Below are 143548 nucleotides of genomic sequence, written 5' to 3'. Positions count from 1 at the left end.
AGCTGCCTTTGGCCGACTGTAACAACTCAGTTAGGTGCAGTGGAAAGAAATGCTGTGGGGTTTCTAGATGAACTCAACCACCGAGGCAATTTATTGTCTAATTTCCTGCTCTGTGATATGACTCTGCTTTTATTTTTCAAGGAGCGTCTGAACTGAGAGACGCAACCTGAATAGAAAAGAGCCTGCAGGTACCCAGACTACCATGCAACTCAGGAAGCATCTGCACTACCTGTCAGGGTGAATACGCAGCATTAGAAACTACCAGAAGTAGGACAGTTGATTGCTAGAGCTACAAAATCTAATCACATATGAGACAAAACCCTGAGAAGTCTCTAAGCATTTACTATTTATTTGTGTTTGTGTACAGCTCTCTGTTTGACTGACCCTCTGCTCTCTCTGTGTACTAAAGCTCAGCTTGTTAAAAACCCAAACCCCAGGGCCCACCCTGCCCTTCATTTTCCTCCACTCTGTTCCACCCTGTGCCATCTGCAAGGCAAGGAAATTAGTTTTTATTCCGAAGAGTTACAGTTCAATTTATCTGTTTGTGTGAGTTAAAGACAGAGTACAGAGTCCTCAAGTGCTGCTTGACAGATGCTGTCAGTGCCCTTCATACTGTTTGGATAGACCATTATTTTGGAAATTAGAGTTGGTTTCTGAAAATCGAGTAAGTTCAATGAATGCAGAAACATAAGAAAGTAAAGCACTGAGGAAATAAGGTTTTTGAATTCTGCTCTCTACACTGGATAGCATCTTAACCTCTGTGGAACCAATTAGAACCCCACATTACACTTGCCTGGAAGTATTTCCATTCTCAGGTGGTAACTCCAATCCATGTCTGCAAGTCAGACATAAACACACGAAGCAGCCAAAACAGTCGGATGATCTGAAGGCTCAACAGGCCGCCAGAGTCTGGGGACATTCTTCATTGCACTGGCTGCAGGGATGCGGTTATCTCAATATATCTCATTATATGGTTGGTCTTTATTACTCTGATTGTTTTACCACGTTAAGAGGACATGCTCTTCCTTTGGGGACACGTGTCTGCAGAGAATCTCTTTGTTTACAGGCTTAGGATAAATGATATCACTCCTCCTTTGGACTGTTTTTATAGTCCCAGCAGCACTGAGACGCGGCAATGGAGTAGCATAGGAATTAGCCGTCTTCATCCATCACATCAGTGTGCGATGCTGTGACTGTACTATCTTCAGCATAATAAATAATCTGTTACATCTTAAAGGCTGCTGGTATCTACAGGATGAAATAATGTTAATATATACATATATATATATATATGTGTGTATATATATATATGCTTTTGTGGGACAATAACATAGCATCACAAACATAAAGGACATGGAAAAAAGTGCACTTGCCTATTTTAAGCTAACCTTGAGAATAATTGCTAAATTAATCACCACAGGCTTAATTAAGTGTGTCCTTGCATCTACATCAGTCACTGAATGCAAAGTCAAGAGCGGGTGCAAATATCAGCTGAAGACTGAATTCATCATAGTTCGTTGCTTTGAAAATAATCCCCAAAAAGTAAAAGAGCAAAGCAGTGAGAGTGTGTGTAAATGTTAGCACGTCACGCTAACTAATTCACTGCCTTCTGTGATAACCAGGATTCCTTCCAGGCCCAGGAACATTTCATGTTTTTAATGTGAGGATTACATTAAAAGAGTCTGTTTACAACTTGGCTCGGCCATTTAGACGAAATGGAAAACATGACACTAATTCAGAGTGAACATAATCCTCAGTCTTCCTCTTAATGGAGTGACAGAGGGCTGACTAATAAGCTAAATTTCACTGGGTAAGAAGATTATGTTTTGTTTCAGCTGAATGGGATTATTAACCACTGATTCCACTGTCTCTGGTGCTGGACAGGATTGTGTTCATTAATGTTCCCTTCTGTGATTGTCACTCACTGCCTAACAACAGTTTACTAATGTTTAGAAGTCTGCTGAAACATGAATAGTACAGTTATATAACCATCAACATAAAAAATCATTAACACCAATACAATATGACCTTGTTACTTCCTGCCAACTCTCAAGTCAGTCATGTGTTTTGTGAATATCATAATAATAATAGTTTTACCAGTCCCTATATTTGTGCTTATACTTTTGTCATGATCTAAGCTCACGTCCTGCCCCAGGCTTTTATTTTGAAGAACTTCCTGTCCCTTGGTCTGGCACCTTTATTTATGAAGCTTATCTCCCTGATTATTTTCACCTGCACCTTGTTATCCCAGGCATTAAAAGCCTAGTGTCCCTCTCCCTGTGGTCAGATTGTCTCCCATCATATTTCTGAGCTTCTTAGCCACTTTTATGTTTTTGGATCTTAGAACCTGTGTCTGCCAGACCAGATCAAGTCTCCAGTTCACCCTCTGTCAGTAATGCTGCCAACAGGCTTCCCTCAGCTCTAAGTCTGCTGTCAGTTCCTCTTCAGTCCTCAGCTCAGACCTCCTACCTGCTCCCAGTCAGTAATGTACCTCACCTGTCAGTCAGAAACTGGATCCACCTGGCTCTGCCTCAAACCACCTGTGTGCTCCTCACCAGTAACTTCTGTATCCTTCTGCCTCCTTGTCCCAGAACTTGTCCACCCCTGACCAAACGTCCAGAGCTACCTGAATCACCTGACCATCCTCACCTTGTCTCCCCCTCTGAGCTTCCAGTCCACCTACCTGAATCTGCCGGTCCCTGTTCAAATTCTCCAGTTTACTCCCCATCAATAACTCAGGCTCTGTGCCTGCCTGCCCACCATCATTCACTGGGCTTAGTCATTGTTTCTGCCCCTGTTGACCAGTTCACAGCTTATCAGACCCCAGAGCTGCTCTCATGTCCCTTTAATACAGGACTGTACTAGACTCACACAGTGTCTTGCTGTCTCTCATTTGGGTCCTGTCCATTTACAAACCTGACAATAATCCAACATAAACCTCCTGGTCTCTTATCGGGCATATTTTAACAATCTGCTGAGTATTTCTTCCCTGACTATATAATCACACTGACACCCACTGTGTCTATTTGACAAAAGCTACATTTTCAATGTGTCATATTTAGAATTGCATTTTAGAGTTTGCCTTTCAAATCTACATCAGGAGCAGGTCTCTCTTTTCATGGAGGTGTTTTGTATTTCTGTTTCAACATGGTGTATTTGATTACATTCACATATAAACCAGACATACAGCTTGAAACATTAATGGGAAAGCCCTGCACCACACACGGTGTGCAGCACAGGAACGTGTCTCTTTGCCTTCAGGAAGTGAAAGATATGTTTTCTAAAGAGAGGGAATGTTTACAACACAGCAGTGCGAGTTGTTTGTGGGCATTTGTGCTGCTGAGTGTTTGTGCGTCCTCCAGCTGGGAGGTTTGTGTGGATACTAGTTTGTTTGGCTGCAAAAACAGAAATGACCATGTGGTGAAATCATCATTTTGTTTCACACTAGTTGGACCAGCTGGTTTCAACTAGTAATATATATTACATGCTCATATGCTAAAAAAATTAGTCACAATTTTGAGAACAATTGCAGAAAGATAAAGTTATTTTTTTCAGTTTTAAGATGGTGCCTCATCACATGATAATCAGGTCTGAAGCTTTTCCTCAGGGCCGTGTGGATCCATGCGACTGCTTTGTGTTGGTGTAGTTTTTGTACGAAGTGGTGTTTTATAGAGTTGTTTTCAAGATGCCACTGAGCTTTCATATTTTTTTAGCACAAACCCAAACCCTTTTTTAAAAATGCACCGGCACATTCTCCACACATGAGCACTTTGGGTTCACCGATGGCAGCTTTCTCTTTTAAACTCCCTGGGACTTAATGACTGGTGAAAGACTTAATCTGACCCGGTACGTGCCGTGGGCAGACTGCTGGGCAGATATTAGAGCAAAGGGCTGCAGTTCTTCAAATGTATGTAATAGTGCCATAAACCGAAAAGCTCCACAACACACTACAACCACACACACACACACACACACACACACACACACACACACACACACACACACACACACACACACACACACACACACAGGCTACGAAACAGTTCAATGGCCAGCAGCTAACTGGAGGTAATGGTCCGAGAGTGTGGAGCTGCTGGTGTTTCAAAGAGCTCTGATTATCCTCCCTCACGTACAGCTCTGTGCCACATCAGCCTGTCTCCACTAACCAACTATCTCCCATCACTGTGTGTGTGTGTGTGTGTGTGTGTGTGTGTGTGAGACGATGGACAGTAACAGTAAAGCACTTTGAATTGCATAGTGTATGAAAGGTGCTATACAAATAAATTTGCCTTTGCCTTTAGAAACAACACACACTTCAATTCTTTGCTCATACAATCCATCTTGTTCAGTTTTAAGGTGGTTCAGTGGTTTAAGTTTTTTAATAGAGCCAGATATTACATGTACTGAATATATCTGTCTATCTCTATGTGTGTGTGTGTCAGAGTGTCCACTGCTGTACTGCACATTACACTGTGGTGCTGCCTCCGCCCTGCAGCTATATGAACCATCCCAGGCCTGTTAGCCAGTATCACACATCTTCTCTCTCTCTGCTGCCATCACTTCATTTCCACTGGCTTCAACATCTCCTCATCTTAATGGACCTGACTCTGTCTTTTATCATCATTCCTGCATTTGTCACCATAATAACAAAGTAGATTGTCTATTATCTATGTTACATTGACAACATTAGTGTGAGTTTTGAGTCTCACACTGTTTTACTAATCAAAAACATCTAATGCTCAGTTAAATCAGTGTAAATCAAAACAGGCCTCCTCCAACCCCGACTCTAACCGACATCCAGGCGACTTCAGTTGAAATAAACTTTGGTCGTTGGCATCAGACTGGCATGAACTTTTAAATACCAGTTGTCTGTTTGCACAAAACTCTAAAAACCAGTGGTTATAAAACGTTTTATGTTCATATTAAGTTAAACTGACTGAAGACTCGTCTAGTGCTAAACAGCAGGTTTTATAATGGATCAAGTGAACGCATCAGATTTTAAAGGTTGTGTTCACCTGGGAACAGAATAAATACAGTCTATGAACAGGATCATTTATAGAGACAATAGCCTTGATCCGTCACACCAGTAAACACAGGCAGAAAAGAAGCATTGGGCTCGTCATAATTTATGACTTGTACACTACAAGTCATAAATTATGACGAGCCCAATGTCCCTGTTTCAGTGTGTAAACCCCATCTCACAGTAGCTTGTAAGGAAAAGTGATTAACCATAAAACAGCTCAAATTACTATGTTATACTAAGTCTTGTATCCTGGCCCACAGAAGGGCAGAGGTATTGACAAGGCATTTTCTTTATTACCGCATACGCTGCCAGTTTTTCTAAATGATCGGAAGAGAGGGAACACCCACACACTGCACTGACTGAGGAAATGATTCAGATCCCTTCACACTTTGTTGTGTTCTAGAGTTGCATTTAAATGGATCACGGGTTTCCATTTTTGCTCATCAATCCACACTCAGTTAAAGTGAAAACATGATATATGCAAATATATATGTGTATTTTCCTGCGACCAATTTAACCGATTGTCGAGAAACTACATGTATATAAATATGTGCGTGTAAGATCTATCACTGCAGGCCAGGACACAAACCAAGTCTGACAAAGTCTCTGTAAAAGTGTGATAATAACATAGTGGTGACTCATGGGTAAGGGCAGGGATATAAAATCATTTCCCACAGTGGCCTCACTAACCAGGACTCTTTAGCACCTTAGTCAGGGAGGAGACCAAGAACCCAACAATCATACTGGACTAACAAACCTCCAGGAGAATCTGCCAAAACCAGCAGCGCTCCATCAACCATGCCTCTCTAGAACTTGGATTATGGAGAGACAAAAAGCATCTAAAGGACTGTGAGAACATAAAGAAAAAGCTCTAATGAGACAAAAATAGAACCTTTTGTGAAAAGGTCCACGCACTATGTCTGGTGAACACCAGATACTGGTCATCACCTGACTAATACCTCAGCAGCAATCTGATCTGACAAGCTTCAGAGGATCAGGCAGGAAGAATAAACCTGGATAAACCAGGAAAACCCAAAGATGTGATAGGCTCCAAAGGGCCTTCTTCAAAGACCTGAAATCATCATCTGAATACTGAAATGGGTCAAATGGAAATTTTATGAATTTGCAATTACATGTACAATACAACATGTGAAAAAAAGTGAGGGGACCTGAAACCAGCACATAAAAAACTTTTCCAGATGGCCTTATCCTGTTATTGTTTTGGAAGCAAATGTCTCAGATCCTTTTTTATTTAAAAAAAAAACAAACTCAGGAAGCTCCTGTAATCATGCAGGGCATTCCTTTAGGAGTGAGGCCCACTTGAAGAGCTCTGAATACAACACTGTCACATTCAACCCAGCCTCACCCCATAGCATACTAATAACATGGCATTTGAAAGTGTGAAATCATGTTGTTTGTATGACTTGGGGTGAGACTGGGCTGCAAACACGCAGGATACGACTCTTCAGGCGGTTCAGGTAATATCTGTTCAGCTTGTGTGACGCACGATTAACTGTGAGATTATCTCATTTCTCCTGAACCTAAACCACTAAAATAATAATTGTGTCTTCTATGCAAGTAATGAGAAAACTGATTTACTGAGACCAGTCAAATCTCATGAATATTATAAACCTGTGTGTGTAACATTGGCTAATATCAACCTACTGGTTATACCACTCTCATCTCTTTATGAGTTCAGCTTTTCAGTTGTAACTAGACTCTTCTTCTTTCCCTTAAAGTTGGGGGGTTACATGAGGCTTACAAACCTCTGAGATGTGGCTATAACCCCAGACAGTGAAAACACCAGCCCCTCTGTACAACCAGTGGTTCACCATAGTGTTTTAAGATGTTTGCATAGAAAATACATCAGGCATCACTGAGCCAGGAGGGACAGCATCCCTCCATATCCCACAGGGTGCTGGCCTACTTTTAACTTGCACCTCATGACACAAGATCACTCAGAGGAAAACTGTGTGCTAAGAACTTCATGTACTGAATAATTACATAAGCAGCAGGAGCCAAAGGTATTAGTGGGCAGATCCTTTGTGTCTTCATACTTCATCATGGGCTTGGACCTGATCTTAGTCTCTAATTAGATCTGTCAACTCAAAGCTCAGTGTCTGTGGGAACAGAACAGAGAACCGCTGGTCCACTTGAATCAGGCAGCGGGTTGGAGATGTGATGCTGCACAGGCTTTAGCAGCTGGAGAGCTGGAGCTCAAATTAATTAATTTTAATGATGGTGGATGTCGTCTCAAGCAAATCGCAGTAAATGTGTTAGTTTTTAATAGACGTGCTGTGGCAGGGTTCACTGCGTGTGCAGGGTCCAGCACCATCAGCTAATTTAACACCTCGTGTTGTTTTTACCACAGCTGTCCCAGTATCAGCTGTGTGACTGGACCAACAGCAAACATCTGTCAACTCACAAGGACACAAAGGAACAATTTGATTAAACTGTTTATTCATAATTAACTATTGGTATAAATGTCATTTCAATAGAAATATTACAAAACCTTAGATTACATACGTGGATCTTGCACAAGTACTGCAACTCTATGATGTATCAATAATATGCTGTATATATACATACTACATACTGTAGGTAACTTTATTTAATTCTTGTACATAGAGAGATCTGGCTCCTTGTGTTTGTGCACAAACTTAACCAATTAAGATGATTCTGTAATAATAAGTACAGTAAACATAATAATAACTAGAGGTGTTATGTATGTAATATATACAATATATACAAGTAATAATACAGTATTATCTGCATGTATAACAGGAATCAATAGGAACATTATATAGAATTTTACTATATCATTATTATGCTTTTTTCTAATATAATACTTTGTTATTAGTCTTTTTTAAAACGCATAATAATGACGACAGCAGAAATCCTCTTACGACTATAGTAATGGTGGTTTACAGTCAAACTGGTGCCTTTACTTTATTCACAGTAGAAATACACAGTAGAAATACACAGGTGCAGTGATGACATGCAACAAAGGTTTGCAGATGAAACTGAACCTGGAATATTAATTAGTATCTACCTTTGACCTCCAGGGCATGGACTGACATTATAAAAACCCCTTTCAATATTTGTGAAAACAGCGTTAACATCAGGAAATCTTCTAGCATCACATTTTCCATCTGTGATCTTTCTTCCACTGTAGTTCTGTGATCACCACAAGAAACCTGGACGTCTCTCAGCTTTGTCATCCTACTTTTCTCTTTTCCGTATTTCTTTCTACTTTAGCGTTCAGGTCTTCTGCGCTTCTCCTGTCAGACATTTCTACCCCTCGAGTCTGTCGGGCAACAACTTCAACCTCATCCTGTTTACCTTTTCACCTGATCTCACATGTAGTTACGTCGTACTTTGACACCACAGTTGTGTCAGTATTCAGGAGCTGCAGCTCTCAGAACGTGCAGAACATGTAGGTGTTTTTATTTGAGGACTCTCAGGCCTGGTTGAGCCTGTGCTGCTTCCCCAAACAGACCAGACTTTGTGATGTGTTCAGACTCAATGGTAAGACCCAGTGGTAAACTGGAATGATACCAGTTTTAAGTCTGATGTCAAAACATTTCATTTTAACACGTTGCAGTGGCTCGTTCCAGATGTTACTGAATGTATTCATCAGTGATTCAACAATGACGTATAACGATCACCTGATATGTCTGATATATTTATGAACTTTGCTTAAATAGTCCATTAAACAATGTTTTACTAAACTGTATGCAGCCCAGGGACTGAACCTGTCTAATTGGAAATATTTAGTCTAGAAATTCAGACTTTGGGGGATCCAGGCTCTGAAAGAAAAAGTAATAAGTCTGACCCTGACCGAAGGTCTACTCTCACTCTACAGACAACTTTATGTTATTTTAGTATCAGCCAAACGTCAGGAGACGCTTTGCTGTCATATCTCAGTACTGTAACTTTACAGGAAGTAGATTACACCTGTAATGTTGACCTTGTCACCTGTTCACTACCCAGACGCTCAGAAGGTTTAAATCCCTGACACTAATATGACTTGACTTCAGTCTTTGTAATAAAACGGCCCAGTAAAATTTCTCTGACCCTCTTAAAATCCCCATAAAACACATCAGTGACTTTGTTAGAATATTATTTTGTTATTGTTGTAGTTTTCAGATAATTTCCCATGTCATTAGTCACATGGTGCCTCACCGAAAATATAATTATTGAAGTCATTAAAAATGTTCCATCCAAATACACATCACATCATCAGATCTAATGTATTATTATTATTATTATTATTTTCCTTGACATCTTAATTTCCACTCAGTGTTAAATCATTTCCAGTCGTTGCCTTACTCCCCTCAAATTCCAGTGGATCTATCATTTTCCACTCAAAGTCACGAAAAGGGGGAATGACTGTCTGGCATTTCCCCACTGGGTTTGCTCTTAGCCCCCAGTTTTCAGTTCTTCTAGCTACTGTCACATTTTCCTAAAAACCCAAAACATGAAAAAGTGAGTGAGTGTTTAGTGAGTGTTTAGTCATACAGTTTCTACTGTATATACTGTATATGTGTAGAGTTTCTGCCTCCATGTATTGTGGCTATTAATGTTCCATTAATGTGCATCATCGCTTCAATTAAGCAAAAATAATCACCATTGTTTTGTTAGTTCCTAAATTCCAGTGCAGCGACGCACTTGGCAACACGAGATAGGAAGAAGGAAGAAATGTGCATTTACAGAAATCCCTGGAACGTAAATACAATGGACGCTATGAGCACAGCCAAGAAGATTTCATCTTTACATGTGTGCTTATCCTTTAGAACAGACTCTCAGTACAGTATCATATATTAACAGCACAATAACACCAAGCGGCTCTTGAGTCATTTAAGCAAAGAGAAATTTTTTTCTCGGATCCTCGGGGGCTCAATGAGACGGATCCAAGGCCTAAAGGTGAATCAGGAATCCAGTCTCTGTTAAAACACGTTGACAGCACCGAGGGAGATGTAGCAGAGACGTGTGCGACGTTTCCTCTGGCTCTAGTGTCTTTCCTGAAAAGGCTTATGGCTCAAATATCTGACGAGCCAACGAAGGCACTTTCTGTCTGTAACCAGGTCAGGGTCACAGGGCGGCGTCTTGGTGGTGTCACACCCCCAGTGCTTTTATTTTAAAGTCCTGGTCTGTAAGAAAAAGAAAGGATCAATATTTCTATAATCAGTCCTGTTATACGCTGTACAGAGTCCTGGTTAGTTAAAGAGAAACTATCGTTGTCTTTTCTTTTTGGCACAGTATGAAAACATCTCATTCATTCCTCATTATCTGGACCCTCCAGTTTTATATCTGACCACAAAAACCGTCTCAGATGAGCTCGGTTGCTTAGAGAATGAGATCCGTGATTCAGGACAGATCTGGTTCTGGCCTCTGAAGCTGCAGAGCAGGAGAGTGTGGATCAATGGCGCACATCGCCCCTCAGTGGTGATAACATGTGAGAGTTTTTATTCCTCACTGAACCGGGCACCGACGGATATAACAGCTCGTGCACTGACATGCTGGACATTCCGATTCTTACCAGAGATGATGATGATGATGGCGCTTCATTGGTCTGGGAGCGTTACCTTTGACTGGTTCGACGTTGGCTCCTGCTCACACACTTTAGACCCCAGTGTGGCTGTTTGTGCGTCCGTGCTGTAGCCTCCTGTACTTCAGCTTTACTTTTCCTTATTGTTCACATTAGTAGAAATATTTGCGCTTACATTGGTGGACTCCTGTTTTTTTCTTTTTTTAAGCATGGGCGGTCAGGGTTCCACAAAACCTGAATTGGTTTTTTAAAGACTTAATCATGTTTTGAGCCACATCTTCTTCGCTCTGTCACCTGTGAAGACGCAAGAAGACTTTGTGGATCAAGACCCTCCAGGTGCCTGCGTGACTTCACGACCCTGACGCATCTGCAGAGGACCAGACTGCGGCAATGGAAAGTATTTCAAACGAAAGTGACTTCTGGCAACTAAACGAATTCTGGAGGAACTCGAGTCTCCTTAACGGGACCGGCGGGTTGAATCACACGAACCCCCTGAAGCGGAATGAGGAGGTGGCGAAGGTGGAGGTAACTGTGCTCGCCCTGGTGCTGTTTCTGGCACTGGCGGGGAACCTGTGCGTCCTGCTGGCCATCCACTCCACCAAACACAGCCAGTCCCGTATGTATTACTTCATGAAGCACCTGAGCATCGCCGATCTGGTTGTGGCGATATTTCAAGTTCTCCCTCAACTTATCTGGGACATTACATTTCGGTTCTACGGACCGGACATGTTGTGCCGGTTGGTGAAATATCTACAAGTCGTTGGGATGTTCGCCTCCACTTACATGTTGGTTTTGATGTCCGTGGACAGGTGTTTGGCCATTTGTCAGCCCCTCCGGTCTCTGCACCGGAGGAAAGATCGGTTCTATGTCATATTTTCCTGGGGTCTGAGCCTGCTCTTCAGTATCCCGCAGATGTTTATCTTCTCCCTGAGAGAGGTCGGCTCCGCCGGATCAGGAGTGTATGACTGCTGGGGCGACTTCGTGAAGCCTTGGGGCGCCAAAGCTTACATCACATGGATCAGTCTGACGATATACATCATTCCAGTGGCGATACTGAGCATTTGTTATGGTTTGATAAGCTTCAAAATATGGCAGAACTTTAAGCTGAAAACCAAGCGGGAACAGTGTATAAGCCTGACACCCAAAACGTCAAAAGGCAACACGCTGGCCCGTGTGAGCAGCGTGAAGCTCATCTCCAAGGCCAAGATCACCACAGTGAAAATGACTTTTGTGATCGTCGTGGCTTATATCGTCTGCTGGACGCCCTTTTTCTCGGTTCAGATGTGGTCTGCGTGGGATCCAGCAGCGCCCCGTGAAGGTAGGTTGAATATTAAAGTTTAAAACGAGCACCGAGTGCTCTCCAATGCGCAAAGGCAGCTGTGTTCATGCGGAATCTATAGTCACCCAATGCATTTATAATCTACAGTCCTCATTCTTTTTTTTTTCACGGCGTTTGACCGACCACATAGCTGGGTGGAGACGTTTGGAGATTTTCAATTGACGCATCCTTGCTGCTGTGCGCACTGGTCTTTACGCACGAACAATGCTAGAGCTTGATTATCAAGTTGGCGCAAACTGAGGCAACAAGACCACAGTGTGAGCTGTGTTTATCACGTTTTCCTAGAAGCGGAGTTTCAGATGACTCGAGCAGAACTGGGTCATGTTGTTTTAATATCAAGGTGCGATAAACAGGTCGCGGTGCCGCTGGAGCTCGGTCCGTCCACAGTACAGGAGGTCTGACCCTACAGGCAAAACAAAAACAAAAGCATGTAGAGGATATTTTCTACTATTCCATCTGCCATAGATACTTTCTCTGAGAGTTTGTGACACCCAACAGAAAAACATCTACATAATAAACACTGTTTAAAACCCACTGGTTAATCAGTTTATCGGTCTGATCTTTACATTCTCCTATTGTTTGTTTAATACGTTTCTCTGTGCTGTAAATGAGCAGATATATAATGTTTGTTTGAGCTCAACAGCAACGATCGACTTATGTTTTTGTGTTGTTCATACCAGACTCTTAGATTGTCATATAATTAATAATATTTATTTGGTAATAAAATAATCTTTAACTTAAATTAAAAGCTGCACAGAATTTCAAGGTCCACGTTTCTAAATTCCCTCTGACTTCGCTCAAGCTGCAGAAACCGACTGATGGCTAATCATTAATCAAATAGGTGAATGGTTCGAGCACCCAGCAGCTTCTGTTTGTGCCTGTGCGGCACGATGGAGTGCGGCGCTGACATTTAACAACAATAGGCCAGGAAACAGCCCTTTACTGTATGTCCTGGCTCTATTAATCGATCCGCTGGGCCATGGCCACACCTGCATAACAACTGATTATTGTTATAATAACCTTTTATAATAATAAACACATTGTGAAGACTCCATTTGAAGGAGGGCCTCTGTGCTGCTTTCATTCTTTAGATACAGTTTGGTGAATCCACTGTAGAGGGGAGACCATTTGTCTGTTTGGGAAGACCTTTGATTTAATGGAAAACTGAAAGGTAAATCTAATTAGAGTCATTTATATGAGGCATGTGCATGAGATCCGATTCAATAGCTGTGAATCTCCTGCATAAATCAAATATGTGCAAAAACCTGCTGTGCACAAACAGTGAAATGTTAATGTAAGTTGGGAGAATAGACAGTAAACGGACTTTGGTGCAAGTCTTGGTTCTTTATTGTCGCTCCTGTGTAAAAGGTTCCAGCTGACTGGTCGTGTGTGGTTGTGATCAGCTATTTACATTTTGGAGCGAAACACTTGCACAGTGCACTCAGCTGTCAGTGAGAAGGCTTGTCGCTTGATGTGCCACATCTCACAACCACAGTTACAAACATTTACAAAGATGTGCAGCCCTCAAAAAGCAGGAACACGTTTACTTGTGAGTACAAATTCAAGCGAATAGTCCATTTTGTGTTGCAGACCCTGGATCAGTGCGTGGAGGAGGATGACTTCCCTCCACGTGAACCACAATCACACAGGCCAGAAAAGGCAGCGACACGTGTCGGTGTTTGTTTACAGAAGACAGGCAGGAGTGTCACCTGCCCGTGTGCAGATAAAGTGCTTGTTAGGCTCATACTCAGCCAGACAGCTGAGAGAATAACGTGTGACCACAAACAGCTTCAGAAAACATCAGGTTCAAAGGTCAGATCTGGTAGATGCAGATGAGACCTGTCAGTCCGTTTCAACATTTCCTTTGTTTTGAATTGTGGTTGAACAAATGAACTAATCACTTGTGAACAAATTTGTTCTGTGGAGACAAATTAGCTCTCAATAAGGGCAAATACAGAACATTGATTAGTGAATAATTATCAATTACACAGATTAACCTGCTGGCTAGTGGTAAATATTTACGATTTTACATAGGTCACCCGATATCATCCCGTTATTTTACCATGGACTACACCTATATCATGTCAGTCTACATGAAACCTGCATGAAACAAAACCTTGTTAGAGTGTTGAAGATGGATCATATCGTTTTATCTGTTGTGCTGGAACAGCTCTGTACTTTCAGCATGTTTCTGAATGACTGACACCCTGATGGAAGTTATTACCATGGTTTCCTCTGAGACTCCCTTATAAAAACATCTTTTGCTCCATTTTCAGCATCAATCAAGCTGCTGCTTCAAAATAAATGGTGTTTTGCTACTTAAAGGTTGCTGTCTGTCTTTAAAAGGTCAGAAGAAGAAACAGGGTGTACAAGCAGCAGTTTCTTTGCCTCCTTCTCCATTTTCTCCACCTGGTTCGTTACTTCAGAAAATCGTGTCTTCTGCCACAAAAGATGCAGAAAACCTCCAGAGACAGTCAGCAACAGCAACAATCATTTGTCTAAGTTCATACTTTGACATTTTGGATAATACGCTCATTTGCTTTCTGGTTGGGTGTTTGATGAGAAGACTGAAAAAATGCCCACAAAGGTGCTGTAGTTACATCCAGCAGTTTATTATCTTAGCTTAGCACAAAGCCTTAAAAACACTTAGCCTGTAGCTTCTCTGGGTTTCCACTAGTTACCTGGCCAAGACGCAGTCCAGTCCGTTTCACGTCTCTATGCTTTGGTTTTAGATTAGGTTAGCTGCCTGCCCCTGGTTCCAGTCTTCATGGTCAGCTAAGAAAACTGGCTGCTGGCTTTAGACTGGCACAGGTCTTCTCATCAGACTGTCCTAAAATCTTGAGTTGGACCTGTGTTTCAGCAAACAAGCACTTACCAGTTTTGACCCAAGATAACACATCCTCAGGGAGCACAGCGATGGAGACCATGTCCTCATCAAGTATCAATTACAATCATGTTTTATTTCATAGACTAAGAGGCTAATTAAATCATCCCTCCAAGTGCAAAACCATTGAGGTATCTAATTTCTTACATCTGGCAACCTGGATTTGTTGTGACGGAGCTGCGACATTTGGAGGAATTGAAGTTTGCTATTTTTAGCAGCCCATTAGGCTCATCAGCACGATTTTTTGGAAATGTCAGAAGGCAGTAGAATACCCCGTTTCTCCGAGCTTAATCACAGAGACGTCTCTGATTTTAACAGCCAGACAGATTTCATTATGTTGAGGGAATATAAACACCTGAAGGTTAAACCCTGACTCAGACACTCACCGAAGCACCGAAAAAATATATATATATCTGTGAACACAAACATCTCCTCCGCCCGAGCCTGTTGCTCTCCGACGCTGACTCACACTCACTGTAGTATTGATTTGTGTTGAGTGGCTGATGGACACAAAGCCCGGTGTCTAATCTGAAAGCCCTAGATATTTTTAAAGGTCAGTTTCTATATAGTCTCCTGACCAGTAGGGAGAAAAGCTTGAGAGTGTCACATGCACAGGAAGACCCCTCCAAGCTGTTTTACCTATAAAGGTTCTGCCTAAATCTCAGAATTAGACCACTACTGGTGCTTGTTTACCTTCAGGGAGCAAGAATCATCATTAATGAATTAAAGAGTCTTTTTGGTCCAGTCAGGATTAGCTCTCACAGGCAGACAGATGCTCCCAGGGTGATGCCTTTTAATTTGCTGTGTGATTTATCACCCTCTTGTGAAAGACGCACTGAGCTAATTCAGTAAAGATGTTTTTGTAAAAGCTGCGTGATTTAAATTAGATCCAGGCTCTTGGTCCCATCTACCTGGAAAAGAAAACTTAATAACAGTTTTATCTTTTGCAGTGTTTTTTCCTACCTCCATGTCAGTAGCATTATAGTCTGTCTCACATGTCCAGTGTTTTTGTGCAGAACAGTATTTGCACATACTGTAACTCCCTTTTCAGCCAGTCAAATGTCGGCAGGTCTTATAGACGTATCCTCGGAGCGGTAACATCAGAACGATCCAATATAACTTGACTTTAAAGATAATGTGAACGAGTTTGCTCAGATATTGAACGGGACATTTCTGTGCTCATTAAGTATTGATAGGCACCTCATGTTTTTGTCTCATAAACCCTAAAGGCTGATGATCTTAACTTATTAATAATTCCTTTGACTCCTCTAACAAAGCTCATTTACACTGAACAATTTTTGTTATAGCCCTAATCATAATTAGAGACAACCTGAGAAGAGCAGCAGCACAGATAGACTGCGTGAATGATTAGTAGATTACCAGAGGTTAAACATGGACTACAAATCAATTACATGAGTCCAAAACCCATTTTCCAAGTGTCAGTTGGATGTTGGCTGGAGTTGATGTAGTGTAACTATCATCCCACACGCCACTGCAGGTCACGTCCCATGATGCATGATCACAAGGTTACGTTTCAGAGCTGTGCCATGTCATTTTTTTTATTTCTTACTCTTGAGCTGCGAATGTTATGAAACGCTCTCCTTCCTCGAATAGCTCTGAAATGCATCGCAGCAGTGGATTTGACTGAAGCTATTAAGCTGCTGCTTTTAATAATGAGTTTAAGATCAAAGAATGAGATTCCCATCCAACTGCTATAGTGCATCCACTGAAACTTTGAAGACTATGTGCCACAGGAGCTGCTTGCAATACACAGATACATGCATTTATAAGAGGAAACGTTCACCATCGTTAGTTTAGTGACATGACATACTAAAACTTTGTTATTAGCCTGAAACGCGACATTCTGGACACTCGACTTCATCAGTTTTCTAAACTCAAAAGTTGGGAACTGCCAAAGTTAATTCCAGTTCATCCTTCACCCGACGTGACTGCCAGTGGTAATTCTTCCAATTTTAAAGACATTTCATTAAAAACCAAAAATGTAATGGCAGTGCTAGAGAAAGGGCTATGAGATCAAGTTATTGTGGCTCATCCTGTCAGGGCCTGCTGCTGCCAAAATCCTTGGCAACTCATGCAGCAGTTTGAGACAAGTGTTGGACCGTCTCTGGTCAAACCTCCAACTCTTGGATAAAAGCGATCACCTGACAACAATGTCACTGTTGAAATCAGTTTTTGTTTTCGCAGCAGAGTAACCTTGCTCTCTTCGTCCTCTCCTGCAGCCATGCCCTTCATCATCTCCATGCTGCTGGCCAGCCTCAACAGCTGCTGTAACCCCTGGATCTACATGTGCTTCGCTGGCCATCTGTTCCAGGACCTTAAGCAGAACTTTCTGTGCTGTTCCACTCGCTACCTCAAGTCGTCCCAGTGCCGCTGTGAGCGTGACTTTGACTCCAGTCACAAGAGCAACTCCTCAACCTTTGCCATTAAAAGTACCAGCAGTCAGAGGAGCATCACGCAGACATCCACCACATGAGCACCGGCACTCCCTTCCCTCCGTCAAGCTGTGCTCCCCGATTTTCACCACATGCTGTCACTTGTAAAATCCAGCAGTTTGACACCTTCATATACCTCTTGCCTTTGGGCTTCAAGCACAGGAATCACTGCAATAGTCTCAGTTCTTTCTTTTACTGTACCTTACAGTGCAAAGTGGGAATGAGACACTCATTCATAAACAATCACGACTCCCCGTCCATCAGGCCACGACTGCCCCTGATAACCACGGATCAAGCTGAGCAACTTGTAGGTCTTTACGTTGGTCTTCTGTACAGTGTATATCTACTTATTTACAGCGCAGAGAAATCTATTAAACTACGCATTTAAAGGATTTTTCAACTACTGTCAATATTGACTAACCACACTATTATTTCAGTTGTCAGCTGTGGCTCCTGTTTGTGTTATGATGGAATTGCTTACCTGTGATACGTGTAGTGTACTTTGCTCACATTTGCTCTATGGATTGCAAACATGTAAACTGTTACTTGAGGTAGCCTGTTGTTAGATATGAGATGTCGTGTCTGTCACTGGTGGAGATTTTAAAAAAACAATAAAGAACAAAAACAGCAAAAATACACGGACGACGTTAATATGTACGATTATTGCTGAGACTCATTGGAGCTGCCTCCTGAAGCGACTGAAGAAATCCTTGGCAGGGTTTACTGAAATTGTTCCAGGGGGATGTTTGTCCACGCTGAATCAATCACGTCACTGAGTTCCTGCAAATTTTTGGCAGCACAATGAAAGTTTGAACATCCTGTACAGCCAAAGCCCCAAAATGCACCAGTGGGTTGAGATCTGGAGACTGTGCAGACCGCAGCAATTACCTAAAGTAACTCATGTTTCTGGAGGTATGTTGAGCTGTGGCCCTGAATTCTTTGTTGTAAAGTTAATTCAGTCTGTGGCTGCGTCTATTTTTCACTGTAAAAGTCTCAAGTGCATGAGCCATCTAGGATATGAACAATTTGTTGTTTCGATAATAGCAGATCAATAATTATTGCTAATAACGAGATGGGGACCTGAATAAAACGAAAATCTGTGGAATAAAAACAATCCAGTGCAATAAAGATAAGTAAAGTTAGTACTGTGCAGTTAAAACAGGTTTTCAGCTTTCAGCTTTATTTTTCAACTGATGTTTCTGCCACTTTACGCTGAACTTACAATATAATGCAGAAAACTACAACACCACAGGTATTTCTATGGGATAATCATTTACAGGCATCATACAAACAACTTATTAAAGGAAAATCCAACTGCACGTGTTCATTTTTATTATTATGTGGACTAATTAATGCAGAAAATGTGCCATAATTATACGTTTTAGGTCTTTTTTTTTTACCTTACTAATATACTGCCACTCTACATTTTTGATTTCACAGTTATATTGTGGGTGTGTGGGGGAGTCTGGGGTTAGGGGGGCATGGATCCCTCGTGGTCTTGATAATTTGATGTTTCATGACAATTTTGTTTCAGTGAAAAATATTATATTAGTAGAAATAAATATTTTAGAGTTAATAAGACCTTTTCTGTGAATAATTTCAAGTGTTTTCTTAAAGGTGCCAGTAAAGATGAAGGGCAGCGTGTGTGTACAGTTTGTAGAAATGTATTTAATAATATGAAGAATCCAAAAAATGACAAAAGAAGAGAATAATTAAAATTTCAAGGTTTGATGTTTATGCCAAATATAAATCATCTATGAACTTGGTTCATTTGTAAATATCAGTATTACTTTATGTGCTGTCGGGTCTTTGTGGATGATTCAAATATGCCTTGTAAAAAGCACAGATATGAATATTAAGCCTGTTTTTCTTTTTTTTACAAGACGTGTTTGCATACATGTATATGTGTGTTGAATTTTAGGAAAACATACGTACTGTGTCTTATTTATTTGAATAAAACATGTCGTCTGTGGAGAGACTTGCATTTTGGATAAAAACCTGAAGCTGTTGTGGTTAGTACAGCCCATACTCTACACAGATTCAAGCGACAGTCATGTTTTAATGAAATTTGACCATATAACCTAATTATCTTATCTAACTCTTATTTGTTTTTAGCCCTTTAGTGGAATGAAGGACTAGAATAAATCAGCCAGAAAGAAACACACACAGATGACAAACAATGAAGGGTGTGGTGAGTCTGAATCATCAATAATGGAGCTAAAAGTGAAAAACATGACAGATAAGACAACAGCAGCCTCTAGTGGGTCACAGTTCTCAGGTCACTGCTTTTGGCTTGACTGAAGTGTGAGTGGTGAAGATGCATTTCCAAAGCCTCTCAGAACGATTTGAAATAAAACCCACCACACACAGCAGCTGCAGAACTCTAATACGTTTCTATCCAATTAAAAGAAGAATGTGGAACATTAAAATAGATCCATGAGGGAGGTTTTTACTTTACTCAGTTAGCAGGAAGGTTCAGACCAGTTTACACACATTTGACTGAGATGTGCAGTATTTTTAACATCCCATCCTCGTCACACTTCGATAAAGGGAGGTAGATTGTCTGCACGGCTGTTTCAAAACATTGCAGGTCTCTAAAAAGCGCAGTGATCACAGGTTAAGAGGAAACATGATCAGAATACATGTTGGAGAACAGAAAGAAATGTGAAATGAGCTGGCTGCGTATCTAGCTGTCATTTGTTATGAATGAGTAGCAGTACAAACACAAATGAGGGCAGACAGACCCTCCTGTTGGCAGGCTGCCCTCCGCTCCCTCGGTGAGGAGCACTGAGGCCTCCAGGAGTGTCAGAGCTGCCACAGAAGCATACTGCCTGCTGCAGCTGTCACTAAGCTTCTGGTGGCAAAAGGCAGACTGGACAGGTGAAGGGTGGGGAACAGCATGTTATGAAGGGAGGAGGAAGAGTATAAGGGAGTGAGCGAGGTACCGGGACTAATCTTCTGGTGTATAAAAAGATACCACATTTCAAACGATCATATTATAAACACCAACGTGTGAGTTCTTAGACTTCTTTGCGCAGCGCTACTCGCACACTGCTGAAGATCTTGCCCAGGGCTTCAAAGAAGGGATCACAGAAGGTCTGGATGCAGAGAGAGTAGATGCGACTGACGCACTGCGACTCAATCAGACAGCTCTTGATGCAGGGAACCACAGCCCAGATGTGGCAGAAGGAGATGCAGGCAAACAGGAAGCCCCAAAGCAGAGCCACAGGGATACCAAAGATGGCAGACAAAATGCGGTAGCACCAATACTTGGACACAGTGAAGGTAGTGTAGCTCAGCTTCCACACGCCGTCCAGGCTGTGTGTGCCGTCAGGCTCTGCAATGACATCTTCAAACTCCACCTAATAAAACAAAATGAAAAGAGGTATTCAATAATATACATCCCCCGAGGGCACCCCTCCTTCAGACCTGTGAGGGTAATGTCCACATGCCAGTGTTAGGACTATAGATTATGTTAGTGTTCAGTTCATGCAAAGACGCCAGTCATCTGTTGCACTTCATTAAAAAATAATGCAGTCAGGTAAAGTTATGGCTTTTAATGCGACGTCCAAATCTTTTTAAAAGCTTCATTCCTACACATTTTCAAGAAGCAAAGATTCAGCCGTTCAACAGTTTGGTCTGTTTGAAGTGTTCAGTAAGTGTCACTGGGTCTTTGTTGCATTCTCAGCTATAAAATGTTAATTAACCAGCCCATAATCGCGGCAGGCAGACGCCCCACACGTCTAAAACCTTTTCTTTTCTTCCAGGCTATCGAATAGACTCAACATGGGAAGTAACAAGTCACAGCTCACTTCCCGTAGAGCCAGCAGCCTGAGATCATCCACTGAGTGAATGGCTGGACATGTACTGCTGCTGTGTGACTTGTCTGCCAGGTCTGGCCTCTTTCAGCTCTTAGAGGATTGCTAGAATCTAATTCTGCAAACGAGCCATCTGTGCTATTTAGAAATTACAGATGGGTGCCTATGTGGTCCACAGCTGGTTAACCTGAGTGTTCAGTAGATTGGATTCACTGACTAATTAGGCACATTCTGCCAATAGATATTACTGAGGCACTTTAATTTAATGGTAAGGCACTAAACAGAGAAATGGCAATGACTGGATTAGTAAGTGCTAATTTACTGTATTGGTGGTCAGCTTAGAAAACCCAATAGTTTAAAATCATCTATAATCACATCATTATCAGTGTTTTTTTAGTGAAGACACACACGAGCAGGTTTGTGGTTCATTTCAGACACAGAACATACGTTCAGCTCATCTCTCATGGTTTCCCATCCTCAGCGAACACGTCTACACACCCGCTCTGCACTCAGACATCTAATATATATATATAATATAAAGGTATATTCACCCTGGTCCTTATGGAAAAACACTTTGTGGTGATAACATGGCAACAATCACAGGATAAACAGTAGTCGAACCTAAATAAAACACGGTGGCACACAGTATCCATTTCACACTCTTCCTCCCCATTCCAAAAATAAACTTTAGGTTATGCACAGCCAAAGCAGGAATAGCTCTCAGGCTATTTAGGGATTTTCCAGATAGTATGAATATGTGTTCTCCTGTCTTTGTTCCCAGCAACGACTATGTATTTTCTCTACATGCTCCTGCACTTTCTGAGACGGGGGTTCCGTTCTTAATGTGACAGGGTGTTGTCTCCATGCTGCACAAACCTTCACCACGTCTTCATTGATCTGCTTGGGGTCTCTGTTAATTAGGTCGATCTCCTTGGTGTGGCTGTCCTTCACGATCTTCTCCTCGTTGATATTGTACTGGTACTGATCCGCCATGGTGGGACTGCAGGTCCTGGACAGGCCGGTGACAGTGAGGACAAACCTTCCTGGATCAGACTGCACGAAGTCGACTCAGTTCAGTCCTGAACCCCTGTATCACTACAGTGACGCTCCCACTGACATGCCAGTGGACAGCTGCTGCAAACGTCCTGATAAAAATGGAGGCCTGACCCCCGCCCTGCACACACAGTCACCCACAACTACACAGACAAAGTGTACACACACACACACACACACAATGTAATGGACACAGACAGAAAAGGCATGGCTGAAAGGAGAACCCAGGGCTGTGTCACATTTCACGCAGACCTGTGGGGCTAACTGGGTAGGGTTTGCACGGTAGCATGAACTTCCACCACGCAGTGAGACAGTAACACACCCTCCAGGCTCAGGCTGTAGCTGGGATGCCGCATTGTGCATCCTAATACTTAACTTTAAAAAGTGCATATAGATGTATAGATTTGGATATAGATATAAATATGTACGTGTGTCCTGTTTATAATAATGCAATAGAAACAACACGTAGTTGTAATGCTTCACAGTCTTAGTGGTGCACAACAGATAACTGTTCTGATTTTAGCATAGCCAGATCCATAAATTCAATAGTCCCCCAAAATAAAACTCAGTCGTCCTTAAACCTGGCAGTTGGTGCTATCAGTCATACAGCAGCTTTCTACATCAGCATGGTGCATAAACAAACACACACTGTGTGGTGCTGCCAGACAGAGTGGGGAGAGGAGGGGGTCCTTATGAAAAGTGGTACAAGATACTGATAGTACCCCCCAGCTCTCTGTCGGTATTTATTAATCAGGTCAGTGTAAGAACAGTACAGTAAGCGTGACTTCAGGGCACTGATTGGCGTTCCTTGCCACAGTTTCCTGGTGGCAGAGACCTGGATGAGACAGGGAGGGCTGCAATGAGATCAGAGTTCATGTGATTGGGAGCCAATCCAATTAGATGAGTATTCTCGGTGTTGCAGTGGAGAGTAGAGGCCAGTTAGGCATGGAGGCAGAAGGACAGAAATAGCTCAGCGGACGGTCACAGTGGACATACCTCTGCCTCTGTGGGTGTCGATTCAGCTGAGACCGCACTGCCTCCTGCCTTCCATTTAATGTAGACAGACATGCAGGCCTCCGGTCTATATTTAGACTTATATACAGTAGAAACGAGTGCTCGGAGGGGCTGTCATTAACTTGGTTTGGTTTCCAAGTACGGGTGGTGCTTCCTCAGCAGTGCAGTTATTTGATGCACATTAAATATTGCTTATGCTTTATTACAGCATAGGTTTTCATGTTAGATTAAGTCCTAAAGTGTTAGAAATGTTTATGTACTGTAAACTATGTGTTACAGTCTCAGAGTGAATGTGCCTAACCTTCAAAAATCAATCACACTGACTGAGGATTATTGACAGATAGAGGCACTTCCTCAAAGTTACCCTGCCGCTGCACTGATGAGCAACCACAGAGACAGGAGACTTGCAAGAAATGTCAAACTTGAAGCAGCGGAGATCAAGATATCCTGATTTCTAGTCCCCTTGTATGGATCAAGCTCAAAAAGCACTGGAATTCACACATCCCATAATGCAATTCAGCACTGTCTTTTGTTAGCCCCAAACCAACTGGCAAACACTCATGTCTTTAAAATTTCAGTGTCTTTGGCTGAGATATAACCCCCATGTTGTTATCAAAGATTCATTCTGTCAGGTCTACAAAGATCCTTTACAGATAAATGTTCACAAGTTGAGAAGTGTTGACTTGGTGTTAGGCTCCTTTAAGGCTTTCTAAAACACTGGAATATGTAAATAAGCCCAAACGACATGCCAGGGTATGTTTTAATTTGATATTCCCACAGCATTATTTCATAACTGAACTAGGACCAGTAGTTTACGACTGGCAGACCTGTACTCCCAGTTTCATAATGTATTGTACTTTAACATTGTTTGCATTAGAAACCATGTGCCTTCCTTTCAGTCCAAGTCTGTTTTGAAATGAGAAATTAGAAATAATCTTAATTTTATAATTTCCACATTAAAATACAAAAAAATACTGATACACATAGAAAATAGTGTTTTCTTGAATTTCGTGACTGATGTGCCTGTTTTCACTTTTCGTTTTCTGTCCTCAAATCAAAACAAAAGACACGGCCTGAGATTTTCACAGTCAAAGCTCCTCTGTGTTTTGACTGTAATGCTCCAGTGCACATCCATGCACTACAGACAGAACACACAGCCTACCTGTGCTTCCACATGGCAGTGATGAGAGTCAGTAGGTGAGCTGACTGAATGGAAGCTACACAGATTTATTAGGTGACTGTAAAAGGTTTTTTTTTTAATATAAGTTAGATCAAACTTGAGTAAATTGTTATTTTTCCTATTGTGCTATTTGAAACCTAATTGTTTTTTTTTTTATTTTATTGGTTTTCTTCAAAGGTCAAAAACATCAGATATATTTAAAAGCCTTTATTATTTAAATCCATATTTTTATTCATGCAGATTTGCAGTGTTGTTAGCTCAGTCATTTAGTTTTCCTGCAGATACACATTGGTCCATCCAGGTGATGTTAGTTGCTCTAAATTCTCGTATCTCTTCCTGTTTTCCAGTGAGGTCCAGATAATTATGGAATTTAATTGCAGTTGTTTTTCATAAACATTTGCTTACGATCATTTTTTTGTGTTTGCGCCTCGAACCATTTTATTACTACATATTGTCTCTGCACAAGCCACGTTTGTCGTGTTGCCATTACCAGGTCCTGGCATAGAGTTTACATCACATATTAACATTTTTTTCACTTGACAGCTAAACCAAAATAGAAAATAATGAGATGATTATGATGCAAATCAGGATTTTACCTGCAAGGAATTTGTATACAATCTGTTATCCTGCATTTTCTGTTTTACCGTTTATACACATGTGTTTTTACGAGTTTCTTTGTCTTTTGCCAGATGGATGTTGATTCGACCGCAGCATTTTCCAGTACTGGCAAAGAAAGGGCTGATGAGAATGTTCAGTATGCTGCCCCACACTGTCTGGACCCAGCGCATTTTGATGAGAAGGAGCTGCACACAGGGCATGATAATCCTAGAGAGATACAGGGAAATGAACAAAACGTTAGATCCCTTCATTAAGAAAAATTGAAATCCTCGTAATGGACACTCCTGGGGGGAAGGTTGTAATAGATACGAGGTAGAGTTGTCCTTTCAGAATGAACTTTCTAATATATTATCCTTATTTATCAGAAAAAAAAACATTCAGTAGTCCATCCTGGCCTGTAAGTCCACATCATCTCAATAAAACAACAGTCCTACCAGATGTGAATGCAGCTGAGCACAGCGAAGAGGACCCCTGCTGCCAGGGAGGCCGGCACCGCCAACAGGAGGGAGACGACGCGGTAGCACCACAGTCTGGACACCTCGAACAAGGCGTGACTCCACAGCCAGACTTTATCGAAGCTCCGCACCGAGGAAGGCTCCGCAATCACGTCCTCAAACATGACCTCAACAGACACAGAGACACTGTGAGAGATTCTCCCTGCTGTGTAAAATCAAACACTCAGATCGGATTTGTAGGTGTTTAAGTTAAATAACAAAATCTTAACTTGCAGAATGAGAATTATGGGTCAGGGGTCAGGGGTCAGGGGTACATCAACGTACTGCACTGATGATTCACAGTGTTATTTTTGATCTTTGCACTGTAGGATCTGATAGAAAGCAACAAAGGCAGTACTGTGTTTATAATTAGGTTTATAATTAGGTTTAATTGAGGTCAGCACTATGCATTAATATTTAAATAGCATATCAGCACTGGATCACCAGTCTTGAATTAACGGAGATGAAGTCACGGGCTGACTCTGATAGGATGTGTTGTACCTCAGCTTGTGGCCTGTGCTGTGTGATCTCTGTTAAGCTTTATGTGTATTTTCTGTAATGGTTCATATTTTTTACCTTAAGACTCTTGTTGATTCTTCTAGGATCCCTGTCATGACTCCGAGGTCTCGTATCACCGTGGGTGGAATCAGGGTCCTCGGATTGTGTGTCCACCTTTACTTCCATCACTTCCCGTGCCGATGTCTTATCCTTTAATCTCTGTTTCTCCATTTCCACTGAGATGAGCTGTGTTTTTGCTTGGCTGACTGCTGTGGTCTTGGCATTGGAGACATGGAGGATAAGCAGAGTACAGCAGGAGGATGGCTTCTCATTCTAAACTCCGCAGGCTGGTCACTGACACCTAAGTGGAAACATCGTGGGCTGCTGACTGCCTTGACCCTTGCTGAGGAATGCCTTTATTGGCTTTCACAGGCTCGTCTTCAGTGGCTTTTTCCATGTGACACACGACAAGGGAAGCCTCATTTAGACTTACATGAGAAATATCCAACGGCCGCCACTGACAGCATAAATCAGGCTTCATTTCCTTCTTATATATTGGAGGAGTGTGGGTCATCAGTGAGAGTATTTTGGGCGCTATCATGATTATTCATCATGATGGAGACTGTGCTGGTAGTGTCGGCCCGTTAAGAACAAACTGTTCACCATTTGAAGAGCTTTGTACCACGAGCTCCCCTCTGATCATCCAACCCAGCAGGAACTTTGCTCCTTCACCATCCGTCTTCTGGTACAATCTTACGTGACACTGAATATAATTCCTGCATGTGATGTACGCACATTTTACTTTACTTTACTTTACTTTACTATTAGAAACACCAACCTGAATTATTGCTGTCTAAAACAACAGTGCTTCAATAAATCCTTCCAGAACCATCCATGCATCATCCACCGCTTATCAGGGCACATCCAGAGTCACAGGGGGCTGGAGCTCAGCTGACACTGGGGGTACGGATCTCCAGTCCATCACAGGGCTGACACTTCGAGACAGACAAACACTCACATTCACACCTACAGGCAATTTAGAGTCACCCATCAAACTCTTTGGACTGAGGGAGGAAGCCGGAGTACCCAGAGAAAACCTGAGCAGACATGCAAACATAGAAAGACCTCGGGGTCAAACAGGATTCGAACCTTCTTTCTCTGAGGCCACAGTGCTAATCACCACACCACAGTGCCACCTTCTAAAGCTGTAAAGGTGATAATATTATTTTTTGTTGACAGAGGCGTTAAGTCAGTTACATGATCATTTTGCTGTCCTACCTTCTCACCAGGCCGGGTGCTGTCCTACCTTCTCACCAGGCCGGGTGCTGTCCTACCTTCTCACCAGGCCGGGTGCTGTCCTACCTTCTCACCAGGCCGGGTGCTGCCTGACCTTCTCACCAGGCCGGGTGCTGTCCTACCTTCTCACCAGGCCGGGTGCTGCCTTACCTTCTCACCAGGCCGGGTGCTGTCCTACCTTCTCACCAGGCCGGGTGCTGTCCTACCTTCTCACCAGGCCGGGTGCTGCCTTACCTTCTCACCAGGCCGGGTGCTGCCTTACCTTCTCACCAGGCCGGGTGCTGTCCTACCTTCTCACCAGGCCGGGTGCTGTCCTACCTTCTCACCAGGTCGGGTGCTGTCCTACCTTCTCACCAGGCCGGGTGCTGCCTTACCTTCTCACCAGGCCGGGTGCTGTCCTACCTTCTCACCAGGCCGGGTGCTGTCCTACCTTCTCACCAGGCCGGGTGCTGCCTGACCTTCTCACCAGGCCGGGTGCTGTCCTACCTTCTCACCAGACCGGGTGCTGCCTTACCTTCTCACCAGGCCGGGTGCTGTCCTACCTTCTCACCAGGCCGGGTGCTGTCCTACCTTCTCACCAGGCCGGGTGCTGCCTTACCTTCTCACCAGGCCGGGTGCTGCCTTACCTTCTCACCAGGCCGGGTGCTGTCCTACCTTCTCACCAGGCCGGGTGCTGTCCTACCTTCTCACCAGGTCGGGTGCTGTCCTACCTTCTCACCAGGCCGGGTGCTGCCTTACCTTCTCACCAGGCCGGGTGCTGTCCTACCTTCTCACCAGGCCGGGTGCTGTCCTACCTTCTCACCAGGCCGGGTGCTGTCCTACCTTCTCACCAAGCCGGGTGCTGTCCTACCTTCTCACCAGGCCGGGTGCTGCCTTACCTTCTCACCAGGCCGGGTGCTGTCCTACCTTCTCACCAGGCCGGGTGCTGTCCTACCTTCTCACCAGGCCGGGTGCTGCCTTACCTTCTCACCAGGCCGGGTGCTGCCTTACCTTCACATTTTCATGCTCAGACTGAATCAGTAAAACCTATTTGTCTATGTCAACTCAGTTTTTTTGATTCCATCTTGTATAGATTGTGTTTGTTAACATACTGTTTATTTGCACTGAACTCCAGGCCAAATATGGTGAATAACAAACTTTGAGAAGTCATTTACATTTTGGGAATAACAAGACTAAACAGTTCGTAAACAATAATCATCTCACTGTTTGTTGAACATGCTAGAAGCTCCCTGACTGGAAAATATAGAGGAGGGATGGGCAATCACTGGTATACAGCGCACTCTGTTGGCCAAGGTTTGTCTTAGCAGTTTTTCAAATGAATCCTCATTATTTACCTGCTGGACTCATTTATTTATTATCAAGTGACACATTCCCAAATAGCTAATTTTCTCCCACTAATATCAAAGTACTTGTGTTCCCAGTTTCAGCAGAGTGGTAGTCTGGTCTGATTAGCTGATTAGCTCTGGACATTGTGTTCTGATTGTGTCTGAGGTCTGTAGAGTCTCCGTTCAGCAGATGGTGATTTAGGTCCATCTGTTCCATCCCCTGGTTTGTAAAATAATAATTATAATTTAAAATATATATATATCATCATAGTAAATGAATGAAAGAAGATAAAATGTGTGTCATGAGTAGGTTCTGTAAATGAATATGGTCTGACAAGGCCAAAGTCTACTCATCTCTTAAGAAATGTATAATGTTTCTTAAACTCCTGCTCTCATTCCTTATTGAATGGACACACACTGACTGACTGCACACAGTGATATCATGCTGTACGTAGTGCCAAGCCTCGTCTGTGGGGTCTTTGATCACTTTATCTTCGATTAGGTCTTTGCCAGTTTGTGACTTTGTGGTGAGAGCTCTTTGTTTTTAGCTCTTCACCCTGATGAGATTATGATACGAGTGTAACAACACTCGGTAAATGATCGTTGCTCAAATTGTCTACTGGGATTCTTGGCCGTGTATAGACCAGAGTCAGGACTACAAAGACTGAAAATACATTTTCAGACTGAATCCATGTAGAAGAGACACATGCTGCAAATGTCAGCAGGAAAATCCTCGTGTGAAACTAACACAGTACATGTGCTGCCATTTCCTACTTAACCCATTAATAGACACGACCTGGTGAAGAAATCCTGAGCTCGAACAGTCACACGTGTTCATCCAGATGTTTCTGGAACATATTATTATATTTTTCTGGTTTGTTTTAATTAGATATTATGTCTGAACCCGTGGTGAAACTGAAAGCTCTGCTTCTGTCAAAAGATGAGTTGGTAATCTACATTAGACTTTATCCTAATTTTATATATTTGTGGTCAATTCAAAGTAATAAATACACAGTTAGGTAAGAGTGCTGCATGTCCCCTTAGTAACAGCCATATAGCAAAATTGTGTTTGCTCTTACTTGCTGTAACCGCACTGTTCTGTCTTTTCATTGTTTGTGAAAGACTAATACAAGCAGCAGATGCTATAAAACAGCACTTTTGCCAGCAGTCTCAGAGCATTATCAATGCCCAGTAATGATTTCCATTGTAAATTCACTATCTCACTGAGCCCAGGTTACAATTATAGCAGTCCATATTCTCAGAGAATTGCACTACCTTATCCTCAGCCTCTATCTTAACCTATAGGCCTTGTGTAATCAGTCTGAATGTCAAACGCAGACTGCTAGTAGACTCCAATCACCATCCAAAGCTGAAGCATGCGCCCAGTTAAAATGTCCTCGTTGCCATGTGAGTCACAGCCTCGCTCAATTTCTATGACGACAAGTGCGGATGACATTCGCCATCCATCAGCATATCTGCTGCACACAGGAACTCTGAGGTATTGTCCCTCGCACTCCTCTCTGAGCCCCTCGGACCGCTGAGCCCACCGTGTTAGCGCTGTGAAGAGATAATTTAATGACATGTGTGAATCACACTCTGCTGCTGTTTATCAAGCTACGCCTTAGATGGAACAGACCACGGCTTGGCGATACTGAACCCAACACTTTACCAAGTTTAAAACCAGTATAACATTTGTATATACAGTATTTTGTTATTGATATATAAAAATGACTAAGTGGAACAAACTTATATTCATATGGCATAAAATAAAACATTTAAATATCCGTCCACTCAGGACCTTGTTAGACACGTTTATAAATATGTAAAACATTTCTACAAAGATCATGTTCAAATATGTCCCATTGCAATATAAATGAAACATATACTGAGGTGAATATTTACCATTATTTCACTATTTTATGTTACAGTACAGTTAAAGCACCTTGACCTGTGTTGAAAAATCCTCCCTGAATAAAACAACAAAAGGCACTGCTCATTTAAGGTGTATTAAACGAATACGGTAGGTCCACATTTTCTCAAATACTGACATATATGTGTGAGCATGGCACTATTGTTTTAACAGAAACATGAAATATGAACCTGTCGATTAAAGAGAAATGGTCTACAGATATAAAAAACATGGCCTGTATATTCCATAGCTCGTGTTGGTCAGTTTCTAAGTGTGTTCCTCAGGGATCTGTCCGGGGATCCTTATACCCTGGTCCATAGTGTTTCTGGGACTGGAATTGCCAGTTGTTCTCTGGATGAACTGCAGGAAGTTCTCCTGAAGGGAGCCCTCATGGCTAGATGCCCCGAGCTCCACAGGTTGGGTCAAGCAGCAACGTCGAAACTTCACCAGCTCCTCTCTGATCTGTCTGTTCAACAGGCCATAGAAGAACGGGTTGACGGCAAAGGAGGAATAAGCAAGCCAGGTGACTGCTTCTTCCAAGTCCCCCGGGCTCTGCATGGAGCCAGTCAAAGACATTTGCAGGTGGAAGATGAAGTAGGGCAACCAGCAAACCAAGAACTGGCCCACAATGAATACTAACGTAAGGGCAGCCTTGCCACCACCGAAGGCCCTCTCTGGAGACAGTCTTTGGGGCAAATTGCGGGTAGTGGTGATAATAGTGGTCTGGCTGTTGATAGAGTCCGACCGATCCTTGGCAGGGCTTGAGTTTGCCCATGTCGGCACAGCGGGGACTTGCTGCAGGGCCGCAGAACGAGCTACCTTGTACACGGCACAGTAAACGGCAAAAATAACCACCGCAGGAACCAGGAAGCAAACGACACTGTAGAGCACAGCAAACCCTCTTCTCAGGCGACTGTGGCTCGCGTGGAGAGAACAGTGAGCTGCAGCAATAGAGCTCTGATGTCCATAAGCTGGCCACCCAAACAGAGTGACCAACGCCAAGACAAGTGATTTGGCCCAGATTAAGAGCATCACACCAATAGCTAGGTTGATGGTCATCTTGACTTCGTAGCGCATTGGGTGCACGATATAGAAGTAACGCTCCACACTGATGGCCGTGATGGTAAGGATGGACAGGCAGATGAGGAAAACATTGAGAAAAATGTAAACCTGACACTCCAGAACAGTAAACACCACAGTGCCAAAGAACGGGGAGCTGGATATGATGCCCAACGGCATGAGGAGGATGGCACACAGCAGGTCCACTGCACAAAGGTGACACACAAAAGCAAACCTCTTCAGGTGAGGGGCACGGGCAATGGCCACCATCACACCAGTGTTGGCCAACAAAGCAATGAGGTTAAGGGTCACCATGCAGAACAACCCAAAAAGGTCTTTGATCTGGGACTGGGAGCTTGTTACGACACCCACATCAGCAGGAACCGTTGGATTGGGCTCCCATAAGGCCGTGGTGAGGTTCAGCACTGAGCCGATCATCGAGCCAGACTTGTCAGCCATTATTCGTTCACAAGCTCCTGCATTTGTATCTCAGATGTCTCCATGTCTGGATGTTCTGTGTTGAAAAGACAGAAAGACACTGTCACAGCAGGATCTCTGTATGTACTGTACGCTGTTGTGCTTGTCCATATATAGACATATGTACATGTACAATCAGTATTAGTCTTCAATAAGGGGCTATTTAAAATAAGACCTGTGACAACAACAAGCAATAGCTGCTTCTCATTTGTTCACTTGTGTTGGCACAGCTGCAGTCCAGTGTATTTGCTCATTTCTGTGAGACCCTTTAATTAGACACAGTCAAACAAATGAATGAATTTTACCTAATAAGAATCCAAGGAAATTAAAAACAGATGTATGTGACATACAATATGGTACCAGCTGAGGACAAATCAAGTATTCAGATATGTGATGTCTTTTTTAACAAATGGACAAAATTATTATTTTCTATCAGAGGCAATTAAATCCTGCTCCATCTGTTAAAGGTCTAAACATATTTTGAATGCAAAACGTGCATTTCTAAAGCCTAACGTGGAATTTACATGTTTCCTGTCCATATGAGGGAATGAATTAACACATCTCTGCTCCAAAGAGGCCTGTGTGAATAAAACCACAAAAGGCTGAAAACATGGTTTTGGAAAATACACTGTGAGCTCAGTAAATACAAAACAAACATGTTGAGAAAATACCTAGAAAAATCAAATCTTGATTTTCATCAGCAAAATAACACAATGTTTAATTTAAAATGTTGATGAGCATAAAATGACTTACCCATGATGCACTGCCAGTGGTACAGTTCAGATGAAACAGATTAACCAGGGATCCAACTTTATTAAAATGCCACATATCTATGTATGGGCCCAAAGCAGAGGTAGACCAGCTTTCTTCTTCTTTTGTTAAAAAAACAAACTGTTTGAATCAAAAATACATGAACTATGTGTCTGAGGCTTAGTTCTTCTGTAGGGGTCCAGACTTATCACCAATCTATATCTCCATTTAAAGTGCTGTTGATTTTAGATGGGAGATGATGTTTCTCCTCATCCCTCGTCCAGTAACACTCTCATTCTTGTTCTGTGCTGTGTATGGCAGTGACAGTCACCGCCAGTGTTGTGTGTGACTGTTTTATTTTTTTTTCCAGACAGACACACACTCCACTGTCCCCATCCAGAGCTCAGTCTCCCCTGGGTCCTAATTTCCACCAAGATAATGGAAAACTCATTTTAAACATAAAAAATGCACAACAACATCCATCCACCATCATCTGTACCCCCTTAGTCCTAACCAGGGTCCCAGGGACCTGCTGGAGCCTATCCCAGCTCTCTCTGGGTGAAAGGCAGGGGTCCACCCTGGACAGGTCCCCAGTCCATCACAGGGCCACATAGAGACAAACAACCTCACACACTCACACTCACTCCTATGGGCAATTTAGAGTCACCAATCAACCTGACATACATGTTTTTGGACTGTGGGAGGAAACCAGAGTACCTGGAGAAAACCCACACAAGCACAGGGAGAACATGCAGACTCCACACAGAAAAGGCCCTGATGGGTTTCAGACCAGGAACCTTCTTGCTGTGAGGCAACAGGGCTAACCACTCCTCCACCATGCTGCCCCACAACAAAATCACCAAACCTAAATCTAATCACTATCTGCAGCTCTTCCCTTTGTCCTTAAACCAGCAGCAGTCCTCTCTGGTTGGACCTGCACACAGGTTCTCCTGGTACTTCTAGAGGTTGAGACACGGCAACTGGACTCCCTAGTTTTTAGGTCGAAAAGTATCACTACTCATCCGAGTACCTTCTTCAGTCTAAGAGAAAGCTGGTACGGAAACTCCAATTTATCCTTCGGGTTGGACTCCACCCCTAGTCCAAATAGGCTCATTAGGTGAGCTATGTAAACAGGGTGAGACACTCCTGAGTTGGTTTCACTTAGCACCAGGCCTGAATAGGCCTAATGAGCCTATTTGGACTAGGGGTGGAGTGAAACCAACCTGAAGGATAAATGTGAGGTTCCATACCAGCTTTCCCTCAGACTGATGAAGCTATGTGGATGAGTAGTGACACATTTCAACTTCAAAACTAGAAGTCCAGTTACCAGGACTCAACCTCTAGATAACTTCACCTGGACGACTGAGAATCTCCACAGACATACTCCTGGTACTTTGAAGAAGCTGCTGCAGTTCCTCTGTAGATTCAGTCTGTCCCAGTGTTTCTGTCTCTTCATGTGATCCCAGACTGACTCCACCCTGCCGAGATCAGGACTCTGTGGGGCTCAGACCATCTGCTGCAGGACTCCTGGTTCTTCTTGTCTCTGAAAATAGTTCTTCATGAACTAACAGGTTCTTTATGAGCCTGTTGTCCTGCACCATGAACCTGGGTTCAACCTGACACCTGATGGTGTGTGAAACATCTAAAGTGCTTAAAACTTAAAAACAGTTTATTATAGAACAGATGATACTATGTATGACATCTATGATATACATGTTGTATTAGAGACTTCAGCTTTTAGCACTTTATGTGAAAATGTAATCAACTAGTAAGTATGGCTGCTATATGTATATTAAGTAATAATAAAACACTGAATATTTTCATGGAATCAGTTAAAAAACACTGGTTTTCAAGCACCTGGCCTGAAAATATTGTTGTGTATCCTTTGATAAACAATGTTCAGGATTTTCATCCAGAGTTTTTTTTAATCCAAGCGACAATTTAACATATAGTTTAGGTATAAATCCATAAAGCTGCTTGATGAAACAGAAAGTATTTATGCTGAAATAATCTCCCCCCGATTACTGTTTTAACAGACAGTGAACCTGTGGTGATTTAAAAACAATAGAAACAGGATTATTTCAGACATTTCTAATTTGCTGCACCTGATGAAAATGCAAAAATTTATATAAATAAATTTTATATAAATATTTTAACCAGTGTGAAGAGTTTCTAACCTACACCATCGTCTACATGTGGTGTATTACCGATTGGTTCTTATCATAGGAAACATTTTGGTACAACAATGATGACTCTTATAAAACCAAAAAAATAATACACACTGCAACAAGTTGATGAAGCCCTTTAGTTTATTAAGTTATTAAGAGTATTGAGTAACGTCTAATGTCAAACTTTCCAACTTACTTTCCAAAGGAAGCGACTCAGCACTGACACCATGTGTCAGTAACAGACAGTACCTAGAAGACCTTCAGGAGCCTTCATGACTTGCATTATATTTCTGTGCATAGAGCAGTATATTCACTTCTGAGCTGCTACTGAATCAGAATAAAACTAAGAACATTCAAAGTGTCTACGTCACACCACATCAGAGTCTTCTTTTAAATCACTTCTTATAACCAGTTTAAAACTTAACATCTTTATAACAATTTAAAACTTCTTCAACTTCTTCATAACCAGTTTTAAGAGATAAACTTTTATGTGATGTCACTTGTCTTTCATATTGTTTTATATTGTTTAACCTATGAGGTGTGTATATGTATGTGTGTATGTGTGTGTGTGTAATCAAATGTATGCCTATATGTATACAGGTGTGTGTATATGTGTCTATATGTATGTTAACATATATATAAATCTGATTTTAATTCTTACTAATGTTTATTTGTTTGGTTGCTGTGACAATACACAAACTTGTCATGGTGAATAAAGGAAGATGTAAACACAGTTTGTCAGTACAGAAAAGTGTTTCAAGCTCTTACATAGAAGAAATAGAGAAGCTTTATTTTTAAAGGACCTGCTTCTTTTGCTGAGTTGAATTATTGCTACATGTACATATTCAGCTCCAGCAGGTAGCGAAGGCGACACTGGCTCTCTTTGTAGATGAGGTATTCACTGTTGCTGAAATAGCTACCTGAGAACTGTTTCTGTTGTATGGGCTTACCCTGAGGCACGGCAACCGTCTTGCCCTCCAGGGTGATGGAGATGTCCTTGGAGGGATCTGTAAACACAGGACTTCATTTGCCACAGAAGATGCATGATATTATTTAACCCTGCAGAAAAAGTTCACCAGAGCATATCTTTTTTGGAGCATTTCAAAATGTTATAGACCAATAAAACCCCTACACCCCCAATTTTAAGGAACGTGGGAAGTGCTGCAACCGGCAGATCAGATCTACAGCAAAGCTGCATTTTGCATTGTAATGGTTCTGTTGTGTGTGCATTTCTACAAGTCATTTGCGGTAGGAAACAGAGCTCTGGGACATGTTGAACACGTGATATGAAAGTGTAACTCCTCTGCTTTTATATGCAAAAAGAATTATTCTTCTGTCTTACTTGGTTGCAATTCTACAGCCATTTAAAAATAGATATGCCAATGAGATCGCGGTTCTTAAATGCTTCATTTTCAGCAATATTTGATTAACGTCTGAGCCGAGTAGGATTCTGGGAAGCACCAGACAGAAAATGCAGTAAACTTTGTCCACAGTTTGAGGGATTATTGTACCTGGTTCCACTTGTCCTCGGGCCACTACACAGTCATGGCCTGCAGGAGCTTTTTCCAAGGAACTGTCATCTTTGGTGATGGTATGTTCTCTGCCAAGGGCGACCTCGCTCAGAAACATCACCCCGGTGTTTTTGGAGGTGCGCACTAAAACACAGGACAAATGTGGTTTCTCACACAGCAGATTATCAAGTGTCACGGTTATTTTCTTATTGGTTTTTTCATACAGCCTCACCGTAACATGCAGACTTGCTGTTTTCAGAGGCGAAATAGATACCACGACCAACACGGCCTCCTGAATGGGGCATTATCCTCAGACCGCTCTTCAGGATAGCCGCCACCACCGCTATGTTTGTACCGTGCCACAGCAGGCGGCGGTTCTCCAGACTATCATGCTCACGGAAACGATCTCCCTGCAATGTGCAGCATATGAACCAGGTCACAGGACGTCTTTTGGTCTCTAATTGCTTTAAACGAGACTGACTGCAGCTCCTACCTCTATTTCTCGATCGACTTCCCAAACGTTGACTATGGTTGGTTTACAAAAGTCGTTTGAAGTGACTTCCATGTATTTTTCTATGATCTTTAAGAGAGGAACAAAGTCAATACTGTAGGACAATGAATGGATGATGATCTGACAGTCATGACAAAGGCTTATTGTCACCTACGACACAGTACCTTATATGTTTCTGAACCCTTGTCCATTAAAGTGAGCTTGCATTTCAGAGAGTTGTAGTCCTGGTCTAGAGGGTGAGGAACTGTCTGTATCATCTTCTCCTGAGCTTTCTCAGTCTCTGACTTCAGAGTCTGGGCAAGTTCAATATCTGCCAGCACCTTGATAGAAGAAGAAGAGCAGGTTTAGACTGAGGAATCATTATCACTACAACACAGTCCATTCCAACACATATACTGAAAAATCTAACCATGAGCATCTCTTTCTTCTTCTCCACGATCTCTTTGTCAGCGATGGTTGGTGGTCTGCTGCGGCCAAAGTTGTGTGGGATGATGGTGAAGAACTTTGAGGAAAGTTCTTCTAGACGTGCTTTTCCACTTTTCTGGTTCATGGCTGCTTCGATTTCCTCCAGCACTTCAAAGCCCTTTGCAATCTGCTGCTTACTGAGCTTACCCAAAGGCATCTTCTTGATGTCTGCACAACATGTGCACATAAAAACACAAATCTTACACAAAGTTATTGGATGTTTAACAGTCATAGCAGTGATTGTGTTAGCAAAGCCTAAATCACTGATCACGTTAAGTTCAACATGCTGAGATAAGGAAATGTGGAAATGCAGACTTCAGCCTTTGTTTGTAGCTGTGGTCAATCATTTCCACGTAACTCTGGTCTCCAAGTTTCCTGCGTTTCTCACCAACCCTGATAATCAACAGTCAAGTTGCAGGGCAGGTTTTATTGCACCCACCTAAGTTCATACACTCCATTGCCTCCTTGAACATGTCGTTGCTGAAAATGAGCTTGACGAGTTTCTTCGTAGCGTCGTCCAGGGTGCAAGGAAGGACATTTTTATCACCTTTCACCATCGGTCCATCGACTTTGTCCACCTGCAGGATTTTAAAAGTCCACGTTCTACTAAAGATTTTAAATAGACCCTTTGACAAAGTCTGTCACTGATAAATTATTATATTATCTTCTAATAATCTCATGCTTCAGTTCACACTCCTTGTACCAGTGAGCCACATTGACATTACCTTGACCTCAGCATCTTCCTCTCCATCCACCTCGATCAGGGTGTACTTCCCAGGGTGAGACACAAAATTCATCCGATTGCTCCAGTTGTTCTTTGTCTTGTCCTTAAACTTTTTCTCAAAGTCCTTGACAGCCTCCTCAGGTTCATCACACCTTTTAAGCTTGGACTGTCCCACTTCCCCCTGAGTTTACATTAAACATGACGCCATCGGTGGAAATTAGTTTTACATAACAAAACGACACACACACACACACACACACACACACACACTAGCATGAGCTGTCCAGACATTATGACCATATAATGACCATATTTAAAATAATAATCAATAGATTCATTAGCAACCAATAATGCAGCTACAATCAGAAATCACATATGACACGTGTATTACAACCAGCGGCCAGACAAACTTACCACTCGGCCCCATCTGTTCCAGGAGTAGTACTTGTTTCCTTCCTGAATAACTTGAATGACGTAAAATTTATTATTGTTGTGCCCGACGTTCGTCTGGTTGAGCATGCAGTCATAGTCCTCATAAATCTGGTGGAGACAACACAGGACATTTGATTCACAGCCTGTTTCCTCTTTAAATACTATAAACCCTGTATATGCAAACAGCCCTGATGTATATTATTATGAGGACAGCATCTCTCTCACCTCTGCACTGGCTGACACTGAGCAGTGATCATCCACCTTCCTCTTGGTCTTTGCCTGTGGCCCTGCAGCCAGCAGGGCTTCTTTCACAGAGGTGTAGGCATCTTTGGGTGTTGATGTCTCAGGCTCCTCCTTCACCTTCTTACCACCGGCCTTGGCAGCAGAAGCAGCCCGTCTCTTTGGTGCCATAGCGCTGGATGAAACCCTGCAAACAGACCTGTTGTCATGAGCACCAGGCTGGGGCAAGTTCCGACATGTGCACACCCGTCAGCTAAGCCGTCTCTGGCTGCTCCTCTGAACAAACCAGTGGATTGTGCTGCAGGCCTGTGCTGTCAAACACAATCACTATTCATAACTGTTTTGAATCTATAGGCAACCAAAGAGCCTCCGCGCACCGCACCGGTGTTTTCCTGCACATGACCCGAATTTCCCTCAGCAGCTGGGGACTCACCTGGTCCCTATAAACCGTGTCAGGAAAGCAGAAGTAAACGTCCCGTCTCCTTCCTCCTTCCTGCTGGAGCAGAACTGCGACAGCAGCTGATCCTGAATTTCGGGAAGTTTACAGTGACTTTACAGTCGGAAGAGGCGGAGCGGCTGCATCTTTTCCTGCTGCTGGAGAGGAGTCGATGAAGTGCAGATCTACTGTAACTACACCGCCACCTAGTTTAGCTCAGGTGTATCTGCTCCAGTGTTTGTTTATTTGTTGTGCAAAGGTTTAGCTACACTAGTTTCCTCTTCAGGTCTGACTATATGTTCATGTTCAGTTAGTGTGTCAGTCAGTAAGCAGTCAGTCAGGAACCGTCCAGTTCATGTTGATCAGCCTCTGGCTAAGGTGTCCTAGAGGTGAAGCATCTCCTGTGTGGTTCAGTCCTGCAGCTGCTTCTCTGCTCCATCAGGATGTTGTTCCAGGATGGTCAGTAGTTTTGTCTGTGAGCATCTCTCCACCACAGCCTCCAGTGAGTCCAGCCTCATTCCAGTCACTGAACCAGCTTTTTGCACCAGTTTGTCCAGTATCCTTGTGGTTTATGCTGCCTCCCCTGCATATGAGAGCAAGCACCACAGTCTGGTGAAGCGAGTGCAGGATCTTCCTGCAGACGTCTAAGGTCCTAAACCTCCTTAACTAGTATCAGTATCAGTGTTTTCTTAAAATATACTTCCCACATCAGACCAGAATTATCTACATTTGAAATCTCTGCTGGGGTTCTTTCTTTAACCTTTAAACTCATCTGTAACTGCTGCTGCTGTACATGCTGCATATAGTCATAGTAGTTTGATGATGGCCACTGAGAAGATGCAATAAAGTCAGTTCTCCATATACAAATACTGTATCTACAGTAAAGCTCAGGGCTGCAAGACTAGATGGAACAACTGGGACACAAGATGGCAGTGTTACATCACAGATCATGCACTGATGCATCTGCCTTATACACACAGGCTGCGGACTGACTCACCTCTGGGAGAATATCAGCAGATGATGATATTAGTGCAGGTCATTTTTATGTCGGTGTTGTTTGGCGCATGGTTTAACACTGAAGCTGAGAAATATTAGACAGCTCAGACTTCAAACCAAATTTAACTGCACTCTAACGTCTTCATTTATTTGAAATGGTCAGTGACCATCTGATACTTCTTGCACAGAAATCAGAACTTTATATGTTGCTTTGTTACGGAGGCTGTGGCTCAGGATGTCCATTTATCGCAGGTTTGATTGCTGAATCCCCGACTCCTTCTGTCCACATGTTGAAATGTCCTTGAACAAGACACTGACCCACAGATTTCTCCCGATGGCCAGACATCGGTGCACGCACGGTGTGAACAAGTGCAAGGAGCTTTGTCTGTTAAGGCTGAAAAGTGCTGCATAAATACAGATTATTTCTACTATTATATGTGTTTAGCTGTTTGCAGCAGCAGGAAAGGGTGTGACTGATGCAGGACGACAGCATGTTTGGCAGATCTGTGCAGGTTCGTAAAACTACAGGGTTTATTTCATATTTAAATGATCCTCTAGAACATGATTCATGAGCAAAGAATAGTCAGAGTATAAAGTCATAGTATATAAAAAACACATTTTATTTACATAAATTACAAGAAAGCACAAACCGGTTCACCCAAATCTACATTAAAAACGTCATGTATATATTATAATTAACAGTTTTACTATATTTTACTCCAATGTCGAAAGATTCTTCAATATAAACAAGGGCTATATGTGACTTTATTGGCATCTCAATTAAAATCGCTACGAGTCAAAAAACTAAGTAAAACAATTGGACATTGTACTCACAGCACTTTGAGGACAACATAGTTAGGACAGTCGTCTGTGTGACCTCTTTTATATCTGAGACACCTGATCTGATTCAGGACTAGCGATTATAGAACTGTTTACGATGCTTGGCAAAGGAACTCAGCTGATCTTCACAAGGACGATGTCGTGGAGTCCACCACCTCTCGCCCATTACACACTGTTGGAACAACATTGGAGGCAGATGCTGCAAAACAAACAAACAAGGTTCTTTTGGTTTATGTGTTGCTGATGTAAATATATAGCATGTGCCTGCCATTGATTTTCCACTGAGCCCCTGTAACAGCCCAGAAGACCACGTGCTTACAGATGAATTATGAGTGTGATCGTCGCCTGATGAATTATGTAAAATTAAGTGGAATCTGATGAAGAGCAGTTATGTGTTTATGTGTTAATATTATATTCTTAATGGATTATTCAGAGACAATTACAGCCGCCCTTTGCCCTGCAGTTAAGACTTTATTCTGATTTATGGAAGTAAAAGACTCTGGTGGAAATATTAATGAAACAAGGCTGAACTGAGACCTGCCTGCTTTTTTAAGAAGGTAATGAAAATGTAACCGTGAGTGTGTGTGACAGAAAGGTGACCTCACTGGACCATAACTGAGCTATGACTGATGCATTGCTGTCTTTGATAATGAGTTTCAGTGATGTTGTACATCAGGTGGCACCTTGAGAGAAACTGGAGCCTGGGCCAGTGGTGACGCTGAAGCGGGTGGTGGCCACCCTATGGGTGCTGACATTCTTCTGTGGCTGAAACAGGATGATGTGGACCTTGGGAGCGAAGAGGCAGCCCAGCACCACCGACCCACTCAGACTGACGGAGATGCACATGGTGGTGGTCTGCACCTGGGGGAGGGAGGAAAGGTGGAAAAACCAAAACCATGATTAGCTTGTCATGATGGATTGTCAGGATGCACAGCTATACGCTTGCATCTACCAGCGCCAGTATTTGACAGACAATTCATTTTAATTTAATTTATTTTTTTGGGGAGAAGGCAGGGAGGAAAGGGGGACCCTTCATTGTTGTATTATTACTATTACTATTTAATATTAGTTGCTCTGTCCTATATTTTCCTTGTTTTATTCTTACATTCTTACATGTTACTTTTGGGACTCATGCTTTGTGTGCTTGCATACATACTTGGCTAATGAAACAGATTCTGATAACTCGGGGATTATTTTGAGATTAATTTTTACTAAATTCACATTTCTATATTGCCAAAATATTGAATTCCTCTACCGTAGCAAAAGCATAAATTTCACACCAGTGCCATATTCAGACACGGTCGTAGTTTTAATTAATGTTGATATTTTCAGGCACATTCTTTGGTATTAAAATGTTTAGTCAAATGTAGAGATGTTGTGGCTCTGAGCCAAGGGTTCAAAATTTCCATAAAGTGTTAAATTAACTCTGCTGATAAAGAATCGTATAATCTCACGGTTATGATGTTTGGTGTTGAATAAGAAAGAGGCGATACGGGCAGGTGCAACAGAGGAGGAAGGCGGATGTGATCAGCTGGGACTGTTAAAAAGAGGTGCTAAGCGATCTGTTCATTTGCTTGTCAATCAAACGCTTAACCGTCGCTCCCTTTTCATCTCACCCCGCCTACATCTCGCTATGTGTCATTAGTCTGCTCCTTGATGTCCAACCTTCTCGCAGTTTTCTTTTCTGTTTTTCCTCATAACGTGATGCAGCCCAGCATCGTGTGGTGTGTGTGTGTGTGTGTGTGTGTGTGTGGCAGGTGCGTTTCATTTGCACGAAGCACAGCGGGTGTCTGTCAGCACCCCGAATGCTAATATTGGTATTAAAATAATGTGAGGACCAGGTACAACAAATAAAGATAACTTGGTAATATCAAATACTCAGGCTCCGTCTATTTAGGCAGAGAATAAATAATAAAGGTACCCAGTTTTTTAGGAACAGAAATGTGCTTTATTATCAGATCCTTTGTCTCTTAGATGCGATGTTCTTACATAATTTACATAATAAATGGATAATATATTGGAGAGACTGAGGTAAAACCGTTGATAGAAAATGATTCAATATAAAATACATGTATTTTAAATCAGGTGGTCACTGACTAAAGGTCACAGTGGAATGTGAAACACTGAATCTCTGTATTTTAAGATGTGTTTCAGGTTCATGGGTAATGAATTCAACATTAAGATTCACCACATGCCACCTCTGAAATACACCCACCAACACACTCAGGTCCCAGGTTGAGATTTATATTCACAAAACCTGCCATTAAAATGTTTCTTTACTGTATGTCTGAACTGCAATTTGAATAAATGGAATAAAGAGGCAAAGTGACAGTCGACACATAATAACCTGACTAATACCAAAGCACAGGGAGGCTAAATGCCCTTGATTTAAATCAGAAATACTTATGAATAAAACTGCAGACAGTGCTGCATATGAATGGCCTGTTAAGTGTTTTAATAATTCACTAGATGCTGCTTTGCAAGAGCAGAGGAGAAGGAATTTTAGTGGTGATATTTTTCCAGATGTCATCTGCTCGAGCACGGAGAACAGGACATAGAGCATAACTACTACACTATAAGTCTGTCCCTGTAACTGCTGTTTCTACCCTGTTTGGTCTTTTGAAGGTATTATTGTATTTCACAAACACAGCACCGCTGCTTCGGGTATAAATAACGTCTGCTGTGCTCCTCCAGAGGTCCTCACAGCAGAGATGAGATTTCTCCTTTTATTGGCCTTTGTGCTATACGTTTATTGAAATGCTTTATTGGATGATTGAGCTTCAAGCCAGTCTAGCTTGACTGGCACGGACGTTAAAATGACGAAGCACACAAGTGATGAAGAGCAGTGTGGGATTGGAGATTTCACAGCTGAAATAAAATGTTGGGGTTTTTTTTGTTTTTTTTTTAACCTACTCTACTTAGAAAGAGGTTTAGTTTAAATTAATGGGCATTTACTGTACTGTCAAATATTTATGGTATGAAGGGGAAGCAGGGCTGTAATTATATGTCCTCAGCTAATGCTGCATTGTTTACACTCTTCTCTTTTGTTGTCTAGAAAGAAAACAATATGGTGCTGAGGTGATAGAACGTCATCTGGGCAAGTTTAACTGGCAGAAATTAGACATTACTTACTACAGGCCCACTTTAGTGGTTCAATGTGTTCTATTTAGAGGGATCTATTAGCGGAAATGGAAAATAGCATTCATAAATATGTTGTCATTAGTGTGGAAATTCTGGAAAATACCAACCATTGCATTTCCTTAGTCTCAGAATGAGCCTTTTAAATCTACAGTGTTTTCAGGCCTATAAGTCGCACAGGAGTAGTAGTCGCTTTTAGCAAAAACAGTCTGCAGTATAGCTCTTCGTTCTGGACGCCATTGACTCTTGTTACACCAGGAGTTAAAGATTAAAGTGAACATAAACGTTTGTACTTTTTCAGCCATGTAGTATTACCTTGAGTTGAGTCAAGAGTGCCATCTAACGCTTGTGACTACTCAACAAAATGACTGTAAATATACACATATAAGTCACACTACAGGCCAGAGGGGTAAAAAAAGTGTGACTTATATTCTGGAAAATACGGTACATAGGGAGCAGGTTCCCTTTCATGGAAGCAGCCATGTTGTGCCGCCATGTTTCTATGGTAGCCCAGAATGGACAAACCAAACACTCTAGACAGGGAATCGTGCTTTGTTTTAAACTTTATTGCCACCGTACCCTCTGAAATAGCCCAAGGGGTTTGAGGGGTGCTCAGAAGGCTGAATATTTCACATTTTACGCTTTGCATCTTTAAGACAGATCTAAAAAAAAGACCAGGTAATGAAAGAGACAGGGGATGCAAAGATCACAGGAGACACACTTCTGTCTTGTCTATAGCCTTCAGTGTTTTCATAAACGTGCGGTGACTTTTGACTGCAGTGGGTGTTTAATCACTTGTGTTTGCTGCTGAGATGAGATGACCAGCTCTGGCAAATGGGGAGAGCCATTTCCCTCAGGATGTGGAGAACATCTTCAATATTTCATATGATAATCAAATGCGTTATTCATGGCTCAGTAGATTGTATTTAGTTTATTTTAACATTTCCTGACAGGCCACAATCAAATCTGTATTTGTTACTCAGCTGTAGATTTGCAACAGGCTGTGGCAACAACTTGAGTAATGTTGTAAAACTGGGAGAACACTGGTAATATGTCCCTGCCTGTGAAAAAGTACAGACGCTGTGCCACCTTCAGGAATTATTCATCAGTCAAAGGGGACGTTTGCGTCTTTCCGATGAGCCTGATCTGGCTGTGAATTGTTCATGTTGCCTGGAGGGCCTGGAGGAAGGGTTCCTCTGGGCCTTGCTGCAGTCCCAGGACAGAGGGCACAGCTGGGATTCAGCTTCCCAGTCTTTCACACTCCATTCCACACAGCTACACTTAGGGACACACAGGGACGTTCAGTTCCTTTTCAGCCATCATGGTCTTGCCTGACTTTTCCATGTTTCTGCAGAGGCAGCTGTGTCAGGGGATTCCTCTCAACCCCCTTCTGTCTCTTCCTCAGCCCGTGCTGATTAGATTCCAGACGGATAAACCCCCATGACTCAGACCACCCTATCTGTCATTTTATGTTGGTTTGGGACAAAGGACATAACAAAAAAGACTCTTAGATAATGATTTACTCCTTATGGGCACTATATGGAATAAAGGGACTGAATTTTACTGAGGGAAAGTGCCTCTTAATTACAGGCATTGTCGCAGATTGAGTAGTTTAAAGCCTTTTTTTTCCTGTGCGCTTACGTTTATTTGTGGAAGTGTGGAGGTTTGAGAGACACGTACCTTGTTAGCTTGAATTTTAAAATGCCTTCCTGCCATAGTCTTTTATTTTCACAGACACTGGGGGGTGTTGCTGTGGTTTTCCTCCTCACAGTCTAACAATATTTTTCAATATTTTTTGTTTCTAAAAACCGAGAATACCTTGACAAAACAATAAATGCATTTTACCACTGAAACGCTGGTTTTGGAAGATAAGTATAGATATTACACTTGAGCATCCATGGAGTGAAATACAATTAAAGTCACTTCACTTTATATTTAAACCTCAAGGTAAAATAAGGAAATCTAAAAATGTTTTTTGCATCTCACATGACAATCTTAAACAAATTATTAACAATTAAAGCAACGCAGAAGCAAAGAATCTATATTCCGCTGAGCCACGGGCATCACAGACATGCCTGACTGCTGAATCAATAGTAGCTGACATTAGTTTGTGATTTCATGCATATAAAATCCAAATGAAACCCCCAGAATAAGCCATTATCTGCTCGGATGTGTTCTGTAAATATTAAGAACCTAAAGCCATCTGAACAAATCATTTCATTCAAACTGTTACACACAGCAAATACTGAGAACAGGTGTAGTGGTTGTCTTACAATAGTGCACGTGCACGCGCACGCTCGTGAATTAAGTATAATCTACGTCATTGGTGTGCAACCCATGTTCCTCGAGGGCCAGTGCCTTGGTTGTTTTCTAACTATCCCTGTCAATCAGAAGCTGGATGATACCACTTTACTTGTTCTTCCCCCACTCCACCCTCATCTGAGATGGTGTCTCCCAGCTTTTGATTCCCTGAACACACCTGATCCAGGTAATCAGCCGTGGGTAAGGCAGGGATAGGTGGAAAGCAATAAGGTCAGTGGCCCGTCAAGGACCATTGGTCGTGCACACCTGATCGACCCATAACGTAACTCACCCTGTAGTCACTGGCGGTGACGTAGTAAATGGGCTGGAAAGCCAGCCAGATGATGCAGGTAGTGTACATGGTGAACCCGATGAACTTGGCCTCGTTGAAGTTCTCTGGGCATTTGCGGGTCTTGAAGGCGTAGACTGTGCAGAGAATGATGAGGATGCAGTTGTAGGTCAGAGACATGAGCATGCTGGAGTCCTTGCTGTTACACTTGAGGGTGACCACGTCTCTCCTCTCCGGGCTCACTTCCTTTCTCACCCCTGGGGCCTCCAGCAGCATCCACACTACCACCACTACCAGCTGGCAGGAGATCAGAGCACCACAGATGGCGACCTGGGAGGCCGGGCTGATAAATCGAGGCCGCTGGGCTCCATCCTTCACCCCACTGAAGATCCGAGCGATGCGATTGGTCTTGGTTAGGAGGGCTGAGTAGCACACGGCAAACGAGGTGCCCAGGCCGAGCCGGCGGAGCGTACACACGGCTGTGGAAGGTTTGGCAATGTAGATGAAGGTCATGCTATAACACATCAGCACTCCCAGCAGAAGAATGTAGGACAGCTCACGCCCACTGGCCTTCACTACAGGTGTCTCATTGTGTTTTAGGAAGAGGCCTATGACAAAGAGAGTACACATCATCCCTAGACAGGAAATGGTGACGGGTCCAATGGCCCAGGCATCTTCCCAGCGGATGTACTCCTCAGGCAGGTCGTAACAGCCTGTAAGGTTGGTCAGGGGCCACTGTCCAAAGCTGCAGTCGGCGCACGTGAACTCATCCAGCAAGTACTGGTAGGGCTGGCATGGGATACAGATCCAGCAGCACACATCTCCAGGCTGCATACTCTTCACCTCGTTCTTCCTGCAGGGGTCACTACACTGGGAGGTGGGGGCGACCTGGCCAGCCCAGGGGATCAGGCTTGTGTTCAGGGTCAGGCTCTGAGCCCAGTAGCCAACCTTACGGTAAACGTAGCTTCCACCCTCTTTATGATAATGGAAGATGTTATAGCGGCCAAGGCTGTCTCCAAACGCGTCGAAGCGGACGACATTCTCTGTGTCTGGTGGTCGAAACGGTGCTGAAGGTGAAAAGGAAAACAAGAGAACAGGTACCAGGTAAAAACTACCATGGAAACTTTCAAAATAAAAACAAAGCATGAATGGTTTGAGGTGGGATATGGAAATAAATGGAGGTAAATGAAGTGAAGCACCACTGCATTTCTGGAAGTCTTGAAATAGTGTACTAAGACTAATAGTGTTTCATTATTGAATAATCTGTCAACTTTTTATTTCTTTTTACTGACTAGTTATATTGTCCGCACAAGTTTGGAACGAGCAGGTTATAATTTCCCTGAGGTGAAATGATCACTCATTACAGTTAATCTATTATTAATGAATTTGTTTTTTGCATTTTGCTATTTAATTTTAACTAATTGCTCATTCAGCTCCAGTAATCTGTGTATCATTTTACTGTAAATAACACATTATGAAATTAGACTGAGAGCTTAGCAGTCTATCTGTTTAACTGTGTGGTAATGCATGTGGGGACTAATTTAAAGCCAGTAATTCAATTTTCAGACTGTAGATAGTTTTTTTTTTTTTTAACAGTATTTCCAGAGATTTAGGGATAATTAATGTTTTTCATTTACTATAGTGAGAGAATTTGAATTGGCAGGTCTATAATTTGTGATATATGGATGTGTTGACGCAAACAGTGTCACAGGTTTTGTGTAAACCAGCAGAAACCAAGTATTTTCTCTGCATGAAGAGCAGGGATGTTTCAGTCTATATGTGAAAGCCTCCAAGCATGAGTCTGTAGGAAGAGTCTCATCTTTGCAAATTAAATCACTTACAGAGCTTCTCTCCAGCTGCAGTGTACAAACACCTAGAATTACTCCTTGTGCTAATTTAACATATTTTTATGAATTGGTACAATGAATCTAAATTGCAATAACCCAGTTTGGCAGCATACAGTTCAGCCTGCACTTAGGGAAATTAAATTGTATCAGCACTGAGGTTTGTATGGATGTTTATACAAATGAGAGAATAATGAAACATTTTACATCAACACTAACGAATGATTCTACTCACCCTCAAACTTGACTTTGAGAATGTAGTCCCTGTAAAACTTTCTGCCATTTCCAGGTTTAAGGGCATCACATACCTTGGTGGAGTTGGGGCAAAGGGCCTGCCTCATGTTATGTAAGGCAGCAGCCATTGCATAGACAGCGTTCACTACAAACATGATCTTGGATTCGGGTTGAAATGGAACGTCGCGGAGCGTGTGTTTCCCACAGCTCAAATCGCGGAGACTGCACTGGAACTGGTTCTCCCAAAACTCCCTGAACCAGGGATTTCTGGTGTTGTTGTACGGGTGCAATGAGGTGAAGTAGTCGTTAAAATGGGGGATTTGATAGGAGGCCAGTTCGATAGTGAACGCTCCGTCTGCCACCGCTTCACTTCCCCTCACCACACTCTCCTGCGCTCCCCACCCATCACTGGCCACCCAGGTAAAGGTGACGTTCATGCGGTTGGCGGCCACCAGCAGCTCACGGGCATCTTCGCTGCGGGTGAACAGGATGACCACCTTGGCGTTGGACTTCTGCTGCAGGGAGCGGATCACGTTCTCGTAACTCCAGCGGCTCATGGAGCGGCTCACCTTGGCTGAAGTGGCGATGCAGATCTGCCGGGCCCGAGCCTCCTGCTGGAAAGCATCGATCCCAGTCTCACCATAGTCACCCTCCGACGCCACTGTGGATACGTACGTCCAGTTGAAGTAGCGCAGGATCTCTGCCATGGCCTTGGCTTGGTAGAAGTCAGGGGGCACGGTGCGGGCAAAGTAGTCGTAGCGGGTCTTGTCGCTGAGCTTGGCGCTGGTGGAAGCATAACTGATCTGAGGGATCTGGAAGAGTCGCAGCAGGTTGGCCACCTGGAACAAGGGGAAAGTTTGTTCCGTGAATCGATCTTCACACAAAATCAATAAACCTTCATTACAGCTATGTAATAGTATGTAGATAAACATACTATGAACAGTTACATACAGAGAACACACACCTGCCAGCTGCTGGGGTTGTTTCATTTGCTCATCATTAAATAAATGAATGAAATTGGCTACACTGTGGATGCAATTAGTCTCACCCCATTCAGTCTCATTTCTTCACTGGAGCCCTGCTGGGCTTTTCACAGCTTAACTCTCCTGTTGACTGAGTGGTGATATCTTTTATTTAACGACTGCCTACAATTGTCGACAACAATATCACACACACACAGAATGTGCAGAGGACTGACTGGCTACAGGGGAGGATAGAATTGGCTGCAGGCTATCGCAACCACATTTTCATTAAGTTCTTTCTCTGTGTTGGAGAGAAGAGACGAGCGGACCGTGTGAGACAGACAGAGGTTGAAAGCTGGAACTGGGAAGTGACAGGGAGCAAAAGTATCGGAAACTTTGAAACTTTGCGTTTTCTGTGTAATAGGTTTTGTCAGTGCCCTGACACTGCACACAGTGTGCAGAAGCAGCTACTGCCTGGTTTTTGCTTCAGGCACCTATGTGGAAGCCTAAGGGGAGCCGGTCTGATCAGTCAAAAAGAATGCCAACCTAAATCTGTTTGACTTTAGTGTTGGCTCTCACACCAGCACACACTCATGACACACCGTCTTGAATGCCAATGACTTATTTCTGAACAAGTTCTTATTAAAATGCATCCACTCTGAGTTGAGACTGTGGCATAAAAACAATTTGCTTTCACATTACAAACAGTACACGTGTACTTCCAAATGTAAAACTGCAGAGTTACATATGTCACAGAAGAGACAATTTCATCTCACGCCATCTGAACGAATGTCATGCTGTTACAGCTGAAGATTGCCTCAAATTACTGTCGAAGACTGCCTGTGTGAGCAGTTTACAAGTAGCCTCAACCTTTCCCAGAAAACAAAAGGCCAACCATTTTTGATAATGGGCGGCGGTTTCTACAAATAATTTTGTTTTTGGCTGCAGTGCAGCTTTGCAGTCTCAAGACAGACCAGAGGAAATGGTTGTCGAATATGGCTGATCATCATGTTATGCTTGGAGCGTGCCAAGAAATAGCCAGTTATTAAATATGCTGTGCAGTGTGAAGTGAACATTATCTGCACTGCTGATCCTTCACAGAAGCACTGGGGCTGTGGGTGAGAGGTGGGATACACCCTGGACAAATCACACCTGTCACAGGGCAGAGACAACCACTCATGCTCTCATTCCTGCCTTTGTGACATTAGAGTCACCAGTCGACCTAACTCGCATGTCTGGTGCACAGGAAACGCAAAGTTTCAACTCGCTGTGGAGGAAAATGAAGTGACTCAGATAAAACCCTCGCAGACCCAGGGAGGACATGTCAGCCATGGGTTCAAATCAAGTGACGCAGTTGTGTTAGTCACAGAATCAAACATCACAGACATACGTTCTCACTGTGGTACATTGTGACATTACAGTAAATCCAGTTTTACTGTCTGTGCCTCAGACTGAGGGAGATGATGAGTATTAAACAAGCCAATGACAGTGAGGCCACTAGGAGTGTAGGACTTGAGAGAACATCTCAATACACAATCAAGAGTGACTGGACTCGATGTGTTTTGTTACCAACGCCCAAATAAAGTCAAATAAAGAGACAATGTTGAACTAAGTGTGACATTGCAGCTATTTCTGAAATTGCCTGTGTGGTGGCAAATGAAAAACAATGAAAATCAATTGTCGAAACACATGAGTGAGAATTTCACATGAAACCCTGTTTCAGCTCAGCAGTAGAAACTCTGATTATGCAGATGGACTATTATTTTTCTGCATGAAATTGTTTCTCCTTAAACCACCTTGACAGCCCTTCTCAACATGTGGCGAACAGCTGGCAGCGATGTGCATGCTCCCTCAGGAGGAAGTCGGAGTATGATCTAAAATGGCAAGTGACATATAAGCATGAACTGATTAATCATTTTCTCATTTAATTCAGCAAAACCAATTTCCACTGTGACACGGGGTCTGCTCAATCGTTTCATCCTAACTGCATATGAATATTTTTCAGATGTGCAATTTGTTTAAAATCAAAGACAATCTACCTCTTGGACTTTATCTTGTGAATTTACAGTGACCACATCTATAGGCTCACTATGGGGGTGGGACCGCTATACGCTGCTAACTCTTTAGTCATTTACACATTGCACCTTTAATACCTGAAGTTGCGTAGGTAATATGGATCATTTAAAGCCTGTTATGTTCCCTTGAGGATGATTAGTTAGGGGCTGGGGATTTTAAATCACTGAATAACTTCTCATAAAATCGCTGTCATAGATATTTTTGCTCACTTTAAGGAGTGTGGACACATTATTCCCAGTATGCTCTAACACAAAGGAGGTGGGGTACAATGCAAATAGACCCCACCCGTATTGGACGCCTTAGCATAGTTGTGTTGAGACATATATTACTCAGCCATTCTTTAGTCTATGCTCACAGTGCAGGGTATTACGGGGAGCTCATTGCCAGTTTAGTAATCCACTTACATGTGGCTCATGGACGGTTGTGAAGCACAGTGCCAGATGCGTCTTTGACACAATGGGCTTATTGGAATTCATTACATATGTATGGATGTTTGTATTTCCCATGTGAAAAGACCTTTCGAAGCCTGTGACTGACACAATCAGAAGGCAGTTCTGCTGATATGAAGCCTGTGGCCAAGAGAGTGACCATGTCCTGGTCAATTATGACTATTAATCTGTAATGAAGTGATGCACCGTTAGCACAGTGACACTCAGTCAAGACTCTAAAAGGTCCTGGAGCTTAAGACGGCACAGGACAAGAAGAGCTCGAGGAAGACGTCACAGACACATGCAAAGCTTTGAGGGCCTCTATAGCAGGTTTATCTCCTGCAGATGTTGTTCAGCAGCTGGTGCTGGGAGGGCACTGTCTGCATCTTCAGGTTGTGAGGAGGCCGTAAGAATTTTCTCTCTGCTGTATAGTAAATTAAGGTAATTAAGCATTTGTATACATGATAAATTAAGATTTTATTGTTGTAGTTGTAGTTAATTTAATTTTTTGGATTATTTTGAATCAACATGTGCGGTTAATAGTTTAATAGTTCCACTGCTCATGAGAAAACTTTAGTATCTTTTAACTAAATAAGATCCAGTTTAGTGTCACTTGCACCATCCTGAAATTTCTATGATTTGTTTTTTAATGTTTACAGTACTGACGAGAAAAGCACTAATGGATTCCCAACATCTCATTCTAACCCTGTAATAAATGTTGAGTATATGCAACGCAGGTCATTTTATTGTATAATTAAATTAAACAAAAAGTATGTATTTAATAGTTTCCATTATTTCTCGATTGCCTGAGGCTTTAGTCACACTATATGGCTTAGAGTCTCAGACTTTCAGTAATTAGGATCATCCTGCATCAGGCAGCACCTAATTTAATTAAGAAAATTAAGAAGTGGCCCAGTGTGGCTTTTCACTGCAGGGTCTGGAACTGAGCAGATTAGAGGGGGAAGTGGGTTCTTACAGGACCTGGTAGCTGCAGGATTGGTCTTTTCAGTTGTCCCCCCTAAGGTACCAGACAACACCATGAGCCAGACTAATTCAGACTGTTCAGGTGAAACAACACAGTTATGTAATACACATAATAAAGCCTTTATAAGAGTGTGCAGGTTTGTATAGCTCAGCATATCTTATCAACTGTGTTTTATAAAACAAGGAATTAAAAAATAAACATCAATGCAGTTTCATATAAAAATATGCTTAGGTGTTTAGGCAGTGTGGTGCATCTCCAGCACATTTGATGCACTACATTTACTTTGATTGCTTTATATGCTGTTGAATGGACGAGAGACATTTAGGAGAAAGAAATAAAGAAAGCAGTTGGGACATTAGTCAAATACAGAGCTAGAGATGTGCAGAAACACAGAAATAAGAGGCCGAGTGAGCGTCCTACTCTAGGAAATATCGGGCCTTCTTCGTAGAGATGCCATGATATTTTTTTTTTCTACACGAAAAGCCCATCTGCTCTTCCCAGAAGACTGGCTCGGTGTGCTTTACAGCAATAACACTGTATTCCCAGAGCGGCAGTCCTTAGCTCCACTCAGTATCACACATGCACGGCCCACTGCAGAGCTCTGAAACACACACGCAGGCACAGACGTGAGGAACGGACATGCATGCACATACGGCGTGAGTATAGTTAAAGTATAGTTAGAGTATGCAGGGGATCGTTATCAGTTTATTTCTCATGACTTAGTTGCCTGGCAACAGCCTTAACTGTTATATAGCTAGAGCAGGGATGCTTTTTGATCAGCTCCTGCCTCCTCATCCTGCTGGATAAAACGAGTCTCCTTTATGCCGCTGCAGCCTCTCAACCATTCAGGATACACCGCTCTGAGCTATGGCTGCAGGTGCATTCGTTTACAATGTCAGTAGCCCAGCTTGTGTACTCACATCCATTGGTTTCATTTCTGTCCTCTGTGACGGTGTGTGATTATTTCTTTACATCTGGTTTTGTTCTGTCATACAAACGTCACTCGATTCAACCCAGTGATAAAAAACTGACACAAGTTTTAGTACTAACTAAAATCATCTGATTTCATTCTGTCCCTCCTGTCGTTCACATATGAAACATTCAGTGACATCTGGTCACACGTGAATCACGTCTGATTTCAGGAGCGTGTTCCTTTATGCATTTTCACTGCACTGCATTTCATCATTATTGTTCTCTGGCAGGAATGTGTGTCATGTGCGTATCCGTGTTTAAATCCCTGGTTTGCCTCTGCTCCGCAGCCCGGCGCCGTCTACCTGCAGAAGAAGACACTTCTAAAAATAGGGCTGTTTGTGGGGGATAGAGAAATGAGATTCTTGAGTTCTCTGAAAGCTTGTGGAACCTATGGTTCTGCTCACACCGTTTAGAGAACAGGTCTAACAGCACATTCATATCAGGATCTATAGCATACACCCTTGAGCGTGTGCCTTCTCCTGTCTCTATTAGTCTACAGAAAGGATCACACAGCAGGGAGATTACTCAACACAACAAGAGTTTTCATCCAAACACCCTGGAACAAACCAGGTTTCTGCTTCCAGACAGTATTTTTACTGCATCACTCTGAGAGATCAGACGATCTGTATGTTTTGTTGTTGTTTACAGATCGGTTCCAGAAATTTCCTTCATGTGATTCATGACTGGGATTAGTTGTTTGGTGAAGATTTAAGTGTTTGACATTCTAGAGGTGCTGTTCTTCTAATGCACCCTAGTGATTATAATGTTTTGCTTGGGGGATGCTCGCTTACCAGTGACTCATATTTAGCAGCACAGATTACTGTTGGGCTAAAAGTGAAGTCCTTTCCATGTGTTATCAGAATTCAGCCCCCAGGTATTCCTGGACTGTAATTGCAGAATATAATACCGCTGTGATTAAGCCATGCCTTTAGGATACTACGGAATAATAAGAGCAGCAGCCACAGCCAAATAAAACTCATACACTGGAGAATGTCTTTGATGATTAAAGCATCTTTGCTTTTAGTGTGCAGCAATATTATTCTGTTGTAGGCAAACATGAATATAGATGCTGGATGTACTAAACAGAACATCACGAGGGAACTACTCACCATAGGAAGTACCTTAGTGACCATAGGAAAGATGTTTAAGATTAAACACTTTATTCAGGCTGTCACATACGTCTCAGTTTAAGATACACGCTTTGATTGTGAAATCACTCGATGCCACATGATGATCACGTCTGCCTGTCTCAGCGTTTGTGTGAAACATGATCTCTGCGTTGTTCCGCGTCGGTTCTCTGTGTGTGCATGCCGCACACCTCTGCCAAACCACCGAACAGCCCTGATGCAACCACAGATGGCAAAGACAGGACCTCGCTGCAAGAGCATCACAGAACTTCGCCTCCACACTTAACTCAATCTGTGCCAATGTAACGCCAGCATGGCTAGGCCTGCAGCCAGATCCACCCCCATATCTCAGATTGTCACACCACAACACCAGCAGCACAGCGACACACTCCTTCATTGTGACAGATTTAGACGGCACCGAGCGTTCTCGCCACCTGTCAGTTTGCCATGTTCAGCATGTCTCCATGGTGATCGGGGTCTTTAAGCTAAGGTTGTTAGATGTGCTGTACGTGCCTCGACTCTCGGGTGAAACACACGCGTCTGACTTAAGTGCCTGTTGTTCACAGAAAGGGCTGGCTGCTGACTGATCTGCATAAACCAGCTACAGAGGACAACAACATTAAGATGGTATCTTTGGAGCAACAACCAGGGGGAGCACAGAAACGCCCCAAATTCATATCTTTGGGTAATCACGTTGTCCCCAAAAAAAAACAACATGACGGTAGCATGTGTAAACAAATACAGCGCTTACATATTCCACAGCAAATCCTCAAAACACCAGGATAATTTTAAAAAGTTAGCTGCAAGGAAATGAAAAACTAATGTGGTTATATGGCATTTTAAAAAGCTGCAAATGGGTAAGAAGAGAAGGCATGAGCAGTTCTAGAGGCTGTGAGTGCTCACCGAGAGCCAGCACACCTTACAAATGAACTGATTACAATTTAGAGGGTTATTCATGGTGAGAAAGGGAACAGTTTCCCATGGTGCACTCCTGCTGTGGAGGAAGATTTAGTGAGAAGCTAGGGCAGACCTCAAACCTCAAGCTTGCAATAGTACATCCATAAATTACCACAAGACAAGGGCAGTCTCTGAGGAGCCCCAGATGCAGGGTTTCACCAAAAAATACAACTCATTTATCAAATCTGTTAATTCCAAACTGTCCTTTTCACCAGGAATCCCTTTTTTTAGGTGCTCTGAATCCTCCTCTCACATCGTTTCCCAGGAGCTCTCCACCTGTATCATGTATCACTGTACTGTACTGTATATTTGGCATTATGTTTTGTCAGCAAAGAGTCCAAAACAGAGCGGTCAAATAGTTTTTGGACTGCAAAAACCGCAGATGTTCGCAAGGTTCCAGTACCATCAGTGTGTTTTAAGACTAGCATACCTTCAATAGAGGCATTTACTCCTTCAAATAGATGAAGATACTGATGCAGCTATTTACTATGGTCAATTTGTTGTTTGCATCTCAGTGATGAGACGTCTACAAACCATGAGTAAAAGCTATGGAAGGATGCCACCACCCACCTATTGTCCTGAAGCAGCCACTGGAGAAGGCAGTTAACAGCAGACTGTTACAGGGAAGGGTTCCCACAGTATCTATGGTTTATTAATGATCTACAGCCAATTATTCCTTTCTGCATGGAGAGAAGTGCGTTCCTTTCTTCAGACAAGCAGATACGGGGAACATGAGGCTGTGTGTCTCGAGTGAGGTGAACCGTGCTCTTCAGCCCAGACAGCAGACACAGTCTTCTGGCCGACTGAGCCAGGATGATGACTTGAAGTTAATGCTTTAAGGCATGTTTATTTGTGGATATTTACAAACCTCAGTTCCACGTGAAACGCTCGCTCTTCTCTCAATGACTTGAAGTTACACTGACGTGGCAGCCATATCACAGCAGAAGATGTGGGGACCCAATTAGCAAAGCTTTCATCGCGTCAGCTTGAGTGAGCCGAAAGAGCACTGCTGCTGAGAGTAATCATGGCGTCACTAGTCATCCTGTCAGCCCATCCCAAACGCAACATCTGTAGCGTGCCTGCCTCTGACAGGGCTGCTACTGGAGTGTGAATTACCAGGAAAGAGAAAGAGATCTTCTAAATTAGATCAGCCAAGCATATGAGCATACAGGTAAACATATCCTCCTTCTGGAACTGATACTCATTAAGTCCCTGTGTTAACATCTCACAAGGGCTAATTGCACATGGTGCTTAAGTCTAAATGGGCAGTTACATGACCATCCATCACACTCACTCTCATACCACCTTCCTCTCTCTCTCTCTCTCAGTCCCACAGCAGCTGCTCATACTTGAACACACCTTTTGAAAATGTACCAAATCTTTACATGGCATAAGACAAAGACAAACGCAAATTGAAAATGAAGCATTAGGTATTACAGGTATTTCGTTATGTCCTACCTGAATGGAGACGTCACTGTAGGAGCCCCCTATGACCCCAGAGATAGCCAGAGGGACGTCGTCGTGAATGGCATAGGAGCCATCGGGGCATGTGTACTCGCTGTCATCCACTTTGGTGAGGGAGGCCCTGACAAACTCCAGAGACTGCTCTAGAGCATAGGTGTCTTTAGAGCAAGTGTCCAGTATATGCGCTCCCAGTCTGATCCCAGGCAAGATATGCTCGTCCTTGTTGATTTCGTCTAGTGCCAGCAGCATGGCCTCTAGTCTCTGGATCCCTCTCTGAGCATTGATCTTCCCACAGTCCTCTGCACCCTCTCCCTTCTGGTGCACAGGGAACAGGCCGCCAATCATCAAATCTCCATCCAGTGTGATCTCTCCCTTGGAGTCAGTGTTATAACCGACCACAGGCAGACCCTGGGGAGCCTGGGCAAAGAGAGACACACATAAGCACAGCAGGCTGAAGTTGGGCAGCCAGGTGGGTCGGGGCACAGGGTGCACCCCTAACACAGGGGATTTCCCCAATGACATATCCCTGGGCCAAACAAGGTCACCGTCCTCCCTGTGGTTTCTGATCAGTGACTGGTCAGCTTTTGATGATGGTGGCACTGAAGAGAAGAAGAGTGAGGCGCAGCAGCACCAGATCTCAAAGCACCGGTGTTTTTATTCTGACAGAGGCCATTTACAGCATCAGTGCCATCCTCTCTGTACGTCTCTTCTTCAGAGTTTTTGTAGATTACAGCCTGCAGATCAAACAGAGACAAATTCAGCCACAGCCTTTGAGCTGGAGTACAATGATTCCTTTGTCTCACACACGCACATTGTGTCTGCCAGAGACTGACTTGTGCCATGGAAATATTTGACACAATCTGCACAAGTAAGACAATATTTGCATCATGAATATAATAAGCAGGAAGAAATAAAAGAAGACATTTGGAACGTTTCTGTGATGCAGAGGCATTTGGTAAATACTGGATTCTCCAAATAACCAACAAATGAAGTGTTAGCACAAGCTTGAAACCAGTTCACCCATTTCAGCTGAGTTCACTCAGGGCAAAGTCCCTCTAATGGTTTTCGCATGTAGTTAAGCAACACACAGTCAGTCCTCAGTGTGAGAGGCATCACTTAGAGTGTGGTACGTTGTCAGTCTCATTTCTCCTGCCTGTCATGTACAAATCATTTCTTACTCCATGTGCACATTGTCCTGTGCACTAAAAGTCTAAAAGGATCATGCCCCCCCCCCAAAAAATAGTCAAATCACATTAAGTTTTTTTAAAAAACACAATTTATCCTCAACAATAGCAGAATCCACAAGCAAATTAAAAGAGATAAGCTACTAAGATTTATTTTTTTAAGCATACAAATTCATTTTCTTGCCAACAGATTGAATTAATGTGATTTTTATCTTGAGCTGCATGAACGTATTCATTAGTTCCACGGTACAATAGAAATGCAGCTCCAACATAATGTGAGCATTTCTCCTCCCCAGCTCGAAAACATGTCAGCAAGACTCATAGTGTGACTCACGCAGAGAAAGAGGTTCACTCGGGGTTTCAAAGACACTTCCTGTGTCAAGCTCAGCTCTTTGGATATAACGTATGAGTTCATTTAAACTAAGAAACTAGTCACAGGTTAGGGTCAGCCAGAAAATTCTTCGGAGTGAAAAGAATCAAGTTCCTGCGAAATACAATCGACAGCAGTGACTAACAATTTGTTAAAGGACCATTTCAACATTTTAGAAAAGCTGTTTTTTCATTTCTCACACAGAGTGAGATAAGAAGACTGATATAAACATTATAATCCATTGATTATGATTCTACAGAAATTATATAATTTTTAAATAATAATCATAATAATTACATATTTCTATTTGCAGCAGTTTCATTTTTAACGACTGAGAAACAGCCTGACCTTGTTAAATCTGACCAAATCTGAAACCGTCCCTGTGATGTTTCCAAGAATCAACCAAGATGTCGAAAGTAACTGTGCTGGCCAATTATTCACCCATAACACCACAAAGGTTTTGTGTTTATTTTTTTTGGTTCAGGTTTAAGAAACAACCTTCATACTATTCATACCTTAGAAGTGCAGGTAGACAGATCAGACCTGAAATGACAGAGTATAAGAACTAAAGACGTTTTGTTCTGACATCAATACTCTGCTGATCTACATCCTGCTCCAGTGTGAAACTGGGATGGAGGGAGTTAAAGGCGATCCTGCTCATGTAGTAAAGCAGACTCAAGGTTATTGTTCAGCCCTGGTGTCAGTCGCCACAAAGCTCAGGGGGTTAATTAAACAGTGGGTTTAGTTTATCGGAGTAAATTATTGAGCCAGAATGATCTGTCTCATATCCATTGTCTCCACAAGTCAAGTAGGATGAAAAGCCAATTACCAGTATTGATAGGAGATTATAAAAAAAGAGCAGGGGGATAGTAACGCTCATTTCCATCTTTCAGTTTCAAAATTCTAACTTATTAAACAAAAGGGGAGAGACTGCAGACCCCATGTTTCTCAGTTTCTCTCTGTCTTCCTTTCTCTATCCTCTTTCTCACTCCTTGTTGTTTCCATGGAAACTTGCCAGTAGATGGAGAGGGTGACAAGTGGACCAGTCCGACCATGCATGGTGCTAGGTCCTGTGGGAGAACTGGGAAGCCTGCACTGTGAACTGACCGAACTGATCAGACTTCAGCCAGAGCTTTTTAGAAAATCCAACCAAAAAAAAAAAAACACCTGAATCAATCAAACCTCTGTTTCGTACAACTATAACGTTTAGATATTTATTTATCTTCATCTTGTCTGTTATCAATCAGTATTTTTACAGTAGCAGCTCTGTGATAAAGAGCCTGCAGTCCTTTAATAATAAATAAGTTGTTCTATGTTGCATTACATTTGATGATTTGTCAGCAGAACTTAAAAGGTCCTTTATCTTCCACATAAAATAAGTGCGTGGATGTCAGACGTGTGCTCCCTCATCAGCTTGTCAACGAGTGAAGCTCCATTTCAACCACCTGCACAAATGGGCAGCCACAGACGAAGAACACAGCTTTGTACAACAGAGACACTTTGGTGTGTGAGCAGTGTATTGCTGCTGTAGTGTCGTGAATCTGTGTGTGAAACATCGTCGTCACAAACGTCCAAACGACAAAGGAAAGTAGTGTGTGTGCATATTCTAGACAGAGATGTGCAATGAAAAACATGCAGGCAGTGACACCGGTAAGGCACTTAAGCACAGAGCCTCAAGAGAGAATAGTGACAAAAGGATTTCTCGCTGACACATTGTCAGTCTCCTCCCCAGCCCTTCGCACAGGAGGCCTCCATCCCACCCAGGGGCTCTTTGACTTTTTCACCACACTTACATCCAATTTATGACGGCCCCCACATCTCCTCAACATGCTATGGTTTTATTAAGTAGAAATGATCTTAACCTTATTACCACAAACTGTTTAAATATACTAATTTAGCTTTACGACATATGAAAATCACATTTAAAGAAGCGGGGGGCATTTTGAAATTAGTAATTTGCTGCTGGTAAAAAATCAAAAATAGCTTGATGCACTGACTGACTATAGCTGAGTTAGGGAAAAAGTGTATTAAACACAAACTGATGAGATATTCAGCCCAGCACATAATGTGAGATCCACATAAAACATGTTTTTATTCTTCGGGTGTGAGTGGATTAAAATCTACAGAGTACTGGGTTTTAGACCTATGGGGACTTTGTTTCATTCACCCTTAGCCTTTAGGCTATGCTAAGCTAAGCTAAGCAGCAGCTGCAGCTAGTTTCACATTTAGCATACAAATATGAGACTGACAATTTGTTCCTCTAAGTCTCTGCAATTAAAAAAGCAAATAATAGTATTTCCAAGCATGTCCAACTATTTCTTCATTAAATGAAGAATGATGGGTGTAATGTCCCAGTCAAGATCCTGCCTATACATTAACGTCAAAGAAAACCCAATGCCTCTCATTTCTCCTCCCTCCTCCTATACAGCCATCTCTGTTTCTCTCTTCACCAGATGGCCTTTTTAATTCAACAGCGTAAAGCCTGCCAGGCTCTCACACACTTCAAACCCAGACTGTGTGAAGGAACGGGAGGAGTGGATGGCGGCCGAAGATAATTCAAAAAAGGATAACAGATGCAAGAGGACAGAGGAAGAAAAAAGCATGGCGGTGTGGGCAGCAGTGAAAAGTGTAATAAGGGTGGCGTTGAGGAAGGTTCAGCTCTGAGCAGGCTGGAGATCCCCAGTGGAACGATTAGAGCCCGGCTAAGAGGAAGCAAAGGTAATGGGAGCCGGGCTTTCCTAAAATCACATTTCCAGCTGACACAGAGAATTGTGCTGGGGGGTGGGGGAATGAAGAGGTTCACTAATGGGAAGGGCACACACACACACACACACACACACACACACACTGACAAGTATTTACCGTGTGTAGCATCATTATTCCTAAACTATTGTAAATATATAGAAAAAAGAGCACCTTGCAGGTTGCATGGCGTTAGTGCGTAACACATAACCTCAGCATCTGCGGTGTGACGTTTGTGTAGATAATCCATGGCAAATGCACTACTTACTCCTGTTTGTGTAATATTTCTAAAAACTAGTGTTCAGCTGCTTTAGGAAATTACTGCGCCTTTTTACAAAATGAATATCTGTGGCCTGTTTTTGAGCATTCAGGTGTTCAGCAGGAAGGAACGGGCTTAGAGCTGACAGAAGAGATGGTTTTCCTTCTTTCCTGGGATTTGTTAATGAGAAAAATATAGAATAACCAGCATTATCCTCCATATATGTTTTATTTTGCTAGAACTAGGACATGTGACGAGAACGCTATAGAACTCAGAAAAGCTCACTTTGGAGCGACTAATCAGTTCTTCCACTAGTTGTAGAGAAGTTACATCTAAATAGAAGAAAACCAAAAAATATCCCTTTCTCCTGACGAGACACAGAGACCAGCTGCAATGTGTTTCATCACTATTGATTATTGATTGAATTTTCACTCAGATTATTGTCCACATAACGAAGCTCTAATTTCTTTAATCTGGACGTCATGGCGTCTTTTAGCTAGTTTGACTTTGTTGTGGTGAACATGTACAGTCCAATCAGCTTCTGAGAGATTTTCCACACTTAGTTTATCATTTGTTTTTTGCATATTCGATGAATTTTCACCTATTATCAAATAATTTATAGATTTTTCTTTTATTTACAGTGGCAGATAACACGCATATGTGGACTACTATGTGGATTATCTCTGAACGCCACCTGGATGCATCCATGTATTTGGATTCATGCTGCAGGGAAGACTGGCTGGATCAATGTTAACCCTGAAGGTACATCAGTGAAACAGTGAAGTGACCTTTTTTCTGAGAAGGTCATTTATGCAATTAGCAATTAGCAATTAGCTCTCCGAATAGAAGTTTCTGCACTAAAGAAGACAAAGATTCATTCAGAGTCCACCTGTATTTTACTGCTTTTGTGCTTATCTGCTTTTCTGTTTGACAAACAGATGCCTGATCTTTTAAAGCTGTCTGTACCGCACCTCCCCCTCATCCATCTCCGCTCGCTCCACCTATAAAGAGGGAATCCCTTGCATGTGCTCAAGGGTCCCTTTAACTCCAAGGAGCACCACTGCACCTCCCTCATCAAACATTCATTCTCTCACATTGAGGTTGTTACTACCAGACCTACGATTGACCCTTAGCTCCATGATGGTGCTTCTGTTTCAGAGGTTTTTATTGCATCTTTGCATTATTCATCATTACATCACCACACCGTTAAAAGAAAATTGCCTCAAACGCCAGGGTTTGTTTTGGACATCATTAGAAGCGTCGCTCCTGGACATGTCCTGGACCAGTTGATATTACTGAGGGTGTTTAAGTTATTTTATCTTAAATCAGCCAAATTGACATCTTCAGTTTTCAGATTCTCTATACTGCTGAGTCCAAACCAGGGTCACTGTGGGGGCTGAAGCCAATCCCAGCTGTCACTGGGTGAGAGACAGGGTACGGCCCGGACACATCGTCAGTCTGTTACAGGGTTGAGACAAAGAGACAGACAAACAGTCACATTCACACCCACCAATTAACCAAACCCCGACCTGCATGTGGTGGGACTGTGGGAGGAGGCCGGAGCACCTGGAGAAAACCCACACAGAAAGGTCTCAGGGTCAAACATGACTGACACCTGCAACAGGTGAGTTACAGTACAGCTACAGCAGTTTATTATTAGACGATCAGATGCATGCTGCTGGATGTTTGACATAACAGAATAAAACATTAGGGAAGTGGAATGACGTGTGAGCACAGCAGCCACAGCTGAAGATGTTGATTACTTTAAATTATTCTGGTCACGGCCGACTGAAGAAGAACACGCTCCACTGTCATCGGCTTGAAACACTAAGTAGCAGGGGGACCAGAGGCTGTCTGACCTACGGAGCCTCCAGAGCTCAGTCCTGCTTAGACTACGCCTCACCTGTTACCTCTGACTTGATGCTTGGCGGGGACGCATGAGGACAGGCATCACTTTTAATTAGTTTGGGTGCTGGCCAACCAGAGCCGAGTAGCAGCGTGTGAGAGTTTTGGAACAATGCAGTAGTGACTCCCTCTTTTATCCAGTATGTTCACCAGATAGACCGAAATGCCTTTAGTGAGCAAGACGTGAAGTGAGTCAGGGTCTAAAAAGGTGTCAGGTTTCTTCAAAGAGCCGCTTCAGATCACAGTGTGTGTCTATAGTGGCTGCCCATTAGTCATAAGTAAATATGGGGCTCAGTATGTGGTTGTGTCTTTAACAGAGCATGGCTAAACGTAATGGATTTAAACACATCTGTCTCGGTGCTTTAACATCACTCGACTTGGGCCGTATCAGCGATCGATGATTAAATTCATATACGATGAATCACTCCAGTCCTGTCAGAGAGGACAGTTAAATAGCTTAGTCTTCCATATCGCCTGGTACGTACTTAGACAACAGGCACACACACACACACACACACACATAATATACCTGGAGAGTCAGGAGAGTCGGACCAACATGCTGCTAATGCACCGTTAAAAATTGTCCTGAAACATTAATTCCCAAACCTTTTTGTTTGTGATTAGTTAATATGACACGACATTGATTTGTGAATCTGAATATAATGTTGTCCAGAAGCTGTGAGCAGCTGAAATACTGGTATTTTTTCATGTTATTCATTTTAAGAGGTTGCAAAGGTAAAAACTGTAATGGAGCACTTCACTTTTATCACCACTGTGCTGATTTTTGCACTATGTTCCCCAAAAATAAAGAGTCCACCATCAAACGTTGTTGTGTGCATGTATCACACTAATGTTGGTATTGACTGTTTATCCCTCTAATTGTTGTTAGAAATGAAACATGCATCATTTTTTTATCGAAAATTAAGTGGAAAGTGTGAAAACTCTGAGGTGGACTGGTCTAATTGTTGGCATTTTGTATCACTTGTTGATTGGAAAAGAAGAACTGAAGTATTATCAAAGGCTTTTCTGCCCAGTAGATAGTTAGTCATATTTCAGTATTTGTGCTTTTGTCTGCGATGCTGGTTTGAAGGAGCAGCGGCTCACTGGACACAATGTGATGCCACAACAACAACAACAACAACAACAACAACAACAACAACAACAACGTGCAACCATGAGATTCCAGCACCATTTGAAAATAACTGGGATGACAGTTGTGTGTTGTTTGCACAGCTGACACCGCCCACGCATTGGACACCGGGCGACAGGCTGAATAGTTTGCTACTAATCATCTGTATCTATATGGATCTGTTACACTACGACACACTTCAACATGCAGATGTGCTACAGATGTGCTACAGATGGGGAAGCATCTACAGCAGCAACATTGTGCCTGCAGTAATGAGACATTATCCACACAGCCCGAAAATATTCGCCCCTTTAAGATAATTATTTATATTTCTCATGTGGTTCAAATGGGTTTTAAATTCCTGGCGACATAATAATCGAAGAATTAGAGACTGTGGTTGTTTTCACAGCCTCACATGGTTTATCTCGCGGTGCCCATGCAAATGAATGTTGCTATGATGTTTATCTGCAGTGATGTTGGTTCTCACAATTAGGATTGTTAAGGAGGAAAAGACAACAATTAGAAAATAACTGCGAGTTTCCTAAAATAAAACCCTGCAGAAATGAAGCGTGTTTGCGTTTGGCACAGAAACTAATTCTCAAGTTTTGGACTTTCTCGATGGTGTTTCGCGCTTCTTGTTCCACAAAATGACTGGAGATATGGCGGCTGTCGTGTGAAAGACCGCAGCGCCTGTTTAGTGGGTTTTATTTCCACATGTGGAAGGTTGTGCAGCAAGTAGACGTGGCCGAACCAGAGATACATTGGCGATGCGCCGATCTTAATAGTTTCAAAAAAGACTAATAATATTACAAACGCAGCATTTAAACTACAAGATTGTGTCAATATAATAAAAACATACGCTCAACTTTTAAACAAATTCACACTTGAATGAAATGACTGAGTTTTTCCTTCACTACAAGCCAAGTTTTTATAGCAGAAGTTCAATAAAATGCAGCTGCAGGCAGATCAACAGAAAACACCTCTTACCTGTGCAGGGTCTCGCAGTTTCCAGCGCTGCCGTGCGATGAACGGACCCAGCGCATCTCCTTTGCAGCAGGACTGGGATGTTTAAGCCTGGAGGCAGTGTGACTGTGCTGCACCGGAGCAGGAGGAATGAATGAATGAATGGAGGAGGAGAGTGTTGCCACCTGAAGTTTGAGCCGAGAGCTGTCCCTGGTGCTGAACAACGCAGCCGCACGACGCGCCGCCGGATCCTGGAGGTCTGCTCCTGCTGACAGCGGTTCAAAAGTCACATTTCCTAAACATGTGTCAAACAAACGCAACTCACCCCAGATTCCTTGATCTGGTTATCTATCTGTCTTTCTCTCTTTTTAAGTATCGAGTCGACGACAATGTCATAAATTGACAGACCAATGTGACGACTGTAAGTCTAAGGTGCCAGATTACATCTGCGTTAGCGCACAGGAAATCCGGAAATGACACAAGTTATAATTCTACCTGTTACTCGAGCTGGCGTCTTAAAATGTGCAGTAACTGGCAACAATACTGTCAAATCGGCTGAGCCTCAACTCTCAGAAGCTTCAGCCAAAGACGCAGCTGCTCCAGTCCTGGTGATAGTCTGCCTCATCGCCACCACCATCCCAATGAGCGTCATGTCATTTGGAGCCTAATGTGAAAGGCTGCGGGCTCTTTCGGGCTGGAGAGATATTGAATGTCAACGAGTAGAAGCTTTAAGAGTCGCCCCCCATTTGTTCGGGCGGTCAGGAGGGGGGCACTGTGTGTTACAAGGACCAGTCTTTGGAGACTGCTTATCTACAGCGGTGGAAATTGTTATTTGGGATCCGCAAACAAGTTGTGACACGGCACGACGGAGTGTGAGGTCAGTCCCAGATGGCACAGCGAGGCGCGCACGGGACATGCGCCTTGAGAGGGATGAGCTGTGACTCTTGACAAAGACAGCTTCAGACACGCAGTGCTCGGCATCTCAATACGTGCGCTGAGACATCTCCCCTATCCCTCCTCATGTGCAACGTAATGAGATTAATAATTAACATCACGGGAAGGCAATAATCTCCGCGCCCTCAAAGCTGCATGACATCCCCGTGGGTTTCACACTTAATTAAATCAGTTGTTGACCCAGTGTGTCACCGCAGTCTCTCTCTCCGAGACTGATTTTCATTTTTGCCTTTGGATAAAGGTTGGGGTGCCAGGATTAAAACTGAAAGTGCGACAGACACGTGACCAGGGCATCTGCCCCCGCAGACTGATCACTCCTCGGGAGCCAGTGTAGAGTCGCTATACCAATATCACAGAGAAACAAACAACACGAAATGTTACCAACGGGGCACCAGGTATCAAAGAAATCATGCTCCAAACAAACGTGGCGATATGAGGCAGCGACTGCTCCCATGGGTGGACACCAACAAGGCATGATGATTCAGATTCAGACATCCACATGTGTATCATGTAGAACTGGGCAACAAATTAAAGGATTAACCAGTTAAACCATCCACATACACATACCACATACATGTTTTTGGACTGTGGGAGGAAACCAGAGTACCTGGAGAAAACCCACACAAGCACAGGGAGAACATGCACACTCCACACAGAAAGGCCCCTGATGGGTTTCAGACCAGGAACCTTCTTGATGTGAGGCAACACTGCTAACCACTAACTCACCGTGCCGCCCCAATTAAACCAATTTAACATAAGAATCTACAGGTTTCTGAACCGTACTGTGGGGATGATCACAGTTACTCTGCCTCATTTGGTGTTTTTGTGACGTGGTGAAGAAGAAGGTCAACACATAATCTTTCCAAAATCTCCCATAGGTGTCAGGCCTAGAGCAATAATTCAGATCATCTTCATATTGATCAACCAGTTGAATGATCCTTTGGCCTCGTGTAGAAGCAAATGCGTTTATATTTATATTTGCCACTTGATTTTCATTGAACTTAGATTTTGTTCTTTTCTGCACATTGGAAGCGTCGACAACATCGATACTTCAAGTAACAATATATTGATCAATACTTAGTTTTTCACAGAAATGTGACTAAGATCAATAGCAAACAAACAAAAATAAACTGGTCTCTGCTGCACAAATGATGTGAAAACACCGTTTGATTATTTCCTCAAACATAATTTAATACGTGTAATAAACCAATGGCAGCCTGACCAGGAGGAGGAAGATTTGCTTTTTCTCACTCACAGTAACATCATTATACCCACTGGAGAGTTGGATGTGAATGGAAACACTTGTGTTTATAGGTCATAATCCTCATTAGAGAGCGCAGGGTAAAGAACATGTATGTCCATCATTATATCAGCAGCCTGTTGGAGCCTGTTCTTCCTACACAGCTGGTTAAATAAATTGTGACACAAATGTCAAACCGCTCAATCAAATGCTGGTCAGATCGATGCAGCTCTTGCTGGGGTGGCAGAATTTGGGTGGAGTAACATTTCTACGTGGTAACATTATTGTTAAGAGTGTTTATGCCGCTTAAAGGCACAGACGTTTCTATTGGTCAAACCTTTTGAGTGTGCCAGAGGAAAACGTTAAAACAGCAGCGAATGAGAAACACGTCTGTGCCTTTCCCAAAGAAGAAGTCATTACAGCACGAAACCATGAAAGAGGTCAGCATTGAAGAGAGCGATTAATACGCTATGAAGCGCTTAGTGCCTCATCAATAACTTCTGAATAACAATGTGTCCCACTGCCACCAAAACTGTCTAAAACTGGGTAAGAGCTGTAACAATGGGAAGTTGGGTTAGAAAACTTAAAATGGTCCCATCCACTATGCTTCTGTTTTAAAAAATTTATAACAGACAGAAAGACACAACTATGGCGATATGCTGCACGTTATTTCCAATGTCTCAACGAGTTCAACCTACAAACGTATCTACAAACAGTCAGCAAGTGAGTGACCTTTGGCTGCAAACAATACGGTGGAGTGGCTCAACACCCAGAGTATGGTAGAGAATATTACATTAAAAAGCAATTATCTGAGTGCAGACGGACAATAAAATGTTCTGTACAATATTGAAGGCAAAAAAACAAACAAATGCTTTCATATTTAAATTCTAGTTAATCTTAGGGACTTAGAGCGAGAGATGCTCACTGGTGTTGATGTTTTCTCTGCTGCAGAATTTTCTCTGTGTGACAGATATTGTCAATCTGAAAAAAAAAACATTAATAACAAAATTAAATAGGTTCCATTAAAATCTCCACATCACCTCCTGCACTTTCTCAGAATCATAAGACTAAAGTCAGGTAACGTGACAGGAGCTTCCTCGGGACGTGACCTTGAAAGAGGGGTAAAAGGTCACGTGGCGAAAAGAGGCAGGATGATTCAGGAGAGTCAGTGTCAGAGTCCTACACTCACATGTCACTTCTAGTCTGAACAGCACTGTGGATTATTCAAACAAGGTTACAGGTTGAAATGAAATATAGAGTCAAACAAATCCTGATTCTTGTGTGATGCACACACACACACACACACACACACACACACACACACACACACACACACACACACACACACACACAGAGAAAATTAGGTTTAACCCTGTGGGGTTGTCTGTCGTCGTCTGTCCTGACAGAGGTTTAAACATTGGATCAGTTATTATTTCTGTCTGTTTTTAATGGGATTACAATATAACAAATAGTACAGGCTTCGAAAAGAGAATTAGAAAACACAGAAAATATGGCATGTTGATCATGGCATGAACAGCTTTAGATCCACCAACAAGATTACATTACAGATAACCAACAACTGAGAAATTCTCTAGCATGCCAGTGTTACATGGCCTCAACACTTATCGCTTCAGCATCTTCCCTATTCTTCTGCTTCCCCCACGGCCTCCTTCTTCTCAGCAGCCAGTTCGGCTGCTTCTCCCGCTCCGTCGTCACCCTCGGGCAGCTTCTCTAATTCACCGTCTTCCTTCTCCTCCCTCTCTTCTCCTTCCTCCTGCTCCTCCTGATCCATGTCGAGCTCTTCAAAAGACGAGCCGCTGCCCATAGACTCGTTCGAGCCTCTGTCGCTGTGGTCCCTGTGCTTAATGTCTTCGTTTGCGTCCATTACGTCCCTCAGGGGCAGGGAAGAGGCCAGGGAGGCGGCCGTGGAGGCAGCCAGGGATGTCTCTCTGCTGTCCCAGGGCACGCCGCCGCTCACTGAGCTCACGTCACTGTGGGAGTCTGCACCTGCAGCGACAAGAGGAAGAAGATGGAGCTGAAGGAGTGAAACTAATCTAACAAAGTTAAATGACCACAAAGAAAACTCAATTACAATGACGTGCAGGTGTTTGTAACCGACTTACTACGAGCTAATTATTGCACCTATAGTGCAGCGTTTCCTTTCTGCCCTGGTAAAAAAGTCACTAGTACAATTCAGACAAAACAACAGCAGACATAAAACTATCCAGTCATGAGCATTGCACCTGTGGGTGTTTAAGCTACATTACAGAAAACCTTGGACGGAGCAGTATTAATTCAGTGTGTAGTATTTAGAGCAAACAGAAATGAAATATAGTGTTCATAAATATGTTGTCATCAGTGTCTAATCAGGGTGGCACGGTGACTGAGTGGTTAGCCCTGCTGCCTCACATCAAGAAGGTTCCTGGTCTGAAACCCATCAGGGCCCTTTCTGTGTGGAGTCTGCATGTTCTCCCTGTGCTTGTGTGGGTTTTCTCCAGGTACTCTGGTTTCCTCCCACAGTCCAAAAACATGTATGTCAGGTTGATTGGTGACTCTAAATTGCCCATAGGAGTGAGTGTGAGTGTGTGAGGTTGTTTGTCTCTATGTGGCCCTGTGATGGACTGGGGACCTGTCCAGGGTGGACCCCTGCCTTTCACCCAGAGAGAGCTGGGATAGGCTCCAGCTGATCCCTGGGACCCTGGTTAGGACTAAGGGGGTCTAGATGATGGATGGATGGATGGTGTCAGCAGTAAATACCAATTGTTGCTTTTTCTTAATCTTAGAATGAGATTTTTAAATCCACATACTGTAGTGAGCAGGTGGTCTCCTTTTAATGGAGGCAGCCCTGTTTCTACAGCCCTGTTTGCTTATCCATCAAGTACGTTTAGATATTTCACAGGAAAGTGAAAACTCCGACCCCAAAAGTCAAGGGTTCACCAGAGTCACTAGGATTCGTCCTCTGGGGACTAAGAGTGTACAGCTGTTGAGATATTTTACAACATAACATGAAAAGACGAAAAGTGCCGTCCCCAGAGCTGCAGTGTCAGCACGGCCTAAAAGCATACGCAGTATTTTTCCCCCAGCAACAAAGGTCAGTACTTGAAGTAACAAAACATTATGTATATCAAAGCTCATCAGATGTGATGCAAGAGTGTGCAGATATGTGTGTATCCGTTTTCATACTGCGCCATCCTTTGATCAAAGCCGAGAAACGTAATGCTGTAAGTCTTATGAAACCAGGATGAGTCTACGAGTCTCTGGTCAATTTAAAATTCAGCAGATCTGTCTCAGAGAAATTTAAATGAATACTTTAGTCTAATGACACCAACCCCACTTCTTCAGCCTGAACCTGCTTATCGAAGTTCATCAGAAGTCAACGCTTCAGCTGAGGTCAGACAAACCAGATTATTGCTGCTGAGGAAAGAAAAGATCACAGACCAGTGAGAAACATGTTATTAAGATTATTTAATTATTCCATATTGTGATTCTGCACAGCCAACTATAGATTGCCAGCCTCAGCACATAATACACATCCAAAATCCTCATAAATTAGCTTAACTAATGACGATTTCCTTACCCACATGATGAGCTTGCTAATGCTTTGTGACTAAACCCGATTCTCATTGGCCTTTCTCATTCTAATTGGACTGAGAAACCATTCGTTATCCTTGAAGACTGTTATTCTTAGATGTCTGCGTGTTAGTGATCCGATGTAATGGGCACAGTCGTGGTCAGAAACGCAGTAGCTGCAGAAAAAGTCGACAGGAACTCTAATTTCTGAAATGCATCCAGCACTGAAGGGTTCGTAAAAAGAAAAGCTGTGTGTGTGTGTGTGTGTGTGTGTGTGTGTGTGTGTGTGTGTCAAGTGGGGGAAAGATAAACTAAGTAAAATAAAGCAAGAGAAACAAATTAGATTTGTGAGGCCTTTGTTGCTTGGACTGCCTAAAATTACAAATGGAAACAGGCATCAGGACTTATAAATGTAAAACGCACATCACACCTCCCACTCGCACAACAAATAAATATTAGTCAGGAAGCTTCCGCAGAGGAGCTTCCGGAGAATTCAGAGGTGGAAGAAAAGAATACATGAGCAAAATTCTGTAAAAATAAAATAGATATAAAAATAAATGTATAAATAATCTAATGTTTTTAAAAAGCTGTGATCAGGGTAAGTGAACTCATCTGCCAAAATGTGTCACGCAATAAACAAACTTAAAGTCTTTCCCTCCATAAATCTGGTTTGCCCAGTTTGTGTCAATGTTTTCTACAGTTTCGTCTCCTGCTCAAACACTTTTCATATTTCACTTTGTTTAAAATAAACGGCCTCATCACAACATCTCTTCCACATATAAAGTCTGACTCGACTCAACTCGACTACCCCACAGGACACAAAGACGCTACTGTCTGAGCCACTTTCACACTCCAAATAAATCTCATCCACACATTAAAGCGTTTGCACTAAATATGTCACCAGGGACACAAAATACAATAAACAGGGAGTCTCTGAGCTCGACACTGAGGTCAGTCTTTCCTTTTCATTCTTTGAAATCTCAGCAATCTAATTATCACATTCAGCAGATCCGATCCTGTCTGCAGCGAAGAGCATCATATATGGAAAGTCCATTAAAGTTATTTATAATATCTGTTCATGGGCCTGTTGATTAGCTAGTCTCCAAATAAAGCCGCCGGGAATGGTCGCCAGCGGAGTGGGGTCAGCGTGAATGTGCAAACAGACTGAGTGCAGAAAGTATTCAGATCCGTTGGCTTTGGTCACACTTTACCGTGATGACCGATTTCAGGCCATTCATTCAGTAATTTGAGCTTCACGTGCAAATTAGACGTGCAAATAACTCCAGAAACGTGTTTTCACTTGGTCAGTATAAGTCACTGCATGTAGATCAATAGTTTTAAAAATAAACCCACAGGACAAGAACCAAATAAGTGCCGGGCTGCGAGTACTTCCTCAGGGCACTGTAGATGCAGATTGCGTAGTGATTTATATTCGGTTTGCGCGGTGCCGTAAAAGGACTTTCCCATGGAGACTCATTTTACAATGCAAGGAATTTTACAAGAAATAATGGGTCTATTTAGGGTAATTGGGCGGACAGCTCCCAAAGAAAGAGCCTCACACAGTGGAAACAACTTTCCCCCCCTCTACCACTACAAACAAGTCCTGAAATTGGTACCCTGGTTGAAACCAGCTGTGTGTCTGCAGGCCTTTTAGATAACATTTGCTTAAATTAGTTGCTAAATTGGGCCCATTGGGATTGTTAGCAGAAAATCAAGGTCTTGTTCTTCATACTGTTTGAAACAAGAGAGGATTTTTTTTTTTGGGGAGGTAATTAGACACAGACGGGGCTGAGGCTAGTTGAGGGGTTGGAGAATCTTTGTGGATGGTGAGAAAAGTGTGACAGGAAATGCGAGAGCAGGAGTTAGTAGTTAGTACAGTAGATTGAGCCTGTTGCCTGGAAGGACGTAGCATTTAAGGATACTCATCCTAAGAACACACACGAGTGTGGCTGTTTGGAGGAAACACACAGATGTGTTGTAATATACATGGTGGAGCTAAGTATGTTGACACACGAGCTTTACAATGTCAGCAAAATGCAAAACCCTTTATGACTTAATGATGTGAAATTTTACAATCATCAAATAAGACTCTGTGCAATCAATGAGTTAAAATCTGTCCAACAAGCCTGCTGTGCTTTGTAAGGTCCTACTGTACCTTTGCTGGGTCCAGTAAGTCCCCTGTGGCCTTCTGTGATGAAGTGAATATTTATTGTTAGTATAAATGGTTTAAAATGAAGCCCGCTGGCCTGTTTCACTATGAGGCTGTTTCGTGTCCTCAAAAGATTAACAAGCGTCCAGCAGCACAAACGGTGGCTGCTGTGATTACTGGATTACGATAAAAGTGTTTTCATTTTGTTTGAGTGTTTACTCTCTCTCTCTCTCTCTCTCTCTCTCTCTCTCTCTCTCTCTGTGTTGTGACGGTGGGAGCAGGACAAATGTTCGATCACAGTTGGAGCCTATGTTCAAGTCTGTAATGTGGAGAGTGGATAAAGGATGAAACACTGTAGGCAGCGTCCGGTCGGACAAAGCTTAGCTCCACCGATTGATCGGTCTGTCATTAAGAAAGTTTGGCTGCGTCTGAAAACAGAAACACACTTTGATTCCAAGAGTTTCTTCCTGACAGTTGTTCCTGAGCCCTAAAATACCCCAACAATACTTCAACATCACAGAAACAGAAACACTGCACACAGGGAGACATTATTCACACCTGCCTTCTTCAGGTTGTGTAACATGCAGTAGCTGCGCTGACTCTGCAAACGTTGGAACATTTTGGAACTTTGCACAGACACAACCTGGGATGGTTTAGTTTTATAACATTTTTCACAAAAGCTGTTTATATTAGCGAGAACGTTTCACGTCACAATACAACGGCCATTAAAAGTGAAACTCCATTTATCTTTCTATCAGCACTAAACCCACAAAAGCTTCTCATCAGCTCCCCTGTGAACAGTAACGAGATCCTGGGTGTTCAGCGTCACAGCAGAAGCATAAAGTTAGTAATTATATTTTGTTAAACAGCTCCTCGAGCACAGGTGAAGCACACACGGACACGTCTTTCTGCTAATTGACGTCACCCTGGAAGAAGCCATCCAAGCTCGCTGTTTCCCTGCTGACAGTTTTTATGCTAAACTGAGCTTGTGACCTTTTAACTGCTGTGTATTTACACATAACGAATTAGGAATTAAAGTTTAAACCATTTTACATGGTATAGAGAATGAAACTCAGCAGAAGATGTTTCAGTTTATAAAGGGACAAATTTATCATTTTTAATTATCAATATTAATTACTAATAATATTTATTTATAAGGGGAAAATGATGTGTGTATTAGTAAAGAAAAAAAAATCAATAAAAGATTTGGAGACGTGTGTGTGTGTGTGTGTAAGAGACTATTATGAAATGATGCTCTCACGTGATTATAAAACACACATGATCAACTTAATTTTATCTGAATTGTTTTATAGAAATGTGTTTTTAGCAGTTCAGTTCTTTCATATTAACTTTCTCATTTGTTAGAAAAACAAGCACTAATCAAAACTTTGTCTCGGTCCGGTGATGCTGACAAACTCATTTCAAACTGTGAGCAGCTGAGGCTCCGCAGTGCTGCTGTGTGTGTGTGTGTGTGTGTGTGTGTGTGTGTGTGTGTGTGTCTCCGTTAGCACCGCCGTGCAGCCGCGCTCTAAACATGCCAAAACCCATGAATATGTACAGACCATTTAAGACCCTCCACACTTTGAGCCTTGTTTAAAAGAGATGTCACATGATCCAAGCTGAAGGCACACGGCGCCTGATGTAAATCAACCCACCACCACCCACTCTGCCCCATCAACCCAAGACTATTTACTTTCTCTAGTGATTTGTACAACTACAAAGTCAATACTGCCATGCGCCCAACCTACAGGTCCAGCAGGTTTTAGAGAGTGATAGCAGAACACAAGACATTGCGCTTGAAGATACATACTTGCAGTGACAGAACAATTACAGAGCCTCATCTATCACAGGTCCTTGGTGATCAAGGGCAGGAGAGATGTCAGTGCAGTGTCAGACAAAATAAGAGTCGCAGTATATTTTCCTCCTCCTTTGCTCCTGATAGACACAAGCTGTACTTTCAACAAAGCGGAAAACCGTATCAACAAGCTTCATTAGGTTGCAATTAGGTGAACAAACTCAAATACCGAGCTGCCTCGTGATTAAAATAAGTTCTTTTTGCTTTTTTCTTTTTGTTTCAGTGAAACCAATTGACAGTATTGGATGTTAGTTATTGCCTAACGTTTGGTTCGGACTGACAAATTATTACCTGTAATATCGGTTCCCCTGTCCTCGTCAGAGTCCTCCTCTTTCACCTCTGCTTTGACCTCCTCCTTCATCTCTGGGACAAAGAAGTCCGTCTGGTGAGACAGTGGGACCATGTAGTTGATGACATCTCCGCTGTAGATCTCAATGGTTGGAAATGCACACAGTTTTCTCTCCTACGAAATAAAAGAGAAGACATTTAGATTGTCACAGTTGTTTAATCCACATTAGTGCACAAAAGATCCCAAAGGAAATGAAGCCCGAACATCAGCGTACATGTACAAACACTTCTAATCAGGACGGATCAAACGTCTTGTCTGTACGGTGCCAAAAGGTCTAAACTGACTCAGGCCACGTAAGAATATCTGACATGGGTCATCTAGAGTCCACCTTCCTGTGTAGTGTCTGTAGTGTCTGTAATTTCTATTGTAGCTGTTTTCCTGCATTTGCATACAAACTCTTATTTGTTATGATTATTAATTGTATGGTATTATAAGTGTAGTGTAGTATAAATACTGTACACTCCTGACAGCTCGTACACAAAATGAAAGATATGACCAGAGTAAACGGTGTGGGAGGGTCAATGGACCGTTTGCTGAAACAATACCTGGCCAATTGCTAGTAAACCTTGAAATGAAAATATGAAGAGCATACGTAAATACACGTCTTTGGATGGGCACAGATGATCAGCCATCACAGCACAGCTGGAGGAAAACAGGCTACCCATGCTGATATTATTAATATCCCATTAAAATGAGTTAGTGTATCTGCTCTGTTGTGTTAAAAGCCATGTGGATAAATATAAATACGCCTGAATGACCGATCAGCCAGCATCTTTCAGCTGTTTGCTGTTTCTGAAGTGACAAATGTAATAACAGCTAATCCACAACTGGAAAGATACTGTGACTGATGTTCATCATTAGAAAGTGCAAATACATTTTATCCCTGCTAAGTTGTAACTCAATAAACTTTCCCACATTCTGGACCTCTTGTGTGATTTCTGCCAAAGTCCCTTTGTTCGAATTTTCATGCTCACGTCGGTCTACCCCTCTCACGGTGTCTCCGAGTGAATGTACAAACCTGCTACGTTGCCATGGTTGTGTGACAAAAGGGGCTAATCACACAGGGCAAGAAACATTTTGGACGATCCAACAGCTGTCACCTGACTCATTTTCCTGTAGGTCAGGGTGATCTGAGCTGATTGATTGGTTTTAATCTAATTAAGACTGTAGGAGTCGGTACGAATCCCATGGCTGCTACACACGGGGGCTCTAACCCTGGGGCCGCCCATGCAAATGAATACCCATCTCCTTAAACCTGCACGAGCACAGTTCACTGCACTGTAGCATACACACACACACACACACACACACACACACACACACACACACACACACACACCTACGAAGGGATGTTTTAGTGTTCATTAGACTCGATAAACTCTTTGCTGAATATATAGTTTTGGTCTTGACATCTGCCAGTCAAGTTTAACGGGCTTGTACTGTACTGCCTGCTGATCATTTACTGCATTAGTATGTGGATTTATATGTCAGTGTAGGTAGTTTTTCATAAGGAAACTATAACTTATACATACATTTAAATAAACATATGTGATGTAGGTTTTAATACTCACCTGAGATTTTATTTATCTTCAAAGAAAAACTCAGTTATCTCAGATAATATTTAATAACATGTGAGTGTGATCTGGTCACAGTGCTGCCAGGACAGAGACTATTGCACTGCGATATTATGTGCAATTTAAAAATGAATCTCACTCTTGCCTTCCAACCAGCCTCAAACGCAAACAAATAAATAAGGGCATTTATTGAACTGTGCTCCTCACGGCACCTCAACGTTTAATCTGCAACAATAATGTTCATTTTCATTTTGTTATCCAGGTTGTTGCTCTGTGACTCGTCATGTGACTCTTCAGTTCCCACTTTATTGGGAACTGCCTTCAAAAGGATGGTAATGCATAAGTTTCCTATGAGTTTGTGAACGCTGTCATTCATGCACACATATACGCATATAAATCATAGAACCAAATAAACCAAAGAACAACTGTAATTAAGAACTTTACCTTCCTTCTGTATCAGTAAGTTATAAATCAGTAAGAAGAACATGGATATTGCAGTGGGAACATTTAACTCATGTATTTCTTTAATGAATTATTTTGTCTAAATTTGAAGCCGTCCATTATAAAGTAGATGCCACAGCAGCAGAGAGATGGTGCATACAGGACTGTAGTTAGGGCAATAGTTGGCCTTCAAAGGTCTTATTGATTTATTTTTCACATTTAGACAACCACAAAGAGCAAAGTGTGAAGAATGGATTAAAACTGTGTGTTGCTGCAAACATCAGCGTGGCTCAATCATTTTCATATGTTGCTCCAAGCTTCATAAAATAAGTTCTAAAGTTATTTACAGGCCACGTCAGCGTGAAATGTGTCTTATCCAACTAGTCATCATGGCCTCATCTGTCAACATCTCACATCTATTAACCAATGATAGCCTGATCAAAGCAAGTCTCAGGTTTGGAAGGTGCGTTTCACCATCATAAATCAATGTTTTCCTGAATAAAGAAATAGCAGATGGATTAACTGTCCTGTTGCAATCAAAACTCGCTCCTGGCTTCAAAATCTTCTATTTCTTCCCAGTTCCTCTCTCTCTGCTATTTGCATCCATGTCTGTGTCCTGATTGGGTGCCATGTATTTCCCTATAGCCTGACTCACGGAGTCAACACACGCAGCCACTTACCCCGTGTCTGTGTCTGTGTCTGTGTCTGTGTCTGGGCACTGCTGGGATGGAAATGTGCTCTACTTCAGGACACAGAGGCAGATGAGACTGAACTGTCTAAAAACAGGTCAGTGGTTCCTCCTTGCTGCCTCAACATTTTTGATTATCACAGTTACACTTATTCTCTCTCAATATTGATCTAGTGTTGTGGGCAAAGAACTACAGCAGCAGGTGAACAACAAGTTGGTATTCACACCATTAACCCACTATATTCCCCAGACTGCTCCGAACGCTGATAATGGCTCTACAAAATGGATCACTCTCAGTCCTGGCCATTGTCTCTCTGTTATTCAATCTTGCTCTTAATAATTAATGACCATGCAGTACTGAACCGTCTTCCCTACTAAGCATGTTGTATTTAAAGTGGTGGAGAGTAAGTGACTGATGGAGAATAAGTGATCCTGTTACAACACAAATCAACCTTCCCTTTATTTCCCCGCAGCCTTTATTTTGAAGGGATATTGATATTGCTACGATTGCGACTGATTGAACGAGCCGGTGAAACGTACAGTGGGTTTGTAACAGACATCCTTGGCATTTTTTGATTATGATGTGATATCTGACCTTATGCTCAAAGGTTTTTAATTCAAATACTTTGAATTTTGACTGATTTTATAAATATAATATAAGGTGTGGACCTGGTCAGTATAATAAGTTCAATTTTCCATATGAAAAACGAAATTTGGAAAATTTAATTCAAGGTTTTTACATTTTAATCTGTTTTATTTCCACCCAAAATCCAAACTGCTCAACAACTGTTGCGGTATTGACAAAAGATCAATATGGGAACGAAGGATGGGTCATCTATAAAACCACCTGTACCTACTGTACATTGTTTAACTGTCACAAGTGAAATGACTTTGACAGCCAGAAAACAGGGTGAGCAAAACATCTGGATTTGAAAACACCAGCCCAGGATAAATACTGTGTGGAGGGAAAGAGACTCTCGACCAAGACACTGATTCTCTTTCAGGCCCAAGGTGCTATTCTCTGTGACCAACCTTTAGCCTCCTTTGGAAGAAAAAGCAGGAATTTTCCACTACATCAATAAAAGAATCATGATTTTTACTGCTCACTGCGGAGCCTCCCTGGAAAAGGCACAATACTGCGTGTGTACCAATAAAAATGAGCTCCATTATCTTCATAATCTTCATAGTCAAACAGTAAAAACCTAAATTGCTTTTTACAAATCTAACCAAACAAAAGCAGACTACAGAAGAAAAGATGAGAAGTAAAACTAAGCTGCACAGATTGTGATGAATTGTTACGTATAGATAGTGTTTCCAAGACTTAACAGAATTTTTCTATTCACAACAGCGAACGATTTAACAAAGAGATTAGGATTGCTAAAGGCAAGAGTTGGATCCATTAGAGGGTAATGCAACAAGGTGCTGAGGAAAAGCAGGTTCAGAATTAGGAGGAAGTCTGGGAAAAGGCATACACTGTGTGTGTGTGTGTGTGTGTGTGTGTGTGTGTGTGTGCGGGGTGGACTGATGCAGAAACAGACATTGGGGAGAGGTTTCATGGGGCTTTGTAGCATCTTTGACCTCTCTGGCAGCTGCTCTGCAAGTGCACAGTATCTCTCCCTCCAGTAGAAATACAGCACTAATAAGAGGAAAGCAAACACAGATAACAACACCCCAGGAGCTTGTTTTACTGCATCACTTAACTAACTCCAAAACATCAGCATAGCCAGGGAGTAACTGGGCCATAAGTCTAACAGAAGAGCTCAGTGCTGATGCACTGATATATAGATATACTGTATATATATATATATGTGTGTATAGTATTACAGCCTTTCTTATACAAGAGTACACAAAAGGTCTCATGAGTAACAAACAGACTGGCACAGACAAACTTCTACTTCCAGATATGTCATGAAAGACATGACATTTTTCAAAGAAATGTGCATCAGGTTTGTTCTTCTTTTCATGTCTCACCTCTCGGCTCAGTGTTTGTGTTCATCTCAGCAGCTGTTCTGGCTCTTGCCAAGAATAAAAGAAAACAGGAGACACTGGAGGACACGGCTGTTAAATCATGTTAACCAGAAATCAATCACAGAAAGAAAAAATATTAGTTTTTCCAATTACAACCTCACACCTTTCATTTGTTTGAGCTGGAAAGGCACCGTCCTGCAATCACTTTCAGTATTTCCACAACACATCAAACTCAGCTGGATGCAGCAGGTCTCGTGGAGTTATCTTATAGGAGACGGCAAACGATGGCAGCCCAGAATAAGAGAGGGGAGAATAAGAAGGGACTCCATTTTAATTAAAACACGATTGTTTCCCTAATTTCCCTGATAAAGCTGTTGCAAAGTCAGAAAACCCTGCGTCTACTCTCCATCTACGTCAGCACCAATGGTCACAGATTAATCAGGAACAGGAGCGATGGGTAATGGCAGATTGCAGTGCAGTAGGAAAACACACCCTCACACCCTCATACCACATCATGTCTTTGTTTCTTTATTGCCATGGGCGGGTAGGGACGACATTGTTGGCCTGCTGCTTCGTTCCAGACTGAAATAACTCAACACCTATTGCAGAAAGAAATGTTGCGATGAAATTTGAGCACAGATGTCCAAGGTCCACACAGCAAGAAGCATAATGACTCTGGTGGGCACCATCCTTGAGTCAGAGCTTCATTTTTCCAATAATTTGGTGTGTGACAAAATTCAGCACTTTCCCAACAGCCTCTGCTTTTTTATTTATTGCTAATTAGCAGATTTTAGCATGCAGTTAACATTATGAAGGTGACCCTGGTGAACAGTGCTTGCTAAATATCAGAACGTTAACACTGATTCTGTGCATGTGGCTGTTGTGAGTCGTTAGCATTTAGCTCAAAGCACAGTACAAATTCACTGAGGCGCTGGTTTTAGACTCTCAGAGTGCATCATGGTACGTGACAGATGTTACACTCATTTATCAAACATGAAGACAGATATTCACGCAACCACTTTCACCCCAAGAACAGCCGTGAGGTTAGTCATGATCACAGACATGTGGCCGCAGGTTTGACTGAAGGCAAATACAAAAATAACTCAAAATAAATCTAAGAAACTCAAAATGTAAATTCTAACACTTCACGCTGGAATGAATTGAGCCGTACAGGTCAATAACACCAGATTTCACCTTTAAACCTCCGCGGCTCTTTGCAGGTACTGACTCTAAGATGGAAAAGACTCTTGGCAGCAGGAGGAATTAGTGACAGCCCACTTCCCCCTGCAGGGGAGAGATGAGAGATATGGATGAGGAGACGGCGGTGAACAATGAATGGTAGACACAACGTTCATTCAGTCCTGTATTCGCGGCGATGGCGTGGACCCCACGGCAAGCTGGAGAAAGACCCTCGGATGAGTCCCTTCATCATAATGGGTTATGTACAGAACACACATACGGACACACTCGCATACGTATCTATTTATAGGTGCATGATATCTCACCCCGATCCCCAGGCACACGAAAAAGAAAATTAATACAAAAGCTGGGCAACTCATGGTGACAATTGGTGACAGTCCCCCGAGTCCTCTTCCTCCCCGGGTCTATTTACTCTCACTGCACTATTACAGCCACATAGTCCACCCTCCTCACACCCACCACAACCTCCACTTCCCCTTCCAATCTGTGGAAAGAGAGAAAAAACTCTACTTCACACCTCCACAGAGGTGTCCAATTCAGACTGTCCCTCATGGTCACACACTTCTCCGGAACAGAGTATTTTCACTCTGCCTGCAACAGCGCTATTTTCTGCATCCGTCCCAGCAAGCCCAGGCCTCCTCCATCCCCTTTTTGCCACCATGCCCTGGTGGAAGGGTGCACCGAAGGCTGTGGGTGGAGCTAACAGATACTATAGCTGCCGACTAAAAACGGCACAGCTACAGGTGCTGATGGAAGAGCAGAAGGCAGAGCCATGGGTTTCTTGCACCTCTCATCCATGTACCTGTGCAATCAATAAATAGAAACACTTGATGAGCTACAAGTATAGCAGTGAGTCTGTCTCAACAGTTGATCTGGTGAGAGGCAATACGAGTAACTAGAATCCCAACTCTGGATTATAAACTACACCCCATTTCTTTTTCTGTGTTCACGATCTGGGAACTTTTGGAGTGCAAGGAGATAAAATAGGACAGCAGACCAATAAACAGTGAAAGTATGTGTTAATGATCTGTTCCACTGAACTATACGTCTCTATGGCATATTAAGTAAGCACAAACCTCTTCACAGCAGCCGTGAGACGTCTCTTTAAAAACCAGTTCAAGAGAGAGGCCATTTAAAAAAAAAACATTGGAGTCAATTAGTCCCAGCCGCTAAAGCTTTAAAATACAGCGAACCTTTGGATGGAAAGAAGGATGTGAAAATACATGAATATGAATAGTGATTAATTTTAAACAGACAGATAGATTCCCTCCTCTAACCTAGATCTTAATCTGAGAGTCTAATGTTACAGACATCTCAATTCTAATGAGACACAATTAGGAGGAGCGGATTTGGACAGTGGCTGTGTGGAGGAGAGAGACTGGACTATCTATTCTTCTGTCTTCAGGCCTCTCATGTTCAAAGCACCTTAAATATATGCCCCATAATAAGCCTCTATACTCTGTTCCAGTTTCTTTGCACAAGCAAACCTGGAGGCAATTAGTGGGACAGAGAAATTATCAGTGAGTCAGTGCTGGCCTGTCAGGTGAAGAGGACTTAATTCTACGGAAGTGGTATTTTGTTAAGTTTCAACGGTATAATTAAGCTCCATCCCTGTAAAGATGTGCAGCCAGTCATTTTTTTTTGTTTGTATCTTGTCCAGATTTTATTAAAAGTTATGAAAGGCAGCAGAAAAAAAAAGATGTCCTGTCCAAAGATTGGAAAATGTGTGATTAATGTAGCAGTAATGAGCTCCATCCAGTGTTTATCTGGATTTGGCCAAAGAAGAGATTGATGAGGCAAAAAAAAAAAACAAACAAACAAACTATGAGGTAAAGAAAAAACCTCAAAATTTATAATGAAATTAAATGTAACTAAGATAAACAACTAAAAAAGAAAGTAGCTTTTTAAATCTTGATTTTCTCTTAAAATCTTTAAATTTAACAAAGAAAACCCATCCATCCATCATCTAGACCCCCTTAGTCCTAACCAGGGTCCCAGGGACCTGCTGGAGCCTAACCCAGCTCTCTCTGGGTGAAAGGCAGGGGTCCACCCTGGACAGGTCCCCAGTCCATCACAGGGCCACATAGAGACCAACAACCTCACACACTCACACTCACTCCTATGGGCAATTTAGAGTCACCAATCAACCTGACATACATGTTTTTGGACTGTGGGAGGAAACCAGAGTACCTGGAGAAAACCCACACAAGCACAGGGAGAACATGCAGACTCCACACAGAAAGGCCCCTGATGGGTTTCAAACCAGGAACCTTCTTGATGTGAGGCAAAACTGCTAACCACTCGGCCACCATGCTGTCCCACAAGAAAACCCATCGTTACTATATGTTCAATATAATATCTGCTTGTTTTACTGTTTAACTGCCATGTTTCTTTTAGCAACACTGCATCAAATAGATGTTTTAGATGTTATAATGTTTAACAGGTTATAGATGTTTCCTGCAACATTTTATACTCACACAAAATTCTACATGATGTATCCATATATATATATATATATATATATAGCTCTGTGGGTTTCAACAAGACAGCATGCTCTTCTAAAAAGCACTGACACACAGACTAGTAATTAGAACTTAATGTCACAAATCTCAGCTCTTCTTCTGAGATAGTAAAATCCCAGTTTTTCTGGTTTTCTGATTCCTCGCCTTGACTCCCTCACTGGTCATGTGGATGATTGAAAAGCTCCAGAGCAGAACACTAAGACCTCAAAATCCTCATCCTGTCTTGGAGCTCAATATAGCATCTCCTTCACTAGAGAGTCTAAATTAAGGGCCAGTATGGTGAAGGAAAGCTGAAGCATTTCACAAGCCCTGCCAGGTCGTGTTGATTATCAGATGGATCCACGCAGCCTTTAAGATCCTACAAAGAGTCGAAGGAGAAGAGCATCACAATGGCTCTGATTCACAGTTAGTGCATGAATGTTCCTCTCTTCAGGGAAAACGGGAGGAAAATGTTCTGACTTGTACCAAGGACATAACTGGACCTGCACACGAGCCCAACAAAATTTTTAAAAATATTTAAACTACCCTGAATCATATCAAACAGCTGGACAGCGAACATTTAATCTTTATTCATGGATTTGTCTGCTGGGGTTAAACCGTGGTGGGGATAGAGCCCAGTTTAGTTTAGTGATACAATTTCTTACTGAGTTAGTGATCAGCCAGTTACAGCATGCTAGTTATTGTTAGCATGCTAGTTATTGTTAGCATGCTAGTTATTGTTAGCATACTAGTTAACCCCTAAAATACAACTGAGGCTCAGGAGGTCGAGCAGGTCGACCATGAACCAGACGGTTGGTGGTTCGATCCTTGGCTTCACTGGTCAAAGTTTCCTCTGAGCTTTGAGAAAAGTGCTGTACGAGTACCAGACTGTTTACCAACTAGTCGACACACCAACAGAGCAGAGTTGCCATCGTTAGAGCCAAGCCATGAGCTTAAAAAAATTTTTTAAATCACAAGAATGAATAAGATTTCAAAACCAAGAGGAAGACACAATGTTTAGCAGATATAAATGATGTAAATATTTCTAAAATCCTAGGGATGATGGGTAATATCTCTTTTCCCTTCTCCTCAGCAGATACAGCTACACATCACAATACACAGTCTTCAAAGAAATGGTACTGCCAATGTCTAATTAGGGCACAGCACAGTGGCTAATAGGAGTTGAGTTCTGTTTGAGTCATTCAATTAGCCCCATAAACTGCACATACAGCCAACGAAGCTTTGATCAAGAAGACAAACACACTTCACGTCCACGGCTACAATCAGTGCGAGCAAAACAAGAGAGACGAAAACAGGAAACTGGAACGGATTGTCCAACTAATGGCATGTTTTTAAGAGGTGCCAAAGATAACCATTTGTTTTAGCTCCACGCCTCCATCCCCAAAGGCCATGGAAAAACGCAGGGAGGGATGATCCAGTGTCAGCTACAAGACAGAAGCTGTTGGGTCTGGGTTAAACTTGCTGTAGCCCTGCTGCTGTCCACGGGGCAAGAGCCATGTTTAAACCACAGGCCACCGTCTATCAGAGCTCTGTCAGCATGGCACGACGGCAGCCTAATGGTTACAATTAACAGACCCTTCTGCTGACAGTGCTCCTGTCTCAATGCCCCCTCTGCGCTGCTCTGAGCCTGATCCTGCGATAATCACTGTGTGTTTTATGGGTACAGTGAGAGGGAAAGCCAGGCCAATGCATGAAGCAGGAACGTGAAGCACAGAGGAAGAACGGATTCATGGAGGAATTACGAAGAGAAAAATCAGACGGCAGTCGGTTGCAAATTTAACACTTTAAAGAGCCTGGACAAGATAACAGAGAATGTGACTCTTGGGTTTAGTCAAGCAAAGGTAACCCCACATATACAGTATACGTTATTGCCTATTTACCATCTGTTATGATGAAACAATATTCAGATACAGAAACCAGAAGAGGTTCATGTTTTTTCACTGATTTGTTCAATTTTGCTTGTAGTTATCCAAGGAAGCGAACCCCAGAGAGCAGGAACTCCCACAAGAGCTGAGAAAAAGTACAGTAAACACTACTTTTATGTTGTTTGTTTGAATTCCTGTGCCCATGGTCTCTGCTCCAATCCTCTAGTCTCTCTCAGTCAAAACACAATGTGTGGAGGAGGCACAGTTGCTTCTTCAGTCATGTTTTAGGTATTTATTTAAAACTTTCAACTTCTAACGAAAACACAAAACTGTTGTGGTTGTTTTTGGTATTAGATCATTTTTGGATGTTTAATATTTCTGTCTAAACGATAAGACACTTTGCTGGCATTTAGACGCTACTCCTTTAGTTACTTAGATATTCTGAACAACACTTATGTGGCTATTGGCAACCAGAAGCAGACAGGCCATCTGGAGGAGTGGGTGTTTTCCTGGTGGGCCTGCCGACCAACGGCAATATAAAATCAGATAGAAGACACACAAAAAACAAATCTCCTGTTCTTTAATCATTCATTACACTGAGTGGCTTCTTACAGATGTGACTCTGGCAGGGTTTAAATTTGCATCTCTCATTTTCTTCACGTTGTGCTTCTGAAAAATGAAAAGATAACGGCAGACTCAAAGGTGATACAGCCAAGGGGTGCATTGTGATTACTAACGTGGCACTGACAGATCTACTCATGTACAGACCTGCCTGCTAAACAAATATAATAATACCACAAATGATCCCCTTAACATTATGTTCTGTTCCCGTGACCAGGAACATAATGAAATATTTCATTTAAAACATTAAAACACGTGAATCAGAAAGAACCTCTTGCCCTTTCGTTGTCACTCGACTCGAGAAGAAGAATTTTCTTTTAAGAGCGTATCACCTTGCTCCAGAGGGCACATAAGTCCGACCCGTCTGCCTTCCTACATCCCATTCATTCTGGCCACGCCTCACTGAGTCCAAATGACTATTTAAATAGCTAAGTATACCCTCATCAGAAAAGGCCTGTGCTCGAGCGAAACCCTTCCATTACCACGTATACTTCATCAGTGTTTCGTCCAAAGTGTGCCTCCAGCTACTGTCACTTCACCTCTGATAGGAACTCATTATGGTCTGTCCCTCAAGGCAGAACTTTAACTTTCATTGTGGTTCCACTGTTCGTTTCTCTTAAACTTCACTGAGCGTCTACTTTTAAATACCTAGAGGCTTTTGTCTAAAGGCACACTTCAAAGATGTTCTTCTGTACTATGATACCTAGAGGATTTCTTCTTAGAGGTCCCTCAGTTTTTCAATTTACTTCAAATGTGCACACTCTCTCTACAACGTTGTATTCATACTGTATATTGATGGTCCCGCATGACTTCAAAATGTAATGATAGTCAGAATTTCCTGATGCTGACACAACCACCTAGGAGGAAAAAACACAAGGGCCTGGATGAAATGAACATTTCTCCAATAAGTGCTGTTTCATTTGATATGGCTGACATTTTTGTTTCAGACCTTTACTTTTAGGTATTTCTACACTTCACATTCGCAACGTGTCAACAAATTACTAATTGGATTTCTGGGATCCCCCAGGAACCGAGACAGGTCTGTGTCAGCAGCAAAGTCAGGACCAAATGCCAGCAGCCTGGAGGGAGCCATATATGCCTGCTCAGGCCAAAACTAGAGGTACTGTCAGACCACATGAATATCACATACATTATTTAGACGTCAGGATTTTGGATGCTGCTCTAAACAAGAGTGAATCAATACATTTTCTCTGCATGGTGCAACATATTGAGCTGTACAGTGCATCCAGGTTTTGACAGTCCATAGTATGAAAAGCCTGTCAAATGAAACATACTGCAACGCTTATGTGTTTTACTTTGCCACGTCAGAAAGAGATACGGCGGTCGACACAAATCTGTGGCTACAAAAGAGAACCTGAAGCTTGTCAGGTAGCATTTTTTTTACCATTTTCTACTGCAGCTGACAGGAAATGGATGGAAATGTCAGCACTGACTGCTTCTTCCAGTGAAACACATGACACCGACTTCAGCCTGACAGTCTCCCTTCAAAGACGCTGTTGCACAGGAATGTGAGGAAAACCAAAGCGCTCAGCAACTACACCTAACAAGCCACAGTGCGGCTTGACTGACAGCAGCTCGGAAGCACACGTTCACAAATTGCAAAAGTAGGACATATGCAAGACAAGAAGACAACAAGCTGCTAAATTCGCCTTGACTGGAAAAAAAAAAAAAAAAGTTATATATATTTCCAGTAGCCAGAAATCTCAATGCCTTTTCTAATGAGAAAGTTACAGGATTTTTTCCCCCTCATCCTCACAGTGGTAGTATCTTACTGGGCCGAGACAGGTTGGTACTCCATCCTGTCAGCTGTCTGCCAACTTCCACTTATGTGGTTTAGTCAGTTTTACCTCTGCTCTGGACAGATGACTTCACCGAGCTTGTTGCCAGGGCAACCGCCTCTGCCAGAGATCCCCCTCTCTCTGTTTTCCATGGAGACCGGATGCTTTGATAATCTGAGGGATTGCAGAAGACGTGGGGGGAGAGTGGAGTGGCTGCCAAATATCTTTTGAAGCACAGGAGTTCTCTCAAAAGAGCAAAATGAGAAAAGAAGACGAAACGCCACCAGTGATGTCTGTTACTAAGACGTGTGTGTCACCTGTTCGTTTGTGTCTTATTTGTCTTTCTATTCCAAAAGAAGAGTAAATGAAATTCCTTAATGATGTGCTAGGAGCTGGCAATGCTTAATAGCTAAGCATTTTTATGTACAAGTATTGATTCGATCCGGTGCTGCTGAGTGGAACTAACAAAAACACACACAAACATTAAAACAATGTGAAAATTAACACAATAAACTACAGTTTGTTGTCTTTATTAAAAAACCAGCATGCCTTGTTTTAATGGTCTGTTGTAGACACTGATATTCTGCATGTGGAGTATTATATTGACTCTGCTACTCTCAAAGCTACACAGGAGAAAAGGTTATTCCCCATTTGCTGAATTGCTGTTCGCCCTGTTATGCTACACCTGTTATGCTTTTACTATTTAACTCTTTCCCACAGATGCATCAACATATTCTGTTTATGGGCAATTCTGAGGAGATCTCCATGTCCTGGATCAGATTTGCTGGTTCGGCTAATAGTTTTCCTCTTCAGTCTCTGAGAAAAGGTTTGCCCCTGAGTCAGTTTGATCACGTTAACAGGATTTGTGACAGAGATTAAAATTAGTCTATGTTAAAAATGTCAAGGACATGATGAAATAAATTGTAGAGATGATTCACGAGTCTGGTGGACCGCTGCCAAAGACAATAAAATACAATCTCAATATGTTGTAAATGCAGTATTTTCTTTATTAGTACGGAATGATATGAAAGTAATAAACAAAAAATAGTCATCAGACAGTGTTTTTGAGCATCTGAACCTTTGTAAGATATAAGCAGAAGTGCTCATTTGAAGCTCTACGTTACACTGCATCAGCTGGAGTAAAGAAACAACACACAACCCTGTGGGTTTCCATAGGCAGAGAATGTATAAATACATATAAAATGAATCAGGGACACAACTTAACTCCACATAACACAGACCAACACCATTTATCTTCATTTTCAGTGAAATATAAAGAAGTTCCCCAGACATAAAACATATGGAGAACAATAAGCTGCCAATGAGTCTCAGAGGACAGTGGATCCGTTCGAAAGCATTTCTCATCGCTGAGGTTTCGCTGGTGACAGAAGGAAGATGAATGACGGCACAGCAGATAGTTCTGTTCTCAGAAGTGGAAGCACGATGCCGTTATGTCACATTTTTAATGCAGAGAATACAGGGAGCGTGCTGGTTTGCCAATCATCGCCTGATTTAAACAGTCAGATGAAGTGATGCATGTATATACCCGCACGCACACACACAGTCACAGTGTGGGGAACGTGTCTGAAACAAATTCGACTTCCCACTCAACGTGTAAAGCTTCCAAAAAATACTATTTATACTACAGTCTCTCCAATTAGCAGACAAAAGCAAAGCGACCCACTCATCTGCATAAAATAAAAATCCATCTGTATAATTCAAGCTCTTACATGTCTGATGTTATCATTTCACCAGCTCACTAACTCATTAAACACCCACACGTTTTACACATGATACAGAATGTGTCGTTGCTGACCATCATTCATCAGTTAACAGGCACTCAGGTCTGTTTTCCTTAACACACTATAGGGCGAAGGTATATTTGAAAAATAGAGAAGAAGCTCCTGAGTGTGTTTTAAAATCAGACACTGTCTGTGCACGATGGTGAACAAGAAACCACAGTGTTTATATAGTCCAGCTAACGCTAAAGCTGAATTATGCAGCTTCATCATGACACTGTCCAAATCAGTGGATCGGTGGCTGCAGCTTCAACTGAACTTAAGACACGGTTCACTGTGCTGGATATTTTGCAAACAAACTTTCAGTAACGTGCACAGGATATTTTCTGATTGTAATGCAGCTGGAGTGGACCACACTCAGAGGTGGCCCGTCTGTAAACTAACCCTGTCATCTAGACATGTCACTTCCTAAGCGACATTTATATATACAATTAATCGCAACAGCAAAATCACTTTGAAGGAAACATAATTGCAGGCAGATTTCAGTTCCAATCAACATAACGAGGATACGTTTTTAATTAAAGTAGCTGGCAAGTGACAAATACATGTTGATACCGACTATATCAGTAAAACGCCACACAAATAAAACCTGTAATGAATTAATTTAGTACAGAGCAAGAACAGCAGGTCCTGACCCCAGTCTCTCTGGGAGCAGAGCTGGTATGGACAAGACGAGCGATAACAGCGGCTAATGAAGAATTGAGACTCATTGTAAGGCCCATCTGTACTTTATCCACTTTATTTCAGATCTGCAGCACTGCTCGTGTCCTTCGGGTCTGCTCCTTCAGCCTTGAACTCAGTAGGTGAACCATATGCCATAATCCACATATAAAAGGTGCCATAAATATACCAGACCTGAGAGGAGCAGCATGTCCACTGGGCTGGTAGTCTACATGTTAATACTCCTCAGCCCTGTGTTCGTGCAGTACTCTTCATTGCAGTAGGATGCATCCCATCGCCTCCCGCCATCCTGCTCAGCAACATGAGAATGTTTATGGAGTTTCAGACCCGGCCCTGCTCTGCCTCATTCCGCTGAGCGACAGCTTCCTGAATGACATTAATAAATTGAGGCGCCCTGTTAGAGGTCTTTGCTACAGTTCGCAGGCAAACAAGCATTCAGTCAGCATTTATGAGGGACCTTGGGTCAGAAGGCTGGGCTTCTCTGGAGCATGTTATCGTCTGTAAAATACTCGACGTGCAGCACAAACCACACAGAAACTACATTAATTTCTCATGATGCTGCTACAGCGGCGGTTCACACAGTCGTGTTTGGAGGACATGGATCTCTGTTTAGACAGCTGTAATGGTAGGTCTGTCACGCTGCAGAGAGCAGACAGATACAGTTGCACTTCTAAATTTATATACCACTGGCACAACATTGGCCATTTTTGTCAGATATAACTCTTTGAAATCATAATGACAACGGCAATTCCTAAAAATCTGACCACTTTTCTTATAACAATAAGTTTTTCTGCAGGATCATTGATATTTTTTTGAAAATAGCCAGTATTTCTCAAATTGTGCCAGGAGTATGTACGGCACAGTCTGACTTTATTGGTGATGGACCAATTGTGAAAATCTCAGTTTTAATCATTTGTCTCTCAGGGGGCTCACTTGGCTGTTTCAGTCTCACACATTGACGTCCTCCCTCTGTAAAATGAACCTTTCCTCCTGCTCCTATGTTTGTAGCCCGTGCAGACGAACATAAGGGTGTGCCTGGGAGGGCGAGGCAGGCCAATACGGACACATACAGATGTTCTAGTGGCGAGAGAAGATCTATGAGGAACATGAAGGGCAGTCGGGGTGGAGATGGATGCGCCTTAGCATGCTAATCCATGACCTGTGGCGTGTCGATTGCTAAAATACCACATGTGCCCCTCAGATTAATGCCCTCCCTTCTCCCACTCTCTTCCCACACCTACGTGATTTAACGTCTGTGCCAGGGCCTGAGAGCGACTTAAAGGAACACACAAGTGTTGATTTTCTTTTTTACACAGATCTTTGCATATCCATTTGGCTAATTCTTGTTGCACAACTTTTGTTGTATAATTTAAACCATCACTACGTCACATTAGCTATAAAGCCATTGGAATAATTAATGTGTGGGGGGGGGGAGGACAAAATGAAGCAAAGACTTAACACTTTACGCTGCATTTCTACTGTGTGCCATTTACTGCCCCCTCTGAACACTGTTAAACATCCATAAAGACTCAAAATGTGCATAAATAAGATGGAAGCTGCTGCAGATCTATGGGCTGTAAAGGTATGAGAGCTGTCAGTGTGAGGCCTCTGTGGGAAAGGATCCCAGGCATGCTAATGTGGCATTTTGGTTTGAGAGGAGAACGTGACACAAGATAATGGAAGTGGAGAGGGGGCATGCAGAACTCTTATTATGACTGTGATAACCAGTCTCTCTCTCTCTCTCTCTCTCTCTCTCTCAGCCAGTTCAGCATGAATTCAACCACACTGTTTAATCAATACACACATGCCCATGAAAATCTACTGATGAAGAACAGATCAATGGAAATAATCAATGAGTGTGAGCACTCCGCTACTGCACAACAAAAACAGAGAAATATCTGCAAAGTGACAAGACGTTTTAAAGATCAAGAGAAGTCTCTTTGCAGAGCAACAGCGATTTGATGTATTTTTATTTTTTCCTCTATCAGAAGATCAAGAATGGACACAAGTGGAGATGTGACATGACAGAGACGGTGAGTCCAAATCAATCAATGGTGCTAAAAGAAGTAATACACCGAAAAAAGAAAACACCGTGTATTCAACATGTTTTGAAACGTAAAAAAGCTTTTGCAAATGTTTTATTATGTACGAAAAGTGCTGAAACATGTCTGGAAGGAATTAATCTATTGATCCATCCATTTTCTATCCTGCTTATCCTGGTACATCCAGGGTTGTGGTGCACTGAACCTGAACCCTGCTGGTTCAGGAGAGACGGGGTACACCGGTCTATCTCACAGCTGCCATACAGCCCTGTGCAAAAGTTTTAGACACTTTAGATGTTTTTCATTCTTATCACACACCGTCAGGTGTCAGACTGATCCCAGACTCAGTGCATCCCACTGTGCAGGACAACAAGTCCAAAAAGAACCCACTAGAGTTCATGAAGAACTATTCTCAGGGGCATGAAGGACCAGGAGTCCTGCAGCAGATGGTCTGACCCCCACAGAGTCCTGATCTGTGCAGGGTGGAGTCAGTCTGGGATCACATGAAGAGACAGAAACACTGGGACAGACTGGATCTACAGAGGAACTGCAACAGCTTCTCCAAGGTTCTGCAAAGTACCAGGAGAACCTGTGCAGGTCCAACCAGAGAGAACTGCTGCTGGTTTGAAAGGGGAGAGCTGCAGATACTGATTAGATTTAGGTTTGGTTCCCTTTACTGAACTTTGTATGAAGGTAACAGATAAATGAAAAACTCTTTATGTCATTTATGTCATAAGCATCACCCACACAGACACAGGAGGAACATGTAAACTCCACACAGAAAGGCCCCAGGACCGAAGGGGATTTGAACCCTGATCTTTCTTGCTGTGAGGCAACAGTGCTAACCACTGTATTACTGTGCCACCCTGAAAGGAACTAACGATAAATAATAATTGAACACTTGAACCAGCTAAGGAGGTCTATAGCAGGCCCCACAATGATGTACAGGGAGAAATAGCACAGGATAAGATATATTATATGCTCATGCACAGATTGTGACAGACACTCTCACATTATACACAGTGTGAGGCTGTTTTCTTTGTGTGACAGTTGCTTAAACATTAAATTTATTTTATTTTCTGACCCATTATATTAACTGTATTGATAAAACTAAACAGAACGTCATTGTCATTGCACCTGGGTGCTAATTAATGAAATCTATCATATATATTGCCAGTATGTTTTCTATAGAGAGCCGCCCACTACTGAAGCCAAAGTCCTTGTATGTGTGAACATGTTCAGCCAATAGAGACTCTCTTCCTGTTATTGTCCGGACTCATCCAGGTGGTTTCTGGGAACATACAGACTTAGCAGCCTCTGTCATTCTGTAACATTACAACTTACCCCACCTCTTCATCCCTGCTTGGCCTATTGGCACATTAATCCCAATCTGCAACAGCAGCCGTAACGCAGATTGCATTAGCTGCTGAGTGATCAAATTAGGTGCCATCACATTCGCCCGCCTCTGCAATCAGTGGCACTTTCCGACGCAGACAACTACACACTTACAATCAATTTGTTACCCTAATCTAATGGAGCAGCGCACATACAGCTCTGTGCCCTGTTTTATTTCTTGCACAGTTGGCGACAGGGAAAACTTGAGCACTACAGCTAAAGCAATTACACACACATTCACAGGCGCACACACATGCTTGTGCATACTGACACTTACGCGTGTGTGCACATGCATGAACCCTTTTTCCTGCATTCACATCCACACATCCTCATGGACATGCGTCACGACATCCAAAACAAACAGCTTTGCCTGCTGCCTCTCCCAGGAAGCTTCTTGTTGGGCGCCGGTTCAGATGTGGAGCAGAGAGCAAGCAAGATGGTGTTGACACCCTCTCTTAATCAACACCATTTATCTCCCCAAGTTCACTGAATAACAGGGACTTAGTTTTTAAAGGAACCACAATTCATCACTTCACACACTAACCCCTTTCTCTTTCTACCAATAAAACCAAACAAGGGTTTATTTCACACACTGGTAGAATGTTTAAGGTTTGTTTATGTTTCAAAATCACGATTCGCAGTTTAAGTTCAAACCGATTTTGTTTTTGTTTCCATACGTCGAAAAGCTGCTGTCACCACCGTTAACAAGCAAACAGTGTCATCTTGTAACAGAAGGAAGAAAAAGAAGCAAGAAGCTTAATTAAGCTGCTCGTTACGTACCAGGCCATTTTTAGCACCAACACAAACAATATGGATTCAAACATCTTTGCTCTCACATGGTACGGCATTATTTTCATTTGACTTATTTCCAAATGAACTCAGAGAAATTCTTGATCCCTTTGCATAAGTCTTTTTAAACAGTGAGCCTTATGACTAGTGTCGACATGTTAGGGCAAAATCTTAATGACTCCAGTCTTTGATCGGTAATCAGAGCACATTTTCATCCACATGGATCTACAACATTAATCTCACAGGGAGCAAATAAACAGAATCAATATTTGCACCCATGAAGCATTTCTCCAGGCTCCACACTACAAACCACCGATGCCTCATCTCTTTTAATGAGGGATGGTTCACCAGGCATCTCGAACACATAGATCGTTCCCACTGCAGCCAGTTAATGTGACACACACTAAGTGTAAAGTCCATGGGGAGATGCAAGAATGGGCTGAAAACATTACAGCCATATACATGGAGCGTGTGTGACACTGTTCAAGAAAGAAAAAGAAAAGGAGCCTTATGTGTCAGTTATCCTGATTTAAATATTATACTGTTGTAATTTGGACCGCATTGAGCTTTAGCTGCAAAACCAGTGGTGTTTAAAATGCCAGGAAGTACATAGAGTAAAGCAGCACCTGGACATGCTCTGCCTGCGCGTTCAGCTGTTCACGCAGGGCAAACGTGAAAACGAAGCAAATGTGATCAACACCGGCCTGTCTTTCTAAAAGTGCAGAAAGAAAAATGAGTTTCAAAGAGAAGCTGGTGGGGTGTAAACTTTTAAAAATGTAATTCACACTGAATCATGGCCAGTCTGGATGTGGCTTTTTGCTGAGTCTGCATGAGTTTTTCTTGAGGTGCTAAAGATCCTTTGCTCAGCCGTGCAGGTCAGGTGAACTGGTGACGTCTGTGCATGTATGAATGTGAGTGTAAATGTGTCTTAGATATGTAACTGAGTAGTGCACAGGACAGATTGCAACCAGACCACTGTTTCAGGTGTACACTGAATTCACTTGTGGTATTTTTAGCAGCACAGGAATCCCTTGTGCATGATATTGTCACATTTATCACTATTAGCCCACAGTCATGCTGTCACTCACACTCACACAGCACCGTCACAGAGGGAGCCCGGTGTGTTTTTCTCTTCTGCTCCATTTATTTCCTTCTATAAAGTTACTGTTGATTCTAAGTCAACACGTCCTGCATGTGCTGCACAATAAATATAACATGTACCTGAAAAGGCACCGCTAGGAATTTCTTATGAAGACACTTTGAAATGCCAGTGAGGTTAGCTAACGTCTCTTAACACTGACTTGATAAACTGAAACAGATTTGAAACTGTATTATTTGCTTTGGTTTGGATGTAAGTTTGCAGCCATTCCAGGGATGAAACAGATTTTAGACAGCACGATAAGGAGGGTGTCTCCAACAAACAACAAAAACTGACATAACATCAATGAACTTTAAGAAACAGGAGTTTTAAAAACCAGTTTGAGAAGAGGTGAAGTTGAGGAAAGAGAAGAAAAGGATTTAACATTTGGGCAAACGTCACATTTCCAATATATTTCCTTCATGTGGCTGTCCTGTGGATGTAGCGTGCCTGCAGCATTGTCTCTGATCACGGCTGCTCTGTGCAGTTTGTAAGAACGGTATCTGCACATGACAGCAGCAATGATGCATGTGCCCGTGACACGAACAAGACATTGATGCGATGGTGCACCAGGCATCAGGACAGGAGAATGCATTCAGTGTATTTCTGCAGAGTTTGCAGTCCCCTCTTTAAGAATTATCTGCAAACAGGAATGAGCACATAGGAACACACACACGCACACACGCACACGCACACACACACACACACACACACAGACAGTGAGTATTGAGTATCAGACAGACTGAGTGTGCTAAGTAAGTGCCTGCTTAATTAAAAGGTGCTGTATCGGGCCACCAGCTATGAAGCGTACAGACCGACCATCACGGACGTCTAAACCGAGCCCGCACTGAGTTCATTACAGGACGACATCACCACTGCACATTGGATTGCCGACACCAGAGTCGTCACTGAGGAATCAATATGACTTAGACAGATGTATTTTTCAGGTCAGATGTTGTTGCAGCAAGGTTACCATTTTGGAAAACAATCTGCCAGAGATAGGACACCAATCCAAAGACACTAATCGGGTCACACAGTTCAAGAAAGACCATTATGAGTCAAGGCATAAAACTCAGAAAATCTAGCTCCTGGTACCACAATAGTTGAAAAGTGTCCATCTGTGCAAAATATCTATATAATTCACACAATGAATATATTCAGGATAAACTTTGAAGATAAGAATCGTGGTCATGAGTTGAATTTTCAGTTTTTCTATTTGGAGTTATGTTCTTATCTTTCTTTGTATTCATTTAGATTTTTATCCTTGAGAACATCCAGGTATTTCACAGCTACTTTAACATAAAACAACACAGCATCTATTCTAAGATCATCTCTCTTTCAAGCTCTTTAATCCCCCTGAGATGTTGGTCCTGAGGAAGGTGGTTCTGCGGTGGATGAGACAGGAAGGAGATGGAAGATCGGGTCTGACCATAAAAAAGTTAGTGGTTAATCTAAAGCACTGGTTCTCTTTTCATTCTGGACATTATCAGCTAAAACAATCGTGGCTTCAGTGGGTTGTTTATAGATGACACAAGCCAGGAGGCAGAGACACACAACACTTGGTCTTATTGATGCCTGATACAACCTCATGTCAGACCTGGGTCTCTGCTCATTACTGTGAAAACAACACCAGGGTCTAGATCAGGGTCTAGATCCTCTTCATTTCTCAAAAGCCGTAGACAAGTTATTTTATAAAACAAGTTTCTTTACAAGAGCATAAGGCTAATGTTCCATAAACACCCCATCAGTATGTGTTCTTTGTTCAGTTCTCTTTTACACATTGCCTGTTTATGTGTGCAGCTTATACCCGTGTCTTCACACTTTCACAGCTGTCGTATATACGCGCTGTTCATTTGAGCTGAATGTTCAGAAGCTTAGTTCTATATACTTTTTTATTTTAGGCTGGGTCCAAAACAAATGAGTGGGTTTCTTTAACATGACCACAAATCTAATGACAATATCTCACATACCTGTCAGCTGTGGTGATTTGCAGGTAGATGAGCTTCAGTGTCATTAGCTCAAGTGCTAAAAGTCATTTAGCTATAGGCAGGTGTAAACACCCATCACAGAACCTACATGGGATGCCAGTGTTGCTGACAGGAAGCTGTTTGCTAAGACCACAACAATAGGAAGACTTAGGAAGTAGTCAGTTAACTCCTTTGTCATCAGTGTCAATCTAATCATCTTTTACCGGTTTACACTGCGTCCGGCACAGTGTGACCAAAACGTTAGCCCTTCTCAACATAAACGCAGCATGCTCCATCTGCTAAAGGCTAGTTCATATCTGTAGGGCCACTGTACATAAGCCCAGCATCTTACTGTGTGTCCAGGGGAAACCAAAGAAACTCACAAACGCATAGAGGATGAGGTCTGCAGCATAACAGCAGCTGTGAAAATCAAGAGCCAGAGAAGCAAAACATGTGACACTTTTGATGCATTTGAGGAAATGTCAACAGCTGATCTCTTTTGACACCTCTGCTCTTCTCCTGTGTCTCAGCTGCCGCAGGGTTGTGGATTAGCTGCCGTATGTTCCACCTAGAGGGGCCTTTCCCAGTAATCTGGCATCTATTTAATATGTGCGCACCCACAGTGGAAAGGAAGTGTGGCCTTTTCACTGCGGGACAGCGAGAGAGAGAGAGAGAGAGAGAGAGAGAGAGAGAGACAACGACTGACTGTTGGAGGGGACTGGATTCATGTGATCCATGGGAGAATATGTTTCTGACCTGGAGGTCAGAGCTATATATGATATGGAGATCAAGGTTTGACCAGAAATTGTGGGTATAGATGCCCTTGATTGAAGTGAGTGTCGTAGCAGACTGAGGGGTGGGGGTTTAAAATACAGTGAGGCAGATTTCATCCTCATCATCATGAGGTAATACCCAGATGACAGAGCTGAGTGCTAAACCAGGAAAACAGCTACCATCTGATGATCATTCAAAACATTGCCTCTCCTTTTGTCTCGTTCATTCTGTAAAACTCCCCAGACGCAACAATGAGCAAATGTCAGTAGGAACAATAAGGCCGACATAAACATGCTGCCATGCAAGAGGACAGAAAAGGTGCTAGTTAAAAACCCAGTCACACATCATGTTTAAAGTAACAGGGATGTTTTGTTTTGTTAGCAGTGTCTCATTCTAAATCAGTAAAGAGACTGATGCATCATGTTGGTGTAGGTTACAGGGCTATATTATGGCTCACATCAATGGCAAATGTGCTCTCACAATCAGAAGATCATTAATAAATATTGTATGAATATAGCACTGAGCTAATTAGAGGTGTGTGCTGCTGAGTCGAAGTGGTGCCTTGTGATTATTGGTTTAGAAAGAATTTGCAAAGTACATGGTCTCAGACCTGAATGCAGATTCAACTGTGCCAATCTTGCCTGTCTATTCCCAACTCACAGAGCAGTGTGAGAGTAGAGCTTATTAAAAAAAAAAAAAAGCTCAGGGAGTCCAAAATCTGAAGTCCAGTCTGGCCTGGGCTCAGCGTCATTGCTTGGAGGCATTTTTAAAGTGAAGCTGCCCAATATTTCTCCACGTTCTATAGGCTGCCAAGTGCAAATTAACTTTTCCTACTGAACTGAAATAGTTACTGGGCCTTTGCTGTTACTTACAATTATTGTAGAGATATTTTCAAACGTATTAATCCTTAAACGACGATTTGGAACTGACTGGTAGAATAAAACGAAAACTGCCATCGATTTATAAATGGAGACAACCACAACTACGACACCCACAAATCAATGCAGATGTTGAAAGGACCAAACCTTCAGGTTTAAGCCATGGCCCTGTGCATCCTGTGTGAAATCATAGTAATGGTTAGAACATAAAAAGTATCGTAAAGCCTGGGTGTAAATAATGATTCATGAGCCCGGTCATGGCTATTTTTAGCGTTTGTTGCAAATAAACCACAGATAAAATCTAATGTCTCTCTGAGCGATGCTGCTCTTTACTCATCTACATCTCTGCTCTTCTCCCATGTTCGAGCAGAGTGTCCTGTAAGGATGATGATGCAAAGAGACGCTTAATCTTCACAAAGCCACTTTTCTAAAGTCTGCAACATCAAACAGATAGATTTAGACTGAGCCCGAAGTTCCTGCAGAGAATTGCTTCTTAAAGGCCATGAACTTCTGTTTAAAGGCCAAGATGTCCATGCCGACTTAGCTGGATGTAATAAGTTGAAATCCAGTCAATAAACCTTGCTGAGCTATCTGATGAACAAGCTACTTGACACACACACACACACACACAGGATGCTGGGTGTGCATGTGTATGTTTGTGTGAAGAGGGTAATAGTGCTTCCAAAGAGGGACTGTCCATCCAGATGGACAATGACCAGATGCCCTGTGGACACACAAAGCGTCTGCAGTGCAGCCTCTTCAGTTTTCACCAATCTGACTGCCTCAGGCACATGATCGAGAATAGCAGCTCCATGCAGATGAAAGAGGGCAGGTTCACACACACACACACACACACACACACACACACACACACACACACACACACACACACACACACACACACACACACACACACACACACACACACACACACACACACACACACACACACACACACACACACACACACACACACATCATTATTAGTTCCCTGTTTCAGGTCAGAGCATGTTTTTTTTTTAATCTCAGAAAGAAAAGGACAGTAATGAAAATCAAGGAAGCATAATGTCTTATGTGTTATTCATCAGAGCATATTTAAAACCTTATGAAACCTTTACATGCATGGCACACTTGAATGCAGACTGTTTTCTACCCACATAGACCATGCCTTTCCATAGCAACCATTATTCACATATCAATAAAGGACAGAGTGGTTCAGAAAAACATGAGAGAGCACCACTAATGCTTGTGCCTGCAATCACCTTCACTGGGAACGACAATGTTAGAAGACCAGAATCATTAAAGCCTGAACTACTTCAGCGTTTACCACATGGGATTGAAAAATGCAGGGAAATTAAATGCATAAATGAACAGTTTGGCATTTTAGGAAATATACTTATGTGGTTTCTTGCCAAGGAGAAGAGATAACGTGATCAATACCACTCCCATGTCTGTTCGCTGAGCACGGGGCCGCTGCCAGCAGGTGATTAGCTTATCTTCACATAAAGACTTGAGTAAAGAGAAGAAAAAAAACCGTGGCTCTGTCTAAATCTAAAATAAAACCAGCCTGTTAGGAGCTTCAATGATCAGAGCATATCTAAGCTGCATACTAACAGAAATTTAAAACAGTAAGTTGTGGTTTTACTTTGGACGGAGCCAGGTTAGCTGCCATACGTCTCCAAGTGTCCAAAAATGAAGACATTTACATTTAAGTTATTAAATTATTGTATTTATATAACTCAGTCTTTAATATTGTCAGCATTTGTCTGTTGCTCTTTCTTTTGTGTTTGTTTCTTTTTAAATGGAAATTTTCCATATCCAAATAATTAATGAAAAACAGGTTCATGAAAGTTTTTGAATTTAAAAATAAGTATATTAGGATCCAGTTGTTGCTTATTGTTGTTTTTGTAATATTATTATGTATTTTAAATTCTGAATGATCATTTTTATAGGAGCCGTTCAGTCAGATAGCTTATTGGAGCTACTGTAAGAAAACATATATTATGCCTACAGAGGAGAAAGCAGGTATTATTTGGGTTTTTGAAAGGGGCCCATTATGAGCCCATAAGAGGTCAAACTGTCATCACTGACGTCTAAACATAGCCTTGTGTATTTAAAGCCAGGTGCTGGGTATAATAAGGCATATTAATCCATTGACAAAATGAAGCACTGCGTGTCAGATGGTGCCTCCACCTCTGGACTGTTGCCTTCTGTTAAAGTAAGGTTATTATTTTTGAGAGGCCTCAAGAAACGAGAAGCAATAAAAGTGTAACGGAGAGAACGCTGCTGTGGAACGGCAGTATTAATAAAAATGGAGACTTATCACAATCTCTCCCCACAACCTGCATTTTAAAGCTCACAGACACATATAGACTCGCTGGCTTGTTCCTGCTCTGGCTCACATTCTCACTCGGCTCCCAAGCAATCAGTCACAGAGACACACGCTCATTCACGAACTCACACGTCGCTTATTGACTCTCACTTTGCTGTCTGCGCTCCGACGGCATAGCAGCCACAACCCCTGCGACTCTGAACCATCCTACGCAGAAATGACTGAACACAGAGCCTGCGCCCTGATGGGTATTATATAGGTATTAAGATGCACAGAGGCTGAAGTGGATCAAAGGGAGCTGGGGTCAGTCTAGAACCTTGGAAAGTGTCATGATGGCTGGAGACAAAACTGTGAGAACAATGTGGACCAGTCATAGTAACAATGACATTATTAAGGTTTTGTTTAGTCAACATTAAAAACTATTTGCCTTTCTTCCCAATTCAGAGAGAAAATCATAGATGCTTTTTTTATTTTTTTATTTCTCAGCTTGTAGTCTGAAGGGATGAAATACTGAAGAGTTTCTTTTGATCTCACAGATATCCAGAAAGTAAGCTAAGGTAAACTTCAAACTAAATGCAGAAAACAAAACACATGCAGGTTTATTTCACTCTGGTCGACTGATCGTTTAAAATATTTTACAGGTCGCCGACTTTCAACTTGTGTCCATACAGTCCATGCACTGCCCTTTGTCCTTGTGTCAACAGGTCACCTGTCATCTGTCTTTAGACAAAGCTCCTCTTTGCTGCTGAACACTACCATCCAAAGTAATTAGAAAAGGAAAGACTATTACCATATTGCATTATCATACGCTTTGTACTATCAGACAGGGGGCAAGACAAACCGAACAATGCCTCAAAATAATCCAATAATCACAATAATCAGAATAATCAGAAATCAAATTGCACCCAAACACCCTGAGATCCTCTGAGAAGCTATACTGTCTCTGGGCTCAGGGGGTCTGGGTGTAAAATGTGTTGGTACAGTATCTGCATAACAATTCAAGCCTCAGACTGGCTCCTGAACTCAGCACTCCCAGCACGATAACTGAAAAAGAGCTGTAACGTGAAGCATAATGTTCAAGAATACTGTGATATGAGTGGGAGGATTCCTTTACCTGACTTTGAGAGGGAAATAACTGGCTTTAGCCCTATAGCATGACTGAGGATAATCATCACATATCGAAATTCTGCTGGTGTATGCATGTTTTAGTAGAGATGGAGACAGGGAGACACAACTATGTTAGAAATGTTCTGTATTCAGTATCCTGCTGGTTGCTGCTAACAGAAATCTCAATGACTATACAGGAGAAGCTCCTACAAACAATACAATTCTACAATTCACAATCCATTTCCCATTTAAATTCAGCCACAGAACCATCTAACCAGAGCGAAGGGCATCTCAGTTCTTGTTTACTCCATGGATACACCTGAAATCAGCGCAGCTCCGCTGGCTAACCCCTAATCAGGGCACTTCATGAAATATAAATGCTGTGGACAAGCAAAACAAATTTTCTATATTTAATTTAACAAATAATAACATCAAAGAAGATGGAGAAGCGCAGCTTGTGAATAAACCATAAGGTGAAGAATCAATGCTCTGTAGTGGTGGAGCATGAAGGTGCCACTAACTAAAAAAGGGTGAAGACAGACATAGGAGTCACCTTTATTTTGCTACCAATGAACACGAGAACACAACCTGTCAGTGGTGGATAATACACAAAGGTGGGAATGTAGGACAAAGAGACAAAGTATTCCCACCACACGACTATTAGTTAAAAACAACACTGCATTTAAAAAAAACTCTTTTAAAACACTGATTTTGCAAAAATATTTGAGGCAAGAAAAGCACTTAACAGTTATCAGCTTCACCTGCAGCACATTGGCAACACAAGCAGCCCATAAATCTAACACTGTCTGTGGTGGGCCCACACAGTGACATTATTAATTCAAGCTAAACTCAAAACAGTCTCCTGGTTGTTTATCATTATGACAGTGGCAAATTGCTTGGACTTTATTTCCAGACACCAAATTGAGAAAAAACACAAAATTTTGCTTACATGCTGATGCGGTTTTTCCCAGTTCTGCTTACGGTACGTTGGTGAGCAAACACTGACTATTTCCTCCACGTTGCTTACGATTCGTCGTCCTCCCTACATAATATATTGTTTCTCTAAAAACAAACTGTGTGCACAACAACAACAGAGAGTAGACATCTAAAGTCTACAGGAACAGAATACCCCACATGATACTGTTTACAGATGCGCATTTTAATTGATAGGGGACCTGCAAGAGAAAATAAACCTGCGGTATAACACAGCATAGAGAGAAATTAGGGAAAATACAGCACAGATGCTTTTTGGTGCTTAAAGCTCATATAATACAGCTGCTTTTTACCACTGGCCTTATTAACTGGGAGATGATACAACTGAAAGTGTCCTGTGGTCGTACATGCTCACTCATTGCTTTGATTTGGGCTGACATGATTATTGAGACACACCTCACAGATGTATTGATACCCTCTGATTATCGACAGCACATTAAAGTATCAGGCTTTAACAGAGTGGACATGTGTCACCTACTTCATATCTGTTAAGCTACACCTCTGTTTCTTTCTATGCGTGTGTGTGTGTGTGTGTGTGTGTGTGTGTGTGTGTGTGTGTGTGTGTGTGTGTGTGGAGATGGTGCTGTTGGACTGGTATGCATTTAACTGATAACTCTGATAACTGAAGTTAAAGTTAAAGCTCACTAATCAATATTTCCATATAAGAGTTTAGCTGATCATTTTGTTTCTACAGTCCACAACTTTTGTTCCAGGCTAGTCCCATTGCTCTAATCAGCAGCAGTGAAAAAGCTCTAATGAACATTGTACACTACCTGAAAAACACCCAAACAGTTCACGTTGGCAGCAAAGTGGTGAACACTGAAGCATTTAACAACTAAAGTGCCAGACAGATTCCCCTCATACAAATTTATATGGCCATCAAACACACAGTAAGGTACTGCAACGCCCCCTATTGGAGGAACAATGTCACTTTTTCTATGCAGTCCTACTGTTTTATACTGTAACACATCACTATAGTGATTCATAACAAATATATCATCACTTCTTATGTTAGAATTTCTCATATCTGAGGTCAATAAAAACAAAACACTATAAATGATTCAATATGAAAATGTGGAAAATGTGTTTCTTTAAAATCAAGAGGATATGGAGCAAAGTGTGAGCTGGTGAAGACCAAAGCAGAGCTAGAAGGTGAAGGTGGACTGGACCACTTGTCACTTCAAATCAAAGATAATCTTGCTCAGTGTTAGCAAATAGTTTCAACATACAGTACAAGTACACAAGTACAAGGCTATGCCACACAAGTGCTTTAAACTACAAAGCTACTCAATTAACCACACATACAGAATATATGCACCCACTTCTAGTGCATTCACACTGCTCTTTAAACCACACTCCATTATTTATTAGCCTAGCTGTGGCTGGCGTGCACAGTGCTCTCTCTACGCCACTCAAACTGCATGTTAATGTGTTATTAGCCTTTAACGATCAGTCACAGGCCTCAGGTCAGCTGATGGACTATGACAAGCACATGTGTGAGGGAGTAAAAACTCATGCTTTCTCTACTGTGATATCAAGCAGCTTGACAGACGGAGCTATAGATGCACAAACGATGCACGCTGACACCGGCCAGGATTACGTAACAGGCCCAAGGCCCAAGAGAGAACACTGCTAAATATTCAGTCAAGGAGGTTATTCCTATGCCTCTTTATATCCCTGGGTCAGTGCACGTGCTAGGAGCTCTGATGCTGGGTGTTATGCTAAACAACAAAAAGATCAGCAAGTTGGTAAACAGTGATAAGGTGAGCAGACACAAGGGTTAGACCGTATCACCACCACGACCTGAATATGTAAAAGACTGTAAGAATGCATAGAGTCAGCGCCCAGCCATCCTCAGTGGATATATACGTGTACCAGCTACTGTGACATCACAGTTTAGCTCTCCGTTGGTACTTTTAGCTTAGAGAAACTGTTCCATCCAGCTGAGCTACAGAGCAAATTGTTTGCAGGATTGGAGGCACGTTGGGGATCATTCCCCACTGGTTGGCCAAGTGGTCTGGGTTCACGAGGGTGATTTGTGGGCGTGACATCCCCTCAGACAGGTGAAAAGAAGCAGCTGGTGACTATGTGAGGAGACAAACGGTAATGAACAGCCACAGTAACTCTAGTATATGGGCAATAGGAATATATGAAGTGTTGATGTTCGCACGTTTTGACTTATGTGTGGCCATTCTACTGGGCCTTTGTGCGGTTTTGTACAGGTTTACAGATACAATACAAAAAAAGTTCACAACATTAGAGGGAGATACCACTAGAACTGATCACTCAAGTGTGATCCCTGTTGCCACTGAATCATTTTGTGTGAACTCTCAGTCTCCCAGTGTCAAAAACATCAGGTAACAAAACTTGTTCCACCCTCCCAAGGTGAAGAGAGAAAAATGCAGCATATCTTGGACATAACAGCATAATAGCACATGTTCTGGCTTCGTTTTACCTGAAGAGACAGAAGCTTCAATAAACAGATGGACACACACACACACACACACACACACACAGAGCATTATTCATGCAGTAGGACGCCCCTAAATGGATCCATGTGTGCAAATGTCATCAGTAAATGTCAATAGCTTTTTGAGGCCTGTCCTGAGGCCATGGGACCCAGCATATGGGCCACAGGACTCAGATGTACCTTCATTTCCTACTACTATTCTATTTTTAACCTACTGTAAAAAACAACACAAATGTGAGAATCTTTTGACAAGTGAGAAGCAGAAAGGAGGACAGATATGATGGGAAGATGATTGTCATCCACCCCAGTGAAAGAGAAAAGAAGAAAAAAGACAAGTGTGGGAGGGAGGCATGAAACGTCTAATTGTTATAGAAGGAAACTGTCTATTAAAATGTGTAGACACTATAAACACTAGAGACACACACACACAGTTCTAAGCTGCAGACCTGTGTTTCTTAGGAATATGTTCTATTTAAAAAACACCCTACATTGACTTGAGTGTTTGCAGGTGGATCCACATTTTACTTAGATATTCCCATGTTGTTCGTACCTCAATGTAGGAAGCAAGCCTCGGGTAGACCCTGTAAGGTCCCAGTGTGTAGGACAGAGTGGTGGTGCAGGGGAAGGTGGTGGTCACAGCGTGGCTCACTTCAGGCAGAGAAAACACCTTGAAGCCAAACTTCTCATACAGCTTCTGCAGTTCTTCATCTGGTTTGTCCTCACCCTCACACAGGACGCTGCCCACCACATAGCGACATTTCTCTGATGGCCTCTGAAGGGACAGAGCGGGGTAAAGAAAGGAGAGCGTTAGCGCACAGCGCATGTAAAACATTCGCACCCATAAAATGAAAGAGAATTTTATTTTGAAAATCAAGAGTGGATAAGGTAGCAACAAATGCAGGACAGGATCCAGTAGGTCCTTAAAGCAAACAGAGAGGCCCAGGGAAAGGCAGAGCTCGGGAGGATGTCACAGATCTATGAGTCACCGATGTCGCTGATGCTTCATCAGCACAAAAACTGCACGTAGAAGTCATTTGATTTAAACTTGTGAAGGCACTGCAGCTTCACATGGTCTGCAGTGTCACTGAACAGAGGGCTGCCAGCTCTGATAATCATCCCTCCCCAGATATCCGACAGCCAGGTCACATATCAGGAAGTTCAAACTGTATCTGTGCTGGAAATCACGTTGGCCACTTACTTTCCCCTGTGCTGCATTTAAACAGCACTAAACAACACTTTACATAGCAACTGCTTATATTTGATGTTTTGCATTTTACCAAAATCAGTTGTGTTTCAGATGAAATATCAATAAACCGGTTGCTCCAACAACACATATCGTGCCCTTAGCTGTAAATATTCTTAACCACCATCACAATATTAAAACTGTTCTTAGCTAAAATGCGTCCACATGTGTGCAGATGTGAGAGGGTCAGAATCACAATCAGTGATCAGTGGGCAGCTGTCAGTCAGAAGAGGATCTGACAGATTCTCACGTGTTGGCAGCCTGCTGCTGTCTGTCTGTGGAGGTCCAGATGGAGAGTGGCGGCCGTTGGTAAAGGACAACACCAGTGTTTAGTAAGTTTATTTATTTATTGAATTATTTTTATGCACACTTCTTTCCAATTCATGATACAATTTAAAAAACGTGCAGACAGCTGCCCGTTCATTTAGAAGAGAGAAGATGGGAACTAATTAATTAATTCATGGGATTTGTAACAAAATTCGTGGTTTGGTCCTTTAAGAAATGCTGCTGGTTTCTGCTCTGTGGCAGTGGCCGTCTGTGAAAGGCTGGCACTGAGGGGGCACAGATGGGAGCCAGCAACACTCATCTTTATGTCCCTGGCATCCACGCATAATTATCACATCGAAACGCCACAACCTTCCCTTCTTGTCCGTCTCATTTCTCACATGCAGGACTATCTTCTGACTGCTCTGTGCTGCTACTATTTCCACTGCCCTACTTTGTTCATACGGCGGCTTTTGTGCCGTGATTCAGTGCGAGACTGAGACCGAGATAAATCTATTTGATCACTCCACCCCTAACCCTCAGTGCCTCTTAACGTCTGCATCATTAGTAATAACGCTGACTGACAGAGCCTGTTCAGCACGAGCAGATAATCTGTACTGTCACCTGACAGAGACCCTTGCCGCCGTGTTCAACAATGAGCCCGGGAACAGAGATCACCTGTTTTTGACAGGGAATTACTCGTGCATGGCAGCATGAGATACACACGATCTATTTACAATGAAGGAACGATTAACTGCAAACACAGATGTTCACGATGGCTGTGTAAGCACTGTCTCAGTAAATTATGACAATTCTGGCATGTCTATTTTAGAATCTGTAGCAAATTATAGTTTAGAAATATTAATTTAGAAAAGCCACTGTGGAGTCAACACTTCAAACAAGACGTCATTTTCTATTCTGACAGTTATTATCACTATAGAAGCAAAAGAGCATTAGGGTTGAGTGGTGGAGCTGAAGTCCCAGAACTAACTTACTAACTTCTGAGGTGTTGTGACCTGAGGATTTAGGGTCAAATTCAAAATGACCTCATCGTTTTCTTAAAACGGTACATTTTCTCAGTTGAAACATTTGAAATGTTTCCTACGATTTATTGTGAATATAATGTCTTTGCCTTCTGTTTCTAAGGGCTGTCAGTCGCACTCGGGTACAGCACGACTCCAAAGCACCCAGTGGTCTAAGATAAGACCACAACAATAACCATTCAATACAGAGGTAATAACAACTGTCCTCCCGTGGTCTTGTTTCAGTATCTTACCATCTCTACTATCTCTCATGCTGTCCACACTCAAGGACTAGAGCGTGGCAGCCAAACCAGTAGCTCACTAATGATATCATTCAGGGCTCTGGCTATCATTCACATCCTACACTGTGGCAAGAACAAACAGCTGCCCTGACTCCATCTCATCTCTGCTTCCCACCAGATAACACACCCTGGAGACTGCAGGCAATTAGGAGAGAGAGGAAGACTGTTCCACCGACGTGCCTCGTCTTTCCCACCACAGTTGTTTTGTTTGCGTTTGAAATTCTAACACCATTAAAGATAGAAATTCTCAGACGCTGTCCACTCTAAAATTCATCCGCTGCTAAAGCCGTGTGTTCACGGAGACAGCGTGAGTCCATTTCTCACAGGCAGCTAAGGAAAGCCCACTGTGACTTCTGACTGGCCTGCGTGAGAAGAAGAGAATCAGATAATGGGAAGACTGTGGAGCTTTTACCTCAGTGACTGGACACCGACATATTAAGCCGCAGAAAAGCGATGCAGCTAATGGTGACTTGTAAATGCCAATGAATGCACAGTGAAGCTATGTGCAGATTTCATCTGAATATGTCTCAGCTGGATTCATGTGCAGCAAGCGTTCATTTCCTACATGTCCCTACGCTAAAGTGGCTTATTAAATTAGACCAAAACACATATATACAGCCAACTTTGGTAGCAATCACAACCCGTGGGAGTGTAAGTTGGCTTTCCCTCACAAATAGTGCCATTCCTTTCCCTACCTGGTTCCCCTAAGCCAGGTCTCCAGGGACCTGTTGAGAGAAAAAGTAATTTCAAAAGCAATTCTTTGCTTGAGGCTACAAGGGCCTTTTTGATGGATGAGGGCTCTCTAACAATAAAACGGTATGCCTGACAGAGGTAATTCTTTATTAGCAGACATGTAATGAGGATTTACTCACTTCATCTCACTTGCTCTTGGCCCTCCATCTTTTCCCTCCTGGATATCACCACTTGGGATGCGTTGTTTTTACACGTGGTCATTTCTGAAGCGTTAGCAGACTCAAACAAGGCGAGCAGCCAACTCTCTTAAAGATTAAAGACAGAATCGAACTGAGCTCACCATATTCTGCTGAAAGAGACCATCACCACGCTCATTAAAACACCAAGTGACCAGTCAACAAAACGCTCATTTAAATTAGCAGTGGGAGCGATTACACCGGTGCTCTTTAGAGTCAGCCCATAATGAACAGTAAACCATGTAAACAGACTAGGACACTGCTATTAGAGAGCATGAATTTCAAATGAAGGCACTTTTATTTTTTGAACAGGTTGCACTCTAAAATATGTAATGTGAATGACAACATGCTGACAAGTGTTGACAATGAGAGCCAAACATGACGCCTGCCCTTCATGCTCTTGTTGGCAAACTGGGTTTATCGCTGTGCCAGAGCGGAGTTAAGAGGCTGTGATTGAACAGGGGTCTCTCACTGCACTGCAGTCAATAAATCTGCAAATTTGGAGCCTTTCCAGGCCTATATATGCTGTCTTCACATCAACATCTGCGGTGAAGCATGACAAGCAGCAAACGCAGCATTCATAAAGAACACTACAAGTTTGTGAAGAGTAGATAACAGCCCAAAAAATCGTATTTCATCTATGGTCCAATTGCATCGGACGAACTGCACAAACAGTACACGTCACTGCCTCTGCTGGAGAGCTCTCTCTTTCTGTTCAGTGGTTCACTGAATCATTTTCTTTCCCATATCTGGAACACCAAGACAGATGGTGTTTAGGGCACGTCCGTGAACAAGTGAAGAACCTGACACATGGGCAGCAAGAAGAACAGAAGACCAACAAGATAAGAAACCGTCTTTTGCCTCAGTGTGTCAAAGCGATAACGTGTCTCGGCCAATTAGAAGCCTCACGCCTCCCACAGGCAGATGAGGCAGCAGAGACCAAGTGACCAGGAAGAAAATTGAAACTAATAGGTCTGAAAAGCACTGGGACCACAGGTACGCTGTGACGAGCTGTTTGCAAAGGAATTAACGAAGCAGAAATCGCAGTGGAGCAAACTGATTTAGCAAGTCCACATTTAGTGAGGGTCATTTTAGAATCTGGGCACAAAGCAAAATCAGTCATCACACTGGCTGATTTAATATCAGCCCATTGTAACTGCAACATGTGCAAAAACAAAATCAAGACTTATTCGAATTACAAAGTTGAAAACATCTATATGTCCTACTTTGGAAGAGGGTCCTCAAGCATCCAAATCAGATTATACATCCACTGCGGTGACGAGGCGTGGGCCCGGACGGCCCCTCGAGTCAGGAGCCAGTGGAAATGTTTTTTGTCTCTCTCTCTCTTTCACCAAGTGCAGCTCTGTCCCTTTAGGCTGTGCTCAGACCTAGCTGGTAATTACACATGGCATCCTGGGAGTTCTGGCATGTATAATTACTGGCGAGGATCAGCAGCCTGCTGGAGGCAGGACACAGTTTTCCTTTACCACAGTTGTGGAGCTGGTTCACCACTCCTTGGCCAGCTGGAAATAGCGTGGCACTCCTCCAGCCAGATGTCATAGGGCAGGCAGATAATCTTCTCTAATAAGAGATATGAATGAATTGCTCCCTCCTCTGCACAGGCTTACTTCCTTCTCTACAAATGTTCAGCGCCTCCTTGCTCCCCATAAGCCGCTCTCATAAATATTTTTAATCCAATATCCTGTGCGTCGTAACACAGGCTGAAAAGCGTGTGGCAGGACTGATAATGCAAAAGACATTTTTAACCACTTGGCCTTCACTGACTGACACGTCAGCTTGGGAATAATGTCTTTTCTCCTGCACTCAAAGGCAATTTCCCATTTAAGAGACTGAGTCTGGATTGCTGCTTTCTTATTGTGCAGTATTTGACAGACTGTAGAGATACTGCATAAACATTAACAGGGTGCTTTGCTACAGGGAGCACCATCCTGTCCACAGCCTTGCATAACATTGACTTCAAGACCTGCGGGACCAAACTTCAGAGTATCAGCCAGCGTATATTTTTCTCATTTTATATCTACCTTTAAAAGCAGCAGCTCCTTGCTAAGACACACACCCCCCCCCCCCACTCCCATCCACCACCACAACCTTTCATGTTGCTGCTGTCAACACAGACAAGCGGCAGTAAAATGCTAATAAATTTGACTGAGTGTGCAGCGATGCCGGCCGCTCTGATCTGAAATTCCGATTGATAAATTGGAGCACGGCGAGCTTCTCAAGGTGAGTCAGACTCCTACCAATTTATACCCCTCTTCCAAGGCAGCTCCGCACCTCGCCTCATCTCTCACTGCCACTCCCATATTCGTCTGCACATGACATTTCATTTTCTCCTGCTTGTCATGGGGAACCACGGGTAGGTTCACTTCTGAAGCTGAAACAAAATGGGAATTTAGTAGATCAGACCACGAGCCAAAGAGCAGCTGCAGTAAGAACAGGAGTATAACCGCTCCAGACAGAAATGGTCCTTCCATAAATTTGTACTAACCACTAATCTACTACTTTACTGAGTTCCTTACTCTGTAGTGGTTTATTGTGTTTTTCCCCTCGTGACACACACACTGGCCTCGGGGGGACTCGCTGCTGTCAGCTCTTTTTCATGGATTTTGCTCGGGAGATTCCTCACAGACAGGAAGCCTGCCTGTGGATTATTTATTCCTTTCAACAACAAAACAAAGAGCTACAACCCAGAAATCCAATGATTTAGACTGGATTTTATCCAGTCTGGGATTTGATCAATATGTGGTTAAAGCTCCATCACTATTGAGCCCGTGGCAACTCTGCCTTGAAGGGACCCGGTGATTTCCGATGTTGTGGGTCAACATCCAGTCAACTGATCCCTGTGAGCAAAACCCTGAACCTTCAGGGCTTTGGAGATAAAGTGTTAATGCAATTAAAAAGAATACATGCAACCACATCCATGACTGAACGGACCAGCACCATCGAGAAGAGCAACTACTGTAGATTTAGTGCAAATTAGCTCGATTGCCTCCGCACAGCGAGGTGAGACTTTAGCGGTGCAGGCTGCTGAAACGAAACAGTCGACAAGCATCAAAAGAGCCGTCACACTTGCCACATATAGATTCAGCTACTGTAACGGACCCTGCTCTTTTGATCCACTGCTGTAGTTAGATGGGAATCACGGCCCTCAGGACATAGAGTCCTGCTAGCTTTTATCATGTCATCAGCTCGAACTACATTACAGTTCAAACACAAAGTGAAGGGAAATGACTGACTGGTGAAAACCAGCTCTACTCTAGACCCAGAGCCAGGACTGAAAACTATGGGAATATATAAAAATGACCCAATATTAACACACTGCCACCTGGGCAGGTTGGAAATCCAGTTTTATTTTATTATGGTCATTTTTTAACTGAATGGATAACCAGTCACATTACTTAGTCCATGGTAGTAAATTAGGTACAAAGATCAACTGGGTTTTCTCCTGCCTCCCAGACAAACTCCACTTCAATGCTAATACTGCCCTCTGGTGGCCATCACTGTACAGCAAACAGGCTTCCTACCATACACACAGTACATCTCATAAAAATAATACACCAGACTAATCAATGAACAGTATTTTCACACACTATACACACGCAGTCGAGTCAGATCAGGCCCGAAAAATGATTGTTGAGAAGACAACGGTACATTTCGCACTTTCTAATCTTACATCAGTGGCCTGTGTTTTACCACCATGGACGTTTTATTCTGAGACTATCCTTAAAAACACTTTTGTGGTTTCTGTTTAATAGTCAGACTCCTGGCCCACAGATTCTTACGTCATACACCAAACAGCTTCTGTCAAAACTAGACAAAGATCGTAGACAGAGACGTCAGGCCCAACAGAAGTAAGAGCGTCTTGGGTCTGGTGGTGACACAAACCTCTGAACATCCTGTCATGGCTGCATATGATCCAAACCCTCCACAAACTGACAGCAGCAGAAAAGTTTTAAAAGCTCCTCAGTGAGACTCAACTTTCCAGTGGTATGACTCACAGTCAGGGTTTCCATTAAAAGCCTTGACTCACATAAGGACCGCGAGCTACAGAGGCTCTGGCACCACAACTACCTCAGCGCTCAAACATCAGCAGATCTGACACAAAGCAGAAAGACAATTACAAAGAGCTGCCACGATCTTTCTTCCTCACAGGATATATGATCCGATTTGACAGAACTGATTTCTACAACATACAGTGATCTCATTAGCAGAAACAACAAAAGACAGCAGACTTTAATAATCCTAACTAGGCCCCCAACACTGTAGTCGTTGCCCCAGAGACTGGGTCTCTGTGTCCTTTTGGCTGATGTGCCAAAAACCTACTGTTCTTCAGACCAGCTGTAACTAACGCTGCGCTCAAATGTCAGCACAATAAAGGTTATTCAAAACAAAGAGCTGCACAGGTAGTTTCATTTTAGGTCGTGTAACAATATTCAATATTCTGCCACCGTGCAGGTTTTACCTGCTGTCGTATGTTTGTGTCCTTCTCACATACCAGCTGGGAACTCAACAAACATTCCCGTCTGTTCCTTGTTGATCAGAACACCACTTGAGATAAACGGTGGCAACTGCAACTGCAACCTTATTTGTTCAGCACTTTTAAAAACTGAAGTTGGCCAAAGTGCTGTACAAGATAAAAACATAAAGGAGAAGTAAAAGCAACACCAGAAACCACCAAACAGATCAAATCAAAATAAGATAAATAGTGTCAACACCTCAGACTGGGTCAAAGGTCATTGGAAACAGGTGAGTTTTAAGAAGAGATTTAAACACGGGTCATGAGGAGGCCTGTCACAGGTGGAAGGGCAGCTCATTGCACAGCTTTGGTGCTGCCACCGCAAAAGCTCGGTCCCATCTGAGCCTCTGTTTAGTCTTTGGAACAGCTGGTCCGTCTGAGCGGCCGCTGTGTGAGGTTTGAACACGATACCGTAACAGATCTCAGCCAAGGAGCGAGCCTTCACACAAAGGTTGGTTTTTGGGTCGGGGTCAGGACGACAAAGGATCGTGTAAACAGCTTAGAGCGTCGTCTCTCTTCAGACGCACCTAAAGAAGCTGTGCCTGACGTTTCAGCCTGCAGTGTGGTCAGAGTCAGACGCCGACACGAGCTGGAGCCACAGACAAGAGGGAAAAAATATCAACAGTGCAACGTGGCATTGAACAGCTGACTGCTTTCATCATTCAGCCTCGGCTCCTTTACATTTAACCCCTTGAGTCACACGTGCTGAGTTACATCTACTTCTTGTGGTGAACGTTCGCTCTGTTGCAAAATGAACTACTTCCTTCATCCCACGTGGGATTAGCCGCAGGTCCAACGTATATTTGCATCACTGACTCGTGTGTTGAAAAGTGTTTAGTCTGTAAAACATCAGAAAATGTTAATCTGTTTTTTTTTCTGTGTCCAAACCGACAGTCAAAAAGACAAAGTTTACAATGTTACATCATTTATTCAGCAATGAGTTTGTAAAGAATTACCATGTGGTATCATTTGGGTCAAATGCAAAACTTACTATACAGCGACTTGTGGATTAATAAACTTCAGTCTACGTCTGACACGTCCCCTTGTTTTCTGGGAAACTGTGGCTGGACATGTCCACCCTGGACAGGTCCCCAGTCCATCACAGGGCCACATAGAGACCAACAACCTCACACACTCACACTCACTCCTATGGGCAATTTAGAGTCACCAATCAACCTGACATACATGTTTTTGGACTGTGGGAGGAAACCAGAGTACCTGGAGAAAACCCACACAAGCACAGGGAGAACATGCAGACTCCACACAGAAAGGCCCCTGATGGGTTTCAAACCAGGAACCTTCTTGCTGTGAGGCAACAGGGCTAACCACTAACCCACCGTGCTGCCTTACATACTGAATGATTTATACAGATGAAGACGAAGGTGTGAGTGACCTCTAAGGCTCTTTCCAGGTGCCAAAACATACCTGGGCCTAAAACCTTATCAGGGAACAAAGTACACTGGGTTTTGTTGTTGTTGTTATGGCTCGAGGTCACGTGTCAACCCAGGTAGACTGACGTCAAGCAGGTGCCGGGTCTCACCTGTTTGGGGTCATCGTAGTAGACACCGATGGAGCTGAGCTTGGGCCCGATGCTGCAGCTCTCAGTGTAGACCGACCCGCAGTCCTTGTACGGTCCCTCTTTGAACTTATAGGCGATGGTCACATTCCTGATAGGAGGCGGCCCGGTCTTTATCACCACGTCCGACAGGAGCCCCGAGTACAGCAGGAAAGCCCCGACGGTCACAGTCAAACACAGCAGGAGCAGGAGGATCAGGACCACCAGGATTAGATCAGACATCTCTCCAAGCTGCGGAAAAATCTGCCAAAGCTTCGCGTCCTCGTCCGGATGCAGCGACACTGCGGCCTCCTGGGCTCGAACCACAACACGGAAACGCGTCCGACCGAGAGTCGGAGCTAAACGTGTCTCTGACAAACGCAACGACCTGCTCGGAGGAGAAAACAGTCGCTCGGGTTCACGTTCAAGACACTTTGTTGATGCTGTTTCCCCAAACAGTCGGACATGCTTCCTGGATGGACCATCCGTGTCCGCGCTGCAGGGAGCTGTAGTTTCATTAAACCGTCACTGTGCTTTTACCGATCACACCGTCAACATGTCAGATATGAACATAGTATGTTGGAGCTAAATAATGTCTCAGTGTTTATCTTCTTCATCCATATGAACCATAGCGACTTCCCAAAGCATATGCATCTACGGTCAAGACCCCCCCCCCTTATCATTATAGTGGTTTGACCCAGGAGGCAGAAAGAACATCATGACATTTCTCCGCTTCCTGCATTTATCTCCGTTTCTTGCATTTATCTCCGTTTCTTGCATTTATCTCCGCTTCTTGCATTTATCTCCATTTCTTGCATTTATCTCCGCTTCTTGCATTTATCTCCGCTTCTTGCATTTATCTCCGTTTCTTGCATTTATCTCCGCTTCTTGCATTTATCTCCGTTTCTTGCATTTATCTCCGCTTCTTGCATTTATCTCCATTTCTTGCATTTATCTCCGCTTCTTGCATTTATCTCCGCTTCTTGCATTTATCTCCATTTCCTGCATTTATCTCCGCTTCTTGCATTTATCTCCGCTTCTTGCATTTATCTCCGCTTCTTGCATTTATCTCCATTTCTTGCATTTATCTCCGCTTTTTGCATTTATCTCCGCTTCTTGCATTTATCTCCGCTTCTTGCATTTATCTCCATTTCTTGCATTTATCTCCGCTTTTTGCATTTATCTCCGCTTCTTGCATTTATCTCCGTTTCTTGCATTTATCTCCGCTTCTTGCATTTATCTCCATTTCTTGCATTTATCTCCGCTTTTTGCATTTATCTCCGCTTCTTGCATTTATCTCCATTTCTTGCATTTATCTCCGCTTCTTGCATTTATCTCCGCTTCTTGCATTTATCTCCATTTCTTGCATTTATCTCCGCTTCTTGCATTTATCTCCGCTTCTTGCATTTATCTCCGCTTCTTGCATTTATCTCCATTTCTTGCATTTATCTCCGCTTCTTGCATTTATCTCCGCTTCTTGCATTTATCTCCGTTTCTTGCATTTATCTCCATTTCTTGCATTTATCTCCGCTTCTTGCATTTATCTCCGCTTCTTGCATTTATCTCCGCTTCTTGCATTTATCTCCATTTCCTGCATTTATCTCCGCTTCTTGCATTTATCTCCGCTTCTTGCATTTATCTCCGCTTCTTGCATTTATCTCCGTTTCTTGCATTTATCTCCGCTTCTTGCATTTATCTCCATTTCTTGCATTTATCTCCGCTTTTTGCATTTATCTCCGCTTCTTGCATTTATCTCCGCTTCTTGCATTTATCTCCGCTTCTTGCATTTATCTCCATTTCTTGCATTTATCTCCATTTCTTGCATTTATCTCCGCTTCTTGCATTTATCTCCGCTTCTTGCATTTATCTCCATTTCTTGCATTTATCTCCGCTTCTTGCATTTATCTCCGTTTCTTGCATTTATCTCCGTTTCTTGCATTTATCTCCGCTTCTTGCATTTATCTCCGCTTCTTGCATTTATCTCCATTTCTTGCATTTATCTCCATTTCTTGCATTTATCTCCGCTTCTTGCATTTATCTCCGCTTCTTGCATTTATCTCCATTTCTTGCATTTATCTCCGCTTCTTGCATTTATCTCCGTTTCTTGCATTTATCTCCGCTTCTTGCATTTATCTGTTTCTTGCATTTATCTCCGCTTTTTGCATTTATCTCCGTTTCTTGCATTTATCTCCGTTTCTTGCATTTATCTCCGTTTCTTGCATTTATCTCCGCTTCTTGCATTTATCTGTTTCTTGCATTTATCTCCGCTTTTTGCATTTATCTCAGTTTCTTGCATTTATCTCCGTTTCTTGCATTTATCTCCGTTTCTTGCATTTATCTCCGCTTCTTGCATTTATCTGTTTCTTGCATTTATCTCCGCTTCTTGCATTTATCTCCGCTTCTTGCATTTATCTCCGTTTCTTGCATTTATCTCCGCTTCTTGCATTTATCTCCGTTTCTTGCATTTATCTCCGTTTCTTGCATTTATCTCCGTTTCTTGCATTTATCTCCGCTTCTTGCATTTATCTGTTTGCATTTATCTCCGCTTTTTGCATTTATCTCCGCTTTTTGCATTTATCTCAGTTTCTTGCATTTATCTCCGTTTCTTGCATTTATCTCCGCTTCTTGCATTTATCTCCGTTTCTTGCATTTATCTCCGTTTCTTGCATTTATCTCCGTTTCTTGCATTTATCTCCGCTTCTTGCATTTATCTGTTTCTTGCATTGATCTCCGCTTTTTGCATTTATCTCAGTTTCTTGCATTTATCTCCGTTTCTTGCATTTATCTCCGCTTCTTGCATTTATCTGTTTCTTGCATTTATCTCCGCTTTTTGCATTTATCTCAGTTTCTTGCATTTATCTCCGTTTCTTGCATTTATCTCCGTTTCTTGCATTTATCTCCGCTTCTTGCATTTATCTGTTTCTTGCATTTATCTCCGCTTTTTGCATTTATCTCCGTTTCTTGCATTTATCTCCGTTTCTTGCATTTATCTCCGCTTCTTGCATTTATCTGTTTCTTGCATTTATCTCCGCTTTTTGCATTTATCTCCGTTTCTTGCATTTATCTCCGTTTCTTGCATTTATCTCCGCTTCTTGCATTTATCTGTTTCTTGCATTTATCTCAGTTTCTTGCATTTATCTCCGCTTCTTGCATTTATCTCCGCTTCTTGCATTTATCTCCGTTTCTTGCATTTATCTCCGCTTCTTGCATTTATCTCCGCTTCTTGCATTTATCTCCATTTCTTGCATTTATCTCCGCTTCTTGCATTTATCTCCGTTTCTTGCATTTATCTCCGCTTCTTGCATTTATCTCCGCTTCTTGCATTTATCTCCATTTCTTGCATTTATCTCCATTTCTTGCATTTATCTCCGTTTCTTGCATTTATCTCCGCTTCTTGCATTTATCTGTTTCTTGCATTTATCTCAGTTTCTTGCATTTATCTCCGCTTCTTGCATTTATCTCCATTTCTTGCATTTATCTCCGCTTCTTGCATTTATCTCCGTTTCTTGCATTTATCTCCGTTTCTTGCATTTATCTCCGCTTCTTGCATTTATCTCCGCTTCTTGCATTTATCTCCATTTCTTGCATTTATCTCCATTTCTTGCATTTATCTCCGCTTCTTGCATTTATCTCCGCTTCTTGCATTTATCTCCATTTCTTGCATTTATCTCCGCTTCTTGCATTTATCTCCGTTTCTTGCATTTATCTCCGTTTCTTGCATTTATCTCCGTTTCTTGCATTTATCTCCGCTTCTTGCATTTATCTGTTTGCATTTATCTCCGCTTTTTGCATTTATCTCCGCTTTTTGCATTTATCTCCGCTTTTTGCATTTATCTCAGTTTCTTGCATTTATCTCCGTTTCTTGCATTTATCTCCGCTTCTTGCATTTATCTCCGTTTCTTGCATTTATCTCCGTTTCTTGCATTTATCTCCGTTTCTTGCATTTATCTCCGCTTCTTGCATTTATCTGTTTCTTGCATTGATCTCCGCTTTTTGCATTTATCTCAGTTTCTTGCATTTATCTCCGTTTCTTGCATTTATCTCCGCTTCTTGCATTTATCTGTTTCTTGCATTTATCTCCGCTTTTTGCATTTATCTCAGTTTCTTGCATTTATCTCCGTTTCTTGCATTTATCTCCGTTTCTTGCATTTATCTCCGCTTCTTGCATTTATCTGTTTCTTGCATTTATCTCCGCTTTTTGCATTTATCTCCGTTTCTTGCATTTATCTCCGTTTCTTGCATTTATCTCCGCTTCTTGCATTTATCTGTTTCTTGCATTTATCTCCGCTTTTTGCATTTATCTCAGTTTCTTGCATTTATCTCCGTTTCTTGCATTTATCTCCGTTTCTTGCATTTATCTCCGCTTCTTGCATTTATCTGTTTCTTGCATTTATCTCAGTTTCTTGCATTTATCTCCGCTTCTTGCATTTATCTCCGCTTCTTGCATTTATCTCCGCTTCTTGCATTTATCTCCGCTTCTTGCATTTATCTCCGCTTCTTGCATTTATCTCAGTTTCTTGCATTTATCTACGCTTCTTGCATTTATCTCAGTTTCTTGCATTTATCTCCGCTTCTTGCATTTATCTCCGCTTCTTGCATTTATCTGTTTCTTGCATTTATCTCCGTTTCTTGCATTTATCTGTTTCTTGCATTTATCTCCGCTTCTTGCATTTATCTCCGTTTCTTGCATTTATCTCCGTTTCTTGCATTTATCTCCGTTTCTTGCATTTATCTCCGCTTCTTGCATTTATCTCCGTTTCTTGCATTTATCTCCGCTTCTTGCATTTATCTGTTTCTTGCATTTATCTCCGCTTCTTGCATTTATCTCCGTTTCTTGCATTTATCTCCGCTTCTTGCATTTATGTTTCTTGCATTTATCTCCGCTTCTTGCATTTATCTCCGCTTTTTGCATTTATCTCCGCTTCTTGCATTTATCTCCGTTTCTTGCATTTATCTCCGCTTCTTGCATTTATGTTTCTTGCATTTATCTCCGCTTCTTGCATTTATCTCCGCTTCTTGCATTTATCTCCGCTTCTTGCATTTATCTCCGTTTCTTGCATTTATCTGTTTCTTGCATTTATCTCCGCTTCTTGCATTTATCTCCGTTTCTTGCATTTATCTCCGTTTCTTGCATTTATCTCCATTTCTTGCATTTATCTCAGTTTCTTGCATTTATCTCCGCTTCTTGCATTTATCTCCGTTTCTTGCATTTATCTCCGCTTCTTGCATTTATGTTTCTTGCATTTATCTCCGCTTCTTGCATTTATCTCCGCTTCTTGCATTTATCTCCGTTTCTTGCATTTATCTCCGCTTCTTGCATTTATCTGTTTCTTGCATTTATCTTCGCTTCTTTCATTTATCTCCGCTTCTTGCATTTATCTCCGTTTCTTGCATTTATCTCTGCTTCTTGCATTTGTTTCCGTGCTAGTTAGTGCAACTGGTTTAAATGCTCCTATATGGAGCTATTCCACACTCACATGCATTTAAAGGGCTTCATACTATTTGTATCATACTATTATCTAATGCAAGACAGAGAAGGTTAAACTGTAAAGTGCAGGGGAAGTGACATCTGGCTCTTCTCTGTCATGGCTGCTCTCAACCAGCTCCTGAGGAGACAGACAATAAAAACCCATTGTTTTATCCCTTGCTGGGAGGGAACTGGTGTAACGAGCAAGAATAAAAGACAGGGACACATTTAACATGAGGTTGGGACACATACTGTGATTGAGTTTTGTCAGGATGGTGATTTTGGTTCATTTTAGTTTTAGGGATGTTAATATCACAAGCAGTCAGATCATAGCCACCCATGAAAAGGCAGCCTGAAACTTCATTATATATACGAATAAAAACATCACCAGCTTGGTTTAATGTTTGTGTGCACACAAACATTTATTTAAACACACACATTTTGGAGTATCAGGCTGTATTTGACTCAGACTGTCCCACTGACGACATACAAAAACTGTAAAAGGTCCAAAGTCCAGCCAAAGTCCAAAATTTGAGGGCAAGTAGGAATATGTCAGAACTTTTGTCATTTTCAAGGCTCAATATTAAAATACATTTGACCTTAAAGTATCATATCTGGTGTTGTCCCTCAGTGGCTCTGTTTCTTTGAACTGTGATAAGGCAATGCATTATTTTTGTTTAGCACATTTTCATACACAAAGGCAACTCAAAGTGCTTTGATTTAAGAAAACATAAGAGAAACAGCATAAAAAAGATCATTTTTACAGAAAACAAAAGAAGATAAAATAATAAAAGATAACTTTAACTTTAATCAGCCTGACATGGAAAGTTAGAAAAACAAAAACAAACCAGAATTACAGAATCGCCCTAAATGACATGAGGGACATTTGGAACAGAACACACTTGGTAACGCTGGAAGCTTTACAACAAATGCATCAAGAGCCACAAGTCACAAACACAGTGTCAACAAGCTGCACAAAGTGGCATCTGTGACATCAACAATCCATGTTTGTCCTTGATTCATAGTTTAGACAGGGAGCGGTTTGCAAATGTTGACTTAATGTCCAAATATCCTGGTGTAGTAATGCTGTTATTTTAATTTCGTCATCTCCCTAATGCCTTCAGGAGTCTTTGTCTGTAGAGCTCAGGCTGAGTTATAGAAGCTATTTAATTATTGGGATTTACAGTGTATTTCACAATTCCTTCCTGATGTTTGTAACCACGACAACGAAAATGGATTTCTATTATCAATGAGCTTTCCTGTTCAAACATTAACACTAGAACTAGTCATTTTCATCCCCCTCGTGTTTTCAAATGCCTGTAACTGTTCAAATGAAAGCCGCACATATCTCAGTTCATTACTGTGCCTAAAATGGTGTTAACAGCTATTTAGCGAATTAAGGTGGGGGTGAGGTTAAGAGAGAAAAATATCCCACATCACAACACGTGTCACGACACATCACGTCATCACACGTTCCCAGAAAAGAAGCTTTTATTTTTCTGCTCCAGCTGCTTGGAATAGTTTGCAGGGGGAAATTAAAGAATTTGGGATCACAGATTGGATTCAAGATTAGAGTACCAACACTGGCCATTGTTGTTGTACGCATTCCCATACTAACCCGGGTGATATTTTACTTAGTTACATTAAAGTTAAATTAAGGAGAAAAAAAAAAACTCAATGCTGATTTTTATTTTGTCAAAAACATCCAAGACATTTAACACACTTATCATGTGAAAACAAATTCTAAGGTTTAAAAGGAAACCATATGTGTGTGTGTGTGTGTTTAATGTGCAAGTATCTTCTGAAACATACATATGAACACAAGAAATGTGATTATTTATTGCTATTATTGGTCCTATATCTGCACGTTGCTCACTGAGCAACAGAATTCAATACATTTGCAGTCAAAGAGACACAACTTGTACGGACGATCCATAAATGAGATCTGACACAAATGCAGAAGTTAAAAATCAAAGCCAACAGCTTATTGTTCTGTGAGAAAGTTACTCAGAGTCATCTGTAATATCATCCTGATCCATGGCTTCCTCTCTGTGGATCTGCTTCCTTCGACCACAGTCGCTTGCCTAGAAAAACAGCAAAACTGTGTCAGACGCTGATCACTGGTTTGTTGGAGCACACTAACAGTTGACCAATGACTAGTTTTGTCAGTATTTTCTTATCAAAATGTTACAGAATCAAAACTATTTATTTTCTAAAGTCACATTTTTAGACACACTTGACATCTAATGTCAATATTTTGACTCTTAGCTAATTCTGACGATGTACCTCATCCTCTAACTGTTCCTGAGGCAGTGAATGCTCCTCCTGCTCCTCCTCCTCCTCCTCCTCATCATCATCATCATCTTCACTTCCTTGTGACCTCTGAGACAGAATCTCTTCACCCTGAAACATACAGTATATCACTGCTGTAAGCACTTCACTCTAAAGAGGCACGTTAACACAAGTCCAATAATGTCCTACCTGCAGGTTGCGATTCTTCAGGTTCCCCATCCAAAATGCCTCCTGGCAGTTGTTGAGCAACAGCATGGCCTTCACCCTGTACACAAACAGCTCGAGGCTCTTCTTTAAGGCTGGGACATGGTTGGTTAGGCTGGTATCCTGGTGAATCTGACCACCAACACATTATGACATGGCGTAGTTAACGAGCACCTCAGAATTAATATGTCAGACTGTCACAACAGCTGTGGTTGGCAACTCGAAGACTTGTGGATTTGCCACCAGTGCAGCAGAGAGATGTTCCCAAAAATAAAGTCAAATCAAAACAAACAAAACAAAACATCAGATGGGAATGAGCAAAGAAACTGTGTGACATGGTTTCTACCTTGGAATGTCCACACATGTAATGGAGCTGCCTGGTGCTGAGTTGACAGGTCTTCAGCAAACTCTGGACATCCTCCTTAAAGACAATAAAAATCACAGTCATTCATTTCCATTTGTCTAAATAACCACAACTTTAGTAAACTATATCTATATAGACTATATACAGTATAAACTATATATAATTAGGATTAGGTGAATTGGTTTTTGCTTAGGGACAAGGTAAATTATAATGTCACACTGCCATTTGACGGCTGTAGTTGAGAAGACTTCGTGCGTACCTTGTGTCTTTTGAAACTGAAGTCCAGTAGTGGCATCCCCAGCTTCAGGAAAGACTCCAGGAAAAGGCGACCATACTACCAATAGCAGCATTTACAGTCAGTTAATACAAAGCCACAGCAGACACAACAAAACGTGAACTAACGTGTCCCATGTGGAGCAGACCAACCTTAAGGCACACATTCAGCACTGGTCTGGAATCAAACACCTGTAACAACAGATTAAATAATCAAATTAAATACAGCAGGTGAGATAATGAACATTACACAAATCAAATCAAATCAAATTAAACAGGTTTGGGAACAGTAAATGAAAGTGATGAGACTGAATGATACTTTAACCTGCAGTGGAAAAACCCAAAACCTGTCCAGAGAGTGAACTAAATGCTGGACACAGTTTGGGTTACAGTCACAGGCAGTGTAGATTCACAGCCAATGAATATGCAGATAATGTACCTTGACTAAGTTCACCAGGATATGAAAATCTCTGACAGCCAAGTTCCATGTCAGCAGCTTCTCACTCTGAGCCTGAAGTAAAAAGAAACATGTCCATTAGAGGAACACACTCATTCTGCACTTTTAAATAAAGGTAAAGTTAACAACAGATCAGTATTTGCAAATGTTTACTAGTATGAATGAGTAGTATCTTATCGTTTTGTGCATCTGATTACGTTGAACTCCATGGAAATACATTGTACAGTGCGACACCTAGTGGCTGACCTCAGAGCTGTCATTGATTTTGCCTGCAGGAATCTTTCTGACAGCTTTTTCCAGCTCTGCCATCATCACTTTATAGAACACCAGGACTGTCTGCCTGAAGAGAAAAAGGAAAGTAATGGAACAAAGACAGCCAGAGTCATGATATGTCTCTTTGGCCTGTGATTTACTGGGATTAAAAACTAGCTGTGATGTCTGTGCTGGATGGCAGCAGCACATAGATCAGTTTAACTGTAATCAAAGACACTTATGAATAATCTCAAACTCTCAAGCAAATGTCCATTCTGTTCTAAAATACTGGAGCACAAAGAAAGATGGAGGTGAGGATCCACCTGCTGAGAGTGGGCCATGATGCTGAGCTCTCATCTTTTGACACTTTAAGCAGCTCGGAGATTCCTTCCTCAGCTATTTCCTCCACTGCCTTCAGAACATCATCCACGTGCTCCAGGTAAACGCTGCAGAGAGATGGGAAAAAGACAAACACTACATGAAACAAAAAGACAGAAGACATATAAACTATAAAATGTTTGTTAAAGGTTTCTACATTCTGGGTACATCAAAACCAACATGTGTGTAACAGGCTTCTGCATCTTGGTTGCTTCTATCAACTCCAGGCATTTTTTTTTTTAAGTTTTGTGCAGGAAGTTAATTAGTGACATATAAACGCACCTTAGAAGAGTGTGAAGCGCTTCATTAAATTTGTTCCCTCGCTCCTTCTCTCCGTTGGCCGTCACCCAGTTTTGGCTCAAGAAATGTTTGGCCAGGGAAGCTTCAAAGAACAACCAGCCAATTATTTCACAGTCTGCTGAACAGGAGATAAGAGGGTTTACATGAGGTGAAGATGTCAGACTGACCAATCTGCTGTCTGTAAGCAGCAGGGTTCCCTCCTCTCTCCGACACAGTGCACAGAAGCTGGGAGAGGCACAGCGCTGTGCTGAGATTGGGCATCGTGCTGCGCAGGTTCAGGAGGTACTCGAAGCTGTGTCTGAGCAAAACAAAGAAATAAAGCAAAGACACATCAATTAAACATTAATGAACAGTTCTGGTTCTGAGAGGTTCTGTATTGGTATTAAAACACATGATACACACAGCAGCTCTGTCCTCTCCTTTAGAGCCACATGCACTACTCACTTTACCAGCTGCTCCTGCGTCAGCTCAGCACCTCCTTCTTTGAGTCGTCCAGCCAAAACTCCCAGAGCTTTCTTCAGTAAACTCCGCTGAGCTGGCTGACGGAACCCAGACCTGAGAGGTACACACATACAAACGACACACAACAAATCAGGGGCTAAACTCAATGAGACACATTTCCAAGTAAACACTGCTCTGCCACTCCACAGTTCAGAGCTGGATGACGTCGAGGCCGAACGTCCTCACCAGCTGAAGGAGGCGTTGAGGACCTGCAGGAGCAGCTGGTAGACTGAGGACATCAGCTGGTGCTCCTGAGCATCTGTGGCAGGCCCATCCACAACACCGTTGTTCTCAGACAGCAGTGTCTGTGAAAACACACATCATGCAGTTAGGATGGGGATGGAGATGTTTCTTTCTCTCTGAACTCATGTTTGTGGGATTTTGTACTTGAAAATAGTTGTGGCTGTTTTCCAGGTGTGAGCAAAGGGCAGGCAGCAGCTGGACACAGCAGGAAGCAATATCCTTAGAGCTCCTTTGTTGTAGGTGTGAGAAGCCCACACTTTTGTCACTCCTTCCCTGCACAGAGAAAAAAATATATTCTATCAATATGTATAATATGAATTACTGCTTTATAAAGTTATAAATAAATTAACTCTCAAAAATTCACAAATTCTTTGTGCAAATGCCACAAACATGCAACGTTAAATCAAAAGTTCTGATCCGTGTTTATCACTTGAGCTCTCACTCTATTTTTTCATTATAGTTAGCTTCTTTCTGTACCTTCAGGAACGGGGCTCTCTTGGCAGGGCCAGCTGTGAGGCTGAACTCCAGTTTGCGAAGCATGTCTTCCAGTAGGAAGACCAGCTCAGCAGGACCCAGCACAACCTCCTCCCGCTCCTTAATCAGGAGAGAATATTAAGGAGGTACGTATATAACTATATAACTGAGTTTGTGTTGCTTCCCTTACCTTGGTTTGAAGTTCAGAGTCTAGCAGTGTGCGGGAGAGCAAGCCACACTGCAGCACACTCAGCACCTCTACGTCCAGTTCCCTGAAAAACTGTCTGTAGGACCCCAGACTGACCCCTTGCCGGACGTCCTTTTCTTTTTCCTTCTCCGGCTGATCCTATTAGCACAAGCAGAATCAATTTTTGCTTGTTCTTTAGCTTGTTCACATTAAAAAAGATGAATGTGGGGCTGAGGTTTACCTGCTGAGTTTCATCTGCCTCAGTCACCTCCTCAAGCTGAGAGATGCTTTCTGAGGAATTCTTACCAGGGGCTTTCCTCTTCCTCCCTGCACCATCTAAACAACATATGAGAGTTAGATATTCACACAAATGCTAATGCTTTATTACTGATGCTTTATTACTGATGCTTTATTACTGAAGCTTTATTACTGATGCTTTATTACTGATGCTTTATTACTGATGCTTTATTACTGATGCTTTATTACTGATGCTTTATTTAGAGTGTTTGGTTTCATCCACACAAAAACAGAATAAATATCCTCTGTGATGCGTGGTTACCTTTCTTCGCCTTGTTCACAGGCGCGATGGTGCTTAGTGAAACTCCTTCTACGCTTTCTCCATCAAAGTTAGCAATAGGTGGAACAAAGCCAGGTGTTGCTGAAATGTAAAGTAAAGAAAGGGCATATAATTTCATTGACCATCAGTCGAATTGACACCACGGGGCTTCACTGAAAACTGAAAGAATAAAAACACACCAGCCAAAGCCTTTTCCAGCAAGGTGTGAAGGTAGGTGATGTTCTGCAGACGGGTCAGCACTTTAATCTTCATCTCAATCTCCGTTTGCTTACAAAATGCATTAATGACCTACCACACAGCAGGAGTAAGACACGGTTTTAGTCACACATCTACTTTTAAGAAAAGCTTCGTCCAAATCAGTCTATTTGCCAACATAATGCAGTTACCTCTCTGAACCAGTTGATGGCGTGAAAGAGCAAAGAACAGAGGAACTCCCTCTCGGTTTTTGACAGGCTCTCTATTTTCTCTACTACATCCATGTCTGTTAGGATCAGAGGGCAGCCTGCCGTGCAGCAAATGAAACAGACACACAGACGTAAATGACTTTGCAGACACAGGAAAGAGAACAACACGGAAGAGTTTGAACTTCCTCTTCCTCACCCAGCAGACCGTCGATCTCCTCAAGGTCTCCCTGATGTTGCTTCTCCTCACACAGTCTCAGGAGGCGAAAAAATGGAGACAGGCAGAGAGCAGACACTCGCCTGCACAAAACATGAAATTGTAAAACTGACTATATTGCAGGTGAAAACACCATTGATTCAATTATTCTGTGGTCATACATCCCAACTGGTTAAAGGGGGAGTGGCATGACTGACTTGTCTGCCTTCTTGCTTTGACTCTGCTGCTCTGCTTTGCTCTGGATGTCTGTGGCCAGCAGAGGCAGCAGGTTGATGGCAATGCATGCCTGACTCTCATCCTCCTCCAGGTTGTACATCACGCGGGCTGGGAAGGGCAAGGACCTAAGACACGCAGGCAGGAGTGAATAATGGCACAAGCTATAGGAATGAATAATTCTCACTATGACGAGAATAAATGCTGCCGTCCATCACTAACCCTGTTATTTCCGGCCCCACATCCACCACAAAGTCATTCTGAAAGTCACTGAGGACACTCTGTGCAATCTGTTCCTGCACCGGTGGGTCCAGGGTAGAGCTCAGGATCAGATTGGCCAGTTCATCGTAGTACAGAGCAGCAGCCTCAGGTGAGCTTTCACTGCTCGACTTCACCAGCTCCAACAGGCCTGTCACCTGTAACAAGCCAAACACACGTAAATGTTTTTACAACAAAAAAACAAAAAATGAACTGTAACTGTGGACTGTAGTCAGAATTTTAGCTGTTTTCAACACACAAACAAAATAAATTAAAATACACATATATTGTTTTCTATGGTCCAGATTAATAAAGTACTTCTTTTATCCCTATAAATACAAAAAAAGAAACCCCACAGACTAAAATGTTTATGCTAGAGTCACACTGTTGGCTGTAACTGTTGTAATGGCTAATATGTACCTGTCTGAATGTCTCTGAGGGTAACGACTCAGTCTGGGTCTCCTTCGCTTTAGGCCTGGATGGGGCCAGAGAGGGTGATCAGCACACAGAGAAAAATCAAAGAATAAATATGATAAATGCTGCTTGGCTATGAAACATAACCCTCACCTACAAGCCCCCATGCTGCCTATAACCATGACAGCACCAATGATGCCAATACGCTTGTACTTGGGCACGGTGCTGGAGAGCTGTTTGCGGATCACGATGTGCATGTCGTCCTGAGGGGGGGAAGAAACAAATGAGAGCTACTGTCAGTGTGTGAAAGATGACAAAGAAGAGGTGGAAAACATGTGAACATGCTGAAATGTGTGACTGCACCTGGATGTGAGACCCTTGCTGCTGCCGTCCAAAAGCCAGTCTGCTCAGGAGGTGGAAGAGTCTGCGGATCTGCTGGGGCGTGAGGTTGTCCATGTAGTCCAGGATTCCCTGTATCAAGTACAATCCTCAGTCACATCATAAAGCAAACACAATAACACGATAACAAATTGTTTCAAGGTGTTTCCAGTTCGTATAATAGCAGATAGTTGAATCACATGCTTACCTTGACAAAAACAGCATAGACAGCCATTTCTGAGGGTTTTTCTGTAACCAGGCCACAGAGCAGCTCCAGAGCCATGTCAACCTCACCGCCCACACCACTGCACACATGGGTCACTAAAGAGCCCACCACCTCCTGTGAAACATGACATGGGACAGAAATTACTTCAGTGCACACACATATATATATATATATATATATAAATAAAACAAAAAAACACAAAATGCTTATGCACATGAGTCTGGCCTGAACCCACCTGCTGGCAGTATGAATCAAACACAGTGAATGAATGTCTGTACATGTGTCCACCAAAAGGCACCACACAAGGGTCAGGGGAGCGCAACAAACACTGAGCCAAAGCCAGGATAGAGGAGAAATACCCTCGCATGACCTACAATAAAGTGATAATAAAATAAATACAAATAAATATCTATTGAATTATTAATAATAAAAGAATTACAGTCAGCACAAAACAAAATATTCCACTGTGCTCCCTTGTTTATACAAACTCTTTAAGTTTGCATGCCTGCAGACTGACCCACCTGAGAATAGTCCCTGAAGGTCTTCTGTAGCAGAGCCTCCTGGATCAGTCCAGTCCGCACTTTGAGCTTCAGCACCCTCTCTGCCCCCCGGCGGCTCTGGTTGGCGTTTGTGGAGTGGAGGATGAACAGCACCAGCAGATCTATTACCTGAAAGGACACAGTAGTTCAGAAAAGCATAAACAGTCAAATCAGTCACATTCACACAGATATAATGCATAAATAAAAAAAAAAAGACAATGACGTGACATTCACCTTATGGTCATCCGCTTCATCCACAGACTCTATTGCCTGTTGGAAAACAGAAAAACCTAAATAAGCAATAAAGATATAAAGAGGTCAAAAGCAAGAGGACTTAAAATAAAAATAAATCTTCCACCTTGAGCCAAGCCTCAGAAATAGTTTTCTGGAATCGCACTGCAGACTTGATGGCATCTAATACCAATGCAACGCTGTCCTGGCTGCTGCAGGGTGCTGGTGTGGACGCGGACCTGCTCCAAAACCACAACAATTACTTTAAATGACCAGAAATATAATATAAAGAAAGTACTGATCTGCTTTAAAATAAGTTCCTGGCTACACGCATTGACTAGTTGTGACTGAACTGGAACCAGCGTCGTCTTACACTGCTGCCCCTTTGCTCTTCATGCGGCTCTGTGAGGCCTGCAGCACTGGAGGAAGAACACACTGCTCCAGTTCCAGCTTCTTACGAATATTATGCACCACCTACAGACAGGAAAACACACACCATGTTGCTTGATTTTGAAGATAAAGGTGTAAGAATTAGCGCAGTTACTTTATTATGCATTTTAAATGTAACACGCTGTGAACACGAGATCTAACCTCATATGCATCAGAGGCTGAGACGGAGTGAAAGATGAACTTCACCATCACAGGCAGGTCCTCCAGTTTCACAGCAGCCAGCGTGGACATGACTGCTCCACGAACCTGAGGTAACAGACAGCAACAGACATATAACATACAATAGTCCTTTATTATTTCACAAACAATAAGCACAGTCACACGTGTGTGTGTGTTCGTACTACCTCGGTCAGTAATGAGGCACTGAGGCTAAGACTAGAGAGGGCATCCAGAATGGGGACAGTCAACTGAGTGTTCTCCTGGAGTAAAGAGCTACAGAGAACAGTGATGAGAAACCTCAGACACACAACATGAACCACAGATCCAGAGTGGACATTTACTGTCCATACTTGAGTTCGCCGGCTACGTCATTGTGCTGGGAGTCTTCCAATATCTCTGGCAGACTGGTGATGATGTCCCGCTGAACATCCACAGGTGCCACTGACACCAGCTCCATGAGCTTAGCTGCCAACTCCTGCAAATACAGAACAGGCCCGAAAACAGGGCAGCAGAAAATAAGACGTTGCTGGTTAGAAATTAGATGAAGAAGAAAAACACGGTTAGAGCCCTATAGTTGAACAGATGAGGAAAAACAAACACCTTAAAACTTTCAGCTGAACAAGTAACCAAACCTATCAGCACAGAAATGACTACCTTGCTGTCTACAATCCTGTCAAGCCATTTGAGCTGGTTAATAATTATGCGTGGAATACTGAGTCCTCCATCCCCAGTGCTGTGAGGGAATAGAACAAGATGACATTTAGAAAAATAAAACGGGAGGAAAAAAATCATGGAAATGCTAGAATGTGAACTCATATTAAAAACTGACCCATCCAACATAAATTCAGGAAGTTTCTCGAGTAAGGTGTTAATGACGAGAGTCTGTGTCAAAGAGAAAAGCATATTCAGGATTTGTGGGAGATACGCCTGTATATGTACAGATTTCGCACAATACTCATTTGCATGTGTGATAACAGCTGTCAAAAAAAAAAAAAAAAAAATCTTACCTGCAGCATCTCAATCCCCAACAACATGCGGAACAGACTTTCCTGGAAAGTGCTGACAGAACTACAACAGACGGGAAAACAAGTCAGTATGTTAAACCCCTGACATCCACTTAGTCAGGCTCGTAGCTGCGACTTCTATAAATTGAAGAGCAGCTCGAAGTAACGTCTATGGCACTTTGTGTTTTAGTAGCTGTTACCAGGCGTCTCCATCAGACAAGTGTGGAACACATGGAAGGAGGCAGTTCCTAAACCTCTCAGGATCCTCCATATGAGTCTCCAATCCTGCGATGAATTCCTGTATAACCTGAACCATGAAATATCAGTGAACTACAACTGTCTCATGCCATGTGTGTTGATTTTATTTATGTGTCTAAGGATGAGGCGGATGCTTACCCCAGGGTACCTGGGACTCTTCTGTAATTGTTGCTGGATCCTTTTTTGGAAAACGACTTGGTCCACAGCTGAAGGGGGAAAAGGAAAAATCAGAAAAAGCTGAAGTGGGAACAAGGATACTGATACTGTGGGGTACTGTCCTGCTACACCTGAATTTAGGATGTTTACCGATCTCATTGGACGCGCCACCTTGTTTCAAAGTGACACCTGCCTCTCTGAGAAACACAGCAAATACACTCTGACTGGTCTCTTCTGCAGCAGCTTCCTTAGGATGGCGAACAGTGCTGCGGCTCCTCTTTGCCTCTGTGGAGAGAAGATTTTCAAAACAGCAGGTTTCTCAGATACAGCTGTAGAGGTTGACCGATACATCAGCTGGTGTATTGGGCTGATATTTGCAGTTTTTAAACAATCGGCCGGCGCTGGAGTGTTTAGGCTGATTTTTGTTCAGGCACTTGTGGGCAGCCAATTTCTACAGACCACGTGACTGACGTGCCCCAGCAGCACAGAGCTGGGAGGCACACTGCTGCCAACTTAGCGACTTTAGCGAGTATTCAGATGCTTCTAGTCAAAGCAGGAGATGTTCACTGCTCCACAGTCCAGACTGCAAATCACACGTTTGAAGCTGCTCATTTTCTGACATTGCCATTGACAGTTTTATCTAATGTCTCTTTTTGGTCCATTTAGATTGCTGATGTACATTGTGCACACAAAAAAATTAAAAATGTTATGGTTAAGAATTTTCATGTTTTACTGTGACTCGTAAGTGGACCATAAGGTTAAAAACAAAACCAGACTCAGGAAAACTAAAAAACAACAACAAAAAAAACCTAAGTAACTCCACCAGAGTGTCTGTGTTGGTCTCTTTGCAAATTCTTTGCCTTGAGTATTCATTTAATTACTATCACTGAGATATTCAGTAGAATACTCGACTCCAAAAATGATCGATAGCTGCAGCCCTAATTACTTCTAATGTTCTGTTCAGATGAGAAGGCAGGGAAGCAACTTGAATTGAAACACTCCTTGAATGTATGTGTCTGATTTAACAGTTAAACCACTAAACAAATGTCACATAGTTTATCTCCCTAAAATGAAAAATCGGCCTCAAATAATCGGCCCTGCTTATCGGCCATAGCAAAACAAAATATCGGTCGATGTTCGTCAGTGTATCAGTGGTCAATGAAGAGATTATACATTGTATATAGTTACATACATTATATATAGTCACATACATTATATATAGTCACATACATTATATATACAATGTCTATACTGAGAGTACAGTGGGAAACAGGCCGTGCGCCTATAGACGTTACTGTGACGTTACGGTAAAGTGTAACTTACTGGCGGTCGGCGCTTCTCTTCCTGTGTCCGCAGATGTGCGACGCTTCTTGCGCATCATGTTAGAAAGTGGCCGGTTCGGCAGCCACAGCAACAAACAAGCTGAGGTCGCTTTAGGTAGCGGCGAACTGGACTCGGAACCTTTCACACAAAAAGACGTAAAAACCACGTCCACCAACTGTGACGCCAAACGTAACGTAAGTATGTAGAGTAGCTAAATATGCAGGTTGACACCGAGGTTGTGTCGTTTTGCTGAATAACGACAAAACTGACGACGGTCACAAGTAAAAATGACAAAACAAACTTCCCGCGCCAATATGCTTTTTCCGTCACCGACGTCACATCCTCTTCCTGTAGTTTATTTTAGCAACGGGGCGGAAACTACCGGACTACAAATAAATACCCGTATGCTTGCGATGAAATACAGTTAAAACTGTCCAAGAGAGTCCGACTGATAACTACAGAATATGTCATACGGGCTGTAAACACGGGGCGGGGCTAAGACTCTCCTCTCCGGGATACGCCGTGTACGAAAACAGGTGCAACCCCAGAGACGTTAGTGTCTGCGCAACAACATCGAAGAGTAAACAAGTTATCGAGATGTTTCAGTTCTTCCTGCGTCCGCCTTCGCCTTGCGAACCGCTTTGCTCTTTATCGACCCAATTTCATTGTAAAAGACTACGTGTGTTAGAAGCAGCGACTCTAAAACATTTAAAACAAGTTTATTTGCAGACAGTGGAATTAATAAAATGACTCAAGCTGTGAGGTATAAAGTAAAAAATAGTAAATTAGACTAATACAATAATGACATGTATAAAATACAAATTCTGGAGTTAAATTAATTATAATATTTGCAAATGCCCCGCCGGTGGCAGGGCCAACCAGAGATGGCTATTTAAAGACCTAACGTATTAAAAAAAATAAAGTATCAAGTATCTTTCTAATCTGGAAACTACATGTTGACATAGGCTGTGATGTTATTTACCAGTGAGAATAATGAACCTAATGAATCTAACACTGTTAACAGGTGCAACACAGAGAGAGATATCACAAAGCTAAGCAGCAATAAGCAATAATATCATTATCATAATATCATAACCATTAATGTTATTGGGCTTTTCCTGCTTTGACCAGTCAAAATGTGCTTCAGCTTTGAAAAGGCTCGTTAGTTAAATAACCTATATCTTCTCTGTGGGTGTCCAGGGCCTTTGAATTTATGCGACAGAGACAAACATTTAAATTATTAACAAAATTAAAGTCAAACAACAAAAAATACCGAGTGAAAAATATTCAAAATAAAAGATTATTCCCTTCAGAAACTCAAATGTTTAAATGTCTATTGAACATACCTTTATTATCTTTGCGCTCTCATGTTGAATTAATGCCATGGCGCACTGGAGCTTCATACTGGGCGTCCCGCAGGCTCCTGGGTGTGAACTATCTTGCCAGCTAAGTAATACACGCTCTTTGGTCATGTTTTAAAGCTGGTCTCCGGACCCCGAAGGACTCAGACTGACGCTCACACCTGAAGCGACACCTGACAATGGCCCGGAAGTTTTACGAGCTCACCGCCAAACTGTTAACAGGAGAAACGTTTAGTTTCTCCTCCCTGCAGGGCAAAGTGGTCCTCATTGAGAATGTGGCGTCTCTCTGAGGAACGACCACCAGGGATTACACCCAGATGAACGAGCTCCACGACCGCTACGCCAGCAAGGGGCTTGTGATACTGGGAGTGCCCTGCAACCAGTTCGGCCATCAGGTGGGGAGATCAGCGTCATTTCTCCGACATGTGCTCTTTGGTTCCTTTTTTAGGGGCCTACTTGGTTTATTATTGTGCTTCTGATATTGGAATTTAAAATGAGGAAAATTCATATTAACTGTGATAACTATTTATGCAACAGATGGTAATGGATTTAATGAACTAGACTTATGGTGAAATATGAAATGTGCACCTTAAATTCAGGACTAATAGTAGCTCATGAAAGTGATAGCTGCTGTGAGCAGTTCGCAGCAATGAGGAAAGAGGAAACTGAGGTGGGTGGTTTGCACTTTTTTTTTTTTTTTTTTTTTTTTAAAACATTAACATGTCCCTTGTGTATATGACTGGAGCCCCTCGCCTGTTATTAACACACACACACACACAATAACAAAAAGATACTTATGAGCTGAGTTCACAGGCAAACCTGCTTCTTATTGAAAGAAGGAAGTGGAACTGTCAGTGGGGACAGGAGTGATTTGAGCACCAGAATGGATTAGTCATCAGATTATGAATCAGTAAAGCATCAAATCATTTCTGTCATTACTTTCTATTGTTACGAACAAGAAAAGCCTGTGCTGTAATTGTGAAGCTGGACTGCAGGGCCAGTCTTGTCTACGGGGCCAGTCTCCTGTAAGTGCTGCACCCCAGAGTGTAATAACTGACTAAAGTGTTTCCAGGGACAATCACAACAGTCAACATTTTAATAATGAATTCAATGTCTGCTTCCCACCTGGTCATAGGTATTTACCATTAATTAAAACTTTGTTGCAAATTTGAGACAATGCTTTTTTTTTTTTTTTTTATATATACAACAGGACTTAACTCTATAATCTACCCATTCAGGAGAACTGCAAGAATGAAGAAATCCTTGTGTCTCTGAAGTATGTCCGTCCTGGAAATGGCTTTGAGCCAAAGTTTCAGCTCCTGGAGAAGGTGGATGTGAACGGGAAAGATGCTCACCCTTTGTTTGCGTTCCTGAGGGAAAAGCTCCCATTCCCCAGCGACGAGCCGGCCGCCCTGATGACCGACCCAAAGTTCATCATCTGGAGCCCAGTCTGCAGGAACGACGTGTCCTGGAACTTTGAGAAGTTCCTCATCGGGCCTGACGGAGTGCCGTTCAAGCGTTACAGCAGGAGGTTCCTCACCAGCGACATCGAGGGAGACATCAAGAAGCTCCTCAACCAGGCAAACTAAGGAACGGCCTCTAAAATGTTGTTCAACCGTCCTGCAGCATCCACTTGCACTAACTATCCTTCCAGCACTATGCCAACGTGTGTAACCTTCAGTTTATCTAGATAAACACTTTGTGCTTTATTCTCCCTCCAGAGCTTCTGCAGATGGTGTACGACGCTTTTCCAGACCAGCTGTGCTCTCTTGTGCACAATGACTGTGTTCCCTTTTCTTTTACTACATGAAGGTGTCCTCCGAAACCAAGCCGTAAGGAGGGTGCCTGATGAAATGTAAAAGGGTGAACGTCTCAGCTTCATTGGGTGCACGTACAGCACTGCCGTGGTCTGATGTATTGAAATGAGCAATAAATGCATTTCTCAAATATTTGACTGGCTCTGAATGAATTATTTTAAGTTTACATCATTTCATCCAAACAAGTTTTGACGTCAACACTGACAGTTTGGATGAACTGTTCGTTCTAAACTCAAGGACGAAAGCTAAATTCAAACTGCATCCTTCAACCTTGTACACTGGCCCTGTTACACACTTCCAACCAGACAAAAAGGTTAGTAAGTCAAATCATAGGCTTGCACACAGCTGCACTGTGATTACTGCCTGTACCTCACTACAGATCACAGGTCATATTGCAACCCGTCAGCATAAATGGCATGTAATTAAGGTTGTATCGTCAGCACATAGATATGGTTTTGCAATACACAGACAATTCCTAACTGATACTAAACTGAAGGCTGCTCTTATTTTCCGTGGGAACAAGTAGTCCAAACCAAGCACCTTGTTGAAGCTTCCAGTCTTTATTGTACTTTGAATTTAAATATTTCTCAGTTAAAAACAAATACTGCAGATATTGGCAATAAGATAAATATGAGGACAAGAATTTACACACTTATTTAAAATAGTGTGATTATTTACACCTCCGGTTATTTTTGAGTTTGAATTGCTGTCATGACTTAGGGGGGAGAAAAGATTTGCTGCATGTAACTGAATTTTGTTTTCAACTTAGTATCTAGTTTCACAGATATGATGTAAAGCTTTTCTAGTCATAGGCATTAACGATTATATTTAGGTGGTCGTCTCTTAGCGGCAGGATGGCGGGACCAACCAGCCACGTGGGTGATGGAGGCCTGACAAATCAACATGCTATTTGTGCAACAACGTCCAGAGTTTAAGCCACAGAACAAGATTCATGGGAGTAGATTCAGTATTGCCATCTGAAGAGTTGAAGTAAATGTTCTCTGCTTGCTGGCATAATTTTGTGTCTATGAAACAAAACAAAGGGATTACTTTGTTATACTGACACCAGAGACACTTCATATACATTTCACTTAAAATAGCTGAGTAGTGTCCTAAGATCACTGGCAGGAAAACAACTGGCCAAATACGCAGGTAAGATGCATCTGATGACACACGTTGACATGTTCCTCTTGACTAGGAGCAAGTTCAAGTTTCATGAATAAAGCACCACTTTTATACTAGTTTATTTTGCTTCACTCAGTGTGCTTTGAAGATATCAAATAACATTGCTATTTCAATACAGATCTGCATTAATGTACAAGACTAATAAGGACAAGCTGTTGCAGGTGAGCTAGAGGACCAATCAGGCAGCAGTCAAAATATGCTTAAAAGACACATTAAAATGATCTGAAGTGTATGACAGACCATCACCCTTAATGCTAAGGCCAAACCATACAATTTTGTCATGTATAGATACACCAGAACAGGTAGATAATGTACGCAGAGAATTCAAAGTGCCTCCTTCTTAGTCAGGTTGCAGGATCAAAAGGCCGCGTTTGCATTGTGATTACAAAAAAGGGAAATAAAAATCTGTTAGGGTAAAACTCCTCTTATGATTTTAGGTTCTGAGAGACAGGAGAGCCCATGCTGTGTGTCAAAGAACAAAAAGTGATAACTGATCAAGGGCAAAACAACTTCTGCCAAAACTCATGTCAAGACCCGGGTGTTAAAACCTTCTACTGAGACAGGCCCTCTGTGGTTTAGATTTAGATTAGTCTGCAGCAGCAGGATCCCCATCAGTAGTCCACTCTGACTTAAGTTCAGGGTTCTACGTTCTCGTCTGTGTGCACATCAGACTTTCAGATTTTGTGTTTACCTTCGCACAGCAAGATCATCGGAGATAAGTCTTGGCACAATGTCAGAATCCTGCTAACACCTTTATAGTCGGTACATTTGATCATAAATACCTGGGATTGCTTTGGTTGAAACAAGATGTGCATTTGGCTTTTTTTTTTAATATTTCTGACTGTTGTTGAGGGCAACAGAAATATTTGTTTAACATCTACACATTTCAGGGCACTTCTAACAATCTGTTCATCCAGTGAGAGGATCTATATCCATTTATATTCCTCTTAGTTCCAGACTAGCAAACTAAGTTCAAAAATCAGTAGGCCACCCGCTGCAGGGAAGAAGTCTCTCAGGTCACTGCTCTGACAAGGCTGTTGGCTGCAGGTGACAACATACCAGACAGTAATCAAATAAAAATACGGGAAAGGCGGGGTTAATAATGTTAAGTCTGGGGAGTCCTCTGTCACTAAAGTAGCTTTGTGTGTGTGTCCAAGTGTCTCTATTTGCCATATGCGTTTCAGTGCGTATCGCTTCACGTCAGGACTCCTCAGTTTGTGTCCATATGGTCGTCGGCCGTTTCAGGGGCTCCTCCCAGCGAAGCTGAAGGCTGAGGTTTGGAGGGGGCTTCCTCGTCTCTGCGCTGATAGAACAGCACGTAGGCTGCTTTAGTCTGCAAGGAACAGACAGGGATAGGATTACCCCAGAAACACAGACACCTGACACCAGGGACTGACAGCCAACAAGGCAGCGGCCTTCTTTATTAAATATCATTCATTGCATCCATTAGATAAATCACATCTCTGAGGGTGCCCACTGCAGATTTCAAAGATTCATAAAGGGTCAAAACTCACCACGATCTGGTCCTCTGAGGCAGAAGAGACACTGCTGTCATCGAAGTAATACCACTTTCCATCCATTTTGTTTTTGCCATAAGCTGTGTCTGTTGGCCAGAAGGAGCAGTGTTAAAGACAGTGAGCCCACAGCTCAGAACGTATGAGGCACTTTGCCATGTCAAAACAGCAGAAACCAGTTTCATCACCAACTGAAAAGTGTAAGCTGATAATAATAACAGTGACTTACAGTGTCCTCCTCCCATTCCTCCATAGTGGTTTGATACGGCAATGAGGTCATATATGTAAGGGCCAGCCTTAGGGTCACACACAAACTCTGACATGTTCAGATCCCTGACACAGAACATACAAGGGGGGGAAACTGTATTAGCACCACACTGACCTTCAAATCTTACAGATAGAAGAGATAAACACTGGACCGCTTATGAGTCACACTGAAATGTAGGAGACAACAAATGGGCCCATGTCTAAGCTGCCCTTGGTAAGCATGAGTCAGCGTTTTTAAAGCAGGATGCCAGTAGCGGTTTTTTTTTTTTTTTTTTTTGCTTCCTGGTTTCTAGCGGATCAAGTTTCTCAACAGAGGTGCTGCAGACAGTGAGGGAAGTTAGCTTCTCCATTTCAAAACACAGGAAAATCTATACTGTGGCAACTGAAAAAAGGCTTAATGAGTGACAAGAGTGGTTATGTAACATCAACAGGCAAAGAACACAGGGCTAATTGTTCTCTGGAGTGTGGTATCAGTTCTGTGGGTCACGAGTCCATTTCTTCAAAGTACAATAAATATCTCCTCATAAAAGACGTTTGTCGGTGAGTTTCGGGCCACAGCTCCCTCTGGTGTAACAGTCCCACTGATACTGCTGTGTGTCTTTCTGTTCCTTTCTCAAACTGAATTAAATGTGCTCATCTTGTCACAGGAAGTGCATTTACATTTAGAAATATTCACCGTTTTAACAATACCCGACACATTTGGACAGTTTATTTACTCAGTAGCATTTTTCTGTTTTGCCTTAGTCCTACTGGAAACATCAGCAGACTGACAGTAGAGTTTCTGTATGCTCATGGTGACAAATCCTGCCTCCATACCTGATGGGAAAGTCCACCACAGTGTCCAGCTTGTCCCTCCAACATCGGTTGTAGGAAAAACGCTTTAGGTGAACTACCAAAATGCGAGGCAGTGACCACAAGTCAAACTTTTTTGTGGCCTGTTGGTGTTTCTTACACGTGGGACAATACCTGCACAGAAAGAAATCTGGTTTATAGGACAACGGCGGTAAAAAGTGAGATCTGACGCTGAACTAGGCTGAAGTTAAGAGCCTTTACCATGGGTCGTGTTCTCCAAGTGTCTCCATGGTCGTAAAGAGCTCGATGCATTCTCTCAGAGCCACGGTGGCTTTCTTTTTCTGGGGCTGGAGCATGCTCTCATGCTTGTCATAGGCCTACACACAACATTTATACATATATATATATATATAAGCAATGTTTGCAGATTCTGTCACAGCACTGTCTGACAAAAACATGAACCTACTGACCTCTGCTTCCTGTTCATCATAACACAGTTTCTTTGAATCTGTATCCCAGTCGATTGCCACTGTGGAATGTGCTGCAGAGAGAAGGGGGGGGGGGTGTTGACAAAAGGTAAGTTTGAAAAACACAACCCTGAATGCTAAGTTTAAAAGCTTAACACTCACGGTTAAGTTTAAGGACATTTCCGTCAAATGGCAAGGTGCCGATGTTGGCTGTTCCGTAGGAGTTCACTATGCTGAAAGTGAAGAGCTTGGCTGGCGAGGAGCACAGCTTGGCTGGGTCTCCTTTGGACCCATTCTCCAAATCAGAAGTCTCCTCTTCATCCTCTTCAGACTGGCCATTCTCTGCCTCTGGACTCACCTGGTGGTCCATGGCCTCCTCTTCACCTGAGCAGATGCAGACAACCATGAAATTTTATCACTTATTTTCATGGCTCCATTTTACAAATCAGTATAAGAAATGTCCTGATCGGCAACAGCTCCCTGAGCAACGTCCATTTACACTTCACGACAGATAACATCAGCCACGTACCATCATATAGCCCATTGG

The 143548-nt window shown here is 42.4% G+C and overlaps 10 protein-coding genes across 11 annotated transcripts in view; 2 read left to right on the top strand and 8 right to left on the bottom strand.

Moving 5' to 3' along the window:
- Positions 1-10574: 10574 nt before the first annotated feature.
- oxtra (oxytocin receptor a) lies at positions 10575-18559 on the top strand. Its single transcript, XM_026307250.2, has 2 exons — positions 10575-11892; positions 17038-18559. The coding sequence occupies exons 1-2, from the start codon at positions 10965-10967 to the stop codon at positions 17289-17291; spliced, it is 1182 nt and encodes a 393-aa protein (XP_026163035.1). The 5' UTR covers positions 10575-10964; the 3' UTR covers positions 17292-18559.
- Positions 18560-18636: 77 nt separating this feature from the next.
- cav3 (caveolin 3) lies at positions 18637-22281 on the bottom strand. Its single transcript, XM_026307251.2, has 2 exons — positions 21945-22281; positions 18637-20612 (listed from the first exon to the last, which is right to left on the bottom strand). Exons 1-2 carry the CDS (start codon positions 22059-22061, stop codon positions 20271-20273), a joined length of 459 nt encoding a protein of 152 aa, XP_026163036.1. The 5' UTR covers positions 22062-22281; the 3' UTR covers positions 18637-20270.
- Positions 22282-24962: 2681 nt separating this feature from the next.
- On the bottom strand, positions 24963-26326 carry LOC113130048 (caveolin-2-like). Its single transcript, XM_026306335.2, has 3 exons — positions 26004-26326; positions 25368-25555; positions 24963-25140 (listed from the first exon to the last, which is right to left on the bottom strand). Exons 1-3 carry the CDS (start codon positions 26154-26156, stop codon positions 24963-24965), a joined length of 519 nt encoding a protein of 172 aa, XP_026162120.1. The 5' UTR covers positions 26157-26326.
- A 4394-nt stretch (positions 26327-30720) lies between these two features.
- gpr61l (G protein-coupled receptor 61-like) lies at positions 30721-33001 on the bottom strand. The gene is made up of 2 exons (XM_026307529.1): positions 32745-33001; positions 30721-32028 (listed from the first exon to the last, which is right to left on the bottom strand). The coding sequence occupies exon 2, from the start codon at positions 31971-31973 to the stop codon at positions 30723-30725; it is 1251 nt and encodes a 416-aa protein (XP_026163314.1). The 5' UTR covers positions 31974-32028; positions 32745-33001; the 3' UTR covers positions 30721-30722.
- A 2031-nt stretch (positions 33002-35032) lies between these two features.
- Positions 35033-39384, bottom strand: parp3 (poly (ADP-ribose) polymerase family, member 3). Its single transcript, XM_026305817.1, has 11 exons — positions 39226-39384; positions 38778-38979; positions 38535-38660; positions 38122-38301; positions 37836-37974; positions 37341-37564; positions 37096-37251; positions 36914-37000; positions 36653-36830; positions 36421-36564; positions 35033-35916 (listed from the first exon to the last, which is right to left on the bottom strand). Exons 2-11 carry the CDS (start codon positions 38961-38963, stop codon positions 35741-35743), a joined length of 1596 nt encoding a protein of 531 aa, XP_026161602.1. The 5' UTR covers positions 38964-38979; positions 39226-39384; the 3' UTR covers positions 35033-35740.
- Positions 39385-40823: 1439 nt separating this feature from the next.
- On the bottom strand, positions 40824-66975 carry grm2a (glutamate receptor, metabotropic 2a). Of its 2 annotated transcripts, XM_026307894.1 has the most exons (7): positions 66889-66975; positions 66418-66661; positions 57836-58575; positions 48872-49709; positions 46796-47859; positions 41748-41925; positions 40824-41263 (listed from the first exon to the last, which is right to left on the bottom strand). In XM_026307894.1, exons 3-7 carry the CDS (start codon positions 58361-58363, stop codon positions 41190-41192), a joined length of 2682 nt encoding a protein of 893 aa, XP_026163679.1. In that variant the 5' UTR covers positions 58364-58575; positions 66418-66661; positions 66889-66975; the 3' UTR covers positions 40824-41189. The 2 variants fall into 2 exon arrangements, with proteins under 2 accessions (XP_026163679.1, XP_026163678.1); XM_026307893.1 differs by having other exon boundaries at positions 66418-66941.
- Positions 66976-70016: 3041 nt separating this feature from the next.
- On the bottom strand, positions 70017-117875 carry tex264a (testis expressed 264, ER-phagy receptor a). Its single transcript, XM_026308120.1, has 4 exons — positions 117388-117875; positions 108104-108325; positions 76453-76624; positions 70017-70594 (listed from the first exon to the last, which is right to left on the bottom strand). The coding sequence occupies exons 1-4, from the start codon at positions 117643-117645 to the stop codon at positions 70230-70232; spliced, it is 1017 nt and encodes a 338-aa protein (XP_026163905.1). The 5' UTR covers positions 117646-117875; the 3' UTR covers positions 70017-70229.
- Positions 117876-124678: 6803 nt separating this feature from the next.
- fancd2 (FA complementation group D2) lies at positions 124679-136061 on the bottom strand. Its single transcript, XM_026308076.1, has 42 exons — positions 135599-136061; positions 134426-134560; positions 134258-134325; positions 134062-134168; positions 133865-133925; positions 133687-133739; positions 133512-133590; positions 133208-133332; positions 133043-133130; positions 132840-132944; positions 132622-132722; positions 132376-132487; positions 132252-132287; positions 132000-132146; positions 131714-131848; positions 131461-131592; positions 131238-131345; positions 131028-131137; positions 130881-130935; positions 130425-130618; positions 130187-130330; positions 129972-130072; positions 129758-129873; positions 129551-129659; positions 129354-129452; positions 129036-129130; positions 128798-128953; positions 128611-128727; positions 128278-128406; positions 128077-128195; positions 127834-127944; positions 127557-127687; positions 127372-127471; positions 127035-127157; positions 126706-126799; positions 126442-126513; positions 126156-126194; positions 125989-126063; positions 125712-125786; positions 125351-125497; positions 125156-125272; positions 124679-124953 (listed from the first exon to the last, which is right to left on the bottom strand). Exons 1-42 carry the CDS (start codon positions 135654-135656, stop codon positions 124873-124875), a joined length of 4359 nt encoding a protein of 1452 aa, XP_026163861.1. The 5' UTR covers positions 135657-136061; the 3' UTR covers positions 124679-124872.
- Positions 136062-137076: 1015 nt separating this feature from the next.
- On the top strand, positions 137077-138910 carry gpx1b (glutathione peroxidase 1b). Its single transcript, XM_026307917.2, has 2 exons — positions 137077-137354; positions 138198-138910. Exons 1-2 carry the CDS (start codon positions 137139-137141, stop codon positions 138546-138548), a joined length of 567 nt encoding a protein of 188 aa, XP_026163702.1. The 5' UTR covers positions 137077-137138; the 3' UTR covers positions 138549-138910.
- Positions 138911-139320: 410 nt separating this feature from the next.
- Positions 139321-143548, bottom strand: part of usp4 (ubiquitin specific peptidase 4 (proto-oncogene)) — an 11189-nt gene continuing 6961 nt past the window's right edge. The window contains exons 15-22 of the mRNA XM_026306184.2: positions 143531-143548; positions 143164-143385; positions 143005-143075; positions 142796-142911; positions 142559-142708; positions 141705-141808; positions 141476-141564; positions 139321-141294 (exon numbers count right to left, since the gene is read on the bottom strand). The exon at positions 143531-143548 is cut by the window's right edge and continues 200 nt beyond it. Coding sequence (XP_026161969.1) covers positions 141172-141294; positions 141476-141564; positions 141705-141808; positions 142559-142708; positions 142796-142911; positions 143005-143075; positions 143164-143385; positions 143531-143548 — 893 coding nt within the window. The 3' untranslated portion in view covers positions 139321-141171. The remainder of the gene's footprint in view (positions 141295-141475; positions 141565-141704; positions 141809-142558; positions 142709-142795; positions 142912-143004; positions 143076-143163; positions 143386-143530) is intronic.

The sequence above is a fragment of the Mastacembelus armatus genome, chromosome 5 (assembly GCF_900324485.2).
Source record: "Mastacembelus armatus chromosome 5, fMasArm1.2, whole genome shotgun sequence".
Taxonomy (NCBI): domain Eukaryota; kingdom Metazoa; phylum Chordata; class Actinopteri; order Synbranchiformes; family Mastacembelidae; genus Mastacembelus; species Mastacembelus armatus.
This window is presented reverse-complemented; position numbering and strand designations above follow the sequence as displayed.

What these genes read in the sequence shown, in the direction of transcription:
- grm2a (XM_026307894.1), bottom strand. Translation starts at nt 58,363, where the DNA reads ATGTCATTGGGGAAATCCCCTGTGTTAGGGGTGCACCCTGTGCCCCGA. An exon ending in TCTCAAAGTCAAGTTTGAGG is followed by an intron (nt 47,860 to 48,871) that starts GTGAGTAGAATC and finishes TTTCACCTTCAG; the next exon opens with CACCGTTTCGACCACCAGAC. An exon ending in TCACCGCCAGTGACTACAGG is followed by an intron (nt 41,926 to 46,795) that starts GTGAGTTACGTT and finishes TCCCTCCCCCAG; the next exon opens with GTGCAGACCACCACCATGTG.
- parp3 (XM_026305817.1), bottom strand. Translation starts at nt 38,963, where the DNA reads ATGGCACCAAAGAGACGGGCTGCTTCTGCTGCCAAGGCCGGTGGTAAG. An exon ending in AAGTCGATCGAGAAATAGAG is followed by an intron (nt 36,831 to 36,913) that starts GTAGGAGCTGCA and finishes TGCACATTGCAG; the next exon opens with GGAGATCGTTTCCGTGAGCA. An exon ending in CAGCAAGTCTGCATGTTACG is followed by an intron (nt 36,565 to 36,652) that starts GTGAGGCTGTAT and finishes CCTGTGTTTTAG; the next exon opens with TGCGCACCTCCAAAAACACC.
- LOC113130048 (XM_026306335.2), bottom strand. Translation starts at nt 26,156, where the DNA reads ATGGAGAAACAGAGATTAAAGGATAAGACATCGGCACGGGAAGTGATG. An exon ending in GAATCAACAAGAGTCTTAAG is followed by an intron (nt 25,556 to 26,003) that starts GTAAAAAATATG and finishes GTGTCTGTTGAG; the next exon opens with GTCATGTTTGAGGACGTGAT. An exon ending in CTCAGCTGCATTCACATCTG is followed by an intron (nt 25,141 to 25,367) that starts GTAGGACTGTTG and finishes GTATCTCTCTAG; the next exon opens with GATTATCATGCCCTGTGTGC.
- cav3 (XM_026307251.2), bottom strand. Translation starts at nt 22,061, where the DNA reads ATGGCGGATCAGTACCAGTACAATATCAACGAGGAGAAGATCGTGAAG. An exon ending in TCAATGAAGACGTGGTGAAG is followed by an intron (nt 20,613 to 21,944) that starts GTTTGTGCAGCA and finishes TTGTTTTATTAG; the next exon opens with GTGGAGTTTGAAGATGTCAT.
- tex264a (XM_026308120.1), bottom strand. Translation starts at nt 117,645, where the DNA reads ATGTCTGATCTAATCCTGGTGGTCCTGATCCTCCTGCTCCTGCTGTGT. An exon ending in ACTACGATGACCCCAAACAG is followed by an intron (nt 108,326 to 117,387) that starts GTGAGACCCGGC and finishes CTGTCCCTTCAG; the next exon opens with AGGCCATCAGAGAAATGTCG. An exon ending in GGCTTGCTTCCTACATTGAG is followed by an intron (nt 76,625 to 108,103) that starts GTACGAACAACA and finishes TTTATTTCGTAG; the next exon opens with GAGAGAAAACTGTGTGCATT.
- oxtra (XM_026307250.2), top strand. Translation starts at nt 10,965, where the DNA reads ATGGAAAGTATTTCAAACGAAAGTGACTTCTGGCAACTAAACGAATTC. An exon ending in TCCAGCAGCGCCCCGTGAAG is followed by an intron (nt 11,893 to 17,037) that starts GTAGGTTGAATA and finishes CCTCTCCTGCAG; the next exon opens with CCATGCCCTTCATCATCTCC.
- fancd2 (XM_026308076.1), bottom strand. Translation starts at nt 135,656, where the DNA reads ATGATGCGCAAGAAGCGTCGCACATCTGCGGACACAGGAAGAGAAGCG. An exon ending in GCTGGAAAAGGCTTTGGCTG is followed by an intron (nt 129,453 to 129,550) that starts GTGTGTTTTTAT and finishes TTTACATTTCAG; the next exon opens with CAACACCTGGCTTTGTTCCA. An exon ending in ACTCTGAACTTCAAACCAAG is followed by an intron (nt 128,728 to 128,797) that starts GTAAGGGAAGCA and finishes CTCCTGATTAAG; the next exon opens with GAGCGGGAGGAGGTTGTGCT.
- gpr61l (XM_026307529.1), bottom strand. Translation starts at nt 31,973, where the DNA reads ATGGCTGACAAGTCTGGCTCGATGATCGGCTCAGTGCTGAACCTCACC.